The 129,349-nt window shown below is 34.2% G+C and overlaps 2 protein-coding genes across 5 annotated transcripts; one reads left to right on the plus strand and one right to left on the minus strand.

Moving 5' to 3' along the window:
- Positions 1-15,071: 15,071 nt before the first annotated feature.
- Positions 15,072-85,321, plus strand: LOC145247936 (uncharacterized). The gene is made up of 2 exons (XM_080109575.1): positions 15,072-16,184; positions 84,671-85,321. The coding sequence occupies exons 1-2, from the start codon at positions 16,118-16,120 to the stop codon at positions 84,997-84,999; spliced, it is 396 nt and encodes a 131-aa protein (XP_079965701.1). The 5' UTR covers positions 15,072-16,117; the 3' UTR covers positions 85,000-85,321.
- Positions 27,729-121,201, minus strand: LOC145247934 (uncharacterized). 4 transcript variants are annotated; one of them, XR_013863307.1, is made up of 5 exons: positions 120,918-121,168; positions 120,441-120,510; positions 55,848-55,943; positions 32,677-34,705; positions 27,729-32,347 (listed from the first exon to the last, which is right to left on the minus strand). XR_013863307.1 is itself a non-coding variant. In XM_080109574.1 (4 exons), the coding sequence occupies exon 4, from the start codon at positions 34,691-34,693 to the stop codon at positions 33,407-33,409; it is 1,287 nt and encodes a 428-aa protein (XP_079965700.1). In that variant the 5' UTR covers positions 34,694-34,705; positions 55,848-55,943; positions 120,441-120,510; positions 120,918-121,168; the 3' UTR covers positions 27,729-33,406. The 4 variants fall into 4 exon arrangements, 2 of the variants coding, with proteins under 2 accessions (XP_079965700.1, XP_079965699.1); XR_013863306.1 differs by lacking the exon at positions 120,441-120,510 and having other exon boundaries at positions 120,918-121,201; XM_080109574.1 differs by having other exon boundaries at positions 27,729-34,705.
- Between the last annotated feature and the right edge of the window lie 8,148 nt (positions 121,202-129,349).

The raw sequence follows: 129,349 nt of genomic DNA on the forward strand, positions 1-129,349 counted from the left end.
CAATGGCAACCCAGTTCGTGTAGATCAAAAAAAAAAAAATTGTAAAATTTTTGGATTTGCTCTGTCTTGCCTTCTTGGGTTTGGGAGAGCCAGCTTGCTTCCACTGGGAATTTTGATGAATGAGAATCATATGATGGATGCGTTAATTCAAGTCTTTAAGGCAGGATTAAATCTGGTGATCTCAAAAGAAAATTAAACCCGGACAATATATGGCGATGCAAGCAGAGCAGAAGACTTTATTGGTTTGGTTACATTATAATAATGGATGAGAATGGGTTAGTAAAAATAGAATAGTTGGTGCTGTTTTACAATAGTTCACTGTGCAGAGGGAGACAACTCTCTTTTACTAAGAGATTTGTTCATTTTTTTCATCTCATAATTTAGGACGCTCGATCCAACGATATTTGCAATTAAATCAAAACATTAAAACAAAAAAACAAAAAGAAGCTGCAACAAAATTTTTTTTTAATGTAACAAACTTGATAACATTAATAATACAATATGTAGTCTTCACGCGACTATTAAGAGAAAACCAACAAACCAACGATATTTTCATTCGATGAAAACATTTAAAATATAAGCCATGGCTTTTTTTTTTTTTTTTTTTTTTTTTTTAATTAAAAAAAAATGTTATGCTAAGGTTTTTAAAAAATTAGTCTTTTACCTAAAAAATATAAAGAACGAAATTCTTTAATAAAATAAGAATGAAACTTTTAAAGCTGCGGCGACTTTTTTTTTTTTTTTTTTTTTTTTTTTGACTGTAACAAAGCGACAAATATGTAGTTTAGCCGCGTAAATCATTTGACAGACAAAACTTTATAAAAACTATTTTTATATAAAACACATTATTAGACCTAAAGGCTGAAATGAAATCATAAAAAAAATCATTTTATTTTTTCATCATTTTCATGAGACAAAATGTACGACTATCGAGACCGCCATATTGCTTTTAAAATCTAGCCTTGACAGATTGGCCTTTTTTTACACTCTTGAAACCGTTTTGGCCGCCATCTTTGTAATAAAAGAGCCTTAAAAAAGCCAAACCTGTCAAACCTTAGAAAGGCCAAATTTTAAAAACAATATGGCGGCCTCGATTGTCGTACATTTAGTCTAATAAAAAATGTTGAAAAAAATAATAAAAATGAAGTTTTGGTGGATTTTATTTGAGCCTTAGGGTTTAATAATGTGTTTTATATGAAATAAATAGTTTTCATAATTTTTTTTGTCTGTCAAATAATTCACGCTGCTAAACTACACATTTGCCAACAAAGCTTATAATATCAATAACACCAACATCTAGTTTTTAACATTAATTAAAATAACAAATGAATATGCAACGATAGTAGAGAGAGCTCTTGTAAACACAGCTTTAAAAGTTTCATTCTTATTTTATTAAAGAGTTTCGTTCTTTTGTATTTTTTAAGGTTAAAGACGAATTTTTTAAGAACCTTATCGTAACATTTACTTTTAATTAAAAAAAAAAAAACATTGGCACAGTTTCTTTTTTAAAATGTTTTCATCTAATGAAAATATTGTTGGTTCGTTGATTTTCTCTTAATAATCGCATAAAGACTACATTTTATATTATATTATTAATTATTTAATTTATATTATTATTTAATTTATATCATTAAATATTTAATTTATATCATTAAATATTTAATTCATATTAAATATTTAATTCATATTATTAAATATTTAATTCATATTAAATATTTAATTCATATTATTAAATATTTAATTCATATTAAATATTTAATTCATATTATTAAATATTTAATTTATATCATTAAATATTTAATTCATATTATTAAATATTTAATTCATATTAAATATTTAATTTATATTATTAAATATTTAATTCATATTAAATATTTAATTCATATTATTAAATATTTAATTTATATCATTAAATATTTAATTTATATTATTAGTTAATTTATATTATTAATGTTAACAACTTTGTTATACTAAACAATTCCTCGCAGCTTTTTTTAAGAAAAATTTTATTTATTTATTTATTTATTATTATTTGATTTAATAAGGATCGAGCGTCCTGAATTATTAGATGAAAAAAGAAATGAACGAATCTCTTAGTAAAAGAGGGTTGTCTCCCTCTGCAGAGTGAACTATATTATAAAACAGCGCCGAACAGTTGTGGAGCAGGATCATTTGGAAGGGGGGAAGGTGAAGAAAAACATGGCAGGGAGAGATAAGGATAGATTTGAAAGTAAGAGGGATTTAAAAAAAAAAAAAAAAAAAAAAAAGGTTGGTTTGGAAGTTCATTTCTAAAAGCCCTGCTGAACGGCTTTTAGAAATGAACTTCCCCACTGAGCAAATTAGGCACAATGCCGTTTTTTAATGTGGAGAGTGAGGGGAGGGGGACCAGTGACAATTGGTATGAAAGGTTTCCCCTACATTGATCAAAACTGATTGCTACAAGAGAAATGGTCTGACATGTGGGGTTGCCCCCACATATGACTTTAATTACAGTATCTGCCGGAACAGATACTACGCTTTGATAACAAAAAAGATCTTGGCCCGAAGGCCAAGAAGAAAAAAAGGCAAACCTTTTTTCTGTTTATTTAAAAAGAAAATACAACTTTGTTCTATATGAGTCGTGGAATTGCATTCACTAGAAAAATATTTAGCTAATTTGCATATTCTTTGAAATATTCATTTTAATTAATTCCCTATTAGTTTTTTTCGGTCTTCTAATGGAATGATCATCTTTAGTTAACTATTACGTGTAATTATACTCATGCAGATATTCTACATGATTTATACTTGCATAATATTTGCATAAAAAGGTTATAGTTAACAAAAACCTCTTTCTATATATATATATATATATAGATAGATAGATATTTGTTTAAAAATATTTGCTTACCAAATTCCTCTGTTTACAGACATGAAACTTAATATACAGGGTATGCAAACTTTATATTTGGGTTTTAACAGGGGAAAAATCGGTGGAAAAGTTAAAATTAAAAAAAATGGAATTTGCTAGGTGAAGGTCGAACGACGGCATTACGAATATGCATGCATAACTTAATAGCTATTGGTTCATGTTATAATTTTTAGCCTTGCAGCAAACATGTCTTTATAGCTCAGGCATTAACATCAGAGGAAAAAGTAAATTGTAAGCTAAATATTTTGGCTTCAATACTCGGTGGTGGTGCACAAGTGATTTAAAAAAATTTTTTTTTTTTTTTAAACTTTTTAAATCCTTACTATATACTGGGTCCAATATAATATAATAATAAATATGAAATCTGCATTAATCAAAATATCATATTACTGCATATTTTACAACTGGCCAGGAGGCCTGCTAATCTATATATATAAAAGGCAAATGCGAGCGTGCATTTTTTGTATATCTCAAAAAGGCTTTTTTCGCCAACAATCCCGGGGAGGGGGTTACTATCGCTTAGAACTGTTTATATAGCCCACAGATCATAATGTGTACGATTTTCGAACGCGCATTACGTCTACATTTATTTACGTCGATTTTTACAAAATTATTGCTATTTCAGCCCGTCTTGCGTTCGTTCAGCTTTTTTGTATAAAACCAAAACTAATTCAAAGCTAAGGTGGAGTCCGGGCAACTGCATCAGGGAACGTCCAGAAGCAATTCGCTTCGATCAATGTGGAGCCAAACCTCTTATATCAGACAATTGCTATTCAATCTGGACGATAGGGAGCTGGTTTCCCCCTCCTCAACATCTTGGGGAAACAACTAGCCTGGGTAAACAAACCCAAAAGCTGTCCCACAACAAAAGTTAACTCTGCTACTTCTATTTGACCTCATTAATGAGGTCAATTAGAAGCAGCAGAGTTAACTTTTATTGCGGATACGTGTTAATCCTGTTTTTAATACTTTTAAATAGATTCAAACGTGTTTCAGCTACTCTGTGTTGCTGGCCGAGCGGGTAAAAGTGTCAGGTTTTTTGCACACTTTATCTAAAGGTTGTGAGTTTGAATCGTGGCGTAAGATGTCTTTCTTTAAAATTTTCTTTTATTTTTAAAATTTTAATATTGAAACAGGGTTATTTAAGCCATTTTTCACGTTCTATGTTTTATTTTGTTTTTATTTTTCAGATTTTTTAAAGAAGTTTTAACGTTCGTTTTTCTGGGGGGTTTTTTTTTCCATCACATTCGCGTTTTCTTTTTTTGCTTTTCCGATTTTAAGAAATTTTAACATCGTTTGTTTGCCTTACGTTAGTTTTTTTTTTCCGATTTTTTTAAAGTTTTAACATTTTTTTTTTTTTATAATATTTAAACAGGGTGATTACTTCGCTTATTCTTTTGTTTTGTTTCCCCCCCCCCCCAACACACACACTTCTAAACACCCGAGCAACGCCGGGAACCCCCCCCCGCTAGTCTATATATATAAAAGGCAAAATGTGTGTGATCATTTTATGTTTGTCTCGCAAAGGCTTTTTTCGCCGCGATTCTCGAGGGGGCTTACTTAAAACTTTTTATATACCATCTAAATCATAATATCGAGGATTTGCAAAACACGTCGCGTCTAGATTTATTTACATCGACTTTTATCAAAATCACACTATTTCGCTGTGTCGCCTGTTTGTTCGACTTTTAAGTATAAATAAAATGAAACTAATTGAAACGTTGCGTGTTCTCGGCTTTCATGTCGGAACGTCCAGAAAGCAATCAGCTTTTGATCAATGTGGAGTTTCTCCTTATATCAGACAATTGCTATTCAATTTGGATAATCCCCTTTAAATGGGGAGCTGGTCCCCCCCCCCCATCATCTTGGGGAAGCGAAAACTGCCTCGCATTGAAACAAAGTAAACAAACCCCAAAAAGCTGTCCCTGCAGTAAATAAAATACTGTCACGTCATCGTAACGCTCTTGCGATGACCTCATTTAGCGGCTACCTTTCAATCAAACCTATTTGACTCACTTTATAACTTTATAACCCTAAACTTAACATGCTCACCAATTTCTTTCACTCGTGCCCGAGATGGTTAAGTGCTTGGCTTTTGTTTCCACCTCCGCATCAAGGCTTTGGGGTTCAATCCTACCTTTCTACTAAAACTTTTTTTTTTAACAAATACACACACCTCCAAACACCAGAGCAACTCCGGGTATCTCCCACTAGTTTATATGAAAGTGCATTTTATATTTATATATATATATAAAGCCAGTAAATATAGCTTCTAAGGGATCAAACTTTAAAAAAAAATTGAAACTTGGCAAGTATAAGTCAACTTAGTGTTTTTGTACACATGGGTGCATATATATTTATATGTTAAAGTCAATTCATTTTTTACTATTTCATATCTGTTTGACGATAGTTCAAACAGTAGGAAATGCGGCTGGAGCGCTAAATGTTTGGGTTTCAATTCTAGCTGATGACACCCAGGTCTTTTTTTTTTTAACTTTTGAAATCGGTACTATATATTGGGTACAATATAATAATAAATAGAAAATTGTTTCTATAATAATAAATTTGAAATTTGCGTAAATTTAAAAATCATATTTAAGTGTTTTATGACTGGACAATGCCAAGCGACCTGCTAATCTATTTACATATATATATTTTTCCCCATATTTTTGACAAGATAAACCTGTCATAGATTTTTTTTTAATATACAATCTTACTGCTTATCACTGTTCATTATTACTCTCTCTCTCTCTTATATATATATATAATGAAATAAGAATTACAGTTAAGTTTACCAAAATAATCCAAGATGGCAAAACTAAAGTATATTATAAATATTAAAGAATTAATATTTATAAAGTAATCTCAACCAGATGTAAAACTCGATAAAAACAAATAGGAGATAATCCTCTGCTTCACTTTTTGTTATCAAGTAAGATCTATGACTTACTTGTAGTTTCATGAAATACTTTTGCAAGCAAAATCCGATCCCACATTTTGCTAAATCCTACCCTCTGATGAGAAGGAAAGTATTTCTTCGAAACTCTGCGGATTAAGGAATATTTACTTATTTAGTGTTTCCTTTTTAAAATTTCACGTGTTTTTTTAGTCTATATATATATAAGGCGAAATGTGTGTGATCATTTTATGTATGTCTCGCAAAGGCTTTTTTTGCTGCGATTCTCGAGGGGCTTACTATGTCTTAAAACTTTTTATATACCGTCTAAATCATAATATCGAGGATTTGCGAACGCACGTCGCGTCTAGATTTATTTACATCGACTTTTTTATACTTTGCGTGTCGCCTGTTTGTTCGACTTTTAAGTGAAACTAATTGAAACGTTGCGTGTGCTCGGCTTTCACGTCGGAACGTCAAGAAAGCAATCAGCAATCAGCTTTTGATCAATGTAGAGTTTCTCCTTATATCAGACAATTGCTATTCAATTTGGACAATCCCCTTTAAATGGGGAGCAGCTTTGGGGAAGCGAAAACTGCACCGCTTTGAAACAAAGTAAACAAACCCCAAAAAGCTGTCTCGCAGTAAATAAAATACTGCCACGTCATCGTAACGCTCCTGCGATGACCTCATTAAGCGGTTATCTGTCAATCAAACCTATTTGACTCACTTTATAACCCTTAACTTAACATGCTCACCAATTTCTCTCACTCGTGTCCGAGATGGTTAAGTGGTTGGCTTTTGTTTCCAACTCCGCATCAAGGCTTCGGGGTTCAATCCTACCTTTCTACTAAAACTTTTTTTTTAACACACACACATCTCCAAACACCCGGGCAACGCTGGGTACCCTCCGCTAGTATATCTATAAAAGTGAGAATGTGTGTGTGAGGACACTTCTCAACCTATATACTCAACAAATTTTTATCTACAGTCTTAAAATTTGGTATATAGGATATTCAGATATGCGAAAAACTTTTTAATCGGTTTTCATCAAAAAAAAAAAGAAAAAAAAAGGGGGTTGCTAAGGAGTCAAAATTGAAAAATTGGTACGTGGGAACTTTCAGACTTTTATCAGTTTGTCAACTGTTTTATGCATATGCGGTCGACAAACATGACAATTTCCTGATGTTAAGAACAAGTAGGTTGGAAAATACATTTAAAGATCCTGTCAAGCTGACCTAATTGTTTTCATACTTGGCCCAGTCTTCAGGTTTTGGTTTCGATCTCAGCTCGAGTATTATTTTTCTTTTTTTTTTTTTTTTTTTTTTTTTTACTTACAAGAAGTGAAGTTAATCTATTTTATTGCCAACTATTCCTGAATTGAACTTTTTAGAAAAAAAAAACATAATACTCGCATGCACATGTCTCAGTTGTTTTCCGGTTTTTGTTTTTTGTTTTTTTTACTTCAGTTTATTTTTAAAAGAAGTTAACTTTACGTTTAATACCTACGGTATTTCTGTTTATAATAAATAAGAAACCTGCATTAATTGAAATATAATATTTATGCATATTTTACGACCAGGCAACGCTGGGTAGCCTGCTAGTTAGAAATATAAACCTCAACAACTGTTCTGAAGGAAAGTAGAAAAAGATACGGCATAATTCCGTTGACACCAGTTTTTATTAGATCAACAAAGTTGAGCAAAATTGAACCTGGTCAGTACCGAATGAGGGACCGATTTGAGAATACCAGTCACTGCATATGTAGGAAAACGTCAACACCTGCCTGCAAGAGTTGCAAAAACCCAACGTAGTCGTCGTCTCTAACAGGGATATACATGCTACTGGGGACTGCTTGTGAATTTCATACTCCCATGAAATGTATGTACGGCATAATCACGTTGATAAACCGGTTCCCGCTGGATCACCGAAGTTAAGCAACATTGAACCTGGTCAGTACTAAATGGGTGACCATTTGGGACTCCCAGGTGCTGTATCTGCTCTCCGCTTATCTCGGCATTGTTTCCAGTCGTCCTGGTCTTTGCCTTGCCACTGGACTCAAACAGTGCCGATTCAGGAGAGGTGTGGTTGGAGATTGCGCAACCCTTGCCTCACAATTACACGCGCAGCTGCCCCACAGGGGGTATCCTTTGTCTTTCGAGACTGAACGGAGACATCGTGACTCCATGAAACTTCCTCCTTTGGAGGTAGATGGTTAAACCTGTTTAGGTTAGTGCTTCAGTTTTGTTTCATTTTCTTTAAAGAGAGGAGAAAGTGGATCTTTGGTTTACTTTCAACAACGTCATAACTCTTGCTTCTCTTATTTTGTCCTTTAGTCCTCACGTTCCATGAACAATGTTTCTGACAAAGGGAGGAGAATTGCTGCTTTATGAGTCTGAATCTATGCATCAAACATTTGGCTAGATTTTGATCTTGGGGTAACATTAAAAATTCTTTCGAGTTCTTTATATCAAGCTCGATTTCCATCTAAAAAATTTTTTTTAAACAAAAAAAAAAAAAAAAAAAAACCCAGCAGAAACAAATAATTTAAATATTTTGGTTTATAACCTTAAAAATTATAGAATTCTGGAATTTATAATAATAAAAAAAAAAAAAAAAATGATCTTAGTTTTTTTAATCTTAACTTTACATTTAAGCTTCTGCATGTCAGTACATTTAGAGAAGCAGGTAGCAGGAAGGGAATTCCAAACTGTATACAAATTGCATTATTCTTTTTTTTTTTATATTACTCACATTCATCCCTAACAAGGCATATCGTCACTTTGGTGCAGGAGGCTTCTATTTGGGGCCTAGGAAAAATTAACAAGATGCTGGTTTACATTATTACCTTCTGCATATTAGTACATTTAGGGAAGCAGGTAGCAGGAAGGAAATTCCAAAGTTTAGCTGTTCAAGGGTAGAAACTATTAAAGTACAAAGCTTTTTGGCATTTAGGGACCTCAATAGTGAAGGGATGAGATTTTGTTGCTAAGCATGTTTGTCACATTTTTTATTGTACCTATATTGATTTCAATTCATGTCTTTACAGAACATAACATCGGTACCGTCGGTTTCAAATCGACGAGTGATCAACAAATGAAAAATGAAGATATGTGATGCTCAACCATAATGTGACATCGAAATGCTAAGTCGTTAAATGTCAAATGTTGATTATTTGGAATAGTTTATTTGAATTAAATACAATTCAGATAATGGGGCCTCACATCAATGAGAGGGGCCCGATACAATGGAAAATCCTGAAATAGGGTATGCTCATTCTACCCTAATAACCTGACATTTTCTGGAGGCCAGAATGAAATGCCACACAAGTGAAAACAGCTGATAAACACAATTGTATACAAGTCTACAAAATAAGCTGTTTCTTCCAAACAATACCTTCACGTTTCTGATTTTTTGATGAGTTACTTGTATTGTTTCGAATTTTCAGACTACTGCCCCCGTGCCTCAATGCTTAGAGTATCTGGAAAAATCAATTGTAAAAGTGATCTTCTCCTGAAGACTGAAGGTTCAATCCTCAGTGTGGGCAGCTAAAAAATACAATTGCAAATTACTCAGAACCTCTATCCAGTCAAAGGTAATGGAACGAGAGCATGCTGCCTCTGAAGTAAATAAAGGGTTCCATTCACAATTCCGTCCAGATTCCCGAGTTCAAAAGAAACATTCTAGAGTTCGACAAGATACGCCTGATGAAGGTCAGATATAACATCGATCGAAGCATTGTGAAAATGACACTCAAGATGAGAACAGTAATCCAAAGAATTCAAATAATATGAATCACAATTTTTATTTGCTATATTTTGTTTTGTTCAATATATTTTGTTTGCCTTTAGTAGTTGTATTCTTTCTTCATGGACATTTATTGTTGCACAACATATTGTGTGATTTATGACTAAGCAGCGATATTTGATTGCAACTGTGGGATAAGGCGACCAGTTTGGGGCACAGGTATGATCGCACACAAGAACCACAGCATCTGATAAACATTGATTGTAGTGTCCACCTTACAGATAATAATGTACTCATAAACTTACGACAAAAAAAAACGTGAGAATATGTCTCGAGTCATCTACAAGTTATGCACACTGGCCAATCTGACTTACATTTCTGAATTTTTGCCTGCAAGGACCCGTGCTGCAGTTGTTAGAGTACCTGGAAAAATCAATTGTGAAAGTGATATTGTCCTGAAGGTTAAAGTTTCAATTCTCAGAGAATTCAATAGAGAATAACTTAGGACCTCTATCCAGTTATGGTTCATGGAACGAGAGTATGCTACTCCCGTGAAACAAATAAAGGGTTCCGTCCGAAATTCTGTCCAAATTACCGAGTTTAACAAGATTCACCTAGCCGGAGGTTACATTGACCAAAATGTTGTGAAAATGGCACTCAATATGAGAACAGTAATTCGCAGAATCCGAATATGAATAACAATTTTTATTTGCTGTATTTGTTTTTCTGTTCAATAGATTTCGTTTGCATTAAATAGTTGTCGTTTCTTCATGGACACTTATTGTTTCACAACATATTGTGTGATTTATAACTAAGCAGTGATATTTGAGTGCGACTATGCAACTATTTATAACATAATTAATATTTTGTTATCATACGCCGCACTAAAAATATCAGCAGTAGCTAATTAAAAGGAAGTCTTCAAATCTTGTTTTTTGGTTTCATCTTCTTTATAAAAAAATTTGATTCAAGGGCAGATAATCACGGAAAAAATTTTTTTCTTTCTTGATTATAATTCCAATAATAATAATTAGAAAAGGAGTGATGTCCTCCCCTCACCTCAATGTATTAGCTGATTAAAAAAAAGATGTTGCCAAGTAGTCCTCGACTACTTTACATTTTTTACTTACACATTTCGATCCAATTTATTTATATTTTTTATCAATCTTTTATCTGAAAAGAGAAATAAAAGAACAATAACTGGAAAAAATTTTTTTAAATACAATGTCTGACTCAGATTCAAGGGCAGATAATCAAGGATGACTTTTTAAAAAAAGTTTGATAACGTGTAACGGTCACAGTCAGAATGCAAGAAAAATCTGTATAGGCATTAAAAATGCTTTTTATGTTTTTGTGAAATTAATTCATATTTTATTGATAAGTATTATTGCATGAGGAATCATTTTTGAGTGAAAATTCGAGTTCCAGGTTTAGATAAAAACGACATCAGATCAAATTTGGTGGCCATTTTGTTTAGATTTAGCTTATTGCTATAATGTTGACACATTTTAAGTGTGCATTTTTCAATTTTACATGGATAATACTAGATTGATTTAAAATAGAAATAATTCTTAGTTTAGTGATATGCAACAAAACCAGTGTACAACCATTTGTACTTTATTTTTTGCTTCTTCTCTGTCTGCGACCATCAAACATTTCAACTACAACAACATTAATAAATTCTGCTCATTTAGAATTAGAGTTAAAAAGCAAAAACACAGGAAACTCTGTAGGATGTGCATGAAACGAAGATGTCATATTCCAGAAATCATTTAAATTGGTCAAGTATTTTTTTTTTTTAAATCAAATTTTATGAGGAAGAGAGGAGGCTGAAAGTGGCCATATTGTTTAAAATTTTGCTAAAATTCAAGGACAACAATTTGACTATAATGATTTTGTTTGTATTCAAAATAATTAAAACTTTTAGTCACTAAAATCGAAAAATTTGATTTTCTTAATAATAAAAAAAAAAAAACTTGATTAATTTACGTTGATTTTTGGAATATGACATGTTCATTCTGTGACTAGTGATCATCAAAAAGATATTTTTTAATTTTTTGTTTTTTTTAATCAAATCTAATTCTAAATCAGCACGAAATAAATAAATTATTTATTTAATAAATAAATAATTTATTATTATTTAATAAATAATAACAACAGCAAATTAATAGTTAATAATTTTCTATAACACTAAAAAATTTTATTTTTAAAGAAAGAACAAAGTCATTCATAGTAAAAACGTTTTATAACAATTGTTCTTAAATTATATAATTATTTGATAGAACCATTTTTTTTTTCTTCATAAAAAAAAATGTTATCGATTTTGGAATTTAAAATCTAAAAAATAAATTTGAATATTTTAAAACTGACTTTTTGTTTGTTCAATGGCATTAAACAATGCCTTACAATTTGGGAAGACACATTCGATATTTACATTTCATCATTTTTTTTTTTTTTTTTATTTATTTTTTCTTCAATAAAAATTGCCAACCATTAATTTTAAAATTTAGGGAGCTCGGTTAAGAAATATACACCTCCAAAATACAACTTGTTTTGTGTTAAAGAATAATTCATCCTTCTAAAACAATTTTGGTACTTCTGAAGGAGAAGACCCATATCGGCCTGAATTTTTCTGATTGTGATTTTTTTTTTTTTTTTTTTTTTTTTTTTTACAAAGGCATCACCACATTATCAAGGCCCAGAGGCCACTCAAGGATAAGGGCTAAAGAGTGTACAGTAGAAGTTGGTCAATATAGTAATCATTAGTAATGAAAATTTGGTAAATTTAATAACTTATATGGAACGGCTCATCAAGAACTTATTTACTTTAGACTTGAACACAACCATATTGTAGTCAGCCGGAAAGCAGGAAAACTGAAAACAATTCCACAGGCGTGCAGTTCTAAGAAAGAAGCTTTGTTCATGGAATCTATGTTTAGGTTTAGGCACAGATAAAGAGTGGGGGAAATTATTGATAGTGTTTACAGCTAGACGAGTGTTTCTTGTGAAAGTTTGGCGAGGGGGGACCATAGATTGAAGCTCAGTTGAACACTTTCCATGAAAATAACGATACATCAGAGACAAACTCGCAACATCTCTTCTGTGAGATAGAGGTTGTAAGGAGGAGAAAAGGACATCTCCTACGAGGCTACGAAGTCTATTTTGAACTCTATCAAGGCAGGACAAGTCCTTTCTAGCAGCTCCTGCCCAGATGTGGCAACAGTATTCCATCCTTGGACGTACCTGGCTCTTATATAGATAGAGAATAGCATCAGCAGTGAGATATCTACTGGATCGATAGAAAGATCCCACCATTTTTCCAGCGGCCTTGGCAACAGATTTGATATACGTGTTCCATCTTAAAATCAATTTTATCTATTTTTGAGGAACAAAAAACTTTTTTTACCCTAACTAAAAATTGCATTTCTTTTTGCATTTGTTGCAATTTGAGTTTTTACCTTTTTTACCTTTTTTTTTTTTTTTTTTTTTTTTTGGTGCTTTTACAGAATAGGGACCACTTTATCATCATTGGCATATTCCCCCAGAGGGTGCTAAATGAAAACTTTTTTTTTTTTTTTTGAAAACAATGGCAAATGTTCAAAACGTAAGCAAACAGTTAAAAATTAAGGAGAAAAAAAATATAATTATGATTGAAAATGATTACCGTATAATAAAGATATTATAAACAGAAGATATCATTTGCCAAGTGTCGGCTGCTGAGATTTCATTGGTTAAAGCGTTTCGGCACCTTCCAGCAGTTTACACAACCTGCCTAGAATATGACGAGGATAATGCAAACACTATTCTGCAGAAGTATATCATTTTAATTTTTTTTTTTTTTTTCTTAAAATCGTAAACTGTTCCGGCCAAGATATGCGTCCCTTGCTCCTGAAGTACCATTAATATATATATATATATAACAAATTATGTTCAGAAAAAAAAAAAAAGATTAACATGCCGTTCAGACTTTCACTATATACAAAAAAAAAGAAAAAGAAAAAAGTAATAATTTCAATTAAAAGTATAAATAATTGGCAGTATGGAGTTACTCCCCTTTCATTTTTTTTTCTTTTGAACTGAATTACTTCCCTTTAGTTGTTTGAACTCCAATTTTTTTTTTTTTTCATTTTAGTGGATTGGGTGAGAAAACTCCCCCCACTTTTTTTTTTTTTTTTGTCTTATTTTTGGCCTTTTTCTGTTTGTTTGGTCTTTTTTATTATTAATTCTAAGTAACTTTGGCGGTAGAAAATAGTTTGAAAATATCACAAGGATTGTTCATCACCATTTTAGGGATGTATTCAGCAGAAGTTAACAATTTCATTTTGAAGCGTCGGTAAAATTATACAATTGAATGAGGGCACCAAGTCTTTTGGTGCAATATAATTATTTGTATGTTTATTTATTCATGTTATTTTTTATTTATTTATTTTTTGTATTCAAAATGATTGTCTCAAAAAGTATGAAGTCAGGCTCCATTTTTCTTTTTTCACTTTAGGATGGCAAAAATCGTATATCAGGGGAGATAACTTATTTCAACTTATATTTAGTTTTTTTTTTTTTTTTCAACATAACTTTAAAAGTTTTCATGTTAAACATTTTAAGCAAAAAAAAAAAAAAAAAAAAAAAAAAAAAAAAAAAAAGGTAAATGTTACCTTACGCTACAACAGAATACTGACCACTTTAATTTGTTTTTTTTAGGGGTATTCGAGGTAGCTGACAACGAATCTGATAATCAAACCAGCCGCAAATTTACCGTTTGTATGGTATGAACCCCTAGACCTTGGGACTATTTTGTGTCATTTCGCCGCCTTCGGTAGTGTTTTTCTTACATGATACGTTCATGCGCAAACGGGCGTAGTGGGGAGTCTTATATCGCGTAGGAATCTTTAAGCGGTCATTTAAAGTAAAGCTTAAAAAAAAGAATGTGGTTTATTTATTTATTTTCTTTTTTTTTTTTTGTCTTACGTAGTTTTAATGCTTTTAAATTGATCAAAAAAGTTTTCACAAGCGGTTTACCAAAACATAACCACCAAACATTTTTATGTTTTTCGTTTTTTTTAGGGGAGGAGGTATTCCATTAACAGGTGCTTCTGTCGGCACATTACTTACGGAAAAACGGTTAATTAAACTGCAGAAGCACCTGTTAGTGGAATACCTAAAAAGAACGAAAAACATAAAAATGTTTGGTTATGTTTTTACAAACCGGCCGTGAAAACTTTATTTTTTGATAAATCAAAAAACCACATATTTTTTTAAAACTTTCTTATTTGAAAGATTCCTACGCGATGTGATACGACACCACACTACGCTCGTTCGCACGCGAACGTATTATGTAAGAAAAACACTACCGAAGGCGGTGAAATGGCACAAAATAGTCCCAAGGTCTAGGGGTTCATACCATGCAAACGGTAAATTTGCGGCGTGTTTGATTATCAAATTCATTGTCAGCGACCTTGAATACCCCTAAAAAAAACAAATTAAAGTGGTCAGTCTTCTGTTGTAGCGTAAGGTAAAATTTATCAAAAAAAAAAAAAAAAAAAAAAAAAAAAAATTGAAAAAAATTGGGTAAATTTTTACTTTATGGTCCTAAATCGATACAGTTAGTGCCTCCTCATGAACCCAACCATTTAGAGTGGCATATCAATATTATCGTAAACCATTGTAGCATTTTAGGGCAGTTTTTAAAAATTTATCACTAAGCCCTAAGCAAGATTGAGATTGTCAGACTGACTTCCTCATCTTGGTTGTTATTGTCACAACGTTTCGGCCGTTTTGCCCTCCAGCCTTCGCCAGGTGTTTTGTATCAGACTGGGGAACCGTTTGTTAAGAGTCTCAAACCCAACCCTTCATTATTATTACAGGAGTACCGTGTTCGGACTCCAGCTAGGCTTTGGGACATAGTTGTTGATTCTCTGTTTTGAATGTTACTTTTTCACTGCCTTCGTTCAGGATTGAACTCAGCACCTTTGGGTAACTGTAAACTTTGATACAACGTCTAGGACCACTCGGCCATATGTCACTAGAATATGTGACAATAACAACCAGGATGAGGAAGTCAGTCCGACAATCTCAATCAATGAAAACACCTCATCTCAAAAATACAGACAATTACTACCCTAAGCAAGAGTTGTAATTCATTTTTTTTCACTTCCTTGAAAATTTTTCTTCTTTCACTGAAAAAAGTTGTTTCCCTTTAGCTACCTCCAAAAATGGATATTTTTCCAAAACGTGACCCAACTTCACATCAGCAATCAACAAATATCAGCAGAAAATCTTTTGAAGTAACAAAAAGCCCCCCCCCCCGTCTAAAAACAGATTTGGGGGAGACAAAAGCTATTGCAACACTTTTCTTTCTTTAGAAAAGAAAATTTTAGTTATTTCCACGTTTTTGTCATGAAAAAAAAAAAAAAAAAAGAAAAAACTTATTTGAACGCTTATGAAAAAAATTGCGGTAACTACTTTTTTTTCAGTTTTGTTTTCACGTGTTTTCTTTTTTTTTCAGGCGTTTTGTTTTGTTGGTGTTTTTTTTTTTTGCTTTTTTTTTTTGTCGTCTCTAGCTGTGTATGCATAGATCTTTTTTGGCTGCTTACGTAATCAAGCCAGAAGACGCTGATGCAGAAATTGGGTCAGGTACGTACAAAAAACGTTTTACAAATAAAGTGAGATAAGTTATACCCCTTGTGTAAAAAAAAAAAAAAAAAAAAAAAAAAAAATTTTTAACCTGACCTGTATTTATCCAACAAATTTGTCGACAAAAGTTGCTTCACCATCCAATGTAATCTCATTTTAACACGAAAGACAAACAGAAATTAATATAAATGCTATATTTGTTCTCGATATTTACTGAGCTCATCTTTTCTGACATCTCCCAAATTCTCTTTTTGGAAAAAGGGAGAGGGGGGGTAAGCAATATTGAAGAGCTAGGGATTACTGTAAATAAGCCTGACCCTTGAAAAGCACAGCTCTAACCATTCATCCCAAACATTAAACCGACCTTGTGTCACATCCCGCTTCTTGCGGTTATTCAATATGAACATAGATTGAAGAGGAGCTTTTGAAAAAAAAAAAAAAAAAAAAAAAAAGGCCTCAGGTGCCCTATCATGGGTAGGCCTTTAATATGGAACAACATGACACGCACAAACTCGCTGAAAAAGTTAGGAAAGATTCAGAATGCAGTGGCAATCTTGAATGCTTTAGTAATAGCAAGACGTTGTACTTCGAAACACTATCAATTTTACAGCTCGGCAATCCTTTTAACAAAATCGGATGTTTGATCTTTCAGCAGCTCAGCCCAGCTCGTGTGACAGAGATAAAACAAAATTTTGTCTTATGTTTCTGTATTTTTTTTTTTTTTGAGATGAGGATTGATAATTCGTATTATTCGTACTTAGTGTTATTCACACAACGTTTCGGCCGATGTAACCTCCAACCTTAGGATGTCAAACAAAAATACAAGAAAAAAAGTGTGCATATATATATATATTAGTAAAAAATTAAGCTGAAAAATACATTTTCAATGAGGAGACAACCCTATCAGGATAAAAAAAAGAAAGAAAAGCTACCTGATTAAAGAGAGCAACAAAAAAATGCTTTAAATAAAAAAAATGATTTTAATTAAATAAAAAAAAAATTTTTATCTTTTTTTTTCTTCCATTTTCTTTATTGCTTTTCTCTCTATAATATTATGTCCCCCACCAAAGTTTTTTTTTTTTTCATTTCTAATCTGACACCTGTTTCGTCGTCTACAACTCATCAGAGTGGCTGAATCTAGTGAAATTCGAAATCAGGACCGAAGAATTAGAAGCCTAAACCTTTACCACTGAGCTGTATCACGTTTTCAGTCAGTGTTTTTTATCCTTATCTTTATATAATGCCATTTTTCTTCTCTTCTGATGAGAAACATTTAGCTTCAACATGCCATGGTCTTATTTCTCTTTCTGCAACCCTTATTGATTTGATAATATAAAGTTCCCATGTAACTTTACTCTTTATGCTTTTAACTTATATATATAAGAACAAGTAGTTAAAAAAAACATTAAAAAAACACTTTGAAAAAGAGTTAAAAGCACATTTAATTTTAAAAAGGAAACACTAAATAAGTGAATAGTCCTTAATCTGCGGAGTTTTGAAGAAATGCTTTCCTTCTCATCAGAGGGTAGGATTTAGCAAAATGTGGGATCGGATTTTGCTTGCAAAAGTATTTCATGAAACTACAAGTCATAGATCTTACTTGATAACAAAAAGTGAAGCAGAGGGAATAGGGTGATTATCTCTTATTTGTTTTTATCGAGCTTTTACATCTGGTTGAGATTACTTTGTAAATATTAATTCTTTAATATTTATTATATACTTTAGTTTTGCCATCTTGGATTATTTTGGTAAACTTAACTGTAATTCTTATTTCATTATATATATATATAAGAGAGAGAGAGAGAGAGAGAGAGAGAGAGAGAGAGTAATAATGAACAGTGATAAGCAGTAAGATTGTATATTAAAAAAAAATCTATGACAGGTTTATCTTGTCAAAAATATGGGGAAAAATATATATATGTAAATAGATTAGCAGGTCGCTTGGCATTGTCCAGTCATAAAACACTTAAATATGATTTTTAAATTTACGCAAATTTCAAATTTATTATTATAGAAACAATTTTCTATTTATTATTATATTGTACCCAATATATTGTACCGATTTCAAAAGTTAAAAAAAAAAGACCTGGGTGTCATCAGCTAGAATTGAAACCAAAACATTTAGCGCTCCAGCCGCATTTCCTACTGTTTGAGCTATTGTCAAACAGATTTGAATTTATTTAAGTATTTAGAATTGGCAGGTGCACGTTTTAATGACTTAATGAGGTCAACTTTTACTGCAGGGTAGTATTTTATTTACTGCAGGAACGCTTCTTCTTTTTTTTTTGTTTCCCCAAGATGTTGGGGGAGAAACCAACTCCCCATAAAAAGGGGATTGTCCAAATTGAATAGCAATATAAGGAGAAACTCCACATTGATCAAAGCTGATTGCTTTTGGACATTTCTGGCGATCGCGACCGACCGGGGAAAATACCGTCAGAATTAGTTCCGCTTTTATTATACGAAAAAGCCTAATCCACATGTGGCAAGCGAAAAATGTTGAATATTTATCTTTTCAAAGTCGAGCAAATTAAATAGACAGGCGACCCTCGTTAACTTGTAGATATTATCATTTAGATGTGATATAAAGTTTTAAGAAGTGAGTCCGCCTTTCTCAGATATACACAAAAAGCGAACATACATACATTTTCGCTTTTATATTTATAGAAGATAACTGATTTTCATTCTAAAGTATCGCAAAACAAATAACATCTACATAAAACGTGATACAGCTCAGTGGTAAAGGTTTAGGCTTCTAACTCTTGGGTCCCGATTTCGAATTTCACTAGATTCAGCCCCTCTGATGAGTTGTAGACGATGAAACATGTGTCAGTGGATAATCATATTTGAAAACAAATATATACATATATAAAACAACAGTCCATGAAAAATGCAATCATTTGATCCACTTCAGACCACTCTGAAATCTTACATCTATGAGGAGGTGCAGTTTGAAAAGAAATGGAAATAGACATATCGAGTTTTATAAATTCGATATTGTAATCTGTAGCAAGTAGCTGAGTGAGCTATATAAGATTGTATATTTAAAAATAACATACAAGAATTATCCAGAAAAATAAAGTGCTTGGCAAACTTCAGATGTAAGTTACACTTCCAGAGGTTGAAGCTTCAATCCTCAGTGCAGGTGATTTTATCTTTTTGTGTACATTGTCATTCTGCTGTCCAACCATATCTCACCAAAGCAGCCACATCAACAGCAGTCTCTCTTTAAAGTCCAACCCTTCTTCACCATGACAGGGGTAATGGCAACATAGTGTCAGAGCTATCTCGTCTGAAACTTTGGTTCTTAGCTGGGCCACTCATGATAAACAGATTTGCCACAAAGTGCTGATAGAGCTGCAATCCTGCTCACAGGACCATTCCAGATCCGGCATCCTTTGTTTGTTTCTGCTTCCACATGAAGTCAGCAGAGATATGTCGGGTGTGAAACCACAAATCAATGGAGTCCAAACCTTCCCCGACTTTGTATGCAACTGCTGAGCCTTGTTGCACTTGAGGTCAAAGTACATAATCCTGAGATACGATTAGCTCTATGCAGAAATTTGATTCACTTAAAGAAAACAGCAGCAGTTTCATTCCACAAAAACGCTTTCACTTAGATGTTGGCAACCTTCAACTGGTTACTCCCTTAAGCACCCAACGCCTTTCTAGAAAGAATTCTAATTAAAAATATATCAGGAAAACGAATGTCAACAACCGAATCTTTTTTTAATCATGTGTAAAAGGAAGAGACTAGTGGATAGTGTACCAGTCCAAATGGCGAAGTGGTTCATGACACAAACTGACAATCTGGGTGTGCCAAGTTCGAATCCAGTTTCTTCCACAAAAATGTATTTCGCTTAGAAATGCTGACACATGGTAGCAGTCTTTCTAGAAAAAATTCAAACTGGAAAGATATTGAGAGAAAAGAATGCCAACAAAACTCCTCGAATTCATTTCAAATGAATGAGGCTCAACAACAAATAAAATGGTTACGTGGTTCCTCCTGTAAATGTTCGAAAGAATTCTAACCAGAAAGATATCAGGGGAAATTAATGTCAACAACAACCATCAGATTCATTCAAAATTAATGAATGATGCTCAACAACAAAAACAACAGCTGTACAAAAAATTTTGTTTTTAAACACAGCCTTTTTATATAGCTAAGTAAGCTGCTGTTGATGAGACAGCTTTGGTGAGAATTAGTATGTCAGCAGAATGACGATTTACACAGAAAAATTCAATTGTTTATCTCTGCCACACAAGCTGAGCTGTTGAAAGATCAAACATGCAGTTTTGTTAGAAGTACCAAGCCCTAAATGCGAGCGCAACACTGCTATTGTGAAAACCCAGCTTACACAACTGGAATTATGAGTTTAGTCTCCATTAGATTTTAAAATGTAAATAAACAGTTGCCTTGGATTTTCAGGTTTCCTAAGTAAAAATTACGTTTTTATAGAAAAGTATACATAAACATATCTTGTTTATCTGCAGTCATACGGAATTTCACATAGGTTTAATAGCCTGACAGTAATTACTGGACGTCTCATCGTTAAGAGGTGAAAATTAACTATCTGCTTCCACCTATCATCATCAGATTTCGAGGATTGTTTAAAAGAAAAATAATATTAGGATCAACATCCCTCCCCCCATAATGACACCCGAATAAGATCGGAGGGTACATCGGCCGAAACGTTGGAAGAATAAAATCCAAGATGAAAATAGTAGTCTGAATGATACAATATATAAAATAAAATACGCATCAAGTGCGCTTGAAAGCCAAATTACAACGCAATTTTACAAAAATAAACAAACATTTCACTTGCTTGAAGTTTATAATTTAAATATATTTCGGAGTAAAACGCCATCGTCAGTATCTTGTTTCTTTTTTCTTCTTTCTTGCCATGTAAAGTTGAAGATAGAAAAGTCAGTAATAAAGATCCGCGCGTTGTTTCTTTTGAATATAGAATGAAACTCCATTTCGTTGTCTCTTATTCTATAAGATCTTATTTGGGCTGCGAATACCATGTTATTTTGGATATTTAATCAGGGTTTACTTGTAGGGTTAAGTATCCTCACGCCAGGTGGTTGTGACAAATCCTTTTACAGAGAAACCTTAGACACTTAAGGATAATGACCAGCTTCAGTTCAAGACCAGCTTATTCATGTTTGTTTTGTTTAGCAGGATATCTTATTCTAGCTTGTTAAAACAAATAAACTTCAGTCCATTTCAAAATACAACCGCTGAGAGACAACGCGCAGATCTTTATTACTGACTTTTCTTTGTCCAACTTTACAACATGGCAAAAAAAACCAAAAAAACAAGATACTGAGGATGGAGTTGTAATTTGGCTTTCATGCGCACTTGATGCGTATTTTATTTTATTCACAAATCAACGCTTCTATAACAGAACTCACACCCTTGAATACTATATATATATATATATATATATATATATATATATATAAGGACTAACTTTCTTCCAATCCCAACATTGGACGATTTTTAATCTAAACACTGAACTATGACTTGAACTATGATCAAATTTTAGGAATAAGGGAGATAAATCTGTCTTAAACTCTACAGAAAGTTTTTCTTTTTTAATTTAATTAATATTTGATATTTTATATTAAAGCAAATTTACTTGGTTAAATTTAATGCCCCTCCCCCCAAAAAACCCCTAAAATATTAAACACCACATTTGTTTGTAACTATAAACACTGAGGGATTGTAAAGCTGGCCTCTCTAGTATACGATATTGACTCAAGGGAAATAACTAATTTACTAGGTTCATCATTTTCTTCCTTTATTTTATTTTATTTTTTTTGATGCTGTTAAAACTAATTTTGTTATTAATGTTATAAACTTTACTAAAGAAAAAAGTCATCGTATCGCATCTTTAATACCATTTTCAATTCCTCTGCAATTATCGTTGCATTTTCTTTGTTGCTCATAAAAAGTACAATTCCTCTAAGTTGTGTTGGTTTTAGCGTTCTGGAAATTAAAAGTAAAAATACACATGAAAAAATAAATAAATAAAATATGTAAATAAATCGGCGATTATGGCAACAAAAACTCCGATCTAGGGGAGATAACCAGCATAAACATGGCAAAAATAAGCATATTTTGCAAGGTATAATTTGGGACGCTAAAAACAATCAGTGGAACAATGAAAGAATGTTTAATGAAGAAAAAAAAAAAGATTACATGAATGTTATAGCCAAGAAGTCCCGGAAATTGCCGAAACAGTTTATGAAAAGGAAAAAAAGTTAACGATCAAACTATACTTAAATGATGTTAGTCCCGGAAATTGGCAAAGCAATAAAAAAAAAATAAATAAAAAAAATACACGAATACTACACCTGCAAGCGCCGGGTGAAGTTAGTCCCGGAAATTGCTGAAGCAATGTTAAAAAAAAAAAAAAAACCCAGTTAATTAACGAACTTAAAATAAAACAATGTTACATAACAAAATAAACTTATTAATTAACGTACACAAAACAAAAGTAAACAACCTGTTATAATGAAACGATGTTAATCAAAAACATAATTAAATAAACTTGTTAATTAACAAAAATAAAAAAAATCGTATCACACGATTTTGTTATAAATAATTATACGGGAGAATACTTCTCCTTTTTCTCTTTTCCGCCAAAGAAACTCTACGAGATAAAGGTGCAACATCTTAGTTTTGGTCCCCACCAATTTCTGGATGCATCTTTTGGCATGAGACCAAAAACCTTCATTTAAAAATAAGAATTTCATCTAGCAATTTAATAAACAATATATATGGTAAAAATTGAATTTAATAATAATAAAAAAAACTTGTACTGTCCTCTCTCTACATAAGTACCTGTATTATCAAGACTTTTATCCAAAAAATAAATAATAAAAATCCAAAAAATAAATAATAAAAATCCAAAAAATAAATAAATAATAAAAAATCTTTAAATATACAAATGTATAAAAAAAAAGAAAAAGAAAACGTTTAAAGATTCTGCACAAAATAAAGTGTTTGTTTGTTTTTTTTTTGTTTTTTCTCTTAAATAAGCATTTTTTATTGGATAATTGAACAACTTTTTTTTTTTTCTTCATTTTAGTTCATTGTAAAACCTAATGAAAATAATGTATATTTCAATGCTAATTATTTTTAACGTATCTTTAATAATTAAAAACTGAAATTTAAATGTTAATATTTAAACGTATCTTCATCTTAACTTCAATTGTCTGTGTGTGGATGCTGTCATCATCAGGATTGACGAAGTTAGCATCGTGGATGATTGTTGCATGTCCATATACACCGTTATCATACGCAGCTCAATCATCAGATATGATACACCTTTCCAGCAAAATCTATGATCAAATTATCAGGAACAATGTTTCCCTCCCGTTTCTAAATCTACCTCTGTTATATTTTTGCTTAAAGAAGTAGGATTCATCAATTTCTACTTTTGGCTTGTTATCTAAAGCTAATCCACCTAGCAATATTAGCTTGTTTAAAATATCCTGCTCACAAACTTCTGTAATAAATTGTTTCCAATCTACAACGGCAGGGGATGCAATGCCAACTTCCTTCTCGATTGCAGTTTGCTTTATCACCATACGCCAACAAAAAAAACTATCATAATTATCTCCCTTATTTGCAGATAACTTCTTTTCAAAAAAATAAAAATAAATAAATACCCCTTTCACACGTTAATAACTGACCTACAGCTCCAGCATACCCAATGCCATCCGTCTGTGACTTTACTTCTATTAGTCAACATTCTATGGCAATGGTTCTCAACTGGGGTCCATGTGGACCTCCATGGTACATGTAGCGTTAATATCCGTTCAGTCTTCATTCAGGATAAACTGTTGATATATGTTCTTTGGTTTTCTTTACATTACTGAAAAATAAAATAAGCTACAAGGGTTCACCAGAATACATTAAAAAGAAAAGAAATTCATGATTAAAAAAAAAAGGTTGAGAACCATTGTTCTAGGGGTTTCACATGCTAAACAAGGGCTAGAATTCCCTATCAATCCAATGGAAACTGCAAACTTCTGTTATTTTCGGTAAAATTGAACTAAATGTCAAATTTAACTCGCTAATTTCTTGTGGAATGAAGACATGGTCCACTATACGTTCTTTCGAAAGTCGGAGACATCCTAAATTTGACATGTTATCTATTCTAAGAAATCTTAGTTATGATTCTGTAGCCGAAAGCGATAAAATATTAAATTCCAATGAAAAAGTTGTTTATCTTTTGTATAGCCAATAAATAAGACGTTGTTGTCCAATGAAAAATGATTCTCTTGTTTAAGAAGAAAAAAAAAAAAAAACGAACACTTTATCTTGTGCAGAATCTTTAAACGTTTTTTTCTTTCTTTTTTTTATACATTTGTATATTTAAAGATTTTATGCATAATTTTTATTATTTATTTTTGGATAGAAGTCTTGATAATACAGGTACTTATGTAGAGAAAGGACAGTACAAGTTTTTTTCATTATTAAATTCAATTTTTACGGTATATTTTGTTTATCAAATTGCTAGATGAAATCACAGAATAGGTAAAAAAAAAAAAAAAAAAGTAAATAAAAAATTAAAAATAAGTACCCCCCATCTTAAAAATGGATTTTAAAATAACATTATTATTTCAGCACGGTCCTTTATCTGCAGGAGTACCATTTTTTTATGTAAATAAAGCATCACAATTTCTCTCATTCCTTTTTTTGTTTGCTTGAATAATTCTGATTAATTTCCCTTTTTCCTGATATAATAGTAACATAACCAAAGATCGCGTGTTTCGCGTCTCCAGATAGATAAGTGAATTATAATGCTTGACTTTAAGCTTTAATCATAACCAGTTTAAATACTTCAAAATCTGCTTCACCTAGTAAAGTAAACAGGCTTTCCCCATTTTTATTATAGACTAGCGGGGGATGGGGGGGGGTACCTGGCGTTGCCCGAGTGTTTGGAGGTGTGTGTGTTAAAAAAAAAACAAAAAAAAAAAAAAAACGTTGGCCGGACGTTTGGAGGTGTAAAAGAAAAAAAAAAAAAAAAAGTTTTAGTACGAAGGTAGGGTTGAACCCCAATGCCTTGACGCGAAGGTGGAAACGAAAGGGGGAAAAAAGCCAGACACCTAACCACCTTGGGCACGAGGGAAGAGGAATTGATAAGCGTGTTAAAATAAGGTTTATAAAGTAAAATGTACAGGTGCGAGGAAGTGGCAAGATGTTTGACCTAGTTTTGCGCTGCAAGCCAGTTATTGTTTCCCCCCACTTTTCGCTTTTCGAAGACGCGGCAAGCTCGTAAAAGTCGGGCAAATTCAATACACATACGACCCCCGTTGTTAAGTTGTAGATATTATCATTTAGATGTGATATAAAAAGTTTTAAGAAAGAGCGACCCCCCCCCCCCCCGAAAGAAGGCCTCGGAAAAAAGCCTTTTGCAGACATACACAAAAAGCGAACATACATACATATATATATACATGATGATTGCAACGTCTTGTCAGACGAGTGCCACTCCCTCAGATATTTAAAATCCATGAGCCCAAATGCCTGAGGGAGTATCTATACAAATATGATGTTACAGAGTCTTAGCTTTGTACGACAGCTAAGTCTCTCTCTCGGTTCAAAATGTTGAGATCCAGCAACAAGCAAGAGCAAGATAGCCAGCAACAAATTAAACTGCAGACCAGCTTAACGCAGGTAATGGTCTTCCGCTTTATGGTTTTTTTAAATCAGAGATTTGCTTCTCCTAGAAAGGTTGCCTTCACCATAGCTTACGGGAGCCCTCTCCACCCCAATACACATATACACACACACACAAATATACACGGTGCTAGTTGGCCGTTGACCCAGAAAAGAGTTCATTCGCCCTTATATACATACATACATACATACACACATTTTCGCTTTTATATATATAGATTAAAAAAAACCCAAAAAAAACAGCCTGACACTGACTTCTACTTTCCTAGGTGAAATTTATGTGTGATTTTGTCGCCTTTAAACTGCCAATTTCTGATTAATATCAAAGTTTAATCACAAACGTCAAATATTATACTTAATTTTTACTACTAGACATGTGAATAAACACTTGTTGGGTTTAGGGTGCATTAGTTTTTTCCATTAACTAGAATAAAGAAAAATTTCTCATTTTTAAATGAATATTTTTAGTTTCATGCCAAAAGACACATCCGAAAATTGTTGGGGGACGAGAACCGAGATATTCCACCTTCATCTCATTGAGTTTCTTTAGCGGAAAAGAAAAAAGGGAGAGATATTCCCCTGTATAATTATTGCCATCAGGGAGCAATATGCGATATGATTTTTTTTATTTCCGTTAGTTAACAAGTTTATTTAATTTTTGTTTTTGATTAATTACCATCGGATTTTTTTTTCATGTACATCATTTTACTGTTATCGATAAAAAGCAATTTAAGTGACTAGACCATATATGTATAATCTTGTATGTGTGTGTATATATATATATATATATTATATACATATATATATATATATATATATATATATATAAAATGAGTTATTACAAAAATAAAGCCTCCTATTTAAAAAAAAAAAAAAAAAAAAAAGTTGAAGAGCTACAAAAACGGGAGTAATACCATTAAAACAATCAACCCTTTGTGCCTCAGAATTTATTTTTTCTACATAGTCATCACCACTATATAGTCACCAATATTGTCAATGTACTTTTGCTAGAAATTCAATGACACATGGCTGCTTCTGATGCCTGTCCAAGACAGGAGTTGCTTTCTTAGAGTCCCTCAATATCTGCAACAGAGGGATGAAACTTTCAGGTCATAAATGCATAAGTTCAGTCATCATCATAATAATGCAATTTGCAAATTCCTCTGATCCATTTGGGTGGAATAAAAATAGGAGGCATTATTTTCGGAATATATATATATATATATATATATATATTGAACTGACACAAAATAAAGATAAGATTATTCTATCATACTAATTTAACTTTTATTTTTGCAGTCTATCATTTTCACTTAATTATTTTTTCTTTAAAATCCTCAATATGAAACCTGAATTGTTTTTAATCAATAAATAAAAATAAAAAAAATAAATTGTGAAATAGATTTTAAGTATATTATGTACTTTCCAAACACATGCATAGCTGACGCTAAAACATTCCATTATAACGTACGAAATAGAAACAGTTCGGGCCGGGATCAAAGTGTAGTATCTGTTCCGGCAGATACTGCAAACAAAGACCATATGTGGGGGCAACCCCACATATAAGTTATTGGCCAATGTAGCGGAGACCCTTCATACCAATTGTCATTATCCTACTCCCCGGGGAGCTGGTCCCCATTTTCCCTTCACTCCTCACATTAAAAATCGGCCTTGTGCCTAATTTGCTCGGTGGGGGAGCAAATAAATACCCCGTGTAGTATCTGTTCTGCAGATGCCGCACTAAAGGTAATTTGTCCCGGTCAATGGAGGGGAAACTCTCTATACTGGGACAATTATTATTTTTGGTCTCAACCAGAGTGCCCCTTTTCCCTTTTTTTGGGGGGGGGGTGGAGCTGGTTTAACCCCACTTTAAAAACGACCTCTTGTTACATTTTACTTTGGTGGGAAAGCAAATAAATATTAATAGAAACAGTTTTAACTTTTCGTGCATGCTGCTTCGCATAACATTTTCTGATAAATATGCTACGTACTAGTAAAATTTTGGGAAATACATACGTGTTATGGCGAAAAAAACAAAACAAAAACAAAAAAAAACAGTCAGATCTTACGGAAAATAATTTTTTTTTTTATTTAAGAAATTAAATTTTTTCATTTAAACTAGTAGATGACGCCGTAGCCGCCATTTTTTTCTTTTTTAAACTATCAAATGTGATAATTGTTAGATACTAGCTTATTTCACTAGAGCCAGTGCTTCTTGAGATTTCAATTTTTTTTTTCATCGCAAATACTCATTCAAATGAAAAAAAAGAAAAAAAAAAGAACTGACTTTCTTAAATAATAAAAAAATAAAATAAAATACTCGGTCATTTTTTTAAAACTTTGTAAAACTTGGTTATCACCGCCCCCACCCCAACTAAAACAACATGTATTTCCGAAAATTTAATTTTTATCTAGCATATTTATCGAGGAGTGTTATACCCAAAAGCCCTCTCCTCTTTTCCACATTTTGGTTTTCTTTTGTTTTTTAAGCATTTAAACTTATTTGAGGTTTAGGAGTGGACCTTCTTGCTTCCTTTATTTTTGTCCTTTAGTTCTCATATTCAATGAGCAGTGTTTCTGACAAAGGGAGAAGAATTGCTGTTTTCTGGACCAGAATCTATCCAACTAACAATTATCGTTGACTAGTTTTTGATTTTGAAGTGGGATTTTTTTTTAGCTCCTTACATTAAGTGGCTTCATGTCTTGTCTGAAATGATTTCCATGATAATAATAATAATAATAATAAAATGTAATTGGGAAAGATCTTTTCTATAATCTACATTGCTAGTCCCTATTTATTAGCCTCCCCACGAAGAAATAGTTAGACACAAGGTCAGTCTTTAATACAGGGAAAAATCTAGCTCCAACCAAAAAAAAAAAAAAAAAAAAAGGGCAATTCTGGATTGAGACAAAAATAAAATTTGCCCGAGTAAAGATGAAATGTATCGGAACTAGTGATGGAATGATTCCAATATTTTTCCTGATTCCGATACAATTACTGATTCCGTACTAAATTACTGATTCAGATTCTTTTTAAATTTCTAAATATTTAACTATAAAGTTGCTATTTTCTCCCCGATTACTATAAAAAATAGATGTGAAATGTGTATATGTTTTCTCAAACATAAATAGCATACTTGTAGGAATGAGGCATAGATCTTTTCTTTGCTGGTAGTTTAAAATCAATAAATATTTATTATTTTATCATTACTACCAGCAATGGAAGTTTTTCTTTTAAACAAAGTCAAATAAAAAAGATAATTAAAAGGAATCGCTTTTGGCATCGGAAAATAGACACAAATTTTTCTGATATCGATTCTTCAAAAAAGTTGCAATTTTTCCGATTCTGATTAATTGTCCCAACACTAATCAGAACAGATAATACCCTTTGCTCCTAAACAAAACAAGAAATCCGAATAATCGAAATAATTTGCTAACCTCTCTCTACTCTATCGTTATTTCCATGGAAGGTGTTCAACTAAGCTCTAATTGCTGGTTCCTAGACATTCACAACAAGAACTCGTCTCTCTACCACAACTATAACAAGCTTTCCTTTCTTCCTTTTGTATTGAGCTAGATAAAAATCAGAATAGAAAATTCTGTTGCCAAATGTGGGGGGTGCCATTCAGAGCATTCTTCTTTACCTTGACAGAATACAAAATCACTTTCACAATCTAGTAGGTGAAGAACTCTTCTGCTTTACAACCTCCTTTCTCAGAAAAGAAATGCTCTGAGTTGTTATTTAATCTGTCGTTATTTTCATTGAAGATCCTCGACTGAGCTCCAATCTCTGGTTCGTCCGGTTCATTCCACAAAATCACTTTCACTTAGGATGTTGGCAACCTTCACGTCATCCCTCTCATAAGTAAATGGTAACTTTCTAGAAAAAATTCTGACTAGAAAAATATTGGCGAAATCAATGCCAACAATAGAATTTTCAGATTCATCCGATATAATGATGATGACTTATTGTGCCTTTTTGTTTATTTGTTTTGTAGCAAGGAAGGGGAGATAAGTCAGGCAGTAGAGGTTTGATGATGCTTGGGAGTCAACTCCTTGTATACTAAAATCAAATTCTGCAGTTTAAACCAGCATCTTCAATCACCAAAGTGTCACTATTCATCTGACAGACTCATTAACCCTTAACATCGAGTGGCCTTTGAGTCTTAATAAAGGGCAACTCCTAAGTGAAAGAAAATTCTTTTTCCGTTCATAAAAATGATTGAATGATTCGACCACGCAAGATAGTACCTGACTCTCAACACAATCCTCGACCCATATAAGAGAGATGCATCTAAGAGGCGAGTCGGCGCTTCTACACTATCAGAACCAAATTTTGTAGTTGATAAATGGAGTTTTCAGATAAAAAAAAAAACAATGGTTTCTACTGATGTTTTTTGTCAGTTCTAATAAATTACAAGGTTAGCTCCCAAATTATACAGTCAAAATGTCAAAATTACCTGAATATTGCTAAATTATAAAAAAAAAAAAAAACAGCTTTAATCATGTTAGTAGATGAAAAATTGCAGCCATCTTTCGAACTTTTCTGTGTCTTACATAAGCAAATATGATCATTTTCTTGAAATTCTATATTCTTTAATAAATAATTTTTTACCTTATCGATTTTCGTAACTTTTGGATATAATCATCTTAAAAATCCGAGGAATACGTAGATACCATTGTTTTCATGTGAAATTCAGTATTATAATTTCCGAAATTTCGTTCTGATAGTGTAGAAGCGCTGGCAAGTCTTTATCTAATCTATTATTATTCCCATAAAAGCTGCTCGACTGAGCTTCAATCTTTGGTTGATCATTGTAAGACATTCATAAGCAATTAATTTTAAGAAATTAATAAGAATTCATAGGCATTACAACATAAAACTAATAAGTATGATTTCTTGTAGTTATCTCCCTTTGACATTTTTATTAAAAAATGGCCAACGAAACAATCACTCCTTAGATGCTCATAGAATTTGATTTAATGCAAAAATAAAACTACTCGATCAATTTACATGATTTTTTTTTTAATAAGATATTGTTTTGTTTCATCAAGGGTACATATATTATACAGACGTTTCTTTTATTTTTGTTTTTTAATATAGGAGAGAAATTCTAGTCACGAATCCAAAAAATATTTTATGAATAGTTTACCTATTAATGTGTTATGTATTTGCGCTAAAAGCAATTTAATATTTAACGTGAGATATAAACACATTAGGTTATATTTATATTAACAGTTAACAAATAATCAACTGTTGGCCACGTCATTTCTTCCATGTGTAGGGTTACAATCAGACTGGAAGGGTTTAATTTCAAGATAAAGAAATATGCATTGTTTTCCAGAATTTCAATTATATTAAAAACCAAAAGTACAGAAAAATCTTTGATGTACGAGCCCGTCATGGAACAAAAAGGTCAAATTCCAAAAATCCTGTAAATTGATCAAGCAATTTTTTTTATATAGAAAATCATTTTTTTTAAACAATTTTAAGTAATAGTAAATTGTAGTCATTAAAAGGCTTTAAAAAAAATACATTCGAATTGAATTATCTCCCTTTGTTTATTCAAGATGATAGTGAAACACTATCCTCATTTCCTCATAAAATTTATTTTCTTGATTAAAAAAAACTAAAAAAAAATCGATCAATTTAAATGATTTTTGGAATATGAAATTTTCGTTTTGTCATGGGTACATACAACATATATATTTTTCTTTATTTTTGTTTTTAATAAAGGGAGAATTCTGGATAAGAATTAGAACTCTATTATATCAAACCCACTTCTGATTAAATTTTTTTTTCTAAGATTAAACTGCACAAGTGAAGTATCCAACCTTCATTTTAAAAGTAAACTCTTCCAAAGAGGTGACAGTGACCCAGTGGTTAACGACACTGATTGAAAACTTGGGTGTGCCAAGCTCAAATCTAGTTTGTTCCACAGAAACACTTTCGCTTCGGATGCTAGCAACCTTCATGTGGTTCCTTCCGTAAATACTCAATGTCTTTCTAGAGAAGAATTCTAACTAGAAAGTTATCAGAGAAATCATTTGATTCATAAGATCCAAGTGTTGTATCTGTTCAGATGCTTAAGTTAATTTGTCTTTTGTCCATGTAGAGGAAACCCTTCTATATTAAGGCAATTTTTATTTTTGCAACTGCTAGAGTGCCCCCCTTTTTAGGGAGCTGGTTTTCCCCCACATTAAAAACGACCTTGTGTCACATTTTCTTTCCGGCGAAGCAAATAAATACTATGAGATATGAATGAATGAAACCCTTCTGATTGGGTTATAACCTTAATTTTGGAAGAAACAGCATGGTTGACAATTGATTACTAGGACTATGACAACAGCATATTCTTTTCATTGTTTTGACTCTCGAGTATATATCCGACACAAGCACAGTTAATCAACTGAGAATCATATCACTCTATATGAAAGCATAAAAGATGTCAACGGATACACACTCGAGAGTCAAACTATGAAAAGAATATGCTGTTGTCCTAGCGCTACTAATGAGACACCACTTATGAAGGATAAAACCCCATTTTAAGATAAGAGTTAACGAGGTGGGGAAATTAATAGATATTATTATCCATATTCTAATAGCGTAGTACCTTTAACATACGCGTGTCACGGTTTCCAGATTATAAATCGGGAGATCCTATTTATTAAAAATGAAGATAAAAGTGGATAGCATGCTACAAACATTAAATTAGTATATATCCGACACAGTTAATCAACCGAGAACCACATTACTCTATATAAAAGCATATAAGATATCAACGGATACACACTCGAGAGTCAAAAAATGAAAAGAATATGCTGTTGTCCTAGCTCTATTGATTACTTACTCATGGCCAATATTAAAGTAACTTCAGAAGCTTATATTTTTTAAATTAAATATTTAGTTGGTTTTACATAATAATCATCATCATCATCAGGGAGGCGATGGTGACTAGGTTGTTAACAACATGGACTATAACCTGGTTGCGCGAAGTTTGCATTCAGTTCGTTCCACAGAAACACTTTTACCTAGGCTGTTGGCCACCTTCACGTGGCCCCTCCTGTAAGTACCCAATGTCCTTCTAGAAAAAAAAATTCTAATTAGAAAGATATCAGAGAAATAAATGCCGACAATAGAATCATCAGATTCATATGAAATGGATCATTGAACCCATCTCAACTGAATCTTTCCATCTCATTAACCCTTATCCTCGAGTGGCTTTTTGACTTTGACAAATGATTAGTGTGGGGGGGGGGGAAGTGTTTCTCTTTCTATTTCATACGTGATAATGGAATATTTTTTTTAATGTTTTGGACAAAAGCAGAATTTTTAGAAGCAGACATGTACGATGAGTATTATTACCGTAAATGTTTATGAATTGAGTGTAGTTAACGTATTGCCGATTTAAAAATTTAAAGCAATAATTTTTTACTTGGTGGAAGGGAGTGGGGAGTAAAAAAAAAAAAGATTGTAACTGCAAAAAAAACAAAAAAAAACTTGGCCGATGAACCCGCTAACTCAGTTTCCAAAGTCGCTAATTGTGCTGTTATGTCGTGTCTTCCGCAATCCAAGGTCATTATCGTTAGAGATCATGGCCGAGCTGGATAGCGCCGCAGTCTTGTTGAAGTCTATCTCGGCATAGCTTTCAGTTCGCTTCCCGGGCGATTCCGGAAAGGAGGAAAAACTTTGCGGAGATGTAGGTGACACACAACCCCCACTCGAGAGATTGTCAGAGCTGCGGTTCAAGTCCAACTGGATGTAAGTTACTTTACGCACTTCGCTGTTCGCCTGGGGCGGTGGGGGAGGTGGCGGGGGCAACGTGTGAAACGACTGGGAGGTGGTTCTCGCTTGAACTTGCAACTGTTGCTGCGACTGCGAGTGATGCGGATGACTGGAGATAGCAGACGTGCAGGACGACGACAGCGCGCAGGCCTGGGCCAAGCCGTTGTTCATCGCCACGTTTGCATAGTCGGGATCGGACGTGCTAGCGCTGGCCAGAGCCTGCGCAAAAGTCTCTTGTTCCGACTCCATATTGCAGTCGTTGGTCACGTTTATGTAATTCGGATTGTTGCTCTGATCAACGTCATTGAACACTTCTGGATCGGCATAGTTGCCGTTTCCGTCAGGATTCAAGTCGGCATCATCGCAGAGATTTTCTGTACTTTTTGGCAAATCTAGCACGGCATAATTAACGGCCGAATCTTGTAGCGGTACTTCATTATCCTCGATTTCCAACAATGGCGTCGTACTATCGGCAGCCCCAATGTTCGTCATAGGTATCGCGTTTATGTAATCATGGCTGCCGTTGTCAGGCGTATTTGATGCATTGACATAAAGCCGTAATCCGTTATTGTTTCTGATTAAGCCATTATGGATCGGACGAGCCGATATCATTATTCCATTATGGTCTGGATTTTCGATAATCGAACTAGGTCGGCTATGCAATCGATTTGTGCTTCCGAGATGGCCCTGGTTCGCCCGCTCTTCCTGACCGGCTCGTTGAATACATTCCTGGACGAGATTGAATAGTTCCTCAGCATGTTGGCATTTGAAAGCAAATATAGCTGGCCCTGTCAGGCAACGTCGCCCACTTTCAAACGAAAACAGTTTGGCATCGCAGCCATACCGACGCAGGCAACGCACAGGCCAACGGATTGGTTCTTTGCCCTTCTGATACAAAATCAAATCCTGATCGCCAACTTCTATTTTGCCGGCATTTAACTCTAAGCCATTGTCATCGACGTTGTAAACACGGAAGACGCGCCGGTTTTGGTTGACATCACTCCGGGAATAAATACAGCCCATTCTTCAGCAGATCTGAAAAAAAAAAATTAAATTAAAATTTAAGAACATGGACGTGAATAGGCAATGCTGAAAAAAAAAAGCTGAAATTGAAATGAATTTCCAAAACAGATGAGGGAGTGCAAAATAATAAAAACACATCTATTATATAAAAGCAAAAATGTGTGTTTGTGTGTGCGCTTTTTTGTATGTCCGCCAGAGGCTCGGGGGGGGGGGGGTCACTATTTCTTACAACTCTTTATATACTCCCTAGATTATAATATCTCCGATTTACAAAAGGAGGTTGTCTATCTTTTATTTGAGCGACTTTTACATCCTATTTTCGCGCTATTTCTTGCTCTGCGCGCGTTTGTTTGGCTTTTCTGTATGAATGCGAAACTCAAAATTGAAAGCAAAGTGTCTTCTCGGCCTCTCGTGCTGGCTTGTCTAGAAGCAATGAGCTTTGATCAATGCAGGGAAAACCCGCCATATCAGACAATTGCTATTGATTTAGACACTCCCCTTTTTTGGGGAGTTGGTTTTCCCCAACATCGTGAGGGAACAAACAAATACGCAGAAAACTGGCTCTGCATGATTTCATTTCTCTATGGCGTGATGTGTGACCTAGAAAACCGGAGGTTCGTTTAACCATCGTTTAATCGTTTAATTTCAACCATTCTCACTTCTCTGCCCTCTTGGCGTAGCAATAAGTTGTTACGTTTTCTTTTCTGACTTTACCTCAAGGCTTCGGGTTTGAGCCTACCTTCCTACCAAAACTTTTTTTTTGTTCCTACACACACACCCACACACACACACACACCAAGCGGTAAGATGTCACGCTTTCTTTCACTTTCTTTTCTGTCTTTGTGTCAACGCATCACGAGTTCGAACCTGCCTGACTTTTCTTTTACACCGCCAAACACCTGGGCAACGCCGGGTACCTCCGCTAGTTTTTATATATAACGAATTTAAGTTTAAAATGAAAAGGTACTTATCACTGCACAAGCAGTAAGACGAGGCATATAAAATCAACAGTAAGTTCTTTGATATAGCAGGGGCGCGTTGAAAATGAATGTTTGTTTAGAGCACCATTTAAACATAACACTTGACTTTTGCATTTTAAACTTTAATTCAAGCCATTAAAAATTAATTTTATAAAATCAACAGATTCTCTACAGTGCAATATAGATTACAATGTATTGCGGACTAACTCACTGCGAGGTGGCATGTGGAGTTTCCTCTCATTGAACTGCGATAGGTTCCCAACTAGAGCAGGCAATCAATCGATTTGATTGAAAAATGGGCTTTTTCATTGATTTTGATGACAATAAAAACAAGCCGTGCGTGCATGGTCCCCCTCTTGTGCTGCATGTGAGATGACGCCACTAAAAAATAGTGAAAAAATGATGAATGTGAAAAGTGTGAAGGGCCAACATTGCCTTCACATTTTCCCCAAGTTTTAGAAACATCTAATGGATGCGGTAAAAAGTGTCAGTTTTTGCAATTTGGGGGCATTTGTGACCCCTTTTTAGCTCCTAGGAATGCCGAATCCCAGTGAAAATGGACAAACGATGCAGTTTCACACCATGGAAAATGACTATATGGACATACATAAGTTTTTGAGTAATGTGGAAATAGAGCTCCAAAAAGGCATGTTTTTTTTAGCCCTTAAAGTCCCAGAGGGATGCAAACCAGAATTTTGTCATGGTCACCCATACTGAAATTTATATTAAGAACAATGGCCTCCACATTTTGGCTAAGTTTCAGGAAAATCTAATAGATGGATCAAAAGTTATGGGGCAAAATGTGTCATTTTGGGGCATTTTTTTACCTCTTTTGAGACCCTGGGGACGCCGAATCCCAGTGTAAATGGATAACGGTGCAGTTTCAGGCCTTAACACATGTATATTTGAGCTGACCACCGTGAAAAACAACTATATAGTCAGACATATCAAGTTTTTGTTGAGAAATATGAAAAAAAAGTCGCAAAATGAGGCGTTTTTAGCACTGAAAGTCACTGGGGGCGCGAACCGGAATTTTGCCGGGGTCACCTATACTGGATTTATATTAAGAACAATGGGTTCCACATTTTGGCCAAGTTTATACAAAAAATCTAACAGATTAGGGCATTTTTGATCTCTTGAGACCCTGGGGGTGCAACGGGAATTTTTGTAAAAAAAATCTTTTACTGTGCACATCTATTTAATGAAATACAATTTGTGGCAAAATTTCAGGAAAAATTAATGGACGGTTATCTGGCAATTGTTCAGACTAACGGACGCAACTGAAAACATAGGTCCCTCTCCAATAAATCGGGGGGGGGGGCAATATGGGAGTGTGAATCCTTCAATCCCAGGCAACGTCGGGTGTACCTGCTATTAAGCTATTAAAACAATGAATTGATGGAGACCACTAGACAGAGTCAAACAAGCTGGAACAAAGGAAGCAGATCAAACAAGAATGTATAATACTTCAACGATTATGCAGTAAACACTTTTCTCCTCTCTGCAACCTCTTTTCCGCAGAAGAGATGTTGCGAGCCTGTCTCTGCTTTAGTGTTATTTTCATGCCAAGTGCTCATCTGAGCTTCAATCTATGGTACCCCCTCGTCAAACTTTCACGAAAAACACTCGTCTAGACAAAACCACTATCAATAATTTCCCTCACTCTTTATCTGTGCCTAAACCTAAACATAGATTCCATGAACAAAGCTTTGTTCTTAGAACTGCACACCTGTGGAACTCTCTTCTGTTTTCCTGCTTTCCAGCTGACTACAATATGGTTGTCTTCAAGGCTAACGTAAACAGGTTCTGGATGAACCGTCCCCCTAACTAATCCAATTTACCAAATTTCCACTACTTATGGTTACCGCTATAATTCCATTGACTAATGTATACATATTAACCCTTATCCTCGAGTGGCCTCCGAGCCTTGATAAGTGGTGATTCCTTTGTAAAAATAACAAAAATAAAAATAAAAAAAATCAACTAAAAAATTTAGTAGACTTTTAATATGGATGTATAAGATACTCAAAAAATCTGGTCTGATTTTGAAGAGAGAAAGACGGATGCAGACAATATACATTTTTAGGTAACAAAAGAATATAAATGTACTAGCAGAGAAAACCGATGTTGCCCTAGATTAAATGAGGATCGACAAAGGTTTCACTCTCAAATTTTTTAATCACTATCGAAATCTGTGAAATCGCCAATTTTTCAATCAAATTGTTGCTCTAGTTTGGGAACCATTATGGTGCACCGGGAGGAAGCTTCACATGTCTCCCCAGATTAACTTAGTCCACGATACATTGTAGTTTACATTGTACTGTAGAGTATTTACTGTTGCTTTTATAAAGCTATCTATTATATAAAAGCGAAAATGTGTGTGTGTGTGTGTGTGCACACTTTTGTATGTCCGGCAAAGGCTTTTTTTCGGGAGAAAGGGGGGGGCGCTTGAATGAAGGTGGGATGCTTACTACGTCTTACAACTTTTTATATACTCCCTAGATTATAATATCTATGATTTACAAAAGGTCGTCTCTTATTTGAGCGACTTTTACATGCTATTTTTGCGCTATTTCTTACTCTCCGCGTGTTTGCTTGGCTTTTCCGTATAAAAGCGAAACTGAATCCGTAGCAAACGAAGCTCCCTAGCACTCATGCCGGGGACGTTTAAAAAGCAATCAGCTTTGATCAATGCAGGGAAAATCCTTCATATCAGACAACTACTATTCATTTGTGCACTCCCCTTTCTATGAGAAGCTGGTTTTCCCCAACATCTTGAGGAAACTGGCTTGCAGCCAAAGTTAAGTGCGGGATTTCATTCCTTTATAACATGATGTTTGACCTCGTTAAATTTACGCATATGTGTGAACTCATTCACTTAACTTTTTAATCATTTCATTTCAACCATTCTCACTTCCTCTGCCATATTAGTGTCAAGGTAAGTTATAAAGTTATCACTTTCTTTTCTGCCTTCGCCTCAAGACTTCAGGTTCGAGCCTACCTGCCTACCAGAACTTTTTTTTTCCTACACACACACACACAGAGACAAACACCCGGGCAACACCGGGCACCCCTGCTAGTCTATCTATACATAAAAAAGCGAAAATGTATGTATGTTTGTATGTGCGTTCCCTTTTTTTTTCTGTATGTCTACAAAAGGCATTTTTCAGAGAAGCGGTCGGTCGGTTCACAACTTTTTAAAACTTTTTATATCACATATAAATCGTAATATCTCAGAGTTAACAACGAAGCTCGCCTGCCTATTTAATTTGCTCGACTTCGGGAAGATAAATATTCAACATTTGTCGCTCGCCGCATGTGGGTTAGTCTTTTTCCTATAACATCTTGGGAAGCGTTCCCACAGTAAATGAAATACTATCCCGCAGTCAAATTTGACCTCATTAAGTCATTAAAACGGGCACCTGCCAAATCCAAGTAATTAAATAAATTCAAACGTGTTTCTGTTAGCATCTCGCGGTGGGGCAATGGTTAACATCGCACAATTTTTTTTTTTTCACACTTTAATTTACAACTTTGCCTCAAGAGTTCAGGTTCGATCCTCATACTTACCTACCAAAACATTTTTTTAACCCCCCCCCCCCCGGAGTTTCCACACACACCTCCAAACACCCAGGCAACGCTGGGTACCCCTCGCTAGTCTATATATATAAGAGGCAAAACAGGTGCGTGCGTTTTTGTGTCTTGCAAAGGATTTTTTTGCAGGGGTTCTCAGAGGGGTTACTATATTTTAGAACTTGTTATATACTCCCTTTTATAATATCTATGATTTGCGAACGGACGTCATCTCTTGATTTATTTTGATTGACTTTTATAAAATATTTGTGTGAAATTTTAAAAAATCGGCCCAACCATTTTGGAGTCCTTAGGGAACGAATTTGCACCCAAAGTTCCTTTTATTTACATATATATAGATAGATAGATAGCTATAGATATATAAAGAATAAAGATAGAGATATAGATAGATAGATATATAAAGATCTAGATAGAGATATAGAGATATAGATAGATATATAGAGATATAGATATATATATATATATATATATATATATATATATATAAATAAAAGATAGAGATATAGATAGATAGATCAGATAATTTTTCTCATAAAATTAATGCATTATGACTCATTAATATTTTTTCTTCTTTCAAAATCAGACCTGACCTTTTTGACCAACCTGTGGAAAGAATATCAACACTCTGCCTCACATTTTATCTAAGCAACATTTAGTGTCAAAGGTTAAATTCTTATTGTTGAATTGTAGCCATGACCTTTTAACCTTGTGACCTTATGACATCTGATACTCTTAGCCTGGTTCTAAAAAAAACATAGGGGTCAAAAAATTGAAAAGATTTTGGCCCTTAAATGTGTGCTCGGCTCACTCCCACCCCTGCCCTTTCAAACTGACATTCATCCAACATTCATATTCCTCCCTTAACTTAATGCTTAACTGGGAAGAAATGATTTTTCCCAAATCGAATTCTAGTGTTCTTCACAAGTTTTTTTTTTTTGTTGTTTTTTTTAGGGTATTTATCTAATTTATGACTCAATCTTTTGTTAGATGTCAGCGACCCTATGTCAGTTAATGTTAGCTAGTATGAATTTTGACACAGGTCACAGTTAGTGCATTTCAGGATAACCTAAATCTGCAAATAGAATCGTTTCCAGAGGTGGGTGACATAAATCCGAAGTAGAGGGCAGAGATTAAACACTGTAGGCAAAACAGGAATCAAACGATGAAAAATGACGTCATGTTTTTTTTTTTTTTTTTTTTTTTTTTTTTTTTTTGATGAGAGAAAACTAAAGTATTTTAGATCAGTCACTTGGTGAAAGCCATGCAAATGACACATCGGTAATCTAGAAATGATCTGTCAAATGTTACTTCAATGTACAATGTACAAGAGTGATGACAGATGTGGAGTGAGAAGATCCACAAAACACCCTAAAAAGAATGAAAAATAAAGAAGCAAACAAAATTTTAATGGGGGTGGGGTGGGGAGGGGGCTTGCTAAGTGTCAGACCGCCCATTGTTTTCTGGATCAACTGAAAATAAGTAGCTCGGTCTCTAAATGGGAGTGGGATCAAAGTGGGATCATGAAAAAAATAAATAGTTCGGGATGGAATATGGGGGGGGGGATATGGCGCCTTCTGAAATAGAAACATGGTACTTCTTCATTTACCCACTTGCGGTTTCCACAAAGTTTCTTGGGTGTGCTCAGTTGCTGAAGGGAATGACCGGAAACGGACAATCACAAACCGTTAAACCGCTACAAGTAAATTATAATCATAAACAGCAAAAAAACAATTAGTAAAATTACAAACATGTATCTAACACAACACAACCCAAACCAAACCAACCCTACGCGATTAAAATTAATTTTTTGTTTCTTCAAATTTATAAAAAAATAACCTACATAGATTTGTATTAGCTAAAAATAGACAGCACGTTCATTAAAAATTGAAGACCACTCTGACAACCTTTTCCAGTTATTTCCGTCAGCTGCAGAGCGAGTCCGAGCCAACTTCATGGAAATTGCGGAGCACCAGAAACATTAATATGTTGTTTGGGTGTACGGCCAGTGAGACCAACCTGAATTTTTTTCCTCGTCTCAGAACCACCTAATTATATTAAGTATTTATTTAGTGATACTGTAAGATTTAATTTTCATGAGAAAACCTTCATGCCAGACAGTGTCAAATTCTTTGAATATATCAAATGCTACCCACCCTGGCTTTCTCCGCATTATTTAACGTATGGTACATGCATTCAGAAATAATTTTTAGGATATCCGCAGTAGAAAATCTACACTGTCAGTCAGAAGTCTAGCATTTAAGAGATGGTGAACTAATGCTTAGTTGATTAACAATTCAAAGATTTTAGCAAAGAAAGAGAGGAAACTAATGGGGTGATAATTGGTGTGGGTCAGTATTTTCACCAGAATTCTTGAACACTGGTACCACAGAGATAATTTTCCAGCTATCAAGGAAGCAAAATATTAGCAAGGCATTTGTTATAGAGTTTGGAGAAGACAGGGGGCTAGCTCAGCAGAACATTTTTTTATTACAATAGCAGAAATAAGATTAGACCCACATGCTTAGGAGGCATTCAAATTTTTATGATATCCAGGACATGGGAATCGATGATGATCAGGACATCGGGTATGGCTTCTGATCATAAGGTAAGATTAGGGACGAGGTGATTTGTGAAGGTAGACTTTAAGGCAAACCGCTGGGAAAGTAGTTCAGCCTTATCAGTTGCTGTATAAACATCATTGTGGTTGAATAATGTGTTAATTGTTGATTGGCCATCATTTACAAACTATTATACATTTTCTGGCATAATCACATTGAAACACCAGTTCTCGCCAGATCACCAAAGTTAAGCAACGATGAGCCTGACCAATATCACATGAGTGACCATTTAGGAATGCTATGCCAAGATGTGGAAATTTCCAGGTTGGTATCTGGGGGAACGTTCCTATTTACTTGCCTCCCCACAAGGGAAGAGTTAGATGCACCCCCCCCCAGTCTTCATTAGGACATGCATCAAGAAGGTAAAACTCTGATGACTAACCCTGAAGTCTACTGTCTGCTCTGTCTTGTGGCAACCATTGCACCGACAGAGATTAGCAGCCGTACCAAAAAGTGTGGTTGGTTCTTCACAAAGCCTCCACCATTACAAACGAATCACCTGTGTGGATTTCCAAACTACTAAGTTGTTGTGTTGGACTTTGTACATCGAAATCATCATAAATTTTCCAGAGTTTCTAATTTCTGTGACTCAATACATTTTCTGATCATCTTAGATTTAGTTGCAGATATTACGCTCTAATGATATCATCCTGTCAGACAAGATCAGTTGTGCAAAACTAATTGACAAGCGTCACCAAATTACCTAGATAGAAAAAGATGATGGAACGTTTATTATTCTAGTCATGAAACAGGGCTAAGTACTGAGTGTCTTTGAGATGTCTCTGATGCTTAACTTCTTTGCTTACCTAATAGACAAAGGAGTGCAAAAGCCAGCTGATTAGCTCAACTTCTTTACTCAATAATCGAACATTGAAAGATAATGATACTATAGTTCCAGCTTCCGATAGAAAACTAATAGTATAGTTCCGGCTTTTGATAGAAAACTAATAGTATAGTTCCGGCTTCTGATAGAAAACTAATAGTATAGTTCCAGCTTTTGCTACAAAACTAATAGTATAGTTCCAGCTTTTGCTACAAAACTAATAGTATAGTTCCAGCTTTTGCTACAAAACTAATAGTATAGTTCCAGCTTTTAATAGAAAACTAATAGTATTGTTCCAGCTTTTGCTACAAAACGAATAGTATTGTTCCAGCTTTTGCTACAAAACGAATAGTATAGTTCCGGCTTCCGATAGAAAACTAATAGTATAGTTCCGGCTTCCGATAGAAAACTAATAGTATAGTTCCGGCTTCCGATAGAAAACTAATAGTATAGTTCCGGCTTCCGATAGAAAACTAATAGTATAGTTCCGGCTTCCGATAGAAAACTAATAGTATAGTTCCGGCTTCCGATAGAAAACTAATAGTATAGTTCCGGCTTCCGATAGAAAACTAATAGTATAGTTCCGGCTTCCGATAGAAAACTAATAGTATAGTTCCGGCTTCCGATAGAAAACTAATAGTATAGTTCCGGCTTCCGATAGAAAACTAATAGTATAGTTCCGGCTTCCGATAGAAAACTAATAGTATAGTTCCGGCTTCCGATAGAAAAATAATAGATAGTTCCGGCTTCCGATAGAAAAATAATAGTATAGTTCCGGCTTCCGATAGAAAAATAATAGTATAGTTCCGGCTTCCGATAGAAAACTAATAGTATAGTTCCGGCTTCCGATAGAAAACTAATAGTATAGTTCCGGCTTCCGATAGAAAACTAATAGTATAGTTCCGGCTTCCGATAGAAAACTAATAGTATAGTTCCGGCTTCCGATAGAAAAATAATAGATAGTTCCGGCTTCCGATAGAAAAATAATAGTATAGTTCCGGCTTCCGATAGAAAAATAATAGTATAGTTCCGGCTTCCGATAGAAAAATAATAGTATAGTTCCGGCTTCCGATAGAAAAATAATCGTATATTTCCAGCTTCCGATAGAAAAATAATCGTATAGTTCCAGCTTCCGATAGAAAAATAATAGTACAGTTCCAGCTTCCGATAGAAAAATAATAGTACAGTTCCGACTTCCAATAGAAAAATAATAGTATAGTTCCAGCTTCAGTGATAATAGATTTTTTATTATAACTCCTACTGTTATTTACAATGGGTATTCAATAAATAATGCCTCTAACCATTTCTCATAGGAGTAATGTAAGGAAACTTTCACTACACAAAAATCACACAGAGTTAAAAGACATTTCTTTTCTCGTTTAATGCTGTTCAATGAAATGGGTCAGAGGCATTACTTACTGAACGCCTCTCATAAGTAGGGGAACAATTCCTAATCAGCTCCCTTGACCGGAAATGGAAGTGACACAGCAGAATTATGCACATCTCTCACACAAAGCACAGACTCTGACAATTTCACCCAACATTACAAATATCACTCCATCAACCATAACTCCATGATGACTGCAGATTGCTTTCTCACTCCACATGAAATGAAAAAGCTTTTTTATTTTTTTGTTGTTTTCTAAAGGGTTCAAGTTGCGGGGGAGGAGGGAGTAAATTGAATATGAATCATTCAAACGAGAAAAGTGAGAAAAAGAAATGGATCCCTGAGTTGAAAACTATTCAGGAAAAAATATTGAAAGGAATATAGAAACCTTTTGTTGTCACTTCCTATTTTCTTTTTTTTCTTCTTACACATATGGGGGATGATTATATAAATCTATATCTATAAAAGTGAAATTGTCTGTCTGTGTGTGTACATTTCCTTACCAAATTACTCTGTCAATTTTCAGTCTACATACTCGAGATTTGACATAAGGGGTTATTGAGATTTGGGAAAATCTTTTTAATCGGTTTTTGGCCAGAAATTTGGCTGTCCAAGGGGTGAAAGTTCAATGATTTGACCTTTGAAAACTCTACCAAACTTCTCCGTCAATTTTGGGTCTAAACTCTTGAAATTTTACATCTATGTTACTTGGACATGGATCAAACTTTTTAACTTGATTTGAGTCCAAAACAATAAAGGGGTCAAAATTGGGGTTAAAGTTTTTAAAAAATTGACCTCTCAGCCAATTTTTGGTTTAAACATTTGAAATTTTACATAAAGCGTATTCAGAAATAGGGTAAGTTTTTTAATCGGTTTTTGGCTGAAAATTTGGCAACCAAAGGGTCAAAGTTCAAAAGATTTGATCTTTGCAGACACAACCAAAATTCTCCGCCAATTTTGGGTCTAAACACTTGATTCCAATTATTTTTCAAATCATGCATAAGAATTTGGTGATTTGTTATCTTTTCCCTCTCAGCTCTGTTTAAGCCAGCAGTAGTGACTTCTACTAAGGTTGCTGCTTACTTTTCTATTCAAAAGAATATTCACACATACATATAGATTTTGCTAAAGGCGAGTTAATTTTTATATCTCTATTTTCCTCTATATTTTTATATCCCAAAATCAATATAAAAATTTTGGATGGAATCTGTGTGTTTATGTGTGGCAGGATATATTATTATTTCATGTATCCACATAACATTTTATAAGGCGATATAATATTTTATCTATCAGTTTTCAGTGTTTACTTCAACAGTGCTCAATACCTCAGCAGAGTGAATTTGCCAACTCCTTACGAGGGTTAAATGTAGAAAATTCTGTGTAGCTTGCCAAACTTTCACAAAAAAAACACTCGTCCAGCTATGGCCATCAACAGTTTCCTCCCACTCTGTATCAGTGCCTTAATCAAAATGCAAAATCTGCAAAAAAGAACTGTCCACCTGTGATATGGTTGTTTTTAAGTCTAATGTAAACAAGTTCTTGTTTAGCTTCCCCACCCCCAACCCAAATAATCCGTTTGTACCCCATTTCCCCAATTTCCTGGTGACCGCCGTACATGCATTAACCTTTCTCTCGAGTGGCTCTCGGACCGTGATAAGTTTTAACTCCCATGTAAAAAAAAAAAAAAGGTTTACTTAATTCTTTGGGGGGGGGGTACAAAATTTAAGTATCACAATCATGAAGGGAAGACTTTTCTAATTCATGATTAAAAATGTTTTGAAATAAAGTAAACTGGGTGAAGAGAAGAAAAGAAAAAAAGAAGATGGGGGAGTCAGCTTGTTACACAAAGGGCCTAGTCTAAGCCGGGTTGATATGCTAGTATATATATGTGTATAGGTGTATATACTTGTATGTATTTATATGGATAAAAATGTGGCACGCATCTACGGATGGAATGTGGGGAACATGACAGCTAAATCAAAATTGTTTCAATATTTCTCACAAATTTAAACAAAATTTGTTATTGTTTGAGAAAGAATGTAGCAGTTAAAGGAATCTGGTTATGTTGATGTTTTTAAAAGTAGACACAAAGAAGATTGGAGATGGATTTTTGACTGTCAACCAAGCGGACGCAACGATATACTCCTCTCTGTCGCTCTCCCTCTCTTCTCTCTATCCACCATAAAAGAGAAACAACGAGGAATAAAAACGGACTGTTGCTTACACCAAAACACCAAATGTGTTGTTGTGTATTTGAATTCTAGAAAAAGGTTCATAATATAACAAGCTGACCAGTTTCACCCTCACTTTCTCAAAGCTGTATCGAGGGATTTAAAAAAAAAAAAAAAAAAAAAAAAGAGGGGAATCGAAAATATGTACAATATGGTTGTCTTCAAGTCCAATGTAAACAAGTTCTTGATAAACCATTCCCCTTAAGTTAACAAATTTTCTGAATTTCCATTACTGACAATTATTATATTGTCCAATTGACTACTGTACACTCTTTAACACTTATCCTCGAGTGGCCCCTGGGCCTTGATACGTGGTTATGCCTATGTAAAAAAAAAAAAAAAATTAAAATAAAATTATGTTGCGTTACATTATGTATGGAGAAAAAAAAAATTGGGGGGAAAGCGATTAAAATAAAGCAACGTTATATTACTCTAAGATCCTAGAGACTAATCACACTCAAACCCAAGAGCCATTCCCTCTGTTTACAGAGAGAAGGCATTCTCAAACAAACGTGAACAGTCTCCAAGATCTTTAAATGGAATGAGTGAACACGACTCAGGTTTGAAAATGAGTTTGTGTTAAAGTTTGCTGTAAATGACAGGTTTTTAATGTGATGGTCAGTGATTGAAGGCTCATATGTGTTGGCAAGTACGTCTGTTGCTTGATATGTCCCATTTCTTATTTTGGTAGGTACGTGCTGTTGGACTCTTCCATCCAATCTCAATGTTGTTCGACCCACATAGTTGGTACTGTAACTACATTCAAAATTGTAAATTACATTATTATTAAGATGGGGGGGGGCATCTTTTCGAGAGGATGGCATTAACGTTCTCGTCGAGAACACGACACGCACATTTGAAGCAAAATAACAATTTTGCACTGTTGAGCTAATTTGCTTTGCGAATTTCTCGTTTACTGTCCCCAACCGTGGTAAATGCAGGTATACTGGACATTTATTATTCTATGAAGAGCAATTACTCTGGACTCATGAAACCCTTAGTCTATTTTCGCTATGTGGACAACACACTTTACCTCTTCAATAATTATGTCAATGCTGTCTCTTTTCGTGCATATACTCTTCAGAAAAATTAGAAAGTCTTTGTTTAGACAGAAAAAAATGCATGACAATATAATGCTGCAGGAAGAAAAAAGTTCAAGTAATGTTGAGTCTTCAATGAACTTTTTTCTTCATGCAGCATTTGGCAATACTGATCATTGTTTCGTCTATCTATTTAGCAGCAACTAAAATTGCGTAGAGATTAGAAGTGCCAACTATCATCTAGGTGGTCCAGTTTCGATCCCAGCTTGAGGCAATTGCTGATCTAGCTGTGTTGCAGATCTGCGATACAATCTATCTGTGGATTATATATGTATTCAAGAAGCATTCAATAAGTAATGCCCTTCACTTACTTATATAAATATGACACACCACTTCTCGTAGCAGTAGAACAACAAACGAAACTTGACACAGCTATTAATTTTTCTCTACATAGGAACCTCCCAAAGTTACACATTTCTCCCATTATTTAATGCAACTCTGGAAACCGTTTTTGTCAAAAACCACAGGTTGATCCTCTAACCATAATGTGACTTTGGAAATCAAGGCTGCGTCATCATCTCGGAAATGCTTTTTCTCTCTTATTAAATATATATATATATATATATATATATATATATATATATGCACACACATTATTATATATATATATATATGCACGCACACACATTATTATATATAAATATATATATATATGCACGCACACACATTATTATATATATATATATATTTATATATATGCACGCATACACAGGCGGCAAAAAGAAAGTCTGCACTTTTCATTTTTTCAAAAACAGCAAATTTAAGCTAAATTTAATGTAACTGTTTAAACAACCTATACCTCATTTGATTGGACTTTTATTCCTCTATAATTTTACCTGTTTATATTTGACTTTTAATTGAAATATTTTAGTGTTCACGTCAATTTAAAAAAATAACTTCAATTTGAGGAGGCAAAAAGAAAGTCCTCACAATGGAAAATTATTATTTAAATGTAACTTAAGACATTAATGAAACGCAAATACAACAGAAACACAATGAACTCGTTAATATTTAGTAGCATAGCCCTTTTGCAATTTGACAGCCTGCAATCTTTTGGGAATTCCTTGAATTAGACTGCAGCAATACTCCGGGGAAAGAGCATCCAACTTTTCTTTAATTTTTGAAATTTTATCATTGCGAAGCTGTTGCTTGATGTAATGCCATACGCTTTCGATAGGAATGAGGTCTGGAGATTGTGCAGGCCAATCCAAACATGGAATATCATGCTCTTCCAGGAACATTGCCAGCTGTGTGAAAGGGAGCATTATCCTGTATGAAGATGGTATTATCATCCAAATTTTGACCAAAGTAGGGTAGAAAATGCTCAGTCAACATATTAATGTACTTGGTCGAATTAATTTGACCTTGCAAGTGAACTATAGGCCCTGGACCATTGGTACTAATAATGCCCCACACTAAAACTGAACCTCCACCACCTTGCAGCATTGAAACTGAGGACCTAGGATTAAATTTTTTGTCTTTCCACCGACAGACGTACTGCCTACCATCACTGCCTAGCCTATTGAACTTGCTTTTGTCGCTAAAAAGCACTTTTGACCAATATGAAGAGTCATGATCTTCATTGCATCTGACAAATTCTAAACGGTGCTTTCTGTTCTTTACAGAAATCATTAGCTTGCGTCTTGCAACATATATTTGCAAATTAAATTCCTTTAATCTGTTCTTGACAGTAGAAAGAAAGCACTTTTTAACAAGATTGCACTGTTGTTGGATTTGAGGAGCCGTTTCAAATCTGTTTCTTAGGCTGTGGATCTTGATAGCATTGTCTTCCCTGTAAGAAGTAAGTCTAGTACGACTAGATTTAGGGGCATCACGAACACTGCCGGTGTTTTGGTGCTTTTGCACAGTCTTTCGTACCATTTTCTCATCACACTTCAATCTGCGGCTGATTTCTCGATTGGACAAACCAGAAAGGTGAAGATTAATGAGCTTCTGACGATCACTAAGAGAAAGTTGTGGCATGTGGACTAAATGTTACGTTGTATAACCTGGAACAACAACAATTATGATTAGAGATGCTTTGTTGCCCGTTGGTGATATTTTAAATTGATTTAGGGGCGATAATTTAAGCTGGTTTTAAGCGAATTTGTTGCTGCGGACTTTCTTTTTGCCTCCTCAATTTGAAGTTATTTTTTAAATTGACGTGAACACTAGAATATTTCTATTATAAGTCAAATATGAACAGGTAAAATTATAGAGGAATAAAAGGCAAATCAAATGAGGTATAGGTTGTTTAAACAGTTATATTAAATTTAGCTTAAATTTGCAGTTTTTGAAAAAATTACAAGTGCCGCCTTTCTTTTTGCTGGCACTGCATATATATCTATAATATAAAACTGAATGTGTGTGTGTGTGTGTGGTCACGAATAGGCTCCTATATGGTTGACTATTTTAAAAAACTGATTACATATAATGATAGAAGATGTATTGAGAATCAGGAATGGGTATGTTTGATCCTGCAGAACGGTGGTTCATTAAAATTGTGGGGTCTGTGTTCACGCCTGGTCCACAAAGTATGGAAATAAAAAAATTAAAAATTAAAAAAAAAAACGTTTACAAGTGTTTTTGATATAGACGTACATAATAATACTTTGATTTGATAAGTATGTTTTAACTTAAATAGGGATGGTATAATAAAATTGTAGGGTCTGCGTTCGCGCCTGGCCTCCATAGAATGGAAATAGGCACAAACTTTAATAAAGACTTTTCATATCTATCTGCTTAAGTATACTTTGATAATTATGTTTCAGTTACAAGAAATACGGTATAATAAAATTATGGGGTGTTCGTTTGCACCTGACCTCCATAGAATGGAAATATGTCACAAAGTTTAACAAAGATTTTTAATATAGATCCACAGAATATTGTGATAAGTGTTTCAGTGTGAACAGGTATGGTATAATAAATTATGGGGTTTATCTATTTTATTTTTACTTTCATCATATTTTGCTTTGGTTTTGATAACCCCAAATTCGAAGCTATCTCTTTACAACCCTTCCTTTTCATAACCTATCATACTTTCATAAATCAGAGTCCATTTTCTGTGGGCTGTTTTTGAACTCAGTCAAGGACGGGTACTTTTGTTAGTATATATATATATATAGGGTTATAAATTCCGTGATAGAAACGTTGATTGAATTTTAAAATAATAATATTGCATTGTAATTTGGCTTTCAAACGTATCTCATACATTTATATATATATACACACACACACACATATATATATATATATATACATACACACACACACATATATATATATATACATACACACACACATATATATACATACACACACAAGCAATTTTCAGCGTTAAATACCAAAGGCAAATGATCTGAACACATTCTTTTCCACCTCTCCATTTCATTTTGACAGCTCTAGGGGTTAATCTGAAAAGGAGGGTCATTTTCTCCCCCACCTCTTTGTTCCACGGTGATGAATGGGTTGAGGCAAGGGCTAATGAGAGAAAGAGAGAGAAAGAGAGAGAGTTTAGTCATGTTAAAAAAAAACGTTGAGGTTGAATTCTTGGAATGTTATAAATTTGTTTATTTCTGAACTGTAATATATATATATATATATATATATATATATATATATATATATGCACCATGCAACATTATTAATTTATAATAAAATATAAAAAAATGTTATTATAATTTTTAACAATACTTAACATTAATCACGATCCATATTTTTTCAGAAATTAATTTACAAATATGTAATCTAGCCCGGCTACATAACTAACATGTAGTTCTAACTTCCGACCACGAAAAGTAAAGGTGAAAGCCCCCACTTGAATAGATGTACACATTTGTTTTTCTTGTTTCCTTTTGCGACAAAGAGATTTATCTCGAAAATTTGGGAAATTTACTAACATAAGTTAGTAAATAAATATATTATTATTAAAAATTATGGAAATTCCTTCAATCTGATCATTATTCTTTTTTATTCATTGACTCGTACTTAACAGCGTCCTCCATAAAAAACTGCATTGTCAAACACAATGTTATATATATATATATATATATATAAATAAAAATTACAATAAGTTTACCAAGGTAATCAAAATGGTAAACGTAAAATATATTATAAATATATTATTATATATATATATATATACACACATATATATATATATACATACACACACACACACACACACACACACACACATACTAGCTGGACGGCCAACGTTGCCCAGTCATACAATACGCTTAAACATGATATTTTAATTCATGCAGATTGCATATGTATTATTATAGAATCAATCCTCTATTGATTATTATATATTACGAGAAATAATTTGCCCAGTGGACTAATTTGCAAAAAAAAAAAAAAAAATTAAAAAAAATAATAATGATGACGTCATTCATTAAATTCTGTCTGTGTTTGTTTACAATATCATGTCAGCTGATATTTGGGCTTGACAATGAATGCCCTGGAAAAGTCACTTCTGATTAATGTTTACTTTTAAAATATGCAAACTGAGAAATGATTTCTGCCGATTTTAAATGATACCTCTTCTTTTATCATAAACTAGCAGTTCCGCCCGGCTTTGCTCAGGCCCTATGTACTGTTCATAAGTTTATGTGCCTATGTATATATTAAAAAGTGTGAATATGTAAAGTAATGCCTTTCTGTATAATAGTCTTCCTTAACTACCATAGAGAAAAGACAGACAATTTTTACTTTTATAGATATATAGATTGGATGCAATATATAGTATGATTTAAAAAGTATTAAAAAAAAAAGACTCACGCGCCACCACCGAGAACCGAAACCAAAACGTTCAGCTCACGATTTATTTTGCCTCTGCCGTCAATGACTGGGCTATGTTTACTGCAAGACTAAAAATTAAAACCAATAGCTACTACGTTATGCATTCGTAATGCCGGCGTTCAACCTTCACCTGGCAAATTTTTTTTTTTTTAATTTTCACACCAATTTTTCCGGGCTAAACCCCAAATATAAAGTTTTGCATGGATGCAAATGCCTTATATATGAAGTTTCATGTCTGTAGACCAAAACCTCTAAGAGGAGTTGGGTAGGCAAAATTTGTTAAACAAAAATATATACGTATACATAAATATATATGAAAACAATTTTGTGTTTATTATAAACTTTTTACGCAAATATTATGCAAGTATAAATCATGCAGAATATCTGCATGAATATAATTACACGTAATAGTTTACTAAAGATGATTATCCCATTAGAAAACCGAAGCAACTAACAGGGAATTAATTAAAATGAATGTTTAAAAGAATATGCAAATAGGCTAGATCTTTTGCACACACACTTTCACTTTTATAGATATATAGATAGATGTGTTTTGTCACACTTTTTTACACTACTTTTTCAGTAAAAATGTTATATCTTTGTTAAAACACAAGATTAAGCAATGAAATTTACCATAGAAGTGTATTTTTGTGCTAGTAATTAGAATATGCCACTGAAAATCTCCAGAAAGTTAATAGTTTCCAAATAATTTGCAGTAAATGTACATAAATATACTGCAATTCCTTAAAAAAAATTGTAAAAACACACACACACACACACACACAGTGCACGTTCATACTGCATGTCCACTTGTAACTTCTTCTACATGACGCCATTTCCTGAACACATCAGCTTAAATTCTACTCCTAAATCTCAAGTGAAAAATTCAACAGAAACGGTCCTCTTGTGACGACGACCGGTTCTACGCATGCGTCAGATGACCTGATCTATTTTAAATAGTTGAAAAACTGATTAAATTTCATGTACGTCGCGTTAGCTCAGTTGTTTAGCGCGTTGGTTTGTTATATAAACGTTTTGGGTTCAAATCGTGGTGTGAGATTTCTTTTTTTTTTTTCGATTTTTTAAATTTAAATATTGAACCAGTGTTATTTTAGCCATTTTTCACGTAACGTTCGTTTTTCTGTTTTGTTTTTTTACTTCGCTTATCCACCCCCGACCACACACCCAAAAACACCCGGGTACCCACCGATTTTTTTAATTTTAATATCGAAACAGGCTTATTTAAGCCATTTTTCACGTGTTTTTTTTTAATGTTCGTTTTTCTGTTTTGTTTTTCAGATTTTTACATTTAACATCGTTCGTTTGCCTTATTTTAGTTTTTTTTGTGGGTTTTTTTTTTGATGTTTTGATTACCCCCCCCCTGCTTAAGTTTTAACGTTCGTTTTTATGTTTTCTTTTTTTACTTCACTTATAACAAACAAACCTGGTCATTGACCTCATTAAAAACAACTGCTGAATAGCTATTGCTTACGTCGTCGTCGTCGTAACGCTCGCACAAAATCTTAACTCTACGACTTCCGTGCGGGCACCTGTCAATTTTTTTCTTACTTAAATAAATTCAAACATCTTTCAGTAACTCATTCTGGCTGGCCGAACGGTTCATGTTTTTTTCAAGTTTTATTTTCCAACTTTGCCTCAGGGCTTCGGGTTCGATCCTACCAACTTACCTAAACTTTAAGAGCACACACACTTCAAAACACCCGGGCAACACCGGGTACCCCCGCTAGTCTATAAATATAAAAACGAAAATGTGTGTTTGTATGTATGCATGTTCGCTTTTTGTGTATGTCCGAGAAAGGCTTTTTTTCGAGAAGCAATCGGTTGACTCACTTCTTAAAACTTTTTATATCATGTCTAAATCATAATATCTACGAGTTAATAATGGGGGTCACCTGTCTATTTAATTTGCTCGACTTTGAAAAGATAAATATTCAACATTTTTCAATCGCCGCATGTGCATTAAGCTTTTTCATATAATAAAAGCGAAACTAATTCTGGAAACGTCCAAAAGCAATCAGCTTTGATCAATGTGGAGTTTCTCCTTATATCAGACAATTGCTATTCAATTTGGACAATCCCCTTTTTATGGCGAGCTGGTTTTCCCCACAACTGCTTGGCAAAAAAAAAAAAAAATCCTGCCCCGCAGTAAATAAAATACTGCCCCGCAGTCAAAGTTGACCTCATTAAGTACGGGCACCTGCCAAGTTTTAATACTTAAATAAATTCAATCATGTTTCCGTTACTATTTCGTGGTAGCCCAGTGGTTAACGTCACACGTTTTTTTTTTTCACACTTTAATTTCCAACTTCGACTCAAGGGTTCGGGTTCGATCCTTCATACTTACCTACCAAAACTTTTTTTTTTTATTTTACCTCCCCCCCCCCCCCCGACACGAACACCCGGGTGTTTTGATTTACCCAAAACCACACACACCTCCAAACACCCGGGCAACGCCGGGTACCCCCCGCTAGTTCGTAATAGAATCCATAATCTAAAGGCAAACTATACCATCATCCTTTAATACTCCATTCAGGTTACTATGTAATTTAAATAAAAATCAACAGCACTCCTCAGATCTCCACTATTATATAAAAGTCCCTGTGTGTGTGTGTGTGTGTGTGTGTGTGTGTGTGTGTGTGTGTGTGTGAGTGTGTGTGAGTGTGTGTGAGTGAGTGTGTGTGTGTGTGTGTGTGTGTGTGTGTGTGTGTGTGTGTGTGGGTGTGTGGGTGTGTGTGTGAGAGTTCCTTGCTCATATGTTCTGAAACAGTTGAGGCTATCTTTTTCAAATTTCACACAAAGGTAATTTATATGTCTGGCAGTGCTCTTAGATATGTTTTGTACAGGAGTTCATGCGATCAGTATCGTAAACTGAAAAAAATCCAATCTTAAAAATAGTCTTTCTTCTCTGATAGATAAAAAAAAACATTTACAGGAGAATAGTTTACATTACACTTGACCGGTGTAACATAAAACAGTCTCCTGTAAAAATTCATCCTTTTTTATCTATAAGTGAAGAAAGACTATTTTTAAGATCGTCAAACCCAAATATCAGCTGATGCGATATTGTAAACAAACACAGACGGAATTTGATGAACAACATTATCATTATTATTTTAAAAAATTTTTTTGCAAATAACCACAAATGGAATGTGAGGACTAAAGGACAAAATAATGGAACTGAGAGTTACAAGACTACTGAAAATAAACTCAATGGTCCACTTTCTACTTACTCCTTTGTATGAGAAGGGGGTAGTGTTGGATATGTTTGTTTGTCATAGCATTACCTCCTCCTTAGTGTAGCGTAGAGTAGCATATGTTCGTTCATCATACCATCCTCCCAAGCATTACCTACTCTTTGCGATAAGGGGGAGTAGTATATGTTTATTTACTATGGTAACATTCTCCCAGGCATTTCTTCTTCCTTAAGTGGGTGCAATATAATATGTTAGTATGTCATGATACCAGCCTCTCCAGCATTACCTCCTTATTTAGAGAGAGCAATTTGGTATATTTTCGTCCGTTATATATACTAGTAAAAATATGCAATATGAATATTTTTAATACTCCTCAAATGAAACAAATACTCAAAATACTCACTGGTATTGAAAGACACAACATTACAAATTCTTGCGTTTAGCTGCAGATTCTGCTAGCCGTTCTTTGTCGACTGGTCCGATTTAAACCGAAAGGGAACTGAAATTATAAAGAATATTTTAAAACGCGTGAACACCCTCATTAAAAACAAAAAAGGTAACAAAAAAATAAGATAAATAAATTATGCTTCACCTATTAGAAATATTCAGCACTTGTACAGTTTAATAAAGACATTAAAAAATAAAAATATCGAAAAAAAGGTTATATTGTACGTATCCGTTTTGGACTGAAGATCTCCGAAAAAAAATTTCACTTAATTTGATAGAGTAGTTTGTTTTTTTTTTTACAGCAGAAGAACATGTTTTTATGACAGCGCATTGAAAATAGATATCTTGGAATTTTTTGAACACGCCATGGGGAGATAACTCAATGTAAAGCGCTGACACACTCCCTCCCCATCTTTAATACTTTCTTCTTAAAAATCGAACATTTTGCTTGGTATCATAACAAAAAAAAAAAAAATACTACTCGATGAAATTAAGTGAAATTCTTTTTCGGACTTCATTCCATAACGGATACATACAATTTAAACTTTTTTATGATATTTTCACTTTTTAATGTCTTGATAAAACTGTACAAGTACCCAATATTCATACAAAAAGTCACTCCATATCAAGGCCCTGAGGTCACTAGAGGATAAGGGTTAATATGTGTACTCTAGACATTGGTAGTAATTGTTTGTGGTGGAAATTTGGTATGATTAGGTTATTTACAAGGATGGTTCAATAAGAACTTGTTTACATTCGACTTGAAAACAACATTACTATAGTCAGCTGGAAAGCAGACCAACGAAACAGTTCCACAAGCAGGCAGTTCTAGGAAAGAAGCTTTGTTCATGGAATTTATGTTTAGGTTTAGGCACTGACAGAGAGTGGGGGAAATTATTGATTTCGATTGTGGCTAGAGTGTTTTTGTGAAAGATTGGCAAGGGGAATCCATAGATTAGAGCTCAGTCGAACATTTGCTATGAAAATAACAATAGAACAGAGACAGGCTCGTAATGTCTCTTCTGTGGGAAAGAAGTTGCAGAGAGGAAAAAAGGGCATCGCATATTAGATTAAGGAGTCGGTTTTTAACTTTGCCAAAGCAGGATAGGGTGCTCCGAGCAGCCCATGCCCAGATGTGGCAACAGTACTCCATTCCAAGACATACCTGGCTCTTATACAGGTAGAGGATTGCATCAGCAGTGAGATATCTACTGGAGCAGTAGAATGATCCAACCATTTTTCCAACAACTTTGGCAATGGATTTGTATGCGCTCCATTTCAGATCAGGAATCCTCAACCGCTCATTTCAATTGGAGCAAGATAAACACCTCAAACAGGTTTGATTGCCTCAAACTATAAATTTTAAAAAGAAAAAAAAAGCATCCTTCATTACAGAAAGACGTAAAAAAGAAAACGTCTCATTATGGAAATAGAGTGATGAATTTCTGCCTAAATTTATTTCAGATGGAAGGGGGGGGGGTCTGACTTGTTATTTGCTTTCTCTCTTCCACTAAACGTTTGAAATGGTTTCATCTGGAACTTTTATTCATGAACTTTTGCATGATGGAATGGATATTATGTATGTGTGCGTGTGTACCGATTCCGTATTATTTGGATTCTTCAGACTACTGTTTTCATCTTGAGTGCCATTTTTCACGTTTCGGTCGATAAAATCTTCGACCTTCTTCAAGTGAATGTTGTCACAAACTTTGTAATGTTTCTGTCAAACTCAGGAATCTGCACAGAATTTCGAACAGAACCCTTTATTTACTTCATGGGGGGGGGGGTAGAATGGCCTCTTTCCGTCAGCCATGACTGGATAGAGATCCTAAGTAATTTGCAAATTGTATTTTTCAGTTGCCCACACTGAGAATTGAACCTTCAACCTTTCAAGAGAATATCACTTTTATAATTGATTTTTCTAAGTACTCTAAATATAATTGCATTGAAAATTCTGACGATAGCACGGTCTTTATTCTGCGTAGAACCAAGATTTTTTAGAAACTCAATATATGTCAACCTATGTCACGGTAACATATATTGAGTGAGTTTCTAACAGTATTTTGTATAGTTTTTTAGTTTGAATTCATTTTCCCAAACTTAACATATTCAACAGTGAGCAAATATACCGATAAACGCAGCATGTTTTTCGAACCGAATAAACATTTTACATTAAATAAAAACACTAAAAACTTATCCAGTTAGGTAGAAAAGTAACTTATCTTGCCTTTCATAACATTTATTTGTTATATATTTGTTTTTTTGACAACTTTTTCGAATCTATGTGTACAGTAAAACAAACCCCACTTTTATAATTGCTTTATAATGCGATTATATTTAGAGTACTTACTCTAAATATAATCGCATTGAAAATTTTGACGATAGTACAGCCCTTATTCTGTGAACCAAGAATTTCTTTTTTTAATTAATTAAAAGTTAATTTCTGTTTATTGTCAGATCATTAAAATGAAAAGTCAACTTACAGCTTATCAAAGCTCAGAGGCCACTCGAGGATAAGAGTTAATGAGTGAGCACTGTGATAATCAATAATAGCGGAAATGGAGTAGGATGACTTAACAAAAAAGTGTTTAAATTCGAATTGAAAGCTGTAGTCAGATGGGAAGCAGCCCTGCAGTAATGCGTTCCACAAATGGATAGATAGCTCATTTTCTTTGCAGCAGCTTTGGCAGTGTCCTCCATACATTTGTCCCAATTCATATTGCCTAGAATGAATTAAATTTAATTACTTATGAGGACAGTTTATGATAAGTAACTGTCGACACTGAATTTGAAGATGACCATGTCAGCAGGGAAGCAGTCTTGTGGTAACATGTTACACAGATGGAATTTTTTAAATTCATTTATTATCAGTTGAGAAAATACCAACTTTGTGGATCTTTGTTTAGTATTTTTTTTACTTTTAGTTGGACATATACACATATATACAGACAGCTTCCCTTTATATAATAGAAGGCCGAAGAGTAGATCAGCTGAAATAGCGGTAATATGGTAACAACAACAATAAATATTTTTTTCTAAATGTTAGATATTCTTCATTCAGGGCAACATCAATCAAGAAAATACCAACTTAGTGGGTTTTTATTTAGTAGTTTGGGATTTTTAGCGGACATACAAACACACACACAGCTGCCCTATATATATATATATATATATATATATATATATATATACCGAGTGGGAGTACCTGATGTTATCTGAGTGTGGAGAGGTTTTATGGTAAGGGTAATGAGCAATGGAGCCCTAAAACTTTTTTTAAAAGTAAACAATCCCCTAAAAAATTGCAAATAGCAGTGAGCACCCACGCGAGAGCAAAAAAAAATAGCTACAGTAGCCAGGCTCAAACCTGTAACGCGAAGGAGGAAAAGAAGGCGAAAAAAAAGAAAAGCCAACCATTTAGACTGCGTCCACTGTGACAAATACCATCGGCGGGTTTCGAAATGAATACTTTGCAAAAATGTTGACGAAAAAATGTTACCTCTCCTTGTAAAAAACGGCCCAGTTGACAGTAAAAGAATAAATGTTTTTGGCTCATTTTTGGACATTTATCGGCCGAGAGACAGCGATTTCAAACGATACCAATTTTGTCAGTGTTGGTCATGTGTGTCGAAAGTTTTATTGAGACATACATACACACACTAACAGACGTTTGAGATTTATATTATAGACTAGCGGGGGAGGGGGGTACCCGGCATTGCCCGGGTGTTTGGAGGTGTGTGTGGTTTTGGGTAAATAAGAAAAATCGTTGGTTGTTTAAAAAAAAAAAAACGAAGCCTTGACACGCAGTTGGAAAATAGTAAAGTGTAAAAAAAAAAAATTAAAAAAAAAAAACAACAGGTGCCCGTTTTTGATGAGTTATTGACGTGAAATTTGAGTGCGGGATAGTGTTTTATTTAATGCAAGTCTGTTTTTTTATACGAAAAAGCTTAATGCACATGCGGCGATGGTACGCGATAGCTATTCAGCAGTTAACATTTTCTGTGGGACAGTTTTTAATGAGGTCAATAAAAACGGTTTGTTTGTTTTTAACTAACTTTGGAAAAAAACAGCTCCCTGTTTATTAGGAGGAGTGTCTTGTCTCGAAATGAAAGCAACCGTCTGATATGACAAAGCCGACATTGACCAAATGTTACATAGCTTTCTAGAGACCACTGGCCGTGGGCCAGTATTTCGAATAGAGTTTCACTTTTTTTTTTTATACCGAAAAATGAATGCAACACATGAAGATCCGAAAATGTTGAATAATTAACGTTTCAAAATCGGGCAAATTAAATAGAGAGGCGACCACCGTTGTTAAGTCATAGATATTATCATTTAGACGTGATATAAAAAGTTTTAAAAATGAGCGACGGCCTCGAGAATCTGCCGGAAAATAGCCTTTTGAAGACATACACAAAAAGCGAACACACATACACACATACATTTTCGCTTTTATATATATAGAAGATTAAATTGCCTGCAATATTAGGAATATAGCATCAACAAAGGCGAAGAGAACATGTGAATCGCAAGAATACCTCATCTTTTGAAATATCGTTACAGATTTATTGGATGTATAAGCACAGTGGCATGCTGGTTCTTATAAGATCGCCAAAGTTAAGCAACATCAAGCATGTCCAGGATTAAATATGATGAATTGAATGAAAAAAAAAAAAATTATTATTTATTAGGATGGTTTACGATAAGTATTTGAAGATGACCATGTTGTATTCAGCAGGGGGAGTAGTCTCATAGTAATGTGTTTTTGGCAAGTATTTGTCCACACTGAAAATCTACTTGAAGATTGGAAGAAATTGTGAACAAGGGAGAATACATTATAGATTAATTTTTTTTTTTTTTGGCGGGGGGGGGGTCATTCTGCATTTTAGTTTTTCAGAACAATTTTTTTTTTAGTTTTTATTTTTGAAGAATTCCACTCAGGACAAGGGATTGGTTGGTTTGATTGGTTTGTTTTACAATATATCAATCCTTTTCAGGTTATTTAATGCCGAATCCAGTTATTTTGGAAATAGTATTTCATGTTACATCCAGTTATTTTGTAGAAGGTTTTTATTCTTCAAGCTCTTTGTATCTTCAATCGCTAGTTTGTAGTGTTTGGTTTGGTTGTTTTATAGTGGATTTTATCGTTTTTGTTCTCTGCCCTGCAGAATATGAATGAGTTTTGCAATGGTAGAGGGAAAAGGGTTGCAATATTAATGTTTGGTATATTTTAAGTTAGGAAACTAATCAGGAAGTGGGGGAGGTAGAAAGAAAAGGGGGAAAAGGTGGGTTGTTTTTGTTTTTGGTTTTGCAGAACATAAACTAACTTTTGCAAAAGGGAATAGAAAAACAAGACATCAATTTCAGGTGTATTTTGTCTCTGGAAGCCAGAGCTCCAATCTTTGGTCCCCCCTCGCCAATCTTTCACGATAACCACCCATCTAGCTGAAACCACTGTCAAAAATTTTCCCCTCTTTATCTGTGCCAAAACCAAAACATAGATTCCATGAACAAAGCTTCTTTCTTAGAACTGCACGCCTGTGGAACTCTGTTCCGTTTGCCTGTTTCCCATCTGACTACAACCTGGATGTCTTCAAGTCCAACATAAACAAATTCCTGATGAACCACCCCCTTAAGTAAGACATTTATCAAATCTCCAATACTAACGTACTGTACATGCAATAACCCGTATCCCCGAGTGGCTTCCACGCCTTGATGAGTGGTGACCACCTTGTAAAAAAAAAAAAAAAAAAAAAAAAAAAAAAAAAAAAAAAAGATAGCCTGAAGACAATCACAACATTTATTCAAGTTTTGCAAAACATCTTGGTAAATCAAAGCAAATACAATTAAGTAATGCAGTAACAGGATGGTGAAGATTAATTGCACTGTGCAACACACAAAACAAAAAGTGCAGAACATCTGTGACCATTCTGATATGCACAATAACATGGAAAATCCATTTCTCTGGCCTTCTTTTTGTCGAATTAGATACAGTGTTTTGCAAAAGTGTAACTTTCGAGAATTTTACTGAGTATCTTAGTTATGTGAGTGATGAACATGGCAGAAGATTCCATCAGGATGTTTCAGTGATGGAGAAACGTTTTAAAGGAATATGGAACCTTTGGAATGTTGGAAGGTTTATTGTTGGAATATAAAAACGGAGGATAACACTTAATACAAGAGGGTTAAGAAGACGAATGCTTTTTAAACTGACAGTTCTGGGCTTTTCACTCATAAGCAATAATAATGAAATATGATTTATAGTACACTAGCGGGGGTGCCTGGCGTTGCCCGAGTGTTTATAGGTGTGTGTTTGAGAAAAAGAAAAAAAAAAAGTTGTAGTAGGCAGGTAGGCTTGAACCTGAACCATTGATGCAAAGGTGGGAAAGAAAGTGTGAAAAAACCTGCCATCTTACCGCTCGGCCACAGTGGGACAGGAACTGAAAAGCATTTTAATTTAACGATTAAAAAGTTAAGTGACAGGTGCGTGAATTTAATGAGATCAAACATCACGCCATAGAGGAATGAAATACCGCACTTAACTTTGGCTGCGAGGCCGTTTTTTTGGTTTTGTTTCCAAGATGTTTTTTTTTTTTTTTTTTTTTTTTACACAGTGGTGATCATCTCATTAAATTTACGAACCTGTCACTTAACATTTAATCGTAAAATAGGGGAGTGTCCAAATGAATAGTAATTGTCTGATATGAGGTTTTTTTTTTTCCACACAGTGATCAAAGCTAATTACTGGTGTCGATGTCGTTAGTTTCGCTTTTTTATATGAAACCCACGAACAAACAGGTGTGAAGGCAGAATAGTGGGAATTTTTAGTGTGTAAAAGTCGCTCAAATAAAATATATTTACGACCTCCTTTCTTAAATCGGACATATTATAATTTAGGGAGTATATAAAAAGTTCTAAGAATGAGTGACCACCCTGAGTGCCCCCCCCCCAAAGAACGCCTTTGGTGGACATACAAAAAAAAATGCACACACGCACACATTTTCACTTTTATACAATAGCTGAAAACGGTGCCTAATCTTGAGAAATAAAGGTCAGATTGGAATCAGGATACTTTTTTTCTAACACAGAAAAAGGTCCTACGTGGCATGTATATTTTTTTAAGCTGAAATTTGTTGTCCAGTGTTACCGGAACAATTTTTTAGAAAATTATTTTTATACATTTCAGAATATCTGAAACTGGCTGTTATAATTTATTTCGAAATTGTAATCAAAAGAAAGTGCTCGATTAAAAAAAAAAAAAAAATTAAATTTTCATTTCAAATTCACCAGAAGTTCCAACTTTTTAAATGAAAAAAAAAAAAAAATGTCGGCAACTTACTTGCAAACCAAATAGATTTAATTTAAATGGTACAAATTAACCGGAAAGAAGCAACCTTAGTAGAAGTCAATGTCCCCCCCCCACTGATGCTGGGTTAAACAGAGCTGAGAGGGAGAAGATAGCAAAATACCAAGGTCTTATGTGTGACATGAAAAGAAACTGGAATCTAAGGAAGATCTCCATTATTCCAGTAATTATAAGAGCAACTAGACTCATGGAAAAGAATTTAAAATCTGGCTTGCAAATATACCCGGTAAACCAAGTGCAAGATGGACTTAAATGGACCATTAAAATATTTAAAAGGTCTTTGTTGGAATGTATAAGATAGCAAGTGAATGTCTGACATCCGGTAGGATGCTCCATCCACAGCTAAAACAAAATAAGGAAAAAAACAAATATATATATTTCTTCGTTTTTGGTCCTTCACTAAAATAATAATTTTTATAAACAATTCATATAAAATGTCAGTGCGATTCTTGATTATACACAAAGACGCTCCAAGATGGCCTCTACCAAAGCCAGGCATCATGCCACAATAACATTCATATTGAAAACGTGAATATTTTTCTGATAAAATAAAACAAAAACAAATAATAATAATAATAATAATAATAATAATAATAATAATAATAATAATAATAACTGGACTTATAAAAAAGAATTTCAAAAACTACCTGGCAAATATACCCGATGAACCAAGTGCATGAGAGATACAAACAATTGCACTCAAAAGAACTTTTTTTTTTAATACATGAATCACCACTTATCAAGGCCCGGGGGCCACTCGAGGATAAGGGTTACTGGGTATACACTAGTCAACGTGATTATAGCGTAGTAAACATAAGTAGTGGGAATTTTGTAAATTGGATTACTTAGGAGGGACGCTTCATTAAGAACTTGTTTACATTGGACTTGAAGACAATCAGATTGTAGTCAGCTAGAAAGCAGGCAATTGGAAGAGGGTTCCACCGGCGTGCAGTTCTAAGAAAGAAGCTTTGTTCATGGAATCTACATTTAGGTTTAGGCACAAATAAAATCCTAAAAGGGTCGCTTGGTTTGAATGTATGAGATAGTGGGTGAATGCCTTATCCCTCGCTAGAACAAAATAAGAATTCAACAAAAAAAAAAAAAAAAATGGCATAACATCTTAATAGCAAATTAAACATATTCACAGGGACGTTCAGGGAGAGGGGGTGATAAGGGTGCCCAAGCACATGCCCCTTTTATTCCTGTTATAAAGTGCCCTTTTCAGAGGAATGTATTATAGGCCTGTGCTTCACCGAAACACCGTTTTTTTTTTGTTTTTTGTTTTATTTGAGCACTAGTCCTGAAAAAGTTCTGCGCAGGTCACTGCATATTCGTATTTACTTTAAAACTCCAATATCTACTAATTTGTAGCCTTTACCAAACTAATAAAGGGGCGGTGGTGCTCATCACATCATGGATAGAAACCTATTTGTGAATAATTGTTGACATAAAATCATGCGATTCGTCAATGTTCATTGGCAAATAACTGTATAATTCACTTGCCTTGAGACAGAGAGAGAGAGAGCACTTCCAACCCCAACTGCTTTAATATCTCCAAAATCCTAAAAGTTTGCTACTCACAGATAAGAAGGAGCTGTATGCAAAGAAGGAGAATGGGGGGGGGGAATATTTGATGGTATGTATTGGGTCAGTGTCCAGAGTGGGAAGGATAGACATTGAGTACTTACAGAAACAAGACCAGAGCATTATATATATGAAGGTCAAACAGAATCAGAGATGGTGAAGTAGAGGGGCTGAAAAGGAGGCACGCACACACACACGCACACACACACGCACACACGCACACACACACACACACACACATTTATTGGTACAGTTTTAAATGACACCAAAAACGTTTAGACCTAATGACTTCCTGTTTCATTCAGAATTTAAAAGAAAAAAAATTGGAAAAAAAGAGAAGGAACAAACTTTTGTGTTGTCATAGTTGGAATCACTATGAATGACCTTTGACAATTGGAGATAGATAGACAGAGAGCGAGAGGGCAACAGAGATTGATGGAGGGTAATAGGGATAGCTAGGGAGGGAGAGGGCAACAAAGATAGGAGTGTAAAAGAGATAGATAGGGAGTGACGAGAGCAATAGCGATGGATGGGGAGCGACGAGAGCAATAGTGATGGATGGGGAGCGACGAGAGCAATAGTGATGGATGGGGAGCGACGAGAGCAACTGAGACAGATGGGGAGCGACGAGAACAACTGAGACAGATGGGGAGCGACGAGAGCAACTGAGACAGATGGGGAGCGACGAGAGCAACAGAGACAGATGGGGAGCGACGAGAGCAACAGAGACAGATGGGGAGCGACGAGAGCAACAGAGACAGATGGGGAGCGACGAGAGCAACAGAGACAGATGGGGAGCGACGAGAGCAACAGAGACAGATGGGGAGCGACGAGAGCAACAGAGACAGATGGGGAGCGACGAGAGCAACAGCGACGAGAGCAACAGAGACAGATGGGGAGCGACGAGAGCAACAGAGACGAGAGCAAAAGCGATAGATGGGGAGCGACGAGAGCAACAGAGACGAGAGCAACAGCGACGAGAGCAACAGCGACAGATGGGGAGCGACGAGAGCAAAAGAGACAGATGGGGAGCGACGAGAGCAAAAGAGACAGATGGGGAGCGACGAGAGCAACAGAGACGAGAGCAACAGCGACGAGAGCAACAGCGATAGATGGGGAGCGACGAGAGCAACAGCAATAGAGGGGGAGCGACGAGAGCAACAGCGATAGATGGAGAGCGACGAGAGCAACAGAGACAGATGGGGAGCGACGAGAGCAACAGCGATAGATGGGGAGCGACGAGAGCAACAGCGCTAGATGGGGAGCGATTAGAGCAACAGCAATAGAGGGGGAGCGACGAGAGCAACAGAGACAGATGGGGAGCGACGAGAGCAACAGAGACAGATGGGGAGCGACGAGAGCAACAGAGACAGATGGGGAGCGACGAGAGCAACAGAGACAGATGGGGAGCGACGAGAGCAACAGAGACGGGAGCAACAGCGATAGATGGGGAGCGACTAGAGCAACAGCAATAGAGGGGGAGCGACGAGAGCAACAGAGACAGATGGGGAGCGACGAGAGCAACAGAGACGAGAGCAACAGCGACGAGAGCAACAGAGACAGATGGGGAGCGACGAGAGCAACAGAGACGAGAGCAACAGCGACGAGAGCAACAGAGACAGATGGGGAGCGACTAGAGCAACAGCAATAGAGGGGGAGCGACGAGAGCAACAGCGATAGATGGAGAGCGACGAGAGCAACAGAGACAGATGGGGAGCGACTAGAGCAACAGCAATAGAGGGGGAGCGACTAGAGCAACAGCAATAGAGGGTGAGCGACGAGAGCAACAGCGATAGATGGAGAGCGACGAGAGCAACAGCGATAGATGGAGAGCGACGAGAGCAACAGAGACAGATGGGGAGCGACGAGAGCAACAGCGATAGATGGGGAGCGACGAGAGCAACAGCGATAGATGGGGAGCGACTAGAGCAACAGCAATAGAGGGGGAGCGACGAGAGCAACAGAGACAGATGGGGAGCGACGAGAGCAACAGAGACGAGAGCAACAGCGATAGATGGGGAGCGACTAGAGCAACAGCAATAGAGGGGGAGCGATGAGAGCAACAGAGACAGATGGGGAGCGACGAGAGCAACAGAGACAGATGGGGAGCGACGAGAGCAACAGAGACAGATGGGGAGCGACGAGAGCAACAGAGACAGATGGGGAGCGACGAGAGCAACAGAGACAGATGGGGAGCGACGAGAGCAACAGAGACAGATGGGGAGCGACGAGAGCAACAGAGACAGATGGGGAGCGACGAGAGCAACAGCGATAGATGGGGAGCGACGAGAGCAACAGCGATAGATGGGGAGCGACGATAGCAACAGCGATAGATGGGGAGCGACGATAGCAACAGCGATAGATGGGGAGCGACGATAGCAACAGCGATAGATGGGGAGCGACGAGAGCAATAGCGATAGATGGGGAGCGACGAGAGCAATAGTGATAGATGGGGAGCGACGAGAGCAATAGTGATAGATGGGGAGCGACGAGAGCAATAGTGATAGATGGGGAGCGACGAGAGCAACAGAGACAGATGGGGAGCGACGAGAGCAACAGAGACGAGAACAACAGCGATAGATGGGGAGCAACAAGAGCAACAGAGACATGGGGAGCGACGAGAGCAACAGCGATAGATGGGGAGCGACGAGAGCAACAGAGACGAGAGCAACAGCGATAGATGGGGAGCGAGGAGAGCAACAGCGATAGATGGGGAGCGACGAGAGCAACAGCGATAGATGGGGAGCGACGAGAGCAACAGTGATAGATGGGGAGCGACGAGAGCAACAGTTGATAGATGGGGAGCGACGAGAGCAACAGCGATAGATGGGGAGCGACGAGAGCAACAGCGATAGATGGGGAGCGACGAGAGCAACAGCGATAGAGGGTTAGCGACGAGAGCAATAGAGACAGATGGGGAGCGAGGAGAGCAACAGCGATAGATGGGGAGCGACGAGAGCAACAGCGATAGATGGGGAGCAACGAGAGCAACAGCGATAGAGGGGGAGCGACGAGAGCAACAGCGATAGATGGGGAGCGACGATAGCAACAGCGATAGATGGGGAGCGACGATAGCAATAGCGATAGATGGGGAGCGACGAGAGCAATAGTGATAGATGGGGAGCGACGAGAGCAATAGTGATAGATGGGGAGCGACGAGAGCAACAGAGACAGATGGGGAGCGACGAGAGCAACAGAGACGAGAACAACAGCGATAGATGGGGAGCAACAAGAGCAACAGAGACATGGGGAGCGACGAGAGCAACAGCGATAGATGGGGAGCGACGAGAGCAACAGAGACGAGAGCAACAGCGATAGATGGGGAGCGAGGAGAGCAACAGCGATAGATGGGGAGCGACGAGAGCAACAGCGATAGATGGGGAGCGACGAGAGCAACAGTGATAGATGGGGAGCGACGAGAGCAACAGTTGATAGATGGGGAGCGACGAGAGCAACAGCGATAGATGGGGAGCGACGAGAGCAACAGCGATAGATGGGGAGCGACGAGAGCAACAGCGATAGAGGGTTAGCGACGAGAGCAATAGAGACAGATGGGGAGCGAGGAGAGCAACAGCGATAGATGGGGAGCGACGAGAGCAACAGCGATAGATGGGGAGCAACGAGAGCAACAGCGATAGAGGGGGAGCGACGAGAGCAACAGCGATAGAGGGGGAGCGACGAGAGCAACAGCGATAGAGGGGGAGCGACGAGAGCAACAGCGACGAGAGCAACAGCGATAGAGGGGGAGCGACGAGAGCAACAGCGACGAGAGCAACAGCGATAGAGGGGGAGCGACGAGAGCAACAGCGATAGATGGGGAGCGACGAGAGCAACAGCGATAGAGGGGGAGCGACGAGAGCAATAGTGACAGATGGGGAGTGATGAGAGCAACAGAGACAGATGGGGAGCGACAGAGATAGTTTAGGAAAAAGGTTTTATGTGTGTGTGTCTGTCTTTATTTTTTCAAAGTGCATCTCCTCCAAGATGCAAAGTTGCAGAACAGTGCGAATCAATTTAAATGATTGCATTTTTTGTGAACTGTTGTTTTATATATAAAAGTGGTCTTGTCTGTCTGTGTGGAGAACGGTCTGCGTAAATATAGATTTATATGTTAAAGTCAGTTCATTTTTAACTATTTCTTATTTATCTGACAATAACGCAAATGGTAACAACCAGTGATGGGACGATTCCGATATGTTTTTCCGATTCCGATACAATTACCGATTCCGATTCTTTATAAATCTCTAAATATTTAATAGGTTATTTTTTACTATTATCATAAAAATACATGTTAAATGTGCGAATATTATCTCACACGTAAAAATACACTTGTGAGGAATGATCCATTGATTTAAAATCAATAAATTTGCATTATTTTATTATTACTGTCAACAGTAGAAGAGTTTGCTTTAAACAAAAAATCAAATAAAAAGCCAATAAAAAGAATCGTTACGATTTTTCCGATTCCCAATTCCGATTAATCATTTCAACACTAGTAACAATTAAGGCCTATAGGTTTTGGTTTCGATTTTAGCTGATGGCACCCAGGTCATTTTTTTTTTTTTTTTAATTACTTTTGAAATCACTACTATATTGAGTACAATATAATAATCAATAGCAAATTGACTTTATAATAATAAATATGAGATCTGCATGAATTAAAATATATTTATAAACATATTTAATGACTGGGCAACGCCGGGCGTCCAGCTAGTCATTGTAAAGAAATTAGTAAAAATAGATGTCTGTTGAAATTCCAAAAGTGAGATTTATTTGTACTCGACAATAGAAACTCTTCGACAAAAATGGGGGGGGGGGGAGAAAAATGTGTTTTGTCTTTCAGAAGTTCTATTACCATTCCACACATTGTTTCTGGCGATTGAAACTTACAAAAACATTATAACTGAGCCAATTTTCAGCTCTCAAAAAACATTTTCAACTCAACAGGGCGAGGAATAAAAAAAACAAGGCCATTGACACTGTATTAACAATACGTTCACTTGCCAGTCGATTTAGTTTGGTTGTTTGGTTTTACGACATATCAACCCCTTTTGGGTAATTATATTGATGAATCCAGTAAGTTTGGAAAAGTTTTTATCTTTCAAGTTCTTTGTATTTCCAAATATTTATTCATGGAGTTTGGCGTGATCTTGTTTTACAACATATCTACTAGTGTTGGGACGATTAATCGGAATCGGAAAAATCAGAAGAATTGGGGGTATCGGAATCGGTCTCAGAATCGAAAAAATTGATGCCTATTTTTTCGATGCCAAAACAACTCTTTTAATTGTCTTTTTTTTTTTATTTTGTTTGAACCAAAATCTTCCATTACTGGTACTAATGATAAAATAATAAATATCTATTGATTTTAATTTACCAGTAAAGCTAAAATCGATAGATCCTCCTCCAAAGGTGTATTTTGACGTTTAGAAAAATATCTACATGTTTAACATGTGTTTTTATGAAAATCGGGGGGGGGGATAACAATCTTATAGTTAAATAATTAGAGATTTATAAAGAATCGGAAATTGTATCGGAATCTGGAATTTAGCACGGAATCAGGAAAAATGTTGGAATCACCCCATCACTAATATGTACCCCTTTTCTTTTTTTTTTTTAGATTATTTAATGCCGCATCCAATAGTTTAGGAATAAGTTTTTATACTTTAGGTTTTTTTATATTTACTAATATTTATTCATAATGTCTGTTTTGTTTTGTAGAGGAAAAATGTTGTTTTTTACACAGTGATCACCACTTATCAAGGCCCGGAAGCCACTCAGGGATAAGGGTTATTGCAAGTACATTACGTTAGTGTGGAGATTTGATGAAGTGTTTACTTATTAGGAATTTGTTAACGTTGGACTTGAACACATCCAAGTTGTAGTCCGGTGGGAAGCAGGCAGACGGAACAGAGTTCCACAGGCGTGCAGTTCTAAGAAAGAAGCTTTGTTGTTGTTTTTTGGTTTTGCAGAACATGATCAAGTTTTGCAAAGAGAGCGGTAACAAAAAAGCAATTATGTTTAGTGTATTTTTGGTTGGGAAGTCAGCAGCACCAGATGTTCTAACAGGTATTATCATTCTGGGACAAAGTGAACCTTGGAGAAATGGTAACTGAATGGCAACTTCACATTTCCCACAGCCCTGAAATGGGGTTTCACCATAGGACATCATTTAACTAAATAGAGATTCAATATTTGAAAAGAAATCTATATATTAATACCGTAGTACCTTTAACGTACACATGTGTGTCACGGTTTACAGATTATAAATTATTCAATCGAGCTATCCTATTTAGTAAAAAGGAGGATTAAAGGTGATCACATACTTCGAACATTAAATTAGTATATGGATTCGTTAATTTAATCTTTGTAGTATGTTATTACCTTCTATTCTCCTTTTTAATAAATAGGATCTCTCGATCATCAAAGATGCAATGTAAAAAAAAATTATATTAAACAAAAAATGATGTCACTTTTAGGCCATACGTGAAACTAAAATATACCTTTTTGGTCTTCTGGTTAGGATCCAAAGGTAACATCTATTCAGTTTAAATATGGTATAATGATATTATGGAGGTTCCGCTCGTGCCAGGCGTCCATACAATAGAAATATGTCAGAGACTTCTATAAAGATAATTGGAGATAAACCGTAATAATCAAATATGTTCTGACACTACATTAAACAGATTACTTAGATAAATACTTTTACAGTTTTAACAAAAAAGGCTACAATAATATCATGGGGTCTCCATTCACACAGAACATCCATAGAATGGCCAGCAGCAACATATGAAAGATGAAGCTGTGGAATTTCCACAGGTCTCACTAGTAATATATGATTTGTACTTTATATATGGACATTAAATTAGTATATAGATACACTAATTTTTCCCACTCTTTATCTGTGCCTAAATCAAAGCGTAGATTCCATGAACAAAGCTTCTTTCTTATAAGTGCACACTTGTGGAACCCTCTTCCGTTTGCCTGTTTCCCACCTGACTACAACTTGGAGGTCTTCAAGTCCAACATAAACAAATTCCTGATGAACCGCTCCCTTAAGTAAGAAACTTTATCAAATCTCCAATACTAGCGATTACTACGATATTATCCCATAGATTACTGTACACGCAATAACCCTTATCCCTGAGTGGCCTTCGGGCCTTGATAAGTGGTGACTACCATGTAAAAAAATAAAAAATAATGTTGCTTTTGGGCCGTACATGAAACTAAAATATACCTTCTTGGTCTTCTGGCTGGGATCAAAAGTATGTCTAAAGATGGTGATATTGTGAGGTTTCCGTTCACACCAGGCGTCCAAACGATGGAAATATGTCAAACACTCCTATAAGGATATTGGAGACAAACCATAATAACCAAATATATTCTGACGCTACAGTAACCAAATTACTTAGATAAATACTTTTATAGTTTTAATAAAAGGGCTATAATAATATCGCGGGGTCTCCATTCATGCTGAATGTCCACAGAATGCCCAGTAGTAATATATCACATATGAAAGATGCTGCTGTGGAATTTCCAGAGGTCCCGCTGATTATTATTATTATTATTATTAGCAGTAAAATATACAGATTGGTGTAGAAAGTGTCGTGGAATTTCAACAGTGTTATTCTAGTGAATAATATTATGAGAGGATTGACGACAATGAATGGAATAAAGAAAAATGTGATTACTATATGGACGGTTTATAGTGAGTATCCATTGAAATGGGATTTGAAGGCGACCAAGGGAAGCAGTTTCACAGAGGTAAGCTCTTGGGGATAAGTTTTATTTTTACTAATGAGTCACCATTTATCAAGGTCAAAAAAAGCCACTCGAGGATAGGGATTAATAAAATGGATGCATTATCAATGGATTTATGAAGAATAATGATTGAAAATAATGAACGGAACGAAAAAATTTGATTTGTGGTTTATGACAAGTATTCGTTGACATTGGATTTGAAGACGACCATGTTGCTATCTGCAGGGAAGCATAAAGAGAAAGAAAAGTAAAAAAAAAAAAAGAAGATATTCCACTTGTTATTAGTTTTTCTTGGTAATCATGATGGCAAAAAATGCTATTGACTTAGTTTCATTTTTTTTTAAGCACACTGCAGCAATGAAACTGAGCACCACAAAAGTTTTCTCCTTTCACCGCAGTTTTAATTCATCCCCGCTTTAGTTATCACAAGCTGACTTTTCCAGTTGCTTCACTATTTCATTTTTATTCACTAACTTGAAATCATTGAAACGAAACTAAATTGCACGATGAGACTAAAGTATACTTATTGTTACTTCAAACTTAAGCTATCTCTATCTTCATACTGTGAAGTGTATTGGACATATACAATCACTTTTATTCTATAGGCTAGACCTTCCGGACAGACAATTTGTTGCAGACCTCACAATATTATTGGTATGAATAACTTAAAAGTAAAATTATTTTAAAAACTATACATTGATGCACTATATATACTTTTTCATTTAAAAATGCCTAGGCACAAAAATCAATTTTTATGGCTCCTTAACCTAATATCAAAGTGTAGTATTTGTTTGCCGAAACATAAAGAGACATTTACAAGAAATTAGGCACATATGGCCTTCTAGCTATTTTGTCATGAATGTAAATTTTTATATTTTCTGCAAATAAATATTTCAAAGTGTTATATAGACCAGCATGCAATATTATTAGTTATCATCAAGTTTCCACTTGTGTTATTTGGGCTACTGTTCTCATCTTGAATGTTTTTCACAAGGACCCATGGTGTAGTGTGTGTGTGAATGAGATGGCACTAACCCTATTTGGTTTAACCGGCTTTCTCCAAAGGAGAAAGTTCCATGGGAGTATAAAATTCACAAGCAGTCCCCAGTTGCATGTTTATTCCCATTAGGGGAGATGACGATGTTAGGTTTTTGCAATTCTTGCAGGAAGGTGTCGACATCCTCCTATATTCCCAAATTGGTCACCCATTTTAGTAATGACTAGGCTCAATGTTGCTTAACTTCGGTGATCTGATGGGAACCGTTGTGGCAACATGATTCTGCTGTGATGAGTAAAGTACTAGGTAAAATTCAGTTCTTCATTGTGAACGATACTCAGAATACAATTGAGAATTACATAAGACTTTTACCTACTCATGGTTGACAGAACAAGAGCAAGCTACCCTCGTGGATGTAATAAAGGGTTCCATTTGAAATTCTGTGTAGATTCTAGAGTTCAATAAGATACAAGGTCAGGGGTTACATCAATCGAAACATCGTGAGAATAACACTGAAGATTAGCTGACTACAAAATCGTTGTCTTCAAGTCCAGCGTGAACAAGAGCTATCACCTTAAGTAATCCAATTTACCAAATTTCCACTACTAACGATTACTAGGATATTGTTCCTTTGACTACCATACACTCATTAACCCTTATCCTTGAGTGGCCTCCGGACCTTGATAAGTGGTAACTCCTTTGTAAAATAAAAAAAAAAAAAAACAGTAATTCAAATAATCCTCATCTGAAAAATTGAGAAACATAATGAGGCCTCCCCTTCTTTGCTCATAAAACAGTAAGCGTTCGTTTTTCATGTATAGTGGCAAAAATATGTAATCATAATGAGGATATTTTGCTTTGGACTTTTCAGCTAAGAACAAAGTGTAGTAACTGAATTGATACTATACTTCATCTTTTCTGTTCTCAGTCACTAATAGGGAAATCCTTCTAGACTGAGGATATCTTTATTTTTGTCCAAATCCAGAGCACTCTTTTTTTCTTTTTTTGTAGGGGGAGCTGGGTTTTCCCCCTACATTAAAAACAATGATATTGTATAAATGTCCTCGTGAGGAGACAAGTATTGACAGATTAACTTTTTTTTTTATATTATAGAATTGGAAGTAGACTACGATGAGGATGACCTACTTCATTTAATGATTAGTTGTTGCGTTCAACTGTCATCATTTGCAATTGACTTTCTAGGTCAGACTAACCTATGAGAGTTATTAAGTGAAAAGATTCCACATTCACTAATTTTTTTTTTCTTTTTTTGACCTCGTGTCTATCCTTCACATTTAATCATCCACCCACCCCAAGTACATCTTAAATTTTAAATTAAGACAGACATGGCGTCCTATACTACAAACCAACACATGGTGCAACTAAGACGCAAAACTAGAGATCTAGTTAAACACATTTTTATACTTTTCAACAAGGTCGCCGGAAGAATGGTGGGATCTTTCTACCGCTCCAGTAGATATCTCACTGCTGATGCAATTCTCTATCTATATAAGAGCCAAGTGCGCCCAGGATGGAGTATTGTTGCCACATCTAGGCAGGAGCTGCTAGAGCAGCTTATCCTGCCTTGACGGAGTACAAAATAGACTTCATAACTTAGTGGGGGGTGCCCTTTTCTCTTCCCTGCAACCTCTTTCCCACAGAAAGGACGTTGCGAGCCTGTCTTTGTTTTAGCATTATTTCGACGGTAAGTGCTCGTCTGAGCTCCAATCTCAGATGCCCCCTCGCCAAATCTTTTTCAAAAAACACCCGTCTAGCTGAAACCACTGTCAATAACTTTCCCCACTCTTTAACTGTGCCTAAATCAAAACGTAGATTCTACAAACAATGCTTCTTTCTTAGAACGGCACGCCTGTGGAACTCTGTTCCGTTTGACTGTTTCCCAGCTGACTACAACTTGGTTGTCTTCAAGTCCAACATAAACAAATTCTTAATGAACCGCCCCCTTAAGTAATCCAATCTACCGAATTTCCATTAATAACGACCAATACGTCTATATTGTCCAATTGATTACTGTACACTCAATAACCCTTATCCCCGAGTGGCCTCAGGGCCTTGATAAGTGGTGATTCCAATGTAGAAAAAAAAAAATCAAAATTAACAAAGGGGAATAACTCATAATTTTTCCATTTTTTTTTTACATAGGCATCACCACTTATCAAGGCCCAGAGGCCACTCGAGGATAAGGGTTAAAGAGTGTACTGTAGTCAATTGGACAATTTGGTAAATTTGTTAACTAAATCAAGAACTTGTCTACATTGGACTTGAAGACAACCATATTGTAGTCAGCTGGAAAGAATGCAAATGGAAGACAGTTCACGGAATCTACATTTAGGTTTAGGCACAGATAAAGAGTGTGAGAAATTTGGTGCCAATGTATATTGGTGATATTTTTAAACCAACGCATTTCAGGTGGAAACACTATGTACTTACGGGTCATGTTAAAATTAGTATAGATTCTAAAAAACTATGAAAAATAACCCAGTAGGCAAATAATTACAAGTAAAAATCGAATGTATCGAGTTTTATCATGTTTTTAAGTGGAAGAGTTGTGCAACCAATTCAGTATGACAAACTGACTTATCTCCCTTGACATAAATTGAAGGCCCACCGCTTTTAAACAAAGTATAACGGTTTCATTCAGTTTTGTCACTTAGGGATGCCCGTATGTGAAATTATTGTGGCAAGAGTTGCGCAATCTCCAACCACATCTCTCCTGAGTCGGCGTTGCTAAGTACCAATGGCAAGCGGAGGTTCAGGACGACCGAAAACAATGCCAAGATACGCGGAGAGCACATACAGTGCCTAGAATTCCCAAATGGTCACCCATCTGGTATCGACCAGACTCAATGTTGCTTAACTTTGGTGAACCGGTGTGCTTGTTAAAAATGCATCTTGCACATCTTCTACTGGATCATTTTTCATAATTTTTGGAATTTATACTAATTTCGACACAACACGTAAGTACGTAATAATGTGTTCACTGCGTTGGTTTAAAGGGTCACCAATCTATACAAGGACCTAAATTTGTATTAATTTCAAATGTAACATTCTCAAATAAATAATTAAGATAAAAAGGCTGTTTTTTTTTTTTTCATTAGAAAAACATCTTTAAATCTACAAGGTTTTAGATTGAAGAATAAGGAATGTGAAAAAGTTATAACATTAAAGAAACATATAACAACATATCGACTGCGTGCATTAGCAAGTGGAAATGCCATTGAATATTTGCTGATGAAACCAGTCTCTATAACAGGCACGAAGGGAAAACAAATGAGCACATATCTAAGGAAATGGTAGAAACACTAGAAGATGACTTCCAATCTGTAGTGGAATGGGGACAAAAATGGATGGTCACATTTAATGCTGCCAAGACTAAGCTTGTTTCCTTCAATAATTACAAGAAACCTTCACTACCACCAATAGCAATGGCCAAGAACACATTACCCGAAAGTACTTCCTTTAAACTCCTCAGCCTAACGTTTACAGGGAACATGAACTGGAATAGATACATTGAAAGCATTGCCAATGCTGCTGCGAAGAAGGTGGGCTCTCTCTACCGTGCTAGAAAGCTACTTATGTCTGAAAGTATCCTGTACCTCTATAAGGCCACCATTCACCCATGTATGGACTACTGTTGTCACATTTGGGCTGGTGCATCTGCTACTTGTTTCTCACTCCTTGATGGGATTCATAAGAGTCGCCAAGCTGATAGGTCCTGAACTGTCATCTAGTGATCAGCCTCTGTCCCATCGACGAAATGTTGCATCCCTCTGCCTGTTCTACAAGTACTTTAATGGTGAATGCTTTGATGAACTAAAAGCACTTGCACCCCCTCGATGTGAATACCCCTGACAAACCCGACAAGCAGCTAAATTCCACCCCTTCACAGTAGAGATCCCTAGATGTAAGAAAGACTTCTACTACAATAGTTCCTTCCCCAGAACTGCTAGACTTTGAAACTCTCTTCTGGGATTCTGCATTCCCAACTGTACTGACATGCAGAAGTTCAAGTGTAATGTGAACAGACATCTTGCTTTATAATACCCCTGCAACTTATGTCCCCGATAATAGCCCCCTACTTCAAAGCAGCACTGTGCCTTGTTTGGGGTGAAAATTGAATAAAAAAATGAATAAAAATAAAAAAAAGCAACCGCAACTCAATGTATTTAAACTGTGCAGTTTTGTATTATATGAATCAACCAGTTTCAAAATCAAGAAACAGATTGGATGAAGAAACGACTTAAAACTGTTGACATTAAAAAAAAACTTTAAAAAAAAAAAAACTCCAACAATTTTAGTATGTCCAGACTTGATGGAAGCGTCATGGGAAATTTTAAAATTGGTTTCTGAGAGTAATTATTTTTAAGGCATGGACAAAACGATCTTTATGGGAAAAGACCCCTGTCAGAATACTAACAAACGGTCGATGGTGGTAGCTAACTTGTTAACAGCACGGACTAAAAACCTGGGTGTTTCAAGTTCAGATCATTTCGTTCCACAGAAACCAAATGGCACTTAAAGACGTCAGCAACTTTCACTTGAGCCCTCTCCTAAGTAGCCGAGAACTTTCTCGAAACTGAGAGAAGAATATGACAGCAATGACAGAAACGTTAGAAAGTGACGTTCAGTCTGTAGTGGTATGGATGGTAACATTGAATGCTACTAAGACTAAGCTCCTTTCTTTTAACAATTACAAGAAACTTTCTCAACCGCCGATAGCCATGACTAATGACACTACCTGAGAGCTCATCATTCAAATTGCTCGACTTAACATTCACAGGCAACATGAATTGGAAAAAAATAGATTGAGGACACTGCCAAGGCTGCTGCATAGAATGTGGGATCTCTTGACTGTGCTAGAAAATTACTCACACCTGAAAGTATTCTAGACCTTTACAACTGTTCTTTCTGGTATACTAGTGGGGGTACCCAGCGTTGCCCGGGTGTTTGGAGGTGTGTTGGGTGGGGTGGGGGGAGTTGGAGTAATCAAAACAAAATGGAAAATAAAGAATAAGCAAACGTAATAACTTTCTTTAAACATTATAAAAAAAAAGGCAGCGAACGTGATGCAAAATAAAGAATAAGCGAACGATGTTAAAACTTCCTAAAAAAAAAAAAAAAAATCGGAAAAACAACAAAAAAAAACAGCGAATGTGATGAAAAAATAATTAAAAAAAAAAAGACAAAGAAACTGGCATGCATAACCCTGTTTTAATATTAAAACTTTAAAATCAAAAAAAAAAAAAAAAATACGTCTGATATCTCGCCTCAAACGTGCAGTCTTAAGATAACGATGCTGCTACTATACAGACTCGTCTATGACCGCGTGAGCAAAATTGGATCGTTTTTTTATAGTTAAACTAACTCAAGAAAGCATGCGTGTTTGGCTAAATTGTCATGAAGGAACGATTTTTTGCTACCCCTCCCTGTAGGAAACTGCCTAGTTGAGGGTGAAGGAATTAATGTTTTTGGTCAATTTTTCGATATTTGCCGTCCGAAGAGTCGAGCTTTAAAATGATACTGATCTCGTGAAAATCCGTCGCCTATGTCGAAAGTTTTTACGAGGCATACATACATACAGACATTTAAACAGATTATATTATAGACTAGCGGGGGGGGGGTACCCGGCGTTGCCCGAGTGCTTGTGAGTGTGTGTGGTTGTTAATAAAAACCTAAGAATAAGCGAAGTAAAAAAAGAAAACATAAAAACGAACGTTTAAACTTAAGCGGAGGGGGGGGGGGGTACCCGAGGGGGGGGGGGTAATCAAAACATCGGAAAAAACTAACGTAAGGCAAACGAACGATGTTAAATGTAAAAATCGAAAAAACAAAAACAAAAAAGAAAACAGAAAAACGAACGTTAAAACTAAAAACCAAAAAAAAAAAAAAAACACTTGAAAAATGGCTTAAATAAGCCTGTTTCGATATTAGAATTTAAAAAAAAATCGAAAAAAAAAAAAAAACATCTCACACCACGATTCGAACCCAAAATGTTTAGATAATGACCCAACACTCTAACCAACTGAGCTAACACGACGTACATGAAATTTAGTCAGTTCTTCAACTATTTAAGCTAAATCAGGTCATGACGTCATCTGACGCATACGTAGAACCAATCTCGTCATGAGAGGACGGTTTTTGTTTTACAAGTCTCTCTCTCTCTATCTTTCAGACAGGTTCCAAAAAAGAAACTCAAATCTAATTGGTCTCACACTGTCGACCAAGCTCCAACTTCTGTCTCATCATCGCATTATTGCATCCCTGTGCTTGTTTTATAAGTATTTTAACTGAATGTGCCCTGATAAACTTGCAGCACTTGTGCCCCCTTGACATACATACTCCTCACTAACCCAATAAACAGCGAAATCCCACCCCTTCACCGTTGAGATCTCTAGATGCCGGAAAGCCGTCTACTCTAATAGTTTCTTTCCTCAGACTGCTAGACTTTGGAATTTACCTCCCTGTTTCCCCCGACTGTATTAAACTGCACAAGTTTAAATGTAATGTGAACAGATATATTACTGCTCAACTCTCCACAGTCCCCTGTGAGACACGATCCCAAATAGTTGCCACTTTCATTCCTAGTGGCAATATGTCTTTGAGGTAAATAAAAAATTAAAAAAAAGCATTTAAAAAGAAAAAAAAAAAAATGACACTTAAAAAGTTAGCAAATTATCAGAAATTACAAAGAAACGCTTACCAGTCAAGCAGCAACAGCTAAACCTTAATTTTAATTATTGTAATCCGATAAAATTAATCTAATCAAAAAAAAGTAGCTCACATAAAAGAAACTGATTGTTGTTTAATAGTGGTGAAATCTTAAGAATCTAGCATTATATCCAATTACAACATTAAACAAAGACTGGGGTTTTATTTCATTGCTTTTCTTGATTAGCTTAAGTTTATATAATTACTAGACGACCCATTGTGTAAATGTCTGTTAATCATAAACGAAAGAGACATTTAAAATATTTTTTGTCCCCCCCCCCCCGGACAAAAGGAAGGTGGACCTGTAAATTCACCCTTGTTTGTTCGTCTATTCGCACTTTTCTCAATAACTACGCCTTGGAATGTTTTTGAAATTTTGCACAAACATTAAACATGATATGAGTAAAAAAAGTAACAGTACGGATTTTCCAGGAAAACTCCGGTTGCCTCCACCCACCCCCACCCCCAGGGGTGCCTTTCGGGTTAAAATGGCTAAAATTGACACTTTTGTGCTTATTAAAAAAACTTGATGCCTTGGATTTTTGTAAAACTTTCTGAAAAGTTGTAACTAACTGATTTCTATATAATTTTGTTCATCTATACTTCGCGATAACTTTTGGGTTTTCCCCAGGGACTCTTTTAGGGCTAATAAAAACACTCCATTTTTGGGACTATTTTACCATATTTGTCCAAAATTTCTGTGTATGTCTATTTATCAGCTTTACATGGTGCTGAACTTAAATTTAAATATGTTAAGGCCTTGGAGGACTTTTGGGGCTAAATGCGGGAGGGGGGGGGATGATGGACTTAGTCATTTTCCTTTTTTTCTTTTTTTGCATGGTGCAGAACTCAAATTTACATATGTTAAGGCCTAAAACTGCACCGTTTGTTCATTTTCACCAGGATTTGACATCCTCTGGGGACTTTTTTGGGTTAAATGAGGGGGGGGGGTCAAATGCTGAACCTAGTCATTTTTATGCCTCGTTCACTGTGCACTCATGGGGGACCATACATGCTTCCCTTGTTTTATTTATATTTAAGTGGCAATTAAATAAAATTTTACTAGGAGGGTTATAGGATTTGTCCCATTCACGTGAAAATTTGGACACAATAGAAAACCGTAATGGGTGATATCCCAGTTTCAAATCTTACATAAATTCAACTGGAAAAACAATGTTTTAGTAGCAAAATGATATTTTGGTGGAATACATAAATATTAGTGTTGGGACAATTAATCGGAATTGAGAATTGGAAAAAAAAATCGAAAAAAAATTGTGTCTATTTTCTGATGCCAAAAACGATTTTTTTAAATTTTCTTTTTTTCATTTTTTTTTTTTTTTTTGATTTTGCATAAAGCAAAGTATTCCACTGCTTGTAATAATAATGAAATAAATAAATATTTATTGATTTTAAACGACGGATAAAACTAAAATCTATAGATCATTCCCCACAAGTGTATTTTTACGTTTACGAAAATACATGCACATTTAACGTTTGTTTTTATGGTAATCAGGAAAAAATAACAACTCTATAATTGACTATTTAGAGATTTATACAGATTTGGGATCGGCAGAATCTGGAATTTAGTACAGAATCAGTAATTGTATCAGAATCAGGAGGGGGGGGACATTGAATCGCCCCATCACTAGTACATATATAACAAAGTATATATGAAAATATGCCGAAATTATAAAATAACTTTAAAAAAAATTTTTTTTTAAGAAAATCATTAAATTACATTTTTTTTGTAAAGTTAAAAAAGAAATTATTAAATTATATTTTTTATGTTAAAAATTATTAAATTATATTTTTATGTTAAAAATTATTAAATTATATTTTTATGTTAAAAAAATTATTAAATGACAACTTTTTTTTTTGTAAAGTTAAAAAAAAAATCATTGAATTACATTTTTTTTTTTTTTGTAAAGTTAAAAAAAATTATTGAATTACATTTTTGGAAAAAATACACGTTTGACTTTTAAAAAATTCAGCTTTTGACAGTTTTCGTTATTGCCGCTTCATCATTTCCTTTTTTATCTTGTTGGTGACTTGTTGTTTCAGGGAGTTTGTGCAAATCTCTTTGATGTTCGCATCTTTTGCTTTCTCCCGCTTCCAGTTTCTTTTCCTCAATTTTAAATTCTACATCCCATCTGCTAAAAGCGCCCCCCCCCCGAAACATTTTGATTAGTTCATACATTTGTGTCTTAAAAACCGACTGTGAATGTAAATATATATATATATTTTTTTTAATTATATGAATATATTTTCTCCAAAACTACCAATTCAAAATGTAAGTTTAGTAAGCCAATTCAACGCAGATTTAAAAATAAATAAATAAATAAAAAAGCATTTATTTGTTTATAAATCAAAGTTGACATAATCTCGTCTTTATTAGAATAGTTTTTATTTTCATCTTCTTTATCTCTTGTGGCATGATGCCACTAAGAAAAACAAGACCTGTTCAGTGATTTTTAGTCGCGTGCAAGCGACTCTATAAGTCACTCCGTCGGTCGGTCGGTCGGTCTGTCGGTCTGTCTGTAACACTTTTGTGCTTGGCCTTTTTGGTTAAGATCAAAGGTCTGTTCTTAATAGATGCTGTTCTTAGCTTTTTAAGCTTTTCTTGGCCTCACATATAAGACCTTGGTCAATGTAGGGGCAAGTCATTCTAAGTCATTTACTTTTTATTTATTTAAGTCATTTCAGCCCATTTTTCGGTCATTTTAGTTTATACGAGAGCACGCGACTAATGGCTATCGTCCTTGTTAAAGAATAAAGTTGAAATTCAAGGGAAATTATGGAGCTTTCACAAACATTGGAGAAGATACAACAAAATTAAAATAAACGCATTGTTTTATTTATTAAATCAGTCATACTACATTCCTGCTCCTTCTATATATAAAAAGGCAAAATGTGTGTTAGTGTGTGCACATTTTTTTGTATGTCCGGTAAAGGCTTTTGGTGGTAGTGGTGGTGGGGGGGGGTTCTCGGGAGGGGGCGTTACTGTTTCTTAGAACTTTTTATATACTACCTAGATTATAATATCTATGATGTATGAAATGAGGTCGTGTGTACCTTTTATTTGGGCGAGGTGACTTTTACACGCTATTTTTGCACTATATTTTACTCTCCGCGTGTTTATTTGGCTTCTCCGTATATAAGCGAAACTGAATCCATAGTAAAAGGAAGTTCCCTAGCACTCATGCCAGGGACGTCCAGAAAGCAATAAGCTTTGATCAATGCAGGCAAAACCCGTCATATCAGACAATTGCTATTCATTTGGACACTCCCCTTTTTATGGGGAGCTGGTTTTCCCAAACATCTTGGGGAAACAAACAAATATGCAGAAACTGGCTTCCAGCCAAAGTTAAGTGTGTGATTTCATTCCCCTATGGCATGACGTTTGACCTCATTAAATTTACGCACCTGTCACGTAACCTTTTAATGATTTAATTTCAACCATTCTCATTTCTCTGCCTTTGTAGCGTTATCAAGCTATTCACCTCAAGGCTTCGGGTTCGAGCCTACCTACCTATCAAAACTTTTTTTTTTCTTTTACACCTTCAAACAACCGGGCAACACCGGACACACCTGCTAGTTGTAAATAAAGCAAAAATGAAAGTACAGACTTCCGGGCAACGCCAGATACGTACAGATAGTGTTATGACTCCCACAACATTGCTTCTAAAATTTCCAAGTATGAATAACAAAGAAGAGAGAAAAAATGAGAGAGACAGACAAGATCGAGATCAAGAGAGACAAGATTTAGAGAGAGAGAGAGACAGACAGGCAGACAGAAGATTTAGAGAGAGAGAGAGAGAGAGAGAGAGGATACGAGAGATAGATCAAGAGAGAGACAAGATTTAGAGAGAGAGAGAGCGAAAGAGAGAGACAGAAGATTTAGAGAGAGAGAGAGAGAGAGACAAGATTTAAAGAGAGAGAGAAACAAGCTTGAGAGAGAGAGAGAGAGAGAGAAATAGACTAAACGAGTGAAAGAGAAAATACGAAAATAGATGACAGCTGTCATAGAAACTGATGATGATGCTGATAATCTGCGATCTGGTTATGTTCTTCTGTTTGTCAACAAAACTCGGATTATGAGAAAAAAGAAAAAAGAGAATCAGCCTTATATTGAAAACGTGATGTTTAAAATAATTTATGCAGGAAAAGAAAATACGCATATCTGAACGGATTGGCACTCTTCGATATCATTACCATATTAGTCTGGTGAACTATCATGTCATAAAACTACCGATTTATTTACAGGGTGGAACAATAAAATTGTTGCCCTAGAAAAGACATGATTCCATTTCCGTTTGACGAAAACTGTTTTTCTTTTTTATTGCAGACCATCTACTAGTTGGCCAGTTGTGTACAACTCCCAAGAGCGATAGGAGCCTTCTATCATGTCTGAAAGTGACAATGTTCAACAAGCAAGATTGGAGATGCGCCACTGTACAACTCCTCTCTACTGATCCAAGTTATGACAACAGAACCATTACCAGCACCCTCAAAATGTATTGCTGGACTGCCACGAATAACAAGGACGCGCCCAGGGTGATGAAAACAAAGTTTCCGGCTATGATGATGGTCTTTGCTGTGGTTTCAAGAGACAGACCCTGCCTGAACCTGCTGGATACTTTGTTTGATCATACATCAAGAACATCACCGACATGACTTCCCACAACACCAAAGCTAGCCTGATTGCCAAGTATTCGCCAAGCTCCCTCCGGCGCTTGTGGAAAAGACATGCTCCCAGTTCCGAACCCGTATCCAGGCAGTGATTGAGGCTGAAAGCAGCTACACTGAATAGATGTCAGCTCTACTCCATAATCAAGTTATCCGAGTTGATTTTTTTCAATAAACGTTTCAAAATAAAGATGTAGTGTTGTTTTCTTTAGAACAACAACTTTATAGTTCAACACTGTAGCACCTGCTCCACCTTGTGCTCCAATGGTATCACCAAAGTAATAAAACTGAACAATCTCAATAGCTTAAAAGCAAGTAGAATTATCTATCTAATAATATACATCCTTATTTTTGTACTTATAATGGCTATTATTCTGGTCAGATCGAGCTGGGTTTGTCCTGAGCACACACTGCATCTGGAACCATCACAGTCCAATTTTGACGATCCTGTGCCAGGTTGCAGTATATGGCTAACCACTCCTGATTCCAACACCGGAGACCAACTACTTGTTGGCCCGATAGTACCACCAGGTCGTCTTTAATTAGCAATACATATGAAAAAAATTGAAACGCTCTAAAATATCTCAATAATGGCATACATAGAAAGAGCTTGATAAGCTATGAAAGAATCTTTTTAAATTTTTTAAATCTAATCAAAATGAATGCCTATTTTTGTGCCTCACATGTTTGGATATTTTCCATCTTTAAGACTTATGTTTGACGTTCATCTTCGTCGCCAACTGTTATGTTTGCAGGTTGAACCCAATAACGTATAAGGCAATACAAATGAAGACTCAACAAACAAAGGTAGATCAATAAGAAGTGTATTAGGAAAAGTATATTTACAGTATATTTACATAATGGTTGTCAAGTAAGAGAGTCTTGGCTGGAGAACATATCTGCTCTCGGCTTGGTGGCTTCTGGTTAACACACACTCAGACTAACCGAGTCTTGCTATTTATCTGTAATATTATCCACATATGTAAATGAGTGGGTGCCACCACAACAAAGACCATATGCGTTTCATCACATTTTTTACAATCCTTTCTCAGTAAAAATGTTATATTTTTGTTAAAACACAAGATTAAGCAATGAAATTTGCTATATAAGAGTATTTTTTTTGTCAACGAATCAGAATATGCCACTGAAAAATCTCCAGAAATTAATGGTTTCCAAATAATCTGCAGTAAATGCACATAAATATGCTGCAACTCCTTAAAAATGCCATGTATCCATTAAAGGAAAAGTTACAGAATTCAATTACAGAAAAGTTACAGAATTGAATTGTAATATATATATATATATATATATATATATATATATATATATATATATATTTATTAATCATCGCTCAGCTCTTCAGTTGTTCACCGATACGTTTGCACCTCCAAACTGATGTCAGTAAAAACAAAAAAATTGTTTCACCAGCCTTCGCACAAACATTTACCGTTAACTTTATATTTTGAGTGGAGGATTTCTTTCCGCAATCATTTTCACGGATAGACATTAAAAACAATGACGCTAAATATTTTAACATTAAGAGGTGTTAGCATGAAGTGACTAAACAAAGAGAGAAAACGTCTCAAACTGGAAAGTGAAAAAAAAAAAGAAAGGGAAAGCATATTAGTTGGCTATAAATAGATCTGTGTTCTCTTTCCCTATATTCGTCAGACATGACTTCTGTGACGGGTCAAAAATATATATCCACAAATGCACATTGCTCTTTATTGTAGAGTAGATGGTTCTATCTAACATATAAAATTATCTTGCAACATGTTAAAAGTTGGACTTATATAACATTTAAGCTGGCATATGAAACCTTGATTCTTACAAGCAAATTTTCATGTTTTTTTTTTGTACCATAGTATTAGTACCCTCATATATGAGGTGCCTTCAATAAGTTTCCAGACATTTTGTACAGGCATTTAAAACTGTCATAGACTCTTGAAAATTCAGTATCTTATTTTTATATATTTTATGAGATGACTGACCAATTTTTATTATTTCAAGTTCAAATGAACAGCTCTAGCACGAATTGGAATACACCCTACTAAAGCCTGACTGTCACAGCTGTTGAATTTCACAAATGGAATCTCGACGTCAGGACACTTTAGAAGAACATTATGCAATAAAATTCTGCTTTAAACTTGGGAAAAAAAAAAAAAAAAAATCCCAGAAACGTATGGAATGCTTCATACTGCTTTTGGACCATCTTGCATGAATCGAGCATCAATTTTTGAGTGGAATAAGAGATTCAAAGAAGACGGAGTTTGTGAGGGATAATGAAAGGTGTGGGAGGAGTAAAGAAGTCAGAAAAATAGAGTTGATTGGCCAAATAAAGAATTTCATGGATAAGGACTGTCGTGTGTCTATAGAGACAACAAGTGCATAGTTTGATGTCAGTGTGGGAACTGTACATACAATTATTTGCAAGGAACTGAAGATGTAGAAGATTTGCGCAAATGCATCAGTCCACAACTCCATTCTTTTGCCACAGACTATTTGACCAAGATGGTCATCTAGACAGTTCCTCATCCTCCCTATAGTCAATACCTTGCTCCTTTTGACTTTTGGTTATGCCCTAAGCTCAAGGAAAACCTTAGAGGCTGCTGTTATGATACAACTGAGGATATGAAAATAGCTATGATGAGGGTCATTGACACGCCCACACAAGAAAACTTCCATGCGACCTTCCAGAAGTTGTTGGAATAGCATTACAGCTGGAGGAGATTACTTCGAAGAGGACTAGAGTTTCATGTGTGTACTATCAATAAAAGTGCCTATGCGAAAAAAAAGTCTGGAAAGTTATTGAAGGCACATGTACTTTGCTGCAATTTATATCTAAAAATGATATAGTCCAGTATGGAGAACTGATAAAATGGAAACATTTTTTTTAATTATGATGGAAAATCATCAAGGGAAATAACTCGTTTTTATTGAAGACTATAAAAAAAACGTTGTCTCCCTTATAACTACATTTTTTTTCTATACAAGTTGAAAATTAGATTTAACTAAAAATGATTTAATGATTATGCAGGTAATCTACTATATTAATAAAAAAATTAAAAAATTAAAAAACTATTCCTCCCTCCTCTGAATTCTATTACCACAGGATTATATTACATGTAATTCTAACATAACTACACTTCGTTTAATAACTGATGCATGTTTCCAGAAATTAACAGTCACTTTCTTTCATTTTCATAATTTCCTACATTAATTCCGACCAACCTGACTCTCACAAATACAGGCATACTTAGAGCAGGGTTCGTACAGATTTTCAATGTCCATTTTCAAGGACCCTTCTCCAGACAAAATTCAAGTTTTTAAAAGCAAAATTTCAGGTTTGTTTTACAATACACAGCAATCCAAAAAAGGTGGTAAAAAATCAAATATGCAACAAATAAATGTTATGATATCCAATGAAAGTTACTTTGCAACCAGCCTACATCAGTTTGGGGGCCAAGATCAAAGTGTAGTATCTTTCTTCAGATGCTGCACTTCCATTTCTTGTTCTCTTTCGGTGGAGGATCAGTCCTTCAGTCCTTCATGACTGAGACAATTTTTTAATTTTTGTACCTTTTCTCCACGTTAAAAAACGACCCTGGTGTCTAACTGTTCCGTGGGGAGGCATAGTAAATAGGTACATCAGTTTGGGGTGTTTTAAGTAGTTTTAAATGCTTTTTATTTCATCTCTTTACGGCTTTTAATTTCCAACCAAGATGGCTGCCGTCTTGTCTATTTTTTTTTAGCCTGGCCAGCCGAATTTTAAATCATCACAATTTTTTTTTGGAGGAGGGAGGGCATTGGAGAGTCGTGGTTAGGGTTAGGAAAGTATTTTATCACGAAACTACCTCAGGTAGTTTCGTGATAAGGAATGTAACTTTTATCCACAATTCCAGAACAATATATTTAAATTTTATTTTCAAGATTTAAATATTTTAATGCTATCTATACAATTATAAAACTCAAATGACCTTGTAACGGGTGTTGTAACCCAACATCCAGTTTATGTCTTCTGGTTGCGCATGCGTACATAAACATAAACCCGTAATAGCGTAAACAAATAAACACAAATCGCTACTTTGCAGAATTTGACCTGCGCACAGAAATATTGACATTATTATTTAGAAATCATTATTTAACATGCGAAGGGTGGGGATGTTTTACAACTATTCTGTATTACAACTATACTGTCGCAATTTTCTTACAAATAAATCAACTTTGACCCATTGAAAACCATAAGAACAATTTCCCCACCGCCTTCCTTTTCTTTTTTTTTTTAATTTATTCTCCATTTTTTAATACACCTTTCTTAAACACATACATACGTTTTCTTCTACACTACCAAAATAAATAAATAACCCCGAAAATATGTTTTTTTTTAAATTGTGTTACAAATAAATAATGAACGCGACAATAGAACATATTGTTTTACTGTGTACGTTTTCAGCGTCCCAATTGTTTTTTTTTTCGCATTTAAATTAAAAGATATATCAAAATTTGAATTTAACTTTAAGTATTATGATATCTGTTCAGTGCACCTATAAGTATGACAAACCACTTATAATTCAATGGCTTTTTTTTTTCAAAAATAATCAATTATAATAAACAGAACGACTCATAGAAATCTATCTATATTCTTTTTTCATTTTAATATACTTTCATAGAAATGTTTCTGTTATGTCACAAAAAACTATTTTCTTTACGTCACAAGTGTTACGCTCATACATGAATTCCATAGCTAATATAACATACGGGTCATGGATAGTCTAGTTTTTATTAATATTTAAAAATTAATTTAATAGTATTTATCTTGATTTTTTAAGATTTTGATGCAAATTTTTCTTGAATATAAAGAACACAATTTCCAGGGCCCTTTTCAAAACATTTTCCATATTTCCAAGGAATTTTTCAAAGTAATAACAGAAATAAGGATTTTTCAAAGTAATAACAGAAATAAGGATTTTTCAAAGTAATAACAGAAATAAGGATTTTTCAAAGTAATAACAGAAATAAGGATTTTTCAAGGCAAAAGTCAAAATTCAAGGACTTTGCAGAGGAAGTGGGTGTAACTTTCACTCACTAAGAAATATTTACTGTCGCTCTCTCATCAAACACTGAGACTTCTTATTATAAAACAAATCGTGCATGCATGGTCCCCCATTGGTGCTGCATGTGAGATAACACCATAAAAAATAGTGAAGAAATGATGAATGTGAGAAGTGTGAAGGTTGAGTTAGTCCTAAAAACAAATATTACGTCCGTCATAGTTAAAAATTGAGTAATTTGATTTGAACTTATCACATTTTTTTGCTCTTATTGGCCCAATCATGGTGCCCTAAAAAATTACAGTGCTTTTGGAGTACTCCTCCAACCACTTCTCACGGTTGCATCATTGACGATTTCGGTCAACATCTTCCGGCATTTTCTGTAAACTGCCTGGACGATCCAGACTGTCCTCATACTGCATAAGTACTTTCTTTACACTAAAAATGTAACTCAAAAGGCCAATCTGGCAACCCCTGACAAAAATATTAGAGTGACCTCCCTGTGATGTCACCTTGTTATCGAATACCACTATGATTCATGATCATTGTTGCAATGGTGTGAGAAAGGGACCTGCAATTTTGATGTGCAACGGTTCTCCATTGGAGAAAGTCAGCAGAACATTATGTAAGAAGTGAAACATACATGGTCCCCCCCCCCGTGGGTGCACAGTAAACAAGGCATGAAAAAAAAAATGACTAAGTTTAGCACACACCCCCATTTAGCCCCAAAAGTCCTCAGAGGATATCAAATCCTGGTGAAAATGAACAAATGCTGCAGTTTTAGGCCTTAACATATGTAAATTTGAGTTCTGCACCATGCAAAAAAAAAAAAAAAAATGACTAAGTCCATTATTTGTCCACCCCTATCTAGCCCGAAAAGTTCCCAAGGCCTTAACATATTTAAATTTGAGTTCAGCACCATGCAAAACTGCTAAATAGACATACACAGAAAATTTTGGACGAATATGGTAAAATAGTTCCCAAAAATGGAGTGTTTTTATTAGCCCTAAAAGAGCACCTGGGGCACACCCAATAGTTATCGCAAAGTATAGACAAACATATGGAAATCAGTTAGTTACAACTTTTCAGAAAGTTTTTCTAAAAATCCAAGGCATCAACTTTTTTTAATAAGCACAAAAGTGTCAATTGTAGTCATTTTAACCCGAAAGTCACCCCTAAGGAGGACAACCAGAGTTTTCCCGGAAAATCCGTTCTGTTACTTTTTTACTCATATCACGTTTAATGTTTGTGCAAAATTTTAAAAAATTTGAAGGCATAGCTATTGAGAAAAGTGCGAACAGACAAGGGTGAATTTACAGGTCTACCCTCCTTTTATCGGGGTACCAAAAAGGGAACATTCAAAAGAAATAGGGCAAAAAAAGAACGTTATCAAGAGGTGCTGGACTGAAAGAGTAATTTGAAGAATCTCCTATATGATTTTATTATTTGTATTGAACAATGTAGCACAATATTACTTTTTTTAAGCTATCAGCAAAATATCAGCTTTACGAAAAAATATTTGTTGATTAAATATATTTCTCATTTTGTGGAATTTCTACGAGTTCAGATAGTTACTATTTAATCAATCTTGTGTTACAGAGGGTTTTTTTTGTTGAAGGAAACGTAAAATCTATGGCATATCAACTTCTGTGCATTATTTAATGGTAAACCAGTACGTATCTTCAGACCCCAAAATTTACAGAGATTAGACCATTCCTGTAATGATCTGATCAGTGTTGATTTTGTGACGGTAATTAAGTTCTGTGCAGTTCTAGGAGGTCCACCCTCCCAGGCTTTGCCTTCTCTTTTTGAGAAGAGGTTAGTTTACTGCTAATCGCATAAGGTACCCTTACCGGGGAATGCCGACGAGGCTACTCAGGCACGTTTTACAGGTCACAGTGCCCTTCCTCAGGGACACTGACTTCTCAATCCCATTTTCCAACCCAGGTATCTAAGTTCTTACAGTGGGAGAAAGCTAAACACTATCAATACTTATTGTAAAACGTCATTTTTTTTTTTTTTTTTTGCACAACCATTCCGGAATTTAATTTGGAAACACACAATATTACTTGATCATCATTTACAAACAAACACAAGTTACTATTTTATTCATAGTGGAAAGGTTTTTTAGAGGGTGGGATGACTAGCTACTTAAGCTGTGACTATTCTAACAAATATGCCAATTTTGTGTTTTACGAGCACTCCCTTCATTAACTTTTTAAAGAAAACTTTCCTATATTTGCCATAATTATATGCGGCTATAGAATTGAATATCTGTGAAGAGAGAGTGAGAGAAAACGAGAGAGTGGGAGGAAACGAGAGAGTGGGAGGAAACGAGAGAGTGGGAGAGATAAACAGAGAAAATGAGAGAGAGAGAGAGAGAGAGTTTGTGTGTGAGGGGGGAAGACAGATGAAAGAAGGGAGGAAGACAGATGAAAGAAGGGGGAGACAGAAGAAAGAAGGGGGAAGATAGAAGAAAGAAGGGGGAAGATAGAAGAAAGAAGGGGGAAGATAGAAGAAAGAAGGGGGAAGATAGAAGAAAGAAGGGGGAAGATAGAAGAAAGAAAGGGGAAGATAGAAGAAAGAAAGGGGAAGACAGAAGAAAGAAGGGAGGAGACAGAAGAAAGAAGTGGAGATAGAAAAAAGAAGGGGACACAGAAGGGACAGTGGGAAAGAAAGATAGGGGGAAGCAAAAGGGAAGGACAGAAAGAAAGAGAAAGACATACACACCATTCAATTATACACATTAGGTTATGATGAGCTTAAGATGTTAGGGTAGACATTATTTTTTTTAAGTCTGTTCATCTACAAGGTGTTGTTAGAAAACAGTATTAATTACAAAAATCTTGCATATCTTCAAACAACAAACACTATGGAGGGTGCTACACGTAGTGGGGAGAGGCGAGGCGGTAACATTTACGTTTTTACTGGGGGGGGGGGGGGGGAGATGTACGTAACAATCGTTTAATTACAGCAAATACTCCAGGAAGGATTATCAACTGTATCAGGTATCAATCTTTTGAGAATTGAATTATATCCAAGAAAAGAAAAAAAAAAAAAAAAAAAAAAAAAAAAAAAAAAAACGGTAGCGTACTCAAAAATTAGACCTAAATAGCATTGCATTTGATAAATTAATGCGTAATTTTAACTTGTGATTTCTTCCGGTTTAGTTTTGAATTTTCTTAACAGCACTTATGCAGCATAAGGGCCGTGTTATAGGAACACCTTGGGCAGTTTACGGCAAATGCCAGGAACGTCTTAACCCGAATGCAAAAAATCATAATGAAAACATTTGTTTGCTATCATTAGTTCATTTAAATATTTATTTTGATTTGAAGAAAAATAAACATACAAATCAAAAGATTTGTTTGCTATTAGTTGTTTTTTTTATTTTAAAAAATTATTTATTCATGAAACTTACCTCACAACGAATGTTTTTTCCCCTTGATTTGAATTTTCTAAAAGTTTGATAAAAAACTTATCCAATAATTATTCAAGAATATTGTTTTCATTTTTTCAATTAATTTTTCATTGAATTAACTTCGCACTGATAGAAATAATATATTTTTCATTAAAAAGTTATCCAACATTTGCGTGAAAAAAGATTTGTAAAATTTGTATAATAATTATTCAAGAATATCGTTTTCATTTTTTCAATTAATATTTCATGTAAAAGCCAAGTACGTCCAAGGATCGAATACTGTTGCTATATCTGGGCAGGAACTGCTAAAAACAGCCTATCCTGCCTTGACAGAGTACAAAATAGACTTCGTGGCTTAGTGGGGGGATGCCCTTTTCTCTACCCTGCAACCTCTCTCCCACAGAAGAGACGTTGCGAGCCTATCCTTGTTTTATCGTTATTTCCATAGCAGGTGCTCGTCTGAACTCCAATCTCTGGTCCCCCTCGACAATCTTTCACGAAAAACACCCGTCTAGCTGAATCCACTGTGAAAAATTTCCCCCACTCTATATCTGTGCCTAAATCAAAACGTGGATTCCATGAACAAAGCTTCTTTCTTAGAACTGCACGCCTGTGGAACTCTGTTCCGTCTGCCTGCTTCCCACCGGACTACAACTTGGATGTCTTCAAGTCCAATGTTAACATATTCCTAATGAACCGCCCCCTTAAGTAAACACTTCATCAAATCTCCACACTAACGTAATGTACTTGCAATAACCCTTATCCCTGAGTGGCTTCCGGGCGTTGATAAGTGGTGATCACTGTGTAAAAAAAAAAAAAAAATATTTAACTTTCCACTGATAGAAATAATATATTTCTCATTAAAAAGTTATCCAACATTTGCGTGAAAAAAGATCTGTAAAATTTGTATAATAATTATTCAAGAATATCGTTTTCATTTTTCAAATAATTTCTCATTGAATTAGCTTCATACCGACAGAAATAATATATTTTTCATTGAATAAAAATGGTCCAGCATTTGTGCAAAATATATCACAAAACTTTCGGTCATCATCTTCCAGCGTTTTCCGTAAACTGCTTGGAATATCCAAACTGTCCTCATACTGCATAAGTATTTTCTTTACACTAAAAATGTAACTCAAAGTTCTTTCAGAAAATACTTATTTCTACTAGAAAGCTTCTTAGATTGACCACATTTTTTTTATTACTTAAACAGCATCAGCCAACTTACGAATTGGATAAAAAAAAAAAATTCTACATTTCTCTACCTATATCTGAGCCCAGATTAACTATTATATTTATTTAAATAAATATAAACCTATTTATTTTTCAAAATTACTTGCCTATCACAACATGGGGTACAACTTGTATGAAATGCTACAAGAGGTTCTTAGTTGTTGCTTTTTTTTCTGAAGGTAAGTTTACTTTCACAGCCTTAAAAAAAAATAAAATAATTTTTTTTTTTAATCGATAACATCCGTAACAGAACCGCTGACATTAGGTAAGCAGTAGCAGCCATATGCACATGACCAAGTTGGCTGCATGATGTGACAGCAGAGATAAAAAGGACATGAATGTTCAGAGAAGCAGGTATTTAAAACTTGTTAGAAATATAAAGGATTCGAAACGCTCGATTGAGACAGGGTAGAGCTAAAATAGACGGGTTACACATGTGGCCTGTGAGCGACAGAGAAAGATGTGCTGTAAACATGGCCGGACAAAGACAGAGTAACATGTGTTCGACAGCAGAGTCTTGTTAAACACATTGGAGTACGAGAAAACACTTGAATGAGAGACAAGGAGTCATTCTGGAAGTAACTGTAAATAAATGTCTGTTGTTTCAATTGAAAAATTAAAAAAAAACAAAAAAAAAACAGCAAGTCGAATTCTTTCCTTGTGACTGTCTGCATACAACGTGTGGGTCCCCAGAGTTTACATGCAACAACTACGTTACTCAACTATCAATAAAAAAATTACATTTTCCTTTGGAAATAGATAAGCATTCAAGACAAAGAGATAATTAAGACACCTCGTAAACGATATGATCCGCATACATATTTTCAGTTATTCATCTTTTCTCGTAAAAAATCTATATTCTTTAAATACGGCATAATCACATTGACACACCAGTTCCTGCTGGATCACCAAAGTTAAGCAACATTGAACCTGGTCAGTACTAAATGGGTGACCATTTGGGACTTTCAGGTGCTGTATGTGCTCTCCGCTTATCTCGGCATTGTTCCCAGTCGTCCTGGACTTCTCCTTGCCACTGGACTCAAACAGTGCCGATTCAGGAGAGGTGTGGTTGCCAATTGCGTATCCCTTGCCTCACAATTACACACGCTACTTCCCCTAAGGGGTATCCTTTATCTTTCGAGACTGAATGGAAGCATGGAACATTCATCTTTTCTTGTAAAAACTATATTCTTTAAATAGATACCAGGGGCGCTCCAAAAGTAATGCCTCCTACTGAATGGATCAGAGGGGATTGCAAATTGCATTGTTATGATGCCTGAACTTATGCATTCATCATCTGAAAGTTCAATCTCTTTGTTGTAGATATTGATGGTGAGGAACTCTAAGAAAGGAACCCTTGTCATGGACAGGCATCACTGAATTTCTAGCAAGCAACAGTGCATTGAGAATGGTGGTGATGAAGCACAAAAGTAGCACTACATGCTGTATTTTCGTGGACATCGGCAATACTACATACCTAATGTGCTTCAACAAGTCATATCTTTTTTATTTGTGGGTCAATTTTTAAAAGAATTACATTGATGGAAAGAGAATAAAATAAGCATTCCAATGATGTTAATTTATTTTTCTTTTATACGTTCAATGTTTTTATGCTCCAGGTTAAAAATGAAAAAAATGGCAAAATATGACGACCACAAAAAGGGAAACTGTTTTTTCAATGTTTACATTTGATACGTTACGCTTGGATACACATGCACGGGGTTAAGTTTGATTGGATATGGCTGAAATTTTACAGGTTATATAAGCATAGAAGTCTTCTGGAATTGGATTTGTATTTTTACGGCCACAGGAAGCAAAGTTACGACCAAGCAAAGCTGATGAAGAATATTTCAAAATTGATAAGATAAATGGGCATATATCATTCATTTTCATGTAGATAATAGTTTCAGAATTATTTTCATGTATAATATGTAAATATTTGATAATTATTAATTGTGCGGAAATTTCTTTAAAATGTTATCTTTTAGAGAAATTCAAATCTGCTTAAAGCGAAGCGGCTTGCTAAGCGCTAATGTGCTGAGTTAACTAAAGTATTCTCTTAAAAATAGAAAACTGTTTTTTTACTTTCGTCTTACTAGACTAATCATTTTTTATTGAGTTTGTCAATTCAAAAAAAATTATTTTCAAGCTTTTCAAATTTGATTTCCAAACATACTATTTTGTTGTTTTTAACACTTTTAGTACACATTTGCTAAAAGTGTTAAAAAAACAAAAAAATGTGTTAAGTACATGCGTTTAACTTTTTACTTGTACTTAAGGTAGAATTGTGTTTTTTAGTCGTCAAAACAAACAAAAAAAAAACAAATATATAATAAATAAAAGGTACTTGTGCACTTATGCTACCATGCTGAAATAATAACATTATTTAAAAACCCATTCTTAACATGAACAAGGAAGGGTGTTTTCTGTTAACTATTCTGTACTTTCACCTAACAATTAAATAAAAAAGATATCGTGAAACTTGCATTGATTTTTAACTCATTGTCAAGACCATTTTTTCCGAATCTGTAAAACAAACCCGTTTTTTTTTTTAACTAAGGATATCTAAATAATAATAATAATTATTATTATTAGGCGGTTCAATAAAGAATTTAATTGGGATACATTTCGTAAATTTTAAACTTGTTTCCACCTTATCATTTTTCTTTAAAATGACTACCATTTAAAGTCTTCGGGTACGCTGAAAACGAATATCACATTTAAATTTTCTGCAAATAGTAGCTTTCCGGATATTAAGCAATGTCATTTCTTATGTTATTGCTGGTGGCCATCTTGGTATGCGCGTTTGTGCATAGTTTCTCGGGGTTGCGTTTGCGCGCTTGTGCATACTAAGATGGCCACCAGTGATAACATAAGAAATGACATTGCTTAATATCCAGAAAACTACTTACTTGCAGAAAATTTAAATGCGATATTCGTTTTCAGCATACCTTAAAACTTATAGAAGTAATCATTTTAAATGTTAAGGTGGAAACAAGGTAAAAAATTACCGTATTATTTCTTTGTTTACATAATTGAATTTTCAGTAAAACAACAGAATAGAAATGACGAAAATTACCATCAACTGGTGAATATATAGTTGTTGCTTATCAGGATTCCTGGTATCCTGATACTGTGAAAGCTACATCGAGGATTCGTGTAGAGCACGATTTATGGTTGTATCTCAGAAAATAGGGGTATATTTGGGACCAGATAGAGAGGATTTACGAAACTGAAAATTGGACTGGTTCCAAAATGCATAAGTTCTGGTCGACTATGGGAATTTCCATCTTTTACAGAAATCTAAAATCTATACGAAAAATTTTCTTTGATTTATTTCTGAAATTAATTCATATATACTCAATTTTTTTTATTCTTTGAGGGGAGTAGTAAATAACCGGCCATGAATGCTTTTTAGGCATTCAATGGCTACACCCAAGATTAAGCTCTCCTTTGGTGAGGAGGCAGGAAAATTCCTATTCTCAATAAAGCTATATTTAAATATCACTATAATACTTAGTTTTGTTCATAAACACCCATTGTATGATACCGTGTACAAGTTTTAAAAAAATTGAAATTTGTACATCTAATACATCAGATTTGACTGCATAATCAGAAAGAGCACACAATTTTACATAAGAGTGCCAAGTTTCATGAGAATAGCTTGAAAAATAAATAAATGGTGGTGAAATTACCGAATTTATTGAAATGTTGAGGTCCATAATTTAGCCTACTTTTTCTAAAGAAAAATGTCCACGGAAAAGCATAAATTTTGGCACTTAAAATTCTCATAACTTTTGAACTACTGATGGTATTTGCATAATTCAAAGAGTTTTAAGCATCTTTTACATAGCTCTTTTCATGCAAGTTGATAAAATAACAATTATCTAAAAAGAAAAAAATCAACTTGTAATGCTAACAAAAGGTTGCTCGTTTTTATTGTACCACTCCCATCTTCGTAGCTCTTCAACTTTTTTAGTTAAAAAAACACAACAACGATCACTGGGGATACAGTTATGAGACTCAGCATACCAATCCCGTCAAATTAATCAACTGAAGAAGGCCAGAGGATGAATTGGCAGAAACGTGGTGAAACAACTATAAAGATGTGGATAACAGTTTGCAAATAAATAAATAAATAAATATTAAAATATAAACTTTAATTTTGCAATGACCATTGTATTAACCTATTTATTTAAAAAAAAAAATTTGAATATCACAACATGTGGTACAATAATATTTTTGCAAAAACCTATTTCAGTATTTCTTGACGTAAATATCCCCAACAAACTTGACAAGCAGCAAAATCCCACCCTACACAGCAGAGATCGCCAGAAAGCCTTCTACTGTCATAGTTTCTTCCCCAGAACTGATAGACTTTGGAACTCCCTTCTGGGTTCCTGCTTCTCCGACTAAACTGATATAGAGATATTCAAGTGTAATGTAAACAAACATCTTGCTGCTCAACTTCCTACATAGTGTCCTTGCAATTTATGTCCTAAATAGCATCAAAGTCGCACGATGTCTTGTTTGAGTGAAAATGCAATAAAAAAAATTTTTTTTTTTAAACATATTTAATCAACAAATAAGTTTTGATAAAGCTGATATTTTTCTGGATAATACGCAAAAATTTAATTTTGGGACAGAAAAATCAATTACATGCAGCAAATATTATTTATTAACTGCGGTGTGATACGATTCCATACCTCGAGACGACGGCTGCCGGTGGTGACATTGCGAAATAAAATATGCGTATCAACAAAGAAAATTATAAACAAGACAAAATATATATTGACATATATTGATGTATTTGTCAGTTCAATATGGGAAACATTATTGGATATAGGGGTTATAAATGCTCCTTATGCCTTGACATTTTGAAGCCTAATGCTTCTCATCAGAAGAGGAGGAAAGAGCTAGGTTACATATATGATGAATGTGATAATTAGTCTAGGGTTACGTTATGAAGGAAATTTTAAAATATATGAGATAGAAGGACGATAATAAAAGGAAGGTAGCGAAGGGATCTGGGGGAAGAGGCGATCATATTATATTTCAAGATGCTGACCATCTTACCATTTATTTCTTCAAGTATGATGGCATGCACAACTCTTGACAGCACCTGTTTCGTAGTGCATAATCATTCATGTAATAATTATGTCAATTTCTTGAATTTATTCTGCCCTTAACTTTAATATATATATATATAAATTATTTATTAATATATTATTTTTTATTTTTTATATATATATATATATATATATATATATATATAATTTATTAATATATTATTTTTTATTTTATATATATATATATATATATAATTTATTAATATATTATTTTTTATTTTATATATATATATATATATATATAATTTATTAATATTATTTTTTATTTTATATATATATATATATATAATTTATTAATATATTATTTTTTATTTTATATATATATATATATATATATATAATTTATTAATATATTATTTTTTATTTTATATATATATATATATATAATTTATTAATATATTATTTTTTATTTTATATATATATATATATAATTTATTAATATATTATTTTTTATTTTATATATATATATATATAATTTATTAATATATTATTTTTTATTTTATATATATATATATAATTTATTAATATATTATTTTTTATTTTATATATATATATATAATTTATTAATATATTATTTTTTATTTTATATATATATATATATAATTTATTAATATATTATTTTTTATTTTATATATATATATATATATATAATTTATTAATATATTATTTTTATTTTATATATATATATATATATATATAAATATATAGATATATATAAATTATTTATTAATATATTATTTTTTATTTTCATGTGTAATCACCTTTTTCTTCACAATATTCCCTCTGCTTCACTTTTTTTGTTATCAAGTAAGATCTTTGACTTAGTTGTTGTTTCATCAAATACTTTTGCATGCAAAATCCGATCCCGCATTTTGCTAATTCCTACCCTCTGATGAGAAGGAAAGTATTTCTTCGAAACTCCGCGGATTAAGGACTATCCATTTATCTAGTGTTTCTTTTTCAGATTAAATATGTTTTTAACTCATTCCAGAGTGTTTTTTAACATGTTTTATTAACTGTTTGCTCGTGTATATATATATATATATATATATATATATATATATTATTGTTCTAGAATGAAATCTCAATGTACCAAATCTTTGAATGATATGAGATTTGCATATGTGTAGTAAGAACGCGGATGCATAGTGTCTAATTACTGAAAGTGTAACATACAGACTAACTAAAGGAGGAACAAGTAGAATAACATTTTTCTTATTCATACTTATCGATAAACACTGATTTTCAAACTGATTAAACGTTTTAAAGTGAGTAAATGCCTACTAAAAACTTTTCAGATAGGTAGAAGAGTAACTTATCTTGCCTTCGATAACATTTATTTGTTGTATATTTGTTTTTTTACTGCATTTTTGTATCTGTAGTGAAGAAACTTCTGTTTAAATCCTTGTTTTCTGTGAGTTTCACTCAGCAACACTCAGTGGATGACGAAAACCAACCCGGAAAATGCCGAGTGAGCTTATTCTCTGAGAAATCGAGTGGGAAAAAGAGACGCGAGCAGACGACACCAAATTGGAAGAGAAAGGAAAGAGAAGAGTTTCATTGCGCTTCAAATAACAAGTCTTTATTTTTGTGACAAGGAAGGAAAATGAAATGCTTTCTTTCAATCGGCAGAATTACTATCTCTAAGGAAACAACCTATACTTAGGAAACCATAAGTATCCCCCCTCCATAAAAAAGTGTAACCATAACCCCCTACAATAAATGTAATATATATATATATATATATATATATATATATATAAAAAATCGTATTTTCAAAAAGAAATTTTTGCAGAAACGCATTAAAAAAATTTTTTTTAAAAAACATCTCCAGAAAAAAAACTCAAATAAACCTAGAACCCCATCTTCCAACGTAGACCCCTACTACCATGTCTCCTTCTCCAACATCAGGGGTCTACGTTCCAACCTTCCAGAGGTTGAAACCCAATTACAGGAGACGACACCGGACATATTCTTTCTAAGCGAAACTGGAATAGGGCGGACCATTTCCCTAGAGGAGTTCATAATTAACGGATACTCTAATTTAACATCTAAACCTGACCCCCAAGATCGCCATGGGCATGGAATATGTGCCTACATTAAGGATGGCTTCCCGTGTGGCAGGGATATCTCTAGAGAAGATCCTAATTTACCTTATATGTGCTTCCGGGTTGCACTTGCTTACACCACTGCATTTATATTTGCCCTCTATCGGCCCCACAACAGCGGAGTTACTATCTTTAAGAGCACATCTGAGAAAATAGACCACATCCTGTCTGCACACCCCTTGGCTAACATCCACATTTGTGGTGACTTGAACGTCCATAACGTGGAATGGCTGACCCACTCAAATAAGACGGATGATGAGGGAAGGTTCTGTCATGATTTTGCCATTGCTTATGACCTCACCAGATTGTTCGTGAGCCCACCCGTGTGGCTGATACTACAGGTCAATATGCAAGCCTCCTAGACCTTTTTCTCTCAACTTCCCCTGAGCTATGTTTATGTTCCGTTCTTTCTCCTCTAGGATCCTCCGACCACTCCGTCGTATCAGTTAAGATAAAAATGAAATGTAATAAGTCCCCAGGCGTACCCCTCCACCATACTGTATACCGATACTCCATGGGTGACTGGGATAGCTTCCATACATTTATATCTGATCTACCTCTGCATTCCATGTTTAAAAAGGATGTGTCCTCTATAGTATCAGACCTGACCGAATGGTTAATTGTAGGCATAGACCGATTCATACCATCTAAAAAATTCCAACAAAAACCTACCAGCCAGCCATGGTTCTCCCCAGAATGTGCTGCTGCCATCGCGCATAGAAATCACTTTTTCAATAGCTACTAACGTAATAGATGCACTGAGACTAAAGCTGCTTTCAGGAACGCCAGCAACCACTGTAAAAGAGTAATAAAAAATGCAAGAGAGCTATATGCCCAGTCTGTTAAATCCAAAGTAGCTGATCAGTGGCTTGGTTCCCACCAGTTTTGGCAAATAACAAATAGGATCCTGAACAGAAGTGTGTGTTCTATCCCAACCATTATCAACGGTCCAGAGATCATCTCGTCAGCTTCAGACAAGGCCAAACTATTTGCCAAGAACTTTGCAGCTAATTCTACCCTATGCGACAAAGGCCATCAACTCCCCATATTTCCTCCTATAACACAGAACAAGCTAGGTAACATACAAATATCTGTGCATGAGGTCGCCAAGCTAATCAAGAACCTTGATTCCAGTAAAGCTACTGGCCCTGACGGCATCCCAATTATAGTGTTAAAAAAGCTTCAACCAGAACTTGCTCCCATACTTACGAAACTGTTTAAGCGTTGCCTTAAGGAGAAGTGCTTTCCAACACCCTGGAAAACCTCATCAGTATGCCCTGTATTTAAGAACTCAGGTGATAAGTCATCTCCCTCTCAGTACAGATCAATAAGTCTCCTGTGTGTCATGAGTAAGTTGCTGGAATCCATATTAAATAGAGAAATAGTCAACCACCTCAGCAGAAATAACCTTCTTAGTGACACGCAATATGGTTTCCGTTCTGCAAGATCTACCGCAGATGTGCTAACAGTTATATCTCATAGGATTAGTGAATCTCTTGACAAAGGCTTCCTTTCTAGGGCAATTGCTCTTGACATATCAAAGGCCTTCAACAAGGTATGGCATAAAGGCTTACTTCACAAGATCTCTAGCTATGGTATAACTGGAAATATTCTCTATCATTAAATCCTTTCTCTCTGATAGGCTCATAAGAGTAGTGGTTGATGAACAAAAATCAGAGGCCTGCAGTATTAATGCTGGAGTCCCTCAGGGGTCCATACTGGACCCAACTCTCTTCCTGATCTACATCAATGATCTCCCTAAATAAATACTTAAATCATTTGTTGACATCTATGCTGATGACACGACCATCTACGGCAACACATCAAAGGCTGTAAATGACAAAGCTCTCTCTGATTCTCTCTCCTCTGATCTCGAACGAGTGGCTCAGTGGGGGAAGACGTGGCTGGTTACCTTTAATACATCTAAAACCAAACTCCTATCTTTACATCATCAACGCTCTGATCCCCATCTGGCATCAATTGAAATGGATGGCTCTCGTCTAGGAGAAGCCCCATGTTTTGACAAGCTTCTGGGCTTGACCTTCACTCCTGATCTGAAATGGAACACGTACATCAAGTCTGTTGCCAAGGTCGCTGGAAAAATGGTGGGATCCTTCTACCGCTCCAGAAGATATCTCACTACTGATGCAATTCTCTATCTATATAAAAGCCAAGTATGTCCAAGGATGGAATACTGTTGCCATATCTGGGCAGGAACTGCTCAAAACAGCCTATCCTGCCTTGACAGAGAACAAAATAGACTTTGTGGCTTAGTGGGGGATGCCCTTTTCTCTTCCCTGCAACCTCTCTCCCACAGAAGAGACGTTGCAAGCCTATCTTTGTTTTATCGTTATTTCCATGCCAGGTGCTCGTCTGAACTCAATCTCTGGTCCCCCCTCGCCAATCTTTTTCGAAAAACACCCGTCTAGCTGAATCCACTGTCAAAAACTTTCCCCACTCTTTATCTATGCCTAAATCAAAACGTAGATTCCATGAACAAAGCTTCTTTCTTAGAACTGCACGCCTGTGGAACTCTGTTCTGTCTGCTTGCTTCCCTTCTGACTACAACTTGGATGTCTTCAAGTCCAACGTAAACAAATTCCTGATGAACCCCCCCCCCTTACGTAGACACTTTAAATATATAAAAGGCTATATGTTTGTCTGTCTCCATATTTTCAAACTATCTCTCTGAAACTAAAAGTCGCAGAGCAGCACTAGGGGCCTCAAATGATCGGATTTTTTACAGACTCATTTTATGGGTCATTAGCCAGTTAAAATAGTTTTTAACGTATCAAAATTGAAAAACTCATTTATTTTGTACATTCATCTTAGTTTATTTTAATTCTTAATTTTTAATCAGCTCATATGCGTGTCACATTGGTACAGTGGTAATGTCATAAGCTTTGAATGCTACAGTTTTGCTTTTTGGTTTTCTAGCTGATGGTACCCAAATACTTTTTTTTTTTGTACTTTTGAAATCACAACTGTATAAAAATATATACAAAATCTGGACGAATTCAATACCTCCGTTCAGTCTCGAAAGACAAAGGATTGCGCAATCTCCAACCACATCTTTCCTGAATCAGCGCTATTTGAGTTCAGCGGTATGGAGAAGTCTAGGACGACTGGAAACACTTGTACCTCCTCGACGTAAATACCCCCGACAAACCCGACAATCTACTAAGTCTCATCCCTTTACAGTAGAGATCCCTAGGTGCAAGAAAGCCTTTTACTCCAATAGTTTCTTCCCCAGAACTGCAGGTGATTGGAACTCCCTTCCGGGATTCTGCTTTCCCAACTGTACTGATTTGCAGAAGTTCAAGTGTAATGTGAACAAATATCTTTCTACTCATCTCCCTTCATAATGACCCTGCTAATTAAGTCCCTGATAGTAGCCTCCTGCTTCAAAGTGGCACTGTGCTTTGTTTGGGGTGAAAATTGAATAAAATATATAATAAATAAAAAAAAAAATTTAAAAAAATAAACGAGATAAGTGGAGAGCACATGCAACATCTGGAATTCCCAACTGGTCACCCATTTAGTACTGACCAGAATCAGCATTGCTTAACTTCGGTGATTCAGTGGGAACTGGTGTGCCAACGTGATTATGCCGTATTTGGACAAATTAAAATATCATATTTAATCATTAATTAATTATATCATATTTGCTCATATCCTTACATGCATCAAACAAACTCCCTTCTCTATCACCTTCCCTTTTGATCTATATGAATCTCAGTTTATAGTACATTCGCACAGCCTAAGTAATTTTTAATTGGCTGACACCATTTTTGCTTACCCTAACCCGACAGTCTCCATGTCCTGTTATTCTGAACTAGCAATTTATGTACTAGTGGCTCTACACACTCAATATCTACCAGCCCCTCCCTAGAGAGAGCAAGCACTGAGAATATTGAATTTCAAGTAAAACAAATGGTACTTACATAATTATCATGTTGCAAATAGTAACATATCCAAAAATTATAAAAAAGAATAAGGCAGAAAAATAATTATAAATGAAAAAATAAATTTATGAAATGGAGCAAAAATCGCTATATTACGTGTACTTAAAAAAAAAAAAAAAGACCAGTTGTCAGGGGAGATAATTAAGTTCTGTTGCTTACGTCACATGACTAATGTAATTCAAAATGCTGGACAAATTTTATTCCTCATATGTTGTCCATCCGTTGGAACAACAAGGACCATCTAATTATCCTGTAAGGTGGGATGGGGTGAATGCGGAGATGGCTGATAAGCCCAATCTTTGCTTGAAAAGTTCTACTGCAGTGAGAACAGGGAATGGTAGCAGATGTTGAGGGTTTCAAAGCTTTGTTTTTTTTTTTCTGCCCTTTCTGCGCTTCTCTGCAGCAACTTTTTGGTTACTTTCATATTTGCGGGCACCGTCATGAACAGCTGTCCGCCACTTGGCTCCATCTAAAGCTGTCTGCTCCCATGATGACGAATCAACGTTGACAAAGTGAGGTTTTCAATTACCATGTTGCAACTCAGCAAACAGAAGCTTCTTGGGAAGTCTGTCGCCTGGCATGCGGGTTACATGACCAGCCCAGCGAAGCTGAACCTTCATCAAGATAATGGGGATGCTTGGGAGCCCAGCACGAGTGAGGACTTTTGTGTCTGGTATCCTTTCCTGCCAGCTTATGTCAAGCAGTTTCCTCAGTCTATATAAACTTTATCGAAAATTGTTTTTATTAATAATTATTTTTTTTACTAATTTTTTTATTAATAATTTTTACTAATTTTTTTTTATTAATAATTTTTACTAATTTTTATTTATTAATAATTGTTTTGTTTTTACCTATTGTTTCTTTTTTATTGTTTTCCATAATTTTTAGATATGTTACTATTTTTGACATGACAATTACGTAGGTACCATTTTTTTTTTAGCTGAAATTCAATATTTCGATTTTCGTTTGTTCAATTATAGAAGCATCAAGATTTTTATTGTTTTCACATTTTCTATAGGCTTTATATATGTCACATGAGAACTATAATGAGGGCAAAAATTCTTTGATATATCAGGAGCGCGTCCAAATAACTCAAGTGTTTCTTTGGTCACGTCACCAATTTGAGCTTTGTTTTTTTAACAATCAACTTCTTTTCCTCATTATTTTTTGGCGGGCCACCATAGCTAATTGTATTTTTTGGTGCTTGTATGAAATAACGAAAACCGAAAATTAAATTTCACTTAATTGTCATGTTGAAATTAGTGATATATCCAAAAATTACGAAAAATGATAAAGTAGAAAATTAATTAGTGAAGTAAATTGCAAATCTTACTTATATAACAGGGCTCTACATTGTGAGTGAAACAGTCGCATTTGTGAGTGATTTTTCAAAATGGCGACTAGAAATAATAAAACGCTCATCTTTTGACGATTGTATAGCTTTCACTGACAATCTTCTAAAGCTCACCACTGAGTGAAAAATATCTTTTCAACTTTTTTTTTTTAATAAAACAAACAAAGTTAAATTATTTAAACAATAAAAGTTTAATAAAACAATATACTCTTTTTTTTTAACGAAGGCTGTTTAAAAAATATCTGAAGAAATTAGAATGTTTATACCTTCAAGTATCAACATAAAATTTGTTGTATATTTAGAATTACACTTATTAAAAAAAAACACAGAAAAATTTTTATGATGTACATACTTGTCACAGAACAAAGATATCATATTCCAAAAATCATGTAGGTTTGGCGAGTAACTTTTCTATTTGGCTAGTAAACGAAAATACTTAGTTGTCAAAGGTCAACTAAAGATAAATTTGTCTGTAGAGCCCTGTATGATAACCAGATTATGTAGATTAGCAGGGGAGGTAACTGCATGAAATCTGGTAGATTTCAAAATAAAAATGACAGATCGCTGGATCGTGAAAGTAAAGGTTTTAATGTAGTACAAGTCCAATAAACTAATTCTTGATGAACCGCCCCCTTAAGTAATCCAATCTACCAAATTTCCATTAATAACGACTACTACAATAATTATCCCATTGATTACTGTACACTCAATAACCCTTATCCTCAAATGGCCTCAGGTCCTTGACAAGTGATGACTCCTATGTAAAAAAAAAAAAAAAAAAAAGTAGATAACATTCCTTTTGGTTGAAATTTAATTTTTCGATTTTTTGCTCTTATTCCGAACTTTAATACAAAAAAATGAAAATAATTTACCTATATTAAAAACAAAGAAAGAAAATATGTATGATGCATAAACCCATGACGAAACGAAAATGTTGTATTCCAAAAATCACGTAAATTGATAAATTAGTTTTATTTTTGTATAAGGAAATCAAATTTGGAGTATCCGAAGAGTAACTGTCTTGCCTGCCATTTTGAAAAAATAATGTCAAGAAATAAAGGGAGATAACTCAATAATTTATACTATAAATATCTTGTAATGCCTACGAATTCCCAGTTATCGCTTAAAATGTTTTTTGTTTTATGTTTTTTTTTTGTTTTTGTTTTTGTTTTCATAAAAATAAACTATTTACGCAGAGTCCACGTTCCCCGTGAAGTACCCTGCGAAAGTTGAAAGTGGGTTCGAGGCCTTTAAATTGCTGAATGGGAAGCAATTTCGGTTATTTTCTAGAACAGTGTTACCCCCCCCCCCCCCCCAAGCCTACCTAGAGAAATAGTTTCTCTTTGGTTTAGGTCAGGAACTCGACTGCGACCTATAAACTTTAAGTTGACATTTTAAAGGCTTCTAAATGACATTCGAATCTCCCACGGTCACGATAAACATCGTTGTCAGACATGTTGGTCTTTTTTTTTCTTCTTTCTTTTTTTTTTTTTCATTGTTATAAATAAGCTGTGACAACCCGGCGTTGTCCGGGACTTTATTTATTTATTTTTTCTTTTTTTTTACAAAAATATTATTTTTTCTCTTTTAAACAAATTATTATATAATACGATTTTGACGGGTAAATTAAAGGTACTTCTACAGTTTATCGTCGAAAATGGAGACGCCATTTTCTTTTGAACGACCTGTCGTTTAGAATCAGAGGGAGAACTCAGTATTTTAAACTATGGTCTTGGCATAAGTAGGAAATAAATAAAAATATTTTTTAATAAATATTTAATTATTACTGTTATCAAGTGGTCGGTTATTAATATATTAATTAAACCAAATTGTTACAGTTTTTATACGCATTTTGGTTTCTTCGTTATAATAGCGAACTCCAACGGCGAAAAAATTTCAAGTAAAACACAATAACAGTCGTTCCATTTGTTGGATTTTCGTAATTCTTGGATATATTACTATTTTCGACTTGACAATTAAGTACATAATATTGTTTTTGCTTAAAACGACACATAAAAATAATTGATATGTTGACTCTATATCTTAACAAACATCAAATTTTTTTTTAAAGGTGGGGTAATTGTGGTGATTTGGCGTCGGGGACAGATATCCTATTGCTACATATCGAATTATCGATCTTATCCACAATTTTGATACATCTGCAACTTAACATCCCCGAGAAAACTTAGAAAGTACGCAGACGGCACTCTAACTAAAATTAAAACAAATTGCTTATAAACTGCAGCAGCAGCACTAGTGCCACAATTATTAATCGCTTTTTCGAAGAATCTGTTCCTAACAACAATCACCACGATTACAAAAATCTTATCCACCCGAATGCATTTTTGTTTTTTCGTAAAGAAGCTATTTTAATCTTTTAGTAAGAGTTAAACTTATACTAAAATGGGCGGACCTGAACGAGAATCATCCCCCACCCCCATCCCAAGAACAACTTTCGAAATAAACACCCTCAACCTCCGCATGTTAAGAACGGTTTTCGGAATAAACATCCCCAACATCCCCATGGCTTTCGCTTTTTTTTAGTTTTTTTTTTTTTTTTTTGCAATTTTTTTTCCAGTGGATTACTATTGATTGGGCACTAATGTGGGGGGAGGGGGATTTTCGTTAGGTCCGCCCTAAAACGATTAAAACGGCCCGGCTCAGCTCACCCTTCCAAATCTAAAAGGCTTTATTAAACTGCCCCATAGAGTTAAGCTTGCTTAAGCATTCTTAGATAAATAACTATGATGCCCTTTCATAATTCCCCCGATAAAAAAAGTAAAGAAAACTGTATGATTTACGTACACGTGACTGAATGAAAATATCGCATTCCAAAAATCACGTAAATTAAGTAGTTCTATTTTTATACAGAAAGTTTTTTTTTTAAATGAATGAGTTTTTTTTCCAATTCTCAAAAATTTGAACTATTTGGAATTCTCTCCCTTATTTCCTCAACCTATTTTCAACATAGTGTTCTGTTGCGTTGCGATATCGTCGCTGTTCGTTTAGCCTAGGCACCGCCAATACTGGGGGGGGGACAGGTAAGTACTTTTTGACGGACCGTCTTTTTAAAAATCTACCAAAAATCAGGTAATTATCCAATCAATACGAAATTTTCAGCGATTATTAAGAGAAGAATGAACTTTATAACAGTGTACTTATTTTTCATAAACGATATATATATATATATATATATATATATATATTGTTTGTTTACAACCCCCCCCCTTGTTTTGAGTGGGTTCTAAATATGCTTAAAATAATCATCTAAAACTGAACAAAACATATTGTGTTGTTGTAAGGGACAGGATTATAGATGTAAAAAGAAAAAAAAAACTTTTTTTGCATACCTTATTTTGACGTCTGAATATCAGAACTTCGATTGTGTTTAATTATTCCGCTTTTGAGTTTTGAAGCGTGAAATTCGGTGAATATGTTAAGTAAAATAATTAATCAGCAAAACAAATTAATTAAGCAAAACAAAACAAAAAAAAATTGTTTAAATATTTATACGAAAAAAGCCATTTTAAAATCTTTCATAAATAAATTAACAATTTTTTGGGGGGGCGAGCCGAATAATGCATGACCATTATTAAACAGGGAATGCTTTGAAGAATCGATACAAAAATAAAATCGATAAATATTGTGCCCTTTGTGTTAAAAATAGCATTTTTTCGATCCCGTTTGAAAATGTTTGCCACCTTTCGACTACGGTGGACTGAAATAATTTTTTTTATTCTGCTTTGAATTGCCCCCCCCCCCCACACACCATTTTGGGGAGTCTGGTTCCCACACATACACATTAAAAACCAAACTCATACAAATGTTCACCCATCTGGTACTGGACAGCCTCAGCGTTAATAATACATTGAAATTTTCGTCACTGAAAAATAAGTTTTTTTTGCCTGTTTGGTCTTCCATGGTTTGCTTTTTATCAAGTACAAATGTAAACATTGTATCAAATCGACGCGAAGTAACTGGTTGCCTATATGAATAGGTGGAATTATTTGAAATTCAGGTACTTATATTATAATATTTTTACATATTCTCATAGAAAATCGCCCTAAATCTTAGACAATAAATAAACAAATTAATTCTTTCAAAAACCTTTTTTTTTTCTTTTTTTTTTTTTTTAACTATTTATATACGTTTTTTGTGCAAGACAAAAAATGTCAATTGTTAACTTTTGGGGAAAATTTAACATTTAAAATTTAATTAAAAATAGTAGAAAAGTTTTACATTATTCTGCTTTCTATATAATAAAATTCAGGGTTTTATCTTTCTGGAAAAAAAAGTTACTCAGAAATAATGGATTTTAATAAATGTAATTTCGTTTTAAAAAACAACAACAACTTGATTTTTCGGCCATTTTTTGGCGGTGTCTAGTTTAGCCATAAAATTTGATTTTCTTATAAAAAAAAAAAATTAAACTACTTGATCAATTTACGTAATTTTTGGAATACGATATTTTCGTCACGAATATGTATGTCAGAGAACCTTTTGGACAAGCAGTAAGCACTTAAAAGCTTGCTAATAAGGTTGAAATTTTTATAAATAGAGATTTCAAAATTACTTTAACAACAATTATAGCTTTATAATGACCAAACGATGAATTTAATTATCAAATTTAACTTTCAAACTAATATTTAAAAATTAATTTAATTAAAAAAATATATATATATATATATCGGCATAAACAGGGGGATAAAAGTAATAAACCCGGGCAACTCCAGGAAATACAGCTAATAAAGCAATAAGGAATTTGCTTAAGGGAGGTCACTCAAAAGTCATTTATTTTATGATGATTATTCAAGTTATTTCCCTTATAAATAAATAAATAAATAAATAAATACGACAGACTTTTTAAATTATTCGAGTTTTCTTCAAGCAAAGTCCCCCGACGCTTGCTGCGGGCCTGTCGGACTAAAATCAAACATTAAAAAAACTTATATAAAAGAAAATATTCCCCAAAAAGGTAAATTTTTACTTTCTTTCCACTTTAACACTCACCTTTAAAAAATGACAATTGTAGATAATGGCTAATAGCCTAGACGCAATGAATTAGTGTGTGGCCTGTGGCCGTCCGGATGGAGGATTTCGGCAGTCAAAATATTATAAAAGAGATTAGGTAAAAGTACAAAAAATAGTTAACAATAGTTTGGTACAAAAATAAAAAGCCCTCTCCCCATGTTAATAATGGCTTTCTAAATAACATTAGTTTACGATGCGTAAACTGCACAAGTACCGGAATTTGTTCTAACAATTTTGAGACTAAGATTATGCGGTAACTATGTAATATGATTAAAAGAACAGAAATTGGGGGAAATATATACAACAAATCATTGTTAGCAAACATTCACATGGAACATGAACTGGAGCAAATACATCGAGGACATTGTCAAGGCTGCTACAAAGAAGATGGGCTCCCTATACCGAGCTAGAAAACTACTCACACTTTACAGTATCTTGTATCTCTACAAAGCCACCATTCGACCATGCATGGAGTATTGTTGCTGTATCAGGATTGGTGCATCCACCACTAGTCTCTCTCTCTCTCTCTCTCTTGGATGACGGGGTCAAAAATGTTTCCATAAGTTCTGCACTGTCAATTAAGGTCCAACCTCTGTCCCATCGTCGCAATGTTGCATCCATGTGCCTGTTTTACAAGTACTTTAATCGAATGTGCTCTGATGAACTTGTCACATGTGTAGCCCCTCAACATACATACTTTAGACAGGCAACAAAATTCCACTCCTTCATTGTAGAGGTCCCTAGATGCCGGAAAGCTTTCCACTCCAATAGCTTCTTCCCTCGGACTGCTTGGCTTTGGAATTCTTTCCCTGGCACCTGCTTCCCTGAGAGTACTGACATGCAGAAGTTTAAATGTAATGTAAATAAACATCTTGCTCATGTCCTTATAAACATGGTCACAAAGAGTAACCCCTTGCGCCCAAATGACAACATGCCTTGTTTGGGGGAGAACATGAGTAAAAAAAAAAATACTTTTCTACTGACCTACATAGTTTTAAACTTACAAAAGTATTGGTTTATTAAATACTAGAAGGCAGCCCGGCATTGCCCGGTTGTAAAATACGCTTAAATATGATATTTTGATTAATGCAGATTTCGTATTCATTATTATATTGGACCCAATATGTAATGATTTAAAAGGTTTAAAAAAAAAAAAAAAATGATTTATACGCCACCATCGAGAATCGAAACCAAGACGTTTCATTTACTTTTTCCATTGACGTTAATGCCTGAGTTATAAAGACATGTTTGCTGCAAGGCAACAAATTAAAACATGAACCAATAGCTATTACGTTACACATGCATATTCGTAATGCCGTCATTCGATCTTTACCTGGCAAATTTCATTTTTTCCCCCACACTTTTGCACAGATTTTCCCCGACTAAAACCCAAATGTAAAGTTTCGCACGAGTTCGAATATATGAAGTTTCATGTCTGAGACCAAAAACTGACAGAGGAGTTTAGTAGGCAACATTTTTTAAACAAATTTATATATATATATGAGAGAGAGAGAGGGGGGGGTCGTGTTTACTATAAGCTTTTTACGCATGTAAAATATCTGCATGAATATAATCACACATAATAATTAACTAAAGCTGATCATCCCATAAGAAAACAGAAAAAAAACTAAAAGGGAATTAATTAAAATGAATGTTTAAAAGGAATATGCAAATTAGATCTTTTGCAGATGAATGCAATTCAACGACCTATATATAACCAAGTTGTATTTTCTTTTTAAATGAATAGAAAAAAAAAGAGTTTTTAATATGAATATCAATACACACACACACACACACACACACACACACACACACATATATAAAGATTTTGTCGATATTCCGTCTTGTGGAAACAGTTCAAAATGGCCAACACAGGTTCTATTCCTTCAAGAAAATAGTTAAAAAAGCAAAAAAAAAAAAAAAAAAAAAAAAAAAAAGATTACTCTACCACTAATCCTAAGTTAGATTCAACCCATAGTAAGATAATTTTTTAGCTTGAAGGTTGTGACCATGTTTAAACAAAATCGACTGTCTCCCCCCCCCCCCCGCCCCATGCATTTTGGTTAAGCATAAATGACAACAAATTCGGAGATAACTTTAAAATTATACCGATCGGTAGAAAATTAAATTTCCTTGCGTTTGGTAAAAGTTATTTGGTGTATAATTTGTTTACGATATCTGCTCTGTAAACAATGGCACATGACTAGCAAAGCAAAGCATTACAGCAACGTATCTAGAAAACGGTGACAGTGATATTGGGAAAAGAAAAAAAAAAGTAACCTTAGAAGTTAGTATTCCCAATGATACTGGGTTAAATGGAGCCAAGAGGTAAACGATAACGAAATACCACGGTCTTATGTACGACATGAAAAGAAACTGGAATCTTAGGAAGATCTCCATCATTCCGGTAATTATAAGAGCAATTGAACCCATGAAAAAGAATTTTATAAATTACCTGACAAATATATCCGGCGAACTAAGTGCAAGTGAGATACAAACAATTGCATTTAAATAGACGGTTAGAATCTTAAAAAGATTTTTCGGTTAGAATGTCTGGCATTCGGTAGGATGCAACATCCACATTCGTAGAAAAGAAAATTAGAAAAAACCAGAATATATATATATATATTACAATAGAACAATACAAGCATGAAAAGTAATATGGTTAAGCTTAAACATGGAAAAGTAAAGGACTAGTTGTTAAAACTGGAAAAAAAAAAAAGAACAAGATATTCTAGTAAAAAATATAAATTTATAACTTAAAATATTGCAACATTAAGAATTGATTATATAATGTTATAAATTGAATTAAACAAAATTATGATTGTAATCCATGGTTTTCCAGGCTTCCAATAAATTCATTTGTCCTTTGTTTAATTTCAGTCTTATTTTTTTTGCTCCCATAAACACGTATGTAATAACAATGTGCGGCACTCATCTGCTTTCAATAAAATACCCCCAATTATCTCCTTTCATGCTTTCATTCTGTTTCACTTGTTACTTTTCTTTTTGCGACAGCAGTGAATTAGTAGCAACAGTAGTCACTGAAGCGACGTGATTGCTATGGAAACCCGCCATAAAAAGCGTCGTTCACCTCCTTACAACTTTTGTTTTACTGAACGGAAATTGAAAATTTTTTTTTTTCACAGTATAGCTGAGAAGGGGATCTCTAAACTGTCATAATTGCTTGAAATTTGGTTGAAAAATGAGTGAGATTTAAATCAGTTCTAAATGATTAAAACTACCACTGAACCATATATTTAAACACGATAGTGTTTAGCTAACAACTTGGTACAATGATTACATAAAAAATAACAAAGTCCTTGTTTAGGTAGCTCAATAGTTCAATACTAGAGCTATAAATGTTTTTTTCTTTTAAGTTACCACGTTAATAAGTATAGATACTATTTTTCGGAAAGAGTTTCTGAGTTTGTATTGCTATACACATAGATTCGAAAAAGTTGTCAAAAAAAAAAAAATATATATATATATATATATATAACAAATAAATGTTACCAAAGGCAAGATAAGTTACTTTTCAACCTAACTGGATCATTTGTGTTTTTATTTAATATAAAATGTTTATTCAGCTTGACAAACATCCAGTGTTTACCGATGTATTGGAAAATTCAAAATGGCGCCGAACTCTCTGTTGAACACGGTAAGTTTGGGAAAATTAGTTAAAAAATAAAAAACTATACCAAATACAGTTAAAAACCAACCGAATATATGTCAGCGTATGTCACAGTAACATCTATTGAGCTAGTTTCTAACAGTAGTTTGTATATTTTTTATTTTTAACTTATTTTCCCCAAACTTACCGTGTTCAGCAGAGTTCGGCGCTATTTTGAATTTTCCAACACATCAGTAAACACTGTATGTTTGTCGAGCTGAATAAACATTTTACATAAAACAAAAACACTAAAAAAAATATCTACTTAAATTGAAAAGTAACTTATCTTGCCTTTGATAACATTTATTTGTTATATATTTGTTTTTTTTTGACAACTTTTCCGAACCTATGTGTGCAGTAAAACAAACCAGAGTTTCTTTTATTGGTCATAACATTGCGTACAATTGTTTTGGCCCACAAGTATATAATTGTTCATCAAATTATAACTTGCACAAGCTTGGGATTCATCAGCGCTTTAGAAAAAAAAAAAAAAAACAATATTTCAAAAGTTTTTTCCAGCCCACGAATAGGACCTTTCCAGTTAATACAGTCAGTATTTAAAAAAAAAATGATGAATGCTGACTGTATTAACTAGAAAGATCTTATTTGTGGATCGAAAAAAGCTTTTGAAATATTTTCTTTTTCTAAGGCGCTGATGAATTCCAGGATTGTGCAAGTTATAATTTGATGAAAGGTTACATTCTTATATGCCAACATTGAGCCGAAATAATTGTACCCAATGTTGTGACCAATAGAAGAATGTATCTAGCCTTATTAACGTGATTTCTTGAAAAAATAAATACTTATATTAATATAAAGTGAAGCAAAGTGTATCTGTTTTGATACTCCCGTTTCACTTCACCCTTTCCTATTCAGAGTGCCCCTTTTGGGGGAGCTAGATTTTCCCCACATTAAAAACCGACCTTGTATCTAACTCTGCCCTCGTGGGGAAGCAAATAAATAGGAACATTTGACATTCAGAAATAAACTTTTACTACCGATTTATCTAGTTTCATCAGTGCGTGAGCAGTTTGTGAGTGAGTTTCTCGCGTCGCGGACTCTGTATTGAATACATAAGTTTGTGAAAATGAGTTAAAACTAAAAAACTGTACAAAATACTGTTAGAAACCCACCGAATATCTATCAGCTTATGTTACAGTAACATATATTGAGTGGGTTTCTAACGGTATTTTGTATAGTTTTTTGTTTTAACTTATTTTCCCAAACTTACGTAGCCGTTGCCATTTGCATTGTTCAAATACATCGGTAAACACTGTATGTTATTCCAGCCGAATAAACATTTTACATTAAATAAAAACACACAAAAAATATCCAGTTAGGTAGAAAAGTAACTTATCTTGCTTTTGATAACATGTATTTGTTATACATTTGTTTTTTGTTTTTTTGACAACTTTTTCGAATCTGTGTATAATAATACAAACCCAAAATCCCATTTCAAATAATTTTTTAACATGAATCCCGAGATGTTCTGCTTGACCTCTGGGTTCGAAGTAACTCCCGAGTTTAAATGTGGTATTTTGGTGACTGAGATGATTATTTGAACTTACTTTAAAGTAAATAAAATCGTTTTTTTCTAAATTAACAGTAATTTATTGGGGTGGGGGTCCCCTATTAAAAACGATATTCGGGGCAACAGATCAATTTCTTTAAATATGTAAAAAGTTATTTATAGTTGCATTTTTCATAGATGTTTTAAGGTAGACAGTGAAGATTCCACATACAAGGGACATAACTCGTAACGCATATTTTAGATTACATTGTAATTGCGTTCAACTTGTGTACCCTATAGCAATAGACTTCTTTACTAAAAACAATAGCAAGTTGTTCAATGTTCTACTTGATGAATTTTCGTTAGTTTTTGATATATTACTATTTTCGACATAAGTAATATAGTTTTTGCTTAAAATGGCATATTAAAGAATATCGATCTGCTGCCTCTCTCAACTAGCACCCAATATTCTCCTGATGAAGGGTCCTAAAATTAATTTTCAACCGATATTTATTTCATAGTTACCTCATTTTTCCTACCTTGTCAAAATTGTCTAATTTTCTTATATTCGTATAAAACTGGACTATTACACAAGATCTCGTCGGGACAAGATCACAGCGTAGTATCTGTTCTTCAGATGCTGCACTTCTATTTCTTGTTTTCTTTCGGTGGAGGAGAAATCCTTCACGACTGAGACAATTTTTATTTTTGTACCTTTTCTCCACGTTAAAAAACGACCCTGGTGTCTAACTCTGTCTCGTGGGGAGGCATAGTAAATAGGTACATTCAACTCACATAATACGCATTAAATTATTTTTTATCATTATTTATTTATTAATAATCAAATTTTTATTGAAATCTAAGATTATCTTGAACTTTTCAGCTTTAAGATACCCGCCGAAACATTTCACAAATCACACTCAATATGAGAACAATAGTCCGATCAATATAAAGTAATAATTACAATTTATTTTAATAAAATACGCGGTACTTATGTATTTATGTTACAGTGCTGAAATAACGTCATTATTTAGAAATCCATTCTTAACATGGGGGAGGGGAAGGTGTAGTGTAACTATTCTGTTCTTTTACTTAACAATTTAATAAACAAAAATATCGTAAAATGTAAATTTAACTTGAAAAATACTATTTTTAAAAATAGCGCGTTGCCATAGTTTTGCACAAGCACAAAAACCTTCCATTAACCCCAACACTTGCCCTAAGTTCAAGTTGGCAACATGGGGGGAAAAAAATCGGCAATTCTGGAGTTTAAGATTTCCAAGCAAATTTAGAAATCCATTCTTAACATGGGGGGAGAGGTTGTTAACTCTTACGTTGCGTGGACGGAACTCTCCTGAAATGAAAACAATTCGTTTGTGAATGCTAAACTGAGTGCATTAATTCTCCCCAAAATTTAAACCATGTTGGTTTTTGAAAGATTTTTGTTGTTATCCTGGACTTAGATTTATGGTTAATTAAAGAGGATAGCTTTCTTGGAGATGGCGTGGGGGGGGGCATATTATCATGATCACCTTTACTTTGATTTATTAAGTTGGTACTAGTGCAGAGAGTGATCCGGACGTAAATGATAACGTTATTATTTAAAAAGCCATTCTTAACATGGGGAGGGGAGGGTGTTTTGTGCCTATTGTATACTTCAACCTTACAATTGAATAAAAAACCATATCATAAAACTTTAATTAAACTTGGAAATACGATTTTAAAAAATAGCGCGGATCACTCTTTGCACTAACACCATTAAGTTTAGGGTCCTAAAGTACCGTTTAATATTTGACGATTTACTTGGTCTTGTTAAGAGCAAAGTGTAGTATCTGTATCTGTTCTGATACTACACTTCACTTCACCCTTTCCTATTCAAAGTGCCCCTTTTGGGGGAGCTAGATTTTCCCCACATTAAAAACCGACCTTGTATTTAACTCTGCCCTCGTTGGCAAGCAAATAAATAGGAACATTTGACAACTATTGGAGATGTAGTTTTCATCGTTTTATTTATTTATTTTAACTTACATTGTAGTAAAAAAGTAAAATATCCAATAAATGAAATTTAATATAGAATTTTTTTAACGAAACTACTTAAAACAAGTTTAAAATTTGGATCGGTACTAGTGCAGAGTGATCCGGACGTAAATAATAACGTTATTATTTAAAAAGCCATTCTTAACATGGGGAGGGGGTGTTTTGTACCTATACTTCAACCTTACAACTGAATAAAAAAAAAACATATCATAAAACTTTAATTAAACTTGGAAATACGATTTAAAAAATAGCGCGGATCACTCTCTGCACTAGCACCTTTGGATCTATCATTATTCCGTATTTATGCAGCTTAAAGACCGTCCTATTTTTATAAAAGATTTTCAAGTTAAATTCAATTTTTACGTTATCTTTTGTTTATTAAATTGTTATTAAGTGAAGGTACAGAATAGTTAACAGTACAAGTACAGAAGAATGTTTCTTATATTCAAGTTAGTATAAGGATCAATTTTTACAACGTGCCCCAGCGTATTATAAGCACCCCAACCTCCCCATGTTAAGAACGGCTTTCGAATAAACACCCCCAACCTCGAAAGCCGTTCTTAACATGGGGATGTTTTAGGGTGTTTATAATACGCTGGGACACGTCGTAAAAATTGACCAGCATAAGAAAATCGATATTGAATATTTTGGTGCTTCTATAGAATTTCAACCGAATTAAACGGACTTTTGCCAAACTAAACCTTAGGTTAGGGTTAGTTTAGGGTGCAAAAATATCTGTACAAATCCTGTACTTTAGAAATATATATATATATATATATATATATATATATATATATATATATATAAAATCACACACTTCGCTAAAGACGTTAAATTACTAAGTAATTTTAAAAATCAAAAATCGAATAATCGTATAAATTGAAAAAGATAATATTGGATGTTGAAAAACGTACGCAATTCAAAAGTCGAGTATTACGGCCCGTTTGTGTTTCTCAAAGGAAAACAGAATTTTCAAACGCGCACCTGTCGTAACAAAGAGTAAGAACAAATATAGGTAAAAAAAAAAAAGATAAAGATATATTTATATATTTTACTTTAGAAATAAAACAAACGACTTGTGGAAATTCGAAAATAAAAAAATATAACGTTGATTTTTAAAAAGAGCACACTTTTGTTGGTTTGTGATTGAATTAAGAATTGTAATTTGATTTAAAAAAAAAAAACAAAAAAAAAACGATATTTCCCCCTTTTTATGTAATTACAAAGATTATTATACAAGAAAGATAACAGCCAAATATATAAAAGAAAAGTAAATATTAACAAGAACGTAATAAAACAACCGAGAAAGATAGAGACTGAGAGATGAGGGTCTTCTTCATCACCAAGTGTGGGAATGGCATCATCCCAAAATCTTTAGAAAGATAACTTACCGAATACACCAAAGGAAAAAAAAGTGGTTGTTTCAAAGCGAGGAATTTCTCCTTCTTTTGTCTGCGAAGAAATAAGAATTATTCTTGGTTCTATTTGACTCGACATCGATGAAATAGACAGACATTTTTTTTCTGGGGGTGGGTTTCTCTTCGGTATTAATCCATATTATTTCAAATAAACAGTCTATGACTCTGTGTAAATAAGGTGTTCAAAATGCGACCTTGACATCACGGGAACTGCTGATGATGACGGAACGAAACGAAAAGAAAAACGAAACGAAACTAGCTATTTCTATTTTTGTAACTTTCCAGTTCGATTTACCTTAAATTCCGTTTTTCTCGTTTATTACGTCTTTTAATGGGCTATTTCTTGTATAAATCCAATTTAAATTTTTAATATATCTATAATATAAAGCTGAACGTCTGTGTGTGTGTGTGTCTGGTCCCGAATAGGCTCCTATATGATTGACTATTTTAAAAAAACTGATTACATATAATGATAGAAGATGTATCGAGACACAGGAATGGGTATGTTTGATCTTGCATAATAATGTTTCATTAAAATTGTGGGGTCTGCATACGCGCCTGGTCCACAAAGTATGGAAATAAAAAATTTAAAAATTAAAAAAAAAAAACGTTTACAAGTGTTTTTGATATAGATGTACATAATAATACTTTGATAAATATGTTTTAACTTAAATAGGGATGGTATAATAAAATTGTGGGGTCTGCGTTCGCGCCTGGCCTCCATAGAATGGAAATAGGCACAAACTTTAATAAAGACTGTTCATATCTATCTGCGTAAGTATACTTTGATAATTATGTTTCAGTTTGAAGAAATATGGTATGATAAAATTATGGGATGTTTGTTCGCACCTGACCTCCATAGAATAGAAATACGTCACAAAGTTTAACAAGGTTTTTAAATATAGATCCACAGAATATTGTGATAAGTGTTTCAGTGTGAACAGGTATGGTATAATAAATTATGGGGTTTATCTATTTTATTTTTACTTTCGTCATATTTTGCTTTGGTTTTGATACCCCCAACTTCGAAGCTATCTCTTTACAACCCTTCCTTTTCATAACCTATCATACTTTCATAAATCAGAGTCCATTTTCTGTAGGCTGTTTTTGAACCAAGTCAACGACGGGTACTTTTGCTAGTAATATATATATATATATATATATATATATATATATATATATATATATATATATATATATATATATATATATATATATATATATATAATGTTTGTGTGTGTGTGAACACTAGGTACCTCCAACGCACGCAACAGCTTTAGCGCCCTCCCCCCAAGTAACACGATGTAACTGTAATCTAATTTATAATTATCATTATAATTTTTGTATCATTTAAAAGAAGAAGCGTCAAATAAACTAGTAATATTTTTTTTTAATTTTACAGCGTACGAAAACAATGAAAAGGCGAGACCAAAATTGTGTTTACATTATCAACGCCTTAAAACGACGTTCCTATGTAGTATCATTTTGAAAGCGTAAACATTAGGTACCTCCAACGCGCACCAGCAGCGCCGCCACAGTTTTAATCCCCACTTTGCGTAAACCAATGTAACTGTAATTTAATTTAATTAGGCACCGCCAAAAATGGCCGAAAAATCAAGTTGTTGTTGTTTTTTAAAACGAAATTACATTTATTAAAATCCATTATTTCTGAGTAACTTTTTTTCCCCAGAAAGATAAAACCCTGAATTTTATCATATAGAAAACAGAATAATGTAAAACTTTTTCTACTATTTTTAATTAAATTTTAAATGTTAAATTTTCCTAAAAAGTTAACAATTGACATTTTTTGTCTTGCACAAAAAACGTACATAAATATTTTTTAAAAAAGGTTTTTTAAATAATTCATTTATTTATTTGTTGTCTAACTAAGATTTAGGATGATTTTCTATGAGAATATGCAAAAATATTATAATATAAGTACCTGGATTTCAAATAATTCCACTTATTCATATAGGCCACCAGTTATTTCGCGTCGATCTAGAGTCTAGATCGACACTGTTTACGTTTGTATTCGATAAAAAGCAAACTATGGAAGACCAAACAGGCCAAAAAAACTTATTTTTCAGTAACGAAAATTTCAATGTATTATTAACGCTGAGGCTGGCCAATACCAGATGGATGACCATTTGTATGAGTTTGGTTTTTAATGTGTATGTGTGTGGGGGCCAGGCTCAACCAAAATGGGGGAGGGGCAATTTAAAGCAGAATAAAAAAAAATATTTCAGCGCGTTTGGCCCACCGTAGTCGAAAGGCGGCAAACGTTTTCAAACGGGATCGAAAAAATGATGCTATTTTTAACACAAAGGGCACAATATTTATCGAATTTTTTTTTTGTGTGTGTCGATTCTTCAAAGCATTCCCTGTTTAATAATGGTCATGTATTATTCGGCTCGCTAAAAAAAAATTGTTAATTTATTTATCAAAGATTTTTAAATGGCTTTTTTCGTATACATATTTAAACAAATTTTTTTTTGTTTTGCTTAACTTAAGTTAATTATTTTACTTAACATATTCACCGAATTTCACACTTCAAAACTCAAAAGCGGGATAATTAAACACAATCGAAGTTCTGATATTCAGACGTCAAAATAAGGTATGCAAACATTTTTTTTTTTTAATCTATATTTCTGTCCCTTACAACAACACAATATGTTGTGTTCAGTTTTAGATGATTATTTTAAGCATATTTGTACCACCTCAAAACAAGGGGGGGTTGTAAGTAAAAAATATATATATATATAAATATCGTTTATGAAAAATAAGTACACTGTTATAAAGTTCATTCTTCTCTTAATAATCGCTGAAAATTTCGTATTGAGCGGATAATTACCTGATTTTTGGTAGATTTTTAAAAAGACGGTCCGTCAAAAAGTACTTACCTGCCCCCCCCCCCAGTTTTGGCGGTGCCTAAATTTAATATTATCATCCTAACGTTTTTACCATTCAAAAGAAGCTTCAAATAAACTGTTAATATTTTTATAATTTTTTACAGCATACAAAAATAATGAAAATGCGAGATAAAAATCGTGTTTACGTTATCGACGCTTTAAAACAATGTTCCTATATAGTGACGTTTTTTTAAGCCGTAGACACGCTCATGTTTTAAAAATCTAACAAAAATCACATAATTGTCATATTATCCTGAAATTTTCTATATTTATTCATTATTAAATAAACTTACATAATAAAAGTAAGTTTTGTTAAATAGAGGCAATTGATCTAACCCCCCCCCCCCCATATTTCATGTTACGGAAATTAAACAAAATAAATGTAGGTCGATAAAAATTTCAATATTTTTTAAAACTGAAAAGATCAAATAATTTATATATATATATATATATATATATATATATATATATATATATATATATATATATATATATATATATATATATATATATTACTTTCTTGAAGTTTTACATTTGGATTTTACCATCACTGGATTTTTTATTTTCCACCAGACTATCCATTCATGTGTAATCGCCTTTTTCTTCACTATATTCCCCCTGCTTCACATTTTTTGTTTTCAAGTAAGTTCTTTAACTTACTTGTTGTTTCATCAAATACTTCTGCGTGCAAAATCCGATCCCGCATTTTGCTAATTCCTACCCTCTGATGAGAAGGAAAGTATTTCTTCGAAACTCCGCGGATTAAGGACTATCCATTTATCTAGTATTTCCTTTTCAGATTAAATATGTTTTTAACTCATTTCAAAGTGTTTTTTAACATATTTTATTAACTATTTGCTCGTATTATAAGCTCTATTTCCTATTTGGTTTTATCGAGCTTTTACATCTGACTGAGATAATTTTATAAATATTAATTCTTTAATATTTATAATATACTTTAATTTTAACATCTTGGATCATTTTGGTAAATTTAATTGTATAGTAAAAAAATAATTATATATATATAATTATTTTTTTACTATAATAAATAATACTTACAGACACTAGTGTTTCATCCTTTCGGGATTCTTCAGTGAAGGGTGTCATGATTACTACCAATCGAACGATTCGAACCCTGCGACACGAGACATCTCTGGCTCGATTAGCGGAGGCCGTATCCATTCGGCTACCATTAAAATGTGAAATAACGTTGAATTTTAAACATTTTAATTTAAATGTTCATTACGTCAGACAGACAGTGATCAAATCGTTATACGATGATCTACGCATAAGAGCTAAATTGACCGACTTTTAATTCAACTGAAAGTGCTCAACGATAAGAAACGAATTTCTTAAAGGGGCTGTCATAATTATTTTTTTACTATAATAATTAAATAATTAAATTTTTACTATAATAATTTAATAATTAAATAATTAAATAATTAAATATATATATATATATATATATATAAAATCCTGTTTCTTTGTTGTTGTTTTTGCTTTATTACTTACCTTAAAGTTGTAAATAAAATTGGTCATAAAGTCAATATTATGTTTTAAAAGAAAAACACTTTTTTTTTTGATAATTTTTTTCTCGGTAATATAACTGTTTCAATTACAATAGGTACGGGCAAAATGAATGCCGACGCTCAAAATATATAAACATTTTGACCCCTCCCTTTACTTAAAAAATCACCAAAAATCAGGAAATTAACCAATTTTAATGAATTTTTCAGTATTTATCAAATGATGATCGCGGAATATAATGAACAAATCATTTTTATTTAAATCCGAGTGGAAATGTATTATTTTGTGTAAACAAAAAATACCTTTATTAAAGTTATAGTTTTCAGATGTAAATAAAAAAACTCAAGACTTTATTTTTGCTTTTTTTTATATAAAGCATCGTAATTTGTAACAATAAAAATAAAAATAAAATAAAATAATTTTCATAGGAACATTACGAAAAAAAAAATCCTAAATCCGTATTAATGAATTCTATATAACCCGAAGAAAAATGAATTTCTCGGTACTCCTTGAGCGTTGAGTTCCATGGCGACCAGTGGGGAAAAATAATGGTCGCTCCCTTAGCCCCCTCTAGTCAAGGTTGACGCATGCGCACGTAACATTTTTTATTTACTGACGTTGCCGAAGTAACTAACCGATTATTTGTCACTTTTACAAACATTTTTACAAATTTTGAAAAGTTTTACTCTTTATGAATATTTTAATATAAAAAAAGTTACTAAACATTTATTAATAATTTCTCACTTTTACAAACATTTGTTTTTAAATTTCTTTTTAAATGACGACTTTTATCGACTTTTTTTATATAGTATTTGCGGATGGGTATGCTGATAACACATATCAGTTAAATTGTGCAAATATCCCCCCCCCATGGTGTTTAATATTTGTGGAGGTGAACCTAATGTAAAAAAAAACAAAAAAACTAAACCATTTACTGATAATTTCTCACTTTTACAAATATTTTTAATTTATATGCGCGGATGAACAATATATTGTTGAATGATGCGAAAACAAAGCGTTTTTGTAATAAACTTCGGGTTTGTTTTACTATACACATAGATTCGAAAAAGAGGTTAAACAAAAATATAGCAAATAAATGTTATACCCATCCGCAAATGCTATTTTTTAAAAAAAAGTCGATAAAAGCCGTCGGGTTTATATTACTGTATACATAGATTCGAAAAAGTTGTCAAAAAACAAATATATAGCAAATAAATGTTATCAAAGGCAAGACAAGTTACTTTTCTACCTAACTGGATAATTTTCTAGTGTTTTTATTTAATGTAACATGTTTATTCCGCTCGAAAAACATACAGTTTACCGATGTATTTGAAAATTGCAAATGGCGGGACAGTGCCGGGGCAGGGGCACACTCTGGTAAACACGGTAAGCTTGGGAAAATGAGTTAAAACTAAAAATCTAACAAAAATATTGTTAGAAACTCGTTCAATATATGTTACCGTGACATAGACGGTTGGTTTTTAACAGTATTCTGTGTATTTTTTTAGTTTTAACTCGTTTTCCCAAACTTACCGTTTTACCAGAGAGTGCCCCGCCATTTGCAATTTTCAAATACATCGGTAAACATTGCATGTTTTTCAAGCTGATAAACACGTTACATTAAATAAAAACACTAAAAAAATTATCCAGTTAGGTAGAAAAGTAACTTATCTTGCCTTGCATAACATTTATTTGTTATATATTTGTTTTTTGACAACTTTTTCGGATCTATGTGTACAATAATACAAACCCAAGTCGTCATTTAAAAAGAAATTTAAAAACAAATGTTTGTAAAAGTGAGAAATTATTAATAAATGTTTAGTAACATTTTTCTTTTAATATTCACAAAGAGTAAAACTTTTTTTCAAAATAAATAAATAAATAAATGTTTGTAAATGTGACAAATAACCGTTTAGTTACTACGGCAACGTCAGTAAATAAAAAAATGTTACGTGCAGGGGGGTGGGGACTAAGGGAGCGACTATTAAATTTTTCTGCTGGTCACCATGGAACTCAACGCCCAAGGAGTACCAATTACTCCAACTACCGATATTACCATTGAATTAAGCATTGATTATTTAATATTTTCACACAAAAAATTATAATTGTAAAAAATATTTCTACTTTTTTTTTTAAATTACGGGTTTCGCATAATTTTTATATGCAAGATTTTAATAATTTACTTGCTCGCAAGAATATGAAACTTTCGGTGTAACATAATTTTTATATAATATTGAACAATAATTAAGAAAAAAAAAGTAAATTTAAAAATAGGAGCATAGAAAAATAATTAAATTAAAAAATGCAATAATTAATACAAACGTTCAAAAAAGGAATGTACGGATGCGCGACTGGGAAAAAAAAGAACTTCCTCCCCTTTTAATTACATGACGTCATTTTCACAGTCTTTCGACTGCCTGAAAAGTGGGGTCTTCGTAATTTTCGTGTTTACAAAATTTTATCTTGTTGCGTTTTGTGAACGCCAGAATCACTCGGTTTTGGGCTAATTAATTTATGCTTTGTACAAACAAGTTTTTTTTTTATTTAATATTATTATTATTATTATTATTATTATTATTATTATTATTATTATTATTATTTAATTCAATATCTCAGGATTTTATTTTACTGATTATCTTTGAAATAGACCCAGAAAACTAATATTTATCTTTTAAAGGATTTTTTACAATGAATTTATTTAACTTCAAAATTTAGCTGAATTGGGTAGCTCGCCATGAAAATATTTTCATAACTTTTTTTTTTTTTTTTTTCATGTTTACAAATATTTTTTTTTCCTTTTGGAAATTAAGTTTAGTCCTTAATCTTTCAAATACAATCCAAAAGTAGTCAGAAACCTACAAAAAAATTATGATAAATCGGCTTTCAAAACTAGGTCCCCCATTTTTTTTCCGCCCATTTTTGCCCGTACCTAAATTACAACAACCAAAAGAAAAAAAAAAAAAAAAAAAAAAACAGAATTATAAAAAAAATATTATTTTTAAAAAGCTTTAAATGATATTAATTTAAAATATTACGCGATATGAAGTTTAAACAGCTTTTTTTATATAACAGGTTCCAATAATAAAAAGAAATATATTCATATAATAGAATGTATGACTTTTGAGATAATAAAAATTGCAAAAGCAAAAGCGACTAAAACAAATTCGTTTGGATTTGATTATTTAAAATGACAGAGGGTGATAATCAAATTCTGCGCCCTTTTTCCAAAAAAGTATGGACGCATGTAAGCAGCAGCATCTTTAGACAGATGTATCAACAGAACAGGTTAAAAATAATTTTATCTTCTGTGTAGTTCGTTATTAAAAATCTATTTGTTTTACAAAAGTTAAGTCTTGTATTGTTTTTTTATCCACCTTTTTATTGTACATTTTATTTATTCATAAATTTCTGCATAAATGATCTTCCATAGAAATTCACCCGAAAAATCATACATTTCCATTACGCCATATTGAATTTCAATTCAATATGGCGTAATGGAAAAATAAAAAAAGGTATCTGCAACTTCTCTTCCAATTTTCGGATTTTAATAATGTCAAATCACACTTCATTTCCTTTTGACGGATTGATTGTTGCTATTTCTTCTGATGAGTTAAGGGCATAATAGATTCACTGATTGATATAATAATTAGGTGATTGATTTTGCGTTACGAAACAGATACTGTCAAGAATTGTATAAGTCAACTGAATTAAAGGAATAAATTATAAGATGGTCAACATCATGAATTTTGGAATATAACTTTTTGTCATTTATTCTCTCTCTCTCTCTCTCTCTCTCTCTCTCTCTCTCTCTCTCTCTCTCTCTCTATATATATATATATATATATATATATATATATATATATATATATATTTATGAAAATGTTGCTATACAAGAACTTTATAAGCCAGATGGACCAACGACGGGCGATTACAGACGTATATCTATTGCAGACTTATCGGGACTTTCTC

This window comes from Euprymna scolopes, chromosome 26 (assembly GCF_053919585.1).
Source record: "Euprymna scolopes isolate OS-2025 chromosome 26, ASM5391958v1, whole genome shotgun sequence".
Taxonomy (NCBI): Eukaryota; Metazoa; Mollusca; class Cephalopoda; order Sepiida; family Sepiolidae; genus Euprymna; species Euprymna scolopes.

Excerpts from the sequence above, each read along its gene's own strand:
- LOC145247934 (XM_080109573.1), bottom strand. The coding sequence starts at position 34,693 with ATGGGCTGTATTTATTCCCGGAGTGATGTCAACCAAAACCGGCGCGTC.
- LOC145247936 (XM_080109575.1), top strand. The coding sequence starts at position 16,118 with ATGCATAGATCTTTTTTGGCTGCTTACGTAATCAAGCCAGAAGACGCT. Across the intron at positions 16,185-84,670 it reads TGATGCAGAAATTGGGTCAG|ACCATCTACTAGTTGGCCAG; the intron begins GTACGTACAAAA and ends TTTTTATTGCAG.